At 40.9% G+C, this 102,644-nt stretch overlaps 2 protein-coding genes across 6 annotated transcripts; both read right to left on the bottom strand.

Annotated features, from left to right (window-relative positions):
• Positions 1–4,220: 4,220 nt before the first annotated feature.
• Positions 4,221–68,240, bottom strand: tiam1a (TIAM Rac1 associated GEF 1a). 5 transcript variants are annotated; one of them, XM_074609925.1, is made up of 29 exons: positions 68,015–68,240; positions 48,131–48,236; positions 45,238–45,890; positions 44,175–44,461; positions 42,747–43,019; positions 42,416–42,647; positions 41,569–41,741; positions 40,445–40,669; positions 38,812–38,997; positions 34,543–34,689; positions 34,225–34,299; positions 31,313–31,483; positions 30,049–30,153; positions 28,357–28,438; positions 27,999–28,085; positions 25,045–25,257; positions 23,595–23,728; positions 14,149–14,373; positions 13,716–13,784; positions 13,454–13,579; positions 12,705–12,813; positions 12,092–12,271; positions 11,864–11,982; positions 11,644–11,752; positions 9,833–9,891; positions 9,351–9,447; positions 7,655–7,742; positions 6,719–6,891; positions 4,221–6,619 (listed from the first exon to the last, which is right to left on the bottom strand). In XM_074609925.1, exons 3-29 carry the CDS (start codon positions 45,881–45,883, stop codon positions 5,979–5,981), a joined length of 5,031 nt encoding a protein of 1,676 aa, XP_074466026.1. In that variant the 5' UTR covers positions 45,884–45,890; positions 48,131–48,236; positions 68,015–68,240; the 3' UTR covers positions 4,221–5,978. The 5 variants fall into 5 exon arrangements, with proteins under 5 accessions (XP_074466026.1, XP_074466029.1, XP_074466027.1 ...); XM_074609928.1 differs by lacking the exons at positions 27,999–28,085; positions 28,357–28,438; positions 30,049–30,153; ... (10 more) ...; positions 48,131–48,236; positions 68,015–68,240 and adding an exon at positions 25,489–25,618; XM_074609926.1 differs by lacking the exons at positions 27,999–28,085; positions 28,357–28,438; positions 30,049–30,153; ... (10 more) ...; positions 48,131–48,236; positions 68,015–68,240 and adding an exon at positions 25,369–25,499.
• Positions 68,241–93,995: 25,755 nt separating this feature from the next.
• sod1 (superoxide dismutase 1, soluble) lies at positions 93,996–99,144 on the bottom strand. Its single transcript, XM_074609970.1, has 5 exons — positions 98,990–99,144; positions 96,363–96,459; positions 96,135–96,204; positions 94,467–94,584; positions 93,996–94,371 (listed from the first exon to the last, which is right to left on the bottom strand). Exons 1-5 carry the CDS (start codon positions 99,059–99,061, stop codon positions 94,264–94,266), a joined length of 465 nt encoding a protein of 154 aa, XP_074466071.1. The 5' UTR covers positions 99,062–99,144; the 3' UTR covers positions 93,996–94,263.
• Between the last annotated feature and the right edge of the window lie 3,500 nt (positions 99,145–102,644).

Below are 102,644 nucleotides of genomic sequence, written 5' to 3'. Positions count from 1 at the left end.
TCGGTTAGATTTAGGCAACAAAACTACTTAGGTAGGTTTAGGAAAAGATTGACTTGGTTAAGTTTAGGAAAAGATTGACTTGATTAAGTTTAGGAAAAGATCAACTTGGAAAGGTTTAGGCAACAAAACTACTTCGGTAGGTTTAGGAAAAGATCGCCTTGGTTAGGTTTAGGAAAAGATCAACCTGGTTACTCACTAGTCAGTGCGCCTCCGAAAGGCAGGAGCGGAGGGAGTGAGAGCGCACGGATCAACGACAAGCAAGCCCAAATGTAGTTGATTTCCGGTACGACTTTTCAAAATAAAAAAAAAATAAAAATCAAGTAGGATGAGTATGGAGTTGGTCATCAAACTTTTTTACATTCATTTTAATCCCTCAAAACTGTATCCTTAAAAGATTCTCTTTCAATGTGGTTAATGAAAGCCTAAAGTGTCAGTTAGGAATGGAGTGACTTTACTCTCCACCTTTTATTTGGATGTCCAATCAGTGTTGATGATGGTAAATTTAGTCCACTGAAGGGGCCTCCAGTACTCCTCAGTCCCAGTGAGAAGGGAAACTCATGTATAGTAACACACACGCTCTCTCTCTCTCTGGGTTGTCGTCGGCGACAGCATCCAACAAAAAGGTTCAGGTTCTGGAGGGTGCCCGGGGGCAATATCCTCTCAAGGACAGCAGCTGCAGCCTCGAGCGGCTTCTCTCCGGCTGAATATCCGAGTCAGCCCAAAACACTGTAAAATGTCTTCCTCCATTACATCCTCTACACTCATATTTTGGGATGCCAATTTCTTTGTTAGAAAGTAACAAGCGAGGAGAACAAGGACGTTCCACAGCTACCCAAGCTGAAGTACCACTCTGTAGTTTTTCCTTGCCCCAACCAAGGCCTATATAAAGGAGGCTGGGTCACGCGTCATATCTATGGGGTTATATCACATGCACAGTAAAATCTGGCCTGCACTCGCCGAAATTTAGCCAATCGCAACGCACGACCGCATCTTCAGTTACAGTGCGGATGTGTCATACCCCATACTTCAAGACCCATGTCCGCCCGTGACCCAGCCTCGTTTCCATAAGCCTTGGCCCCAACAACGTCTTCTTTTTCTTCTTCGCTGGAGTTTTAAGGCGGTTGGTAAACAACTTTATGATGCATTACCGTCACCAACTGGTCTGGAGTGTGGATGAGGATTCAAGGTTCAAGGTTCAAGGTTCAAGGTTCTTTGTCATTTGTCAATTCCAGCAAAGCAATCATTGGCAATGAAAGTCTTTGGTCTCAGGTTACTTCAACAATGCTCATAAAATATGTATGTATAAGAGGGGAAATCAGTTGACTGAATTTGGTAGAGAAAGAATATGACTTTATTTGACTTTATTGACTTTATCTAATAAAGTCATATTCTCTCTATCAAATTCATTCTCCTGAGATATTGGAACAAAAATAAATAACACTTTTCCTCCAGAACTTCTTTGTGAGAGATCACGTATAGATAGCTCATCTTTAAGATTCACCACCAGTTCTCTTCTCTCAACATCATATTTCAGACAATAGAGAATAACATGTTCTAAAGTTTCTAAAGGTGTGTGTCTTACTAAGTGTCTTATGTTACATGTCCACAGGGGCGTTTTTTATATCGCGAGGGATCGCCCATGGATGTATTGGGATTGCCTCACTTCCCAGGATTGGACGCTTGATGGACAGCCACTAGACACAAGCCACGAGGTACCTGATTGGACGAATGCTTACCCTCGTGGGCTGCAAAACGGAACCAACATGGCGGCTCGTTTGGAAACTTTCTTCTCTTACATTATATGATAAAATAGTTCACTGAAATGTGTTTCACGTCATGGCATTAAATCAAGTGTTTTGGTTATTCTACAGTCCAAAGAAGTGAGCGATATAGGCTCATATGGCATACTTGGTTTAGGCTACAACTGTCCATCATGCATATTCAAACACACTATTTTATTCCATCTAGAATAGAGATTTGAGTCGTTTCTAGCAAGAATGGTGGCCATTTTATTTGGAAATACCTTAAAACAAATCATGTTTTTGTTCATTATTTCCCAAAAATAATGGGTATCTGTTTTTTCAAACTTGACAGACCAGCTTTTACACTGAATGCACCCGTGGTCTAATTCTGGTTATCTCTGGATAGTTTGGCTCCTTTCAGTTTGGATTAAGGAGCAGATGGATTGGCAGCGGTTCTCTCCACCGGTCCTGATGAGAGGAGAATAATCTTCAGGTTACAGGGCAGATGCCAGATTATCTCTCACTGCAGACAAGCAAGGTCTTTATCTGACTGGGTCACTGAATGCCTCTCCATCCTCAAATAACAACTACAGGACATGGGTAGCATAAAATATAGTGATGTGTGTGGTAAGGCAACATCTATTTACTGATGGATTTTGTTAACTCGGGACTGTTTTGTGATATTGTGACATTTGGAAAAGGTGCCAGACATCTCAAAGTCTTACTCTCCTCAAGCAAAATCCGCATTACGTCACAAGTGACATTTTGTTTATCACAATGTTTGTGAACTCTCTCAAAGCTGGGAACCAAAGTGATCCAAAAAAACAAAAACCTGCCAACTTCAACCTGGACCTCTGACAAACAGCCTATAGACAAACTTAATTAACTCACAAAATGACCATCCAGTCTCTCCAGAAGGAGTCCTTGGGCAAAAGCCCTAACACCAAACTCGCCTGGTATGAATACTGAGCAGAATTGTCTCTCTGTAGAGCGTCTGGTAAATACCATGCATGTAAATGTCTGCTAGAGCTGCACAAATAAGACTACTTCATACTGAATTAAAGAATAAATTAAACAGTTTAAAACAGAGAAATTAGATTTCTTGTTCTGGTTAGGTGAATTGCATTTCAAAGACATTTTGTCTTATTTTACTGTACTTTATTTGTGTCTTATTTAGGACTGCAACCAACGATTAATTTCATTTTCAATTCATTCTTTGATTATTTTCTTGATTAATCGATTAGTTGTTTGGTCTATAAAATTTTGAAAAATGTCAATCAGTGTTTCAAAAAGCCCAACATGACGTTCTCAAATGTCTTGTTTTGTCCATAACTCAAAGATATTCAGTTTACTGTCATAGAGGAGTAAAGAAACCAGAAAATATTCACATTTAAGAAGCTGGAATCAGCGAATATTGACTTTATTTTATTTAAAAATGACCCAAACCGATTAATTTAAATGATCAAAATGGTTGGCAATTAATTAAATAGTTGACTACTAATCAAATAATCAATTAATTGTTGCAGCTCTAGTCTAATTTACTTTGAAATTTCTATGTGATGTCTTTTACTTTATACCATAGTTTTACCAAATCAATCTCCACTTCCTTTTAAAGTTTTAAACTTTCAGAATATTTCTTCAGTTATCCATCAAATCTGATTTGATCCTTTTATTTCATCCTTTGCAATACCTTAAACTCAACACAATACAATTTAAGGCTCCAACTGAATCTGTAAATTCATCTGGCATCAATCATTTTTTATTTGATCAACTGAATGTGACCTTCCACTAACCTCCGTGAGGCGGTTATGATGTTAATAAAACGTTCTCCCTTTGAAGGAGAAAATTGGGTTTGCTCTGTATCAGTGGTCTGTCAGAGGTTCAAGAAAGTGGAATATAATTACACCTCACATCAGACAACTAAACACCTATAGATCTTTCCAATTAAAACAGTAATGATTAATACATACACTTGCCAGCACTAAACCCTTTCTTTGCTCCATCTATCTATAAGTTCTGCTTGTCTGCAATGTCATTTCATGTATAAATGTCACTACTGTTTCTACTACTTTTAGGAAGCTTTCTGTAACACATTGGCCAAGGACAACAGATGGAAAATATCCTTTTGGCTAGATCTGGCAACGTGTTATTTGGCCTCCTTCACGAAAAGCTAGTATGACATGGTTTACAAATGGATTCCTTAGGTTTTCTAGTCTCATATTATGCCAGTATCGTCACTCTAGCTTTAAAACGGAGCCCACTACAACCTAAAGATCACAAGTTTTGTTAATGCAAAATTAGTGGCGTTAAAACAAATTTGCGTTATTGGCGCGTTGACTTTGATAGCCCTCGTGTTTATCGATTTGCACTGCTCAAATAAACTAAACTATCAGTGTTGTAGAAGAGGGAGAACGCAGCCCTTTGACTTCAGCCGCGTGTGTAAAAAAATGGAAAATAATTAGCACTTTCACACAAAACTAAATTTAGAAAATTTATTTTAACATAAAAATGATAATACTCCACAGTTTTATGTACGAACACAGTTTTTTAAAAGTACAAAGGGGAGGAGTCAAAGGGGTTCTCACAGGATTTGCCTCCAAGGCCAGGTGATTGTACCTCACAGTCCCTGCTGGGCATCATCACCCAGACAGCTAAACATCTAAGAAACCAGCATCATAATAAAAAACACAATAATAAGAACATCCAAAGTGTATCATTTCCCTCCACTCTCCTCACACTCTAGTAGTTCGCATATTCCCCCCCTCATAGTTGGGTATTAAGTGCATGTTCATTACATCCATTAAAAGGTGTGCATGACTGTGCTTGCATGTTGAGATGACATATAGTGAAACAGCACAGCCTGGTGGATAAGGGAAGAAATGCAGGAGGGGTGAAGAGGAACTATAGTAGGGATTGATGTCAAATGTCATGGATGTGACGTCTGTCTCAGCCAGCTTCCGCTTGACATGACAAAAGGTCAATGGAGCTGGAGAGAGAGAGATGATGATGATGACTGAATCGGTCAGAGGACAACCTTGGAGTTACAGTTCAGTCACTAACATGGCTCTGTTGAGTACCTCCTTTCAAAACAACAGAGACAAGTCAAGTAAAACAGGATTGTTGCAGGAATTATTATGCTATTTATCATAGATGTGGAGCATGAGGAGAGCAAGAAATGATCCAGTATATTAATGACCTTGATGAAATCCATTAGGTACCAAAATAACAATGGCATTTTTATTTGAGTGGACATTTATGTGAAGGGCACAAGCGATGGCTCTCTAAAAGCCGGTTTCTGGCACCAAACACACAAAAAACGTGGTTTGTAACACTGGGCAGCTGAGTGTGGTGTAAACATTACAAATTACAGTAATAAAAGGCAATAATTAAATAAAGAATAGGTATCTTTTTAAAAGGATATGCTATAGGAGACAAAAGTGAGCTTCAAAAAACGTTTTCATACAAGAAGGTTAACGGCACTATTGTACTCCTGACTATACACCGATGTGCAGCCAATATTAAGTTAAAACAATAAAAAGCACAGTAAAGCTAGTTAGATCTCACCATCTTTTACACAGCGGTCGTTAAGCCAAAAAGCCCCTGAAGAGAAGTTCAGTAACGCACAGCCCTTTTGAGTGTTAAAATACAAACGCGGTTTTCTGAGTCAGAAAAATATATAACACCCACATTCCTGTGTTGAAAAATAGACATTTTTGGCCAGAAGATCACAGTTCAGTGACGACGTCTCTCCAGTACAATGTGTGCACGGTACAGTAGCTGCCTCTAGAGTCTTCTGTGTCTGTGCTCCTGTGTACTTTTACGCACTTTAACAGTGTACATACACATGCAGTGCTGTCTTGTTCATACGTTCACATACAATTCCACAGGTGTGTGCCTGGGTGTATGTCCAAAAACAGTGAGGGCCGTGTATTCTTTCGGGTTAAGCAGTTTGGGATGAGAGTACTTTTCCTCACCCGCTCGGTGTTTCAGTACTTTAGGATTGTCGGAACAAGGGAGATGCAGGTGAGGTGGAGGAGGAAGAGGGTTGTGTAGTGATACAGGGAGGACTGGTTGAGGTTTAACACTTTCTATACACGAATACCTCCATATTCTACATATTTAAAGCTTGTATCCAATCTCTCCCCCCATTTTCTTGCGCTCCTGCTTTGTGTAAAAAGTGGTAAGAAACCACCCGTTTGTCTCCTTTCTTCATCTCGTTTTCTATAATTCCCCAATTCAGAAGACGTCACTGTTGCACCCGTTAGCAAAGTCATCCCGCCGCACCCAGATGACATCGTGGTCCTTGTTTGTGGCCCCCTCCGCAGCGCACTGCTTCAAAGGGGCGAGCTTTAGAGTCGGGGTTGCACAGCGGGATAGAGAGACACCGCAGGAGGTAAAGGAGTCTGAATCCTCGCCGTGTTTTATTCTATCAACGTCCTCCTCCTGCATCACGCTCAGCATGATCTCGCTCCCGGACTCCCATCGTCCGTTCAGGTTGTGGCTCCTCCCCTCTCCGCCCTGCAGGTCGAGTCCCTCCATCCTCGCCTCCACGTCGGCCGGTTCTGCCGAGGCGGCTCGGACGGACTTGCAGTACTCGTCGTCGTCGCTCAAAATGTCCGTCTCCTTCACCTGCCCCATGTCGATGCCCTCGCCGTGGTCTTCGTAGCGACCCAGGTCGAACTGCTCTTCCACCCAACGGTCCGTGTCCTCTCCTTGAGGTTTGTGGGATTGCGGAAGAGCGTGCTGGGACAGCGGCGGGTGTGGGGGGTCTGAATCGTTGCTGTTGTTGTTGTTGCCGTGGAAAACCAGGTCGGTGTCGATGGTGAAGCGGTTCCTCACCAGTTTCCTGCGGGCCAGATTTCGTGATGGAGCTGTTGCTAAACAGACAGAAAAAAAATAAATTTTATCTTGTTAATGTACAAATATTGTAGGCCCTTCCTGTCCTGTGAAATATAGCAATACTTGAGCTTTGTCACCTGCTCTGTTCAAGGCGGGCCGCATCCCTTTGAGGGCACACAGGCGCTTGCCTCCAAACGGGACGTACTGCTGGTTGGGCGGCAGAGACTCCGTCTTAAGAAGCTGCCGCCGCTGCTTTTCCCTGAGGATGGAGTGGACTGCTTTCAGGAACTCCTTCTTACTATCTGGAGATCTGCAGATTGGACAAAAACACAACAACTTAAAGATGACATCCTAGAAAAGGCTCTTATGTTCGATGTCGAGTGCCTTCAGGTCACATGTTTTGAATACCTGAATACTAAGGCTGTGTTTCAATTAAAATATTTAATCACGATTAATCGCAAATTAATTGCAGATTTTTTATCTGTTCAAAATGTAACTTAAAGGGTGATTTGTCAAGTATTTAATACTCTTATCAACATGGGAGTGGGCAAATATGCTTACTTTATGCAAATGTATGTATATATTTATTATTGGAAATCAATTAACAACACAAAACAATGACAAATATTGTCCAGAAACCCTCACAGGTACTGCATTTATCATAAAAAATATGCTCCAATCATAACATGGCAAACTGCAGCCCAACAGGCAACAACAGCTGTCAGTGTGTCAGTGTGCTGACTTTACTATGACTTGCCCCAAACTGCATTTGATTATCATAAAGTGGGCATGTCTGTAAAGGGGAGACTCGTGGGTACCCATAGAACCCATTTTCATTCACATATCTTGAGGTCAGAGGTCAAAGGACCCCTTTGAAAATAGCTATGACAGTTGTTCCCATCCAAAATTTAGGGTAAGTTTGGAGCGTTATTTAACTTCCTTCACGAACATGAGCCCGATACAACCTAAAAATCGCAAGTCGATTAAAGAAATTATTGGCATTAAATCGAATTTGCGTTAACGCGTTATTATCTCGTTGACTATGACAGCCCTACTGAATACCAAAATCATACCGGCAGCACAACTGGAAGGTTCTCTCCGGTCTTCCTTCAGATTCGGATCTTGTGTGAACAATCTCACACACCGCTGTCCCCTCAGGGTCTGAGAGGCGGAAGAGAAGAGGGGAAAAGAGAGATGTGATCTACGTTCATAAATGCATTCAGTTCATTTCCGTCATCAATTTCTTTCCCCTTAAACAACAGATCATTAGGCAGATTAACTATAACACACTGCCAGAGGGTGATTTAAGGTTCATCTAGGACAGAGATGTGAGGAAGATTGCATGCAGACCTACTAATAGGTTTTGTTTACAAAAGGTTATCATTTATTTTGTAGGAAAGAAAAGCAGCAACACTGTGTGGCCTTTGAAGCCACTGTCAGAAAATATCATCAGAAACAACCTCTATGGTTTGGACGACCGACTCCCTCACACGCAAATTATCGTTTACTGTGACCTCAACATAAATATGCCAAATACATTTATTCCTAAAGAACAATATGATTAGGGTTTATGTGTGCTTTCAAAGAAGCAAAACTATAGTTCAGGCACTTCCAAAAAAGTCCCAAACCTCCCTGAACTTCAACACATATATTCTCACAGAATAATGTGTAATACATTTATGTATGCAATAAGCACAATCTGTAGCACATGCAAAAATCTAATAAGTTTCCCCACTGAACAGACTTTCATTATGGAGACATCTGGCTGACTGACAGTATCAGTTATGGAGGTCTATGCTTCCCTGGCAAGACAAATTAAAGTTTCCACAAGGCGCCTCAAAAAAGCTTTGTCCACACATTTCAATTCTTGTCCAATACATATTTTAAACTAAAGACCGGATAATTAAAATGTTTTTTGTACAGGTCATCTGTTCCAATTTTGCTGCAGCTTTTTAGTCACTGAATTTTCAAAAACATGAGAACACAAATTTAAAAAATGTATCAGTGAGTTGGCACCTGGGTTATTATAGTAAACTAAAACTGAAATGAAAATATACAGTGAAAAATATTTTTAGTAAACTGATACTAAATAAAAACTATATCCTTTAAGAAAAACTAAAACTAAACTACATTGCCTGGGTAAAAAAATTAAGAAAAATGAAAGTAAATTAATTTTTTTTTTTTTTTTTTTTTAAGCTATAATACATCGTTACCAAAAAAAGGAGACAACATGAATTTCCGTCATCTCTCTCATTGAATCACAGAAATTGAACAGACTTGACCTTCCAGGAGATGGCGCTATGTCGCAATTGCTTCACTGACGTAGCCTGAAGATTAAACATTATGGCCATTCCAGCATGTATTTTGTATGTATATGTAGCTACATACTTCAGAGACATTATACCTGGCACTAACAAAAAAAAAAAAACTACTGTAGAACTTAAAATAAATATATAAAAACTAAAACTAAACCTTACTGAAAATTTTAAATTAAACTAAAACTAGCAAATGCACTCTGAAAACTACCTAAATTAATTTGTTTTTTTATAAAAGTAAACTCGGCTGGGACAGAAAAAGTAAGATAATCACTTGAGTTTGGTGTGTGAACAAACTACTGACCATTCATTAAGCTACAGTAGAACAGACCCCAGCAGCAATCCTATAGTTTCTGAAGCCAGTCCTCAAAGTGATAATAATATGGACGAACGGTGATGCAAGATTGAAAAAATATGACATTTTCTGCATGTTACTGTATTTAAATAGACTTACTTGCAAGGGCGCGGAGTTGTAGAGAGTCTGTTGCGATCATGTGACGGAAACGGAAAGGATCTCTGTCATCACTCATGGACGCACGGTGAGATCCACCCTGAAAAACAGAGAGACGGGTTAGATATCTAATACATAACCACTGTAATACATCAAGATGACAGCAGGGAGCACAAGAGTGCAATGACAGAAGGGTGTTTTTAACAGACACTAGGATCCACAGTACTTGTCGAAGTTGTGCATATTAAGTCACTTCGGTCTATTGCCAATAACTACCCTCATTCAATTCAGTCTATTGTCCCATGATGAGAGACATTAACCTTAATTTCTTTGTAGTCTCAAAGTGCCATCCAAAACTAAAAGAAAGCAATTAAAAAAAGCACTTCAGAGGAAGCCCAGAGCCCCAATCCACACAGTACACCCTAGAACAAAGTGTTTCTCTGACTGGATTCATCAACAGAAAATGAGGAAAAAAAGGTACTTACGATTTTTCTCCTGTGCTTGGAGCTGTCTTTGTACACAAATACGACTGCTGTTTTGAACACTAAATGAGGGCAAAGGGAGAGAGGGAAACCATTAGGAGGGTCATTCATGGCATTTATCAAAAGACCCAAATTACTACAGTGACAGCTTGGTGCAGCATGTCAGCGGACGCTTTTAGTCACAGCTACTGGCATGCTATACCAGCAGTACAAAAGATGAAAATGGACCAAAGTCACGACATTGCATGCACAAAGCAAACCACTTCCACTCTCTAAAGGAGAAGTCCCTTATACCATGTAAATGTAATATTTATTGCACAAAGGTGTCTGTGCTGAGTACAATTTTAAGACACAGGGCACTCCTAGGTGGGTGAGAATGTAAGGATAACATGCTGCACTTCACATGAAAAGTAAAAAGATCCCTCATGTTATATGCCCGACTGGGTTTTCCTTTTACCAAGTCTATTTCCTCACCATGGGAAATAGCACCCAGTGTCACACTATGCATGACAGTATGATGTGGGTTGCAGTAAAGTGCCACGTGCCTGCAGGTATTTAGATACAGTTATACAGTGTTTCTCCAGAGAACTGTAGATGTATAGCAAAACTGCTCTTTTGTAACTGCATGAAATCTACTGTATGTGCAAAATATTTGTTTACTCGTTACACATTGTTTTAATACACGAGGTGGAGTGCTTTACAGATCATGTTGTCATTTGAAATCCTGCAGATGTGATTTTCAAAGTTATATAATGTGTTGACCAATCCAGTGCATAAAGATGCAAAAAAGGCATGTCATCATCTATTTTGTTAATATTCACATTGAAGAGTTCGACTTGAAAATTAAGACTTTTTAACCCATCATAACTCAACATGTACACCAAATGGAGTTCATCAGCTGCAATGGAACCCAACCCATTGCAATACATTCTACTTTTATGAAGCTTGTATTACATATTTGGTATATGGTTATGATATATTAGGATTTACTCTAATGCGGTTGAATTTGATCGCATTGGATATAGTTAGGTGAATCTAAAAAAGCCTTTAAATTTGGACTGTCAATGGATTACATTTTAATCGCGATTATCAACAGACAGTAATGCGTTTAATCACAAATTAATCGCATTTTTTATCTGTTCAAAATGTACCTTAAAAGGGAGATTTTGTCAAGTATTTAATAGACAAATATGCTGCTTTTGTAAATGTATGTATATATTTATTATTGGTAATCAATTAACAACACAAAACAATAACAAATATTGTCCAGAAACCCTCACAGGTACTGCATTTATCATAAAAAATATGCTCCAATCATAACATGGAAAACTCAAGCCCGACAGGCAACAACAGCTGTCAGTGTGTCAGTGTGCTGACTTGACTATGTTTTGCCCCAAACTGCTTGTGATTATCATAAAGTGAGCATGTCTGTAAAGGGGAGACTCGTGGGTACCCACAGAACCCATTTTCATTCACATATCTTGAGGTCAGAGGTCAAGGGACCCCTTTGAAAATGGACATGCCAGTTTTTCCTCGCCAAAATTTAGTGTAAGTTTGGAGCGTTATTTAACCTCCTTCACGACAAGCTAGTATGACATTTAAACCGCTTTCAAACTGAGCCCACTCAAGATCGATTTCACTCTCGAGCTGTAATTATGTAAAAGGCCTCTATTCCTGTTTACACAGCTGAAACGTTTAGAAATGAAAAAAAAAAAAAGATTAAAATCTAAGAAATTCCTATATAAAGAAAGACAATAGTAGGGCAGAATCAATTCCACAATATAGAGTAATCCAAAATCCACATTAAGCCTTACCAAAAGCATCCAAATCAGGGTCCTTTTTGCTCTTGACTAAAGAGGCTGGAGGGTTGATCCACACCACAGTACAATGCAGCAAAAGATCCCCCATCGAGAGATCAGCCACCTGAGATAAATAGAAGTGATAAAACAGTTTGTAAAATATTAATTTAAGTTATTTGATCTATTGGATTCATAACGGATAACCTTGAATAAAAATGGGCATCATCATGTTTACCTCTTTTTTATCGGCGGTCTGATCGTTGATGAGCTGGTCGAAAACAGCTCCGTACTCCTCATGAAGCTTCTGCATCTCATTGATGTGACTCGCGACCTTGTTCATGGCCTTCATTGCAACTGAACGAGACAAACATTCATCATCTCCAAATCCTAATTACCACACGGCAGTTTAGCAGCGTTGCATCAAAAAGAGCATGTGAATAATAAATGGAGGACTCTGGCTTACCGTCCAGGTGGTAATGTTCCTCACTGTCGGGGTCAGTGAGAGAGTAGAGCTCCCTGAGCAGCAGCGGGTACTTCAGGACCCTCTGGATGGGTTTGATCAAGTAAGACTCCAGAGTGGATGAATGTTGCTGTCTGGGGTTTCTCTCAGCAAGGAAAGCCTTGAAATCTGGGTCGGTCTTTGCTGGAGGAGCAGAAATATGAGCATTTGTTCATTTTGTACAGCGGGCAAGGAAACACTGAAACGAATACAGCCTGCATCTAAACGATAAAGAGAAATTGCATCTTAAGATGAAAAACTAAATAGGTGGCCACTAAAGTGAGAGTCAGGGCAGCGAACAAAGCAGTAAAATGCTAATATCAACTGTACTTTCAAATTCCTCGCAACTGCGTGTTGACTCACGTTGAGAGTCTCAAGTTAGTGCCTCACTGTGGGCCGATACTAGTTGCAGCTCGTTGTAGGGCGTGCGAATAAAACAACATGCTTCCTGTACTAAAATAGCCCCTCAGCTATCACACGCCACTGATGGCAGAAAGCAATAAACTACTGTATAACTATCAATAGGAGCGTGTGGTGGCTCTGTGCTTGATGCACGTCAATGTGGGTATGTTTTTACCTTTAGCCAGGACTTTTGGGACCTTGGTGTGGCTGGCGCAGAAAGCGCTGTAGATCTTGAAGCGATCGGCGTAATACAGGAACGAACCGCCCAAAGAGAACAGCACTTTCTGTGGAAACAAACAAGCATGTAATGCTATGACAATAGAAATCCTAAATCGAGGGCTGCTCTATAGTAGATGAGAATTACAAAGTGTGAGTGAAAGTGAGTGTGTTTTGTTTGGGAGCAGCTAGAGGAAATATAAGTCAGGACAAACATGTCTGTACAACTGCAACACTTTAGATCATTATGTCATGAATTATCCAAGTAAGGCTGCATTCGCACCAGATCAGGCGTTGCGGCGATTTGCCACAGTGTTGTGCGGCAGTGTGGGAGAGTCACTTTAATGGCCCATTAACTGGGACGACTAACGTCTTTTGTTCCCTCATGGCTGGGTGGTACAGCTCTGGATCGCCGGTCACGTGATTGGCCACCAGAGCGAGACGTTGGGTTGTGTTTGTCCAAAAGTTGATTCTACTTTTCCGCCGCAGGCCGCATCATTTTTTTGGCACCCCCTTCAGCCGCCACGGCCGAAACGCACTTTCACTATTCAAAATGAATGGGAGGACTTGTGTTTTCTTCGCACCAACAGATCTGGTGTGAATGCAGCCTAAGCTACAGTTCGAAACAGATGTAACCTAGTGGAAGTAACCTGAAATTGTGAGAAAATGAATGATGCACACAGTTCAGAGGTTCAACCTTCCCCTCACCTTAAACTGCTCCACCCTTTCCAGTCTGTCCAGATCTGGCACCAGTCTGATCCCATCTTCCAGTGTCCGGAGAAACTCCACCTGGAATTCCACCATCTCCCCGAGGTTACCGAACAAAACGTCCAGCTACAACACACGCAGAGCATCATTCAGACACTGCTACTACCTTAAGAGCACTGTTTATTGTTAAGATTATGTATATCTACAACAATTCATATACACTGTTTGTAGTCTTGGATTATACAGATCAGGTAGAAAGTACCTCATCCTGTGTTAGGAAGCTCTCTTTCTGCAAAGGTGTCAAGTAGCACTCTATTAGGCAACTCAGGTCCTGAAAAAGACAAGGAATGAGTACAAGATGAGTCAGTCTGTGATCAGATGTTCAGGGAGGAATGGGGAAGGGCATGCGTGGGCGGCTATTGAAGGGAAGGTTGTTTAATGTAGAGTCATTACTGAGGATTTTAAATAACGGAAAGAAATCAGCTCTCGCAGGTATCGACATAACCCTCCATTACATGTTCTGCACGCCTATTACAATGATTATGACACTCCCAACAACAACCGTAGCGTCGTTTTACCAGAAGTGTGTGAGATTGTGCGTCGATTATCGCCAAACAGATACAGATATGACTCACTAAGTATCAATTTGTGTGATAAAAGATGGTCTTAAACGCTTAGGTAGAGCTCGTACTGACTTTGACGTAAGTCTTCTCCGTCTCCACCAGTTCATTGATGACCTTGCGGAGTTTGTCTGCGTGGGAGAGGAGTCTCTGTGTGGCGGTGCCTGTCGTGGGCGGAAAAGCTGACACAGGACTCGGGGAGAGGGATGACGAGGACGACGATGAGGAGGATGACATAGGGCACTCCAGGGGATTCATGTCATGGAGACTGCGGCAGAAAGCAGTGACCTGCTCCGTGCTCTGTACAGAAAGAGACAAAAGGACGTGTCATATTCTACACATTTCTACAAAATTTCATTTTATGTCAGAAACGGCTGCTATTAGTGCATTTTCGAAAAAAGGTACGTTCTCATGTGAGCTACTGCAAGAGGAAAGGGAAATACAGCAGAAGCAAAAACAACAACAAACAAATCATGTATCGGATGTAGACTTGTGTAGAGTAAAATACAAATAATGTCCATACAGTATACAAACTGGAAAATATGCACACCAATAAAACATACAGTCTTGCAAAACCTGCCATAACAACGCCCACATACATCCCTGATATCAAAAATACCAAGCATGAGCAGACCTGCCAGGTCAAACTGGGACAGTAGTCGACCTAACGTTTAAAAAGAAATAGGGAGCTCTTCCCCTCTGCCTCTCTCTGGCTCCACAGACCAATATTAGTTGATATTGCGGCTACTCTTTAAACTAAAAAGTCATACAATCCTTATTCAGTACCGGGCTTTGCAAAGCAAAAGCTCAGATGCATCATCGTCGGTGCTGATATTCAACAGCAGTTTATGAATGACAAACTGGAACCCACGCAAGAACATAAATGGTAAGGATCAAGGGGTTCCGTCCACATCTAACTGTTTCTTTCATAGTCCCAAGGCTGTGCAGGTGAATGCAACAGTGCGTAGGCACTGGAGACAGAAGACTAGAGAGGAAGTGACATAGCAGCGTCATCAGAGGCTGGATGTGTTGAGGCAAATCTGAAATGTACGCTGAGTAATACTTATTCCTACAATATCTAAAACAACTATTAATCTCTCAATGTCTGCAAATGCAACCTAATATTTACTTCCTATGATCACATATATTCCTCCATCTGTGGATTCATATCAAACATTAATGAATCTGTGGTTTCATGGGATTGTGTTTGCGGGGCCAGGTCCAGGCAGGCTGTTGAGAGATGAAAGAGATGTGCATCTTTTCACAGTCGTCACTCAGCCAGGACCAGCAGATTAAAGAGACAATTACAAAAAAATAATCTCCTTGAAATGTGGGGGAATGAATGACTCAGCCCACACACCGAGCACTAATTGCGAGAGATTCATACTCCTGACCAACACTAGACGTCTAATTCTCGCCTTAACAAATCTCTTAATTGTGCTGTGACTGTCTTTCATAAAATATACCTTTAAAAAAAGGGTACAATGTGTAGGATTTAGCGGCATCTAGTGATGTGGTTGCAGATGGCAACCAACCGAGTACCCCTCCGTTCACTTCTGCCTTTCCAAGGCTGCGGTAACGTGAGGCGCCGAGTGCAAAACCGTGGTAACGCCGTTCTCCTCACTCAGAGGCCATCCTTACCATAATAACACTACATTAGGAGCAACGGAAGTCAGACGGCGGCTGGCTGTACCACGGTTTCGCGCTCTACAGCTCACGTTACCGCAGTTTCACAAGCGTGTCGGAGAACTACGGTGGCCTTCGTGAGATATTTAAGACTCAAACAAACACAATGATACCACCACACATTGGCGCAGCGAGTCATAGCAGATGCAGATGATACGAGGCAAAATCTGTATCTGCAGAAAGCAGAAAACAGGAGATTTTCAAGCATCGTTTAGTTTGATGAAATTAATGCCTCTAATTCAACCTGACAGTCATCAGTGTTATTTTATAGAAGTACTTTTGCAAATGTATGTAACACAAACATCCCTCATCTGTGTGGGGTCAGTGGCTGTTTATTATTGTAATCTGTGACAACACACTGCGCCTGCTGCTTGTGTGTGTTCCTACGGACTGATTTACAGACAGCTGGTCAGCTGGTCGGACACGGCTTGTCTTTGCGGATTCCACGGCTTGTCTCCTGTTGGGCTGCAGCGATGACAAACACAATTTTCCATTGTGGTATTCAAACCAGTTTCGCAACATTGCGAGGCCCACACACACACACACACACACACACAATCACACAATCTCACGGACATGCTGATACTGAAATTCCTCCCATCGAGTCAAGATGAGCTCCTTCAGTCCCTAGAAGGAAACCACAATAAACCAAAAGTATGTAATGCAAGTAAACTAATAAAGCCTATCTTATCTGATTAAATCCTCGCTGACAGCCAAGTCATTCACGCGCCATTGCGAGCATCACAGACAGGTTAGTCATGTTTGAACAACCGAAGAAGTAGCCGCGTTGCCGACAATTTAAAACTTCTGCTTAAAACAGACACACAATATATTATTGACGTTGTGGTTGATATTTAAATATGTTAAATTAACTTAAATTAACTAAAAGAAAGGAAATTGATGCAGGGATCAATGTGCAAACAGAAACACTGTGATCATGCCTACAGTATGAACATCTATACACAACAAAAAAACAGTAATGACACTGACTGTCTTGCCACGCGTGAGCGAGGTCTTGCCCTTGACAGCCAAGTGACAGATGGAGCAGCGACAGAGACGGATGACAGCGGGAGATGGAGACAGGGTGCATAATTCTTTAGCACCACCACTAATTAAGAGGATAAGTGTTTATGCATGGCTTTCAAATCTGCAACACATTTACAAATGGGTAGTATAAACATAATAATAAAGAAAATGTTGACACACATGTCAGTAATTAGACTTTTTTGATTTAAAAAGGATTAAATTCAAGATTTGCAAAACTCAAATATCATTAATTGCATTGTACGTTTCTAAACGATTGAGCCCAACTGATATATTTGCCAGATTTTGCAGCACAGTAATGCTAGTTTAATGGCACAATGAATAAATCTATTACTCAAGTCACAATGTGTGATCCGTCACAAATCTTCCATTAATTGTTACAATGGGTTGCTCCGCCGGGATTTGAACCTCTAACCTCGGCACCATCAAATAATCACACTGACCTCTGCAGGATCACATCCACAACACAAGGGATCTCACACACACACACGCATGCTTATCAGACTGCACGGCTCACCAGCTGTAACATATCATAGATGGATTCGGTCGAGCGCCTGGCGTTCCTGCTCCTCCTAAAGGCTGACATGCTGGCAGGTCAAACTGAGGTCAACGAGAAGTCAGATGTCCGTTTCCTAGCGTCCAGGTAGCTTCCATTCCTCCCTTTCCGTGCAACTCAGTGCCAGAAGGATTTGTTTTTTACAGTATCTTCCTCCAAAATGTACGACTGATAACACTGTGCAGGGTGTCTGGATCTTGATCCAGCCAAACTGATATAAAAGTGTAAAAGTAAATATATCTCCTATTCAACACTCACGCTGCTCTGCAAAAACGCTACTGCTGGTAAAATCGTTACAGCCGCAGCTATGCAAATGGGTCAAAAACACAGATCGCAATAAACAACAGCGCTCTCATGTCACCTTATCCTAAAGAGACTATCCAATCAGTCTATCTGTCTCAATCCCCCCCGACTGCATCTGCATGTTCCCCGGTCATCTACCCGTTTCCACTCTTTCTCCGTCTGTCCTTGTTGACTATCTCACTTCTGTCCAGGTATTTCAGAGCAGCAGCAGCAGCAGCAACGGGGAATACAACATTAAATAATAAGATCAAACATCACATCCTCACGAGATATGGAAGAAAAGAGGGGAGGAGAAAAGAGGGAGGAGAGAAGGGGAGGTGAGGAAGCAGTGGGTGGTGAGAGCCAAACACAGGAATACAGGAACAGCACGAAATGACAACAGGCATCTCTCTCTCTCTCTCTCTCTCTCTCTCTCATAGAAAATCAGAGAGACTTATGTCACCACGCTTGAAGAAGGACAGCAGGTAAAAATTATGTACGACATTCCTCTCGTGTTTCAAAACCAGTCTCTGAAATTTCCCCCAAGCATCAACTCAAGCAAGCAAGATTACACCATCGAAAGGAACCAATCTGGACACCAATATAAAAATAAAAACATACCCAGCACAATAAGGAAATCCCTGATGCACATAACATCTCCTCCTGGTAGTCAAAGCAGCTTGTAGTATATTCAACAAATGATATTTGCTCCACGTCTGATTGGAACTTCACGTTCTCATAGCGTAATTGCTTCCATCTCAAGCCCGAAATTCACTTTCCAGCACCACCCTAGTCAATCCAAGGATGGCTCACCGCACTATACCACACCTGCTGCACACTTGTCTTTCCTGAGAAACAAGAGTTGCATAACACTTGTAGGAATAATACTGTTCTTTACCGTCCTGAGAGCGGAGGTAAGAAAAAAATGTTGAATATGAGAGGAAGGGTCAATGATTTTCTTCCCCAAAGAGTTGATATTTCCACAAGTTTGGGATCACAATCTTGAGTTGAAATAGAGATTGTGATAAAATTGCTGATCCTCTGATAAAAAAGGATCAGCAAATGAGCACATGTGCACACACACACAGACAAAAAGCTTAGCAGATATAAACAAAACAGTTAAGAGGCAGGCAGCAAGTAAATAAAGAGAGACCCCCGGCAGTAATACCTTTTCTTTAGTCAGTCCAACACATGCATTTCCTGACCATTTCCAACAGAGAAGAATCTTTTTTACCCTTTTACAAAAATGTACTACATCACAGACTCGCCCCTTCAGAACAGAGACAGCATGAGGGAGGAGCGTGGAGGCAAGCACAAACCTGCTCTCACACCCGTCAGCTGAAACCATGTACAGAGAGAGAGCCAGGATAAACAGAGATTACACAGTTCCACATAACCTGGCATAACAGAAACACACACTTGGGTGTACTGTATCTTGACATGTAGTATTACAACACATGTATGAGTAAATATACATTTTGATGGCATGCACTCAAGAGCAGGCATGTACTTGTCAATGTCAGTGAGCACAGAGAGAGGGGGGGGGAGGGGAGAGTCTTGAAGTACAGTTTTGATCTGAAAATCCATAAATCCCCACGAGGAATGATGGGATATACGCCATGACAGAGAGAGAGAGAGAGAGATTTTAATCATTTAATCTGAAGTGAAAGGATGGTTATGTTATGACACGAGTCTTCACAAATCTATGCATGAACATCTAGAGTTTTAAGGCTGAAAGCTTCCTCCTACAACTCAGGGAAGGTATGAGCGTGACGTGAGTGCAAGGGAATTTTTGTTCTTTCCTTAAAATCATTAGTGAGTACCCGGCATTAATAGCAGAACATAAGAAAAATTCAGTTTTTCACATTTAAATTAATCTAAATAGCAGGCTACATTATCATATATTACACACACAATGAATACAATCTATAAATGCTTGAATGCTGAAATATTCCACTCAATACTGGTGATCATACTTGACTACTTTTGAGCCAGATCTGTTCTTGGTTGCATGCTCAGTGTTAGAAACATTACTGTTGTGTTATGATTGGCTGGAATCCAAAATCTTTTCTCTCTCCCATTTGTTTTTTACCAGAGATGATATTACATTTGGGATCATAGCAGAGAAGAAAACTGAGTTTCTGTTGAATACTTTATTTATTTTAGGTAATTTTTAAGACACAACCCTTATTTCATGAGAGAACTAGCACTGTACTGCAAACCGCTTAAGTATATGAAAAAGAAAGCAGCAAAAAGAACTTCTGAACATTATTAATGCCTTAGAGTTATTAGAAGAGTCCCTTTAGCTATTTTATTTTTAATTTTATTATTAGGTTATAATTCTTTTTACATTGTGTGCTCCGTTTTCTAAAGAGCCAACTACTGATGATGAATTACTTGTACATTTTCTACTTTAATAAAAACATATATATATATTATTGTTGTCTTGCAGGCTTCATGAACCAGCCCAGTGCTCCCTCTAGTGGACGACTGTGAGATGACAGCAACAACTGGGACAAAAGCTGTGAGGCCTGATTAGAGGGCAATGAGAAGAGGAAAGTGAAAGAACCATTATAAAAGATGACTTAAAGGCTAAAAATACTGAAGTTAAGTCCGAAAATATAATTCAATATACACTCTATTTATGGATGGATGGAGTAGTCAGTAACTACATTAAACAAATGCATTGCATACAAGGAGCTATTTAACCTGAATTATACCATCAGGAGTCAATCAAAACAAATCTTGATGAAAACTCACCCCCCCCTACCCTTCACACACTGAATAATGCATTTCCCATTTCAAATACCCCTAAGCCAAACTGATAGAGGTTTGTAAATTATAAGCAGCACTTGTCAGTGAGGCTGACTACACCTTGGAGAACACTAGCAATCACCGTCATCTCTATTATCGCCAGCAATCACCGTTTTTATACTCCAGTTGGTTTATCATATTGTGGAGGTGGCTCTGTGCTTTGTCTAAAATAATGAACCTCCCCGTTTCCTCCGGCTAGCCAGACACTCATTTATCTCCACTAAATGATGTGAAACACTGTGGAGAATGAAGTAATTAGAATGTGGGGATAATTAAAATTGTCCCACTTTGCCTCTTTTTCCTCCGTCTTGCCACCATGTGACCGCAGGCGGTGGGTGAAATGAGGTAAGACGCAATCTTCAGCACTTTGGAGGCTTTCCAAAGAGGAGAGTGGGGGAAACAAAACCATGTTCAACATGAACAAAACAAAAAAAAAAGGGCAACCCAAATTTAAGAACATAAATAAAAAATGTTTTGGAAGTTCCCAGGGATTCTGTGGTAAGTTTGTATTGAGAGGAGGAAGCGTCCAAGTGCTTCAGGCTCAGGTCAGGGCCCACAAGGGAGCCGTGCTGTTTGAGAGCCTCATGCTGTTTATGGTAAGGAGCAGCAGGGGGTTAGTGAGGAGGAGGAGGGAAAACAAGGACAGGAAGTCACAAGGAAACTGGAAGGACAGGATAAAAGAAAGAGCGTTCAAAACAAAGATAATGAGACAGCAGCATGATCAGAAAGGACAAACTCTGGGCTGTCATGTCTGACGCAGGACATGGTCACATTGTTGCTCTCAATAATGGGGACAAAATATACGACAATAATAAATCAAGTAGCCAAGGATCAAGAAAGGTGAAGAAAAAGGGAGGATGAAAAAATGAGGCCAAAACAGACAGCAGATGGAAATTAGGAGAGAAACAAGACAGCACACGTTAGACTGGAGCAGGAGGTGAGAGACTGAGAGGTGAGATGAAGATCATAGATTTCCAGAGCGTTGTTGATGCTGCTGCTTTGTTTGATGTACTGGTTTGCCCTGTATTTCCTTGTTTGTAGGGCGTTGTTTTTCCTTTCTATATTTCTGTGGAACAGCATCTAATAATAAACCAAAAGCACATGACTAAGCATTAAACACCAAGGGACAACAGACAAGGGGGAGCAATATTCTAGTCTCGAACCTTCATTATTGTGTCTCCAAAGAGATTGCATTGTTTCACATGAGGGATCTACTGTAGTGGTATAACACATCATTGTTTGTTTGTATCATTTTGTGCCTTGAAGCCTGTATTTATTTCATATATATGATTTTTTTATTATTATTATTATTATTATTATTATTATTAAGTGAATTTTATTTAGAATTTTTATTTTATTTCTTTTAATTAAATTAATTTTATTTAAAATTGTGTTTATTTTTTTATATTATTATTTTTTAAATAAATGTATTATTTTATTTTCTTATTAATTTTATTAAATGAGGGTGAACTTGTATATGCATATACAAATTCAACCTCCTTTAATGGTAATGAGATGCTACAATGAGTTTCCTTCACTGCATAAAACAACATACAGCTACTCTGACACTTGCGACATTGCATAATCTTTTCAACATTAAAATGATTAAACTCCACACTAAGATTGCATGTTGCATTTTGTGTTTTCTATCGTTTCCCTTGTTAGAGTAAATTTGAATGGATTTCTTCTTGCATGTAGAAACACTATGAGCTTAGAATAGCAAAATCTTTTAAATGTTAAATTAGGAGCTGTGCAGAGGTTCAAACTATTGTAAAGTTTAACAAGTTATCGCTGAATGTTTCCCCCCCCACTCATCCCTATCCAGCCATCCTGGCAACCCTATCTGTCGGTATTTCTCTCATCTTCGCCTACTTTGCTTCCGATGAATAATGGCACATTGGAGTCACAGAACCACCACTGTCCAACGGGTCTGACCTCCCCCATTAGTTAGCCCTCGAGACTGAAGCTCACTGACACAAATCCAAGAGAGAACACAGCGCTGTCCCTTCCCTTTCCTCATCTTTTGTTCATGTCTGGGCTATCGACAGAGAGCTACAAAAAAAAATAAAAATGTTTCCGGTGGCTACTGGTTATCAGACATTGCCATGGTAATGGGAGTGACAACCGTATCCAAGGGAGACCGGCTGGCGCACGGCGTGTCCCAGCAATCACTGCGCCGACCCTGATCAGACCAGACATGATCTTAATTAGACAGTGATGCTCTTTCACTCACCTGTCGGTCTCCATCTCTGTGCTCCAGAACACAAACACACACACACACACACACACACACACACACACACATCCAGTAGTGCACACATCTGTTCATGTGCTAGGTCTATTCAACACTCCACAAAGTAGTCATGCAATATGTTGTCAGCACTGTATAAAAACTAATCTGTTATTTATGTAAGAATATGAATACAGTGTGTTATAGGTGTCAACAGATTTACTGCGTGAATTAAACATCAAGTTGGACTTGAATTTACTAAAAAAGCAACTTCAAAGCAGTTATGAGTGTGTGAAATATGGTGTAATGGCTGTGTGTGCGTGTCTTGACACACTTGTGTTTCTTGTCTCAGATCTTTCAGTCCTTTTGTGTAAAAGGTCACAAGTATCACATGTGAAAAAGCCTCTGAACGTCTTCCAGCTTTCTGGCTACATGCTACACACTCACACACAAAAAAAATCTGACACGGGTGAAGAAATATTTAGGATAAGACCTGCCAGACGGTTTTTGTATAATCATAAACACATGGGCCCTCAAAACGTACATCTAGAATGCATTGGATTGTTGGTCAGTGATATCAGTGTTTTTCTTTTTCTGCTTAACAGATCTGAGATCAGAAAGAGGGAGAAATTAACCACACTGCTGCTGAAGCAAAACAACAAGTGAGCAGGCTGAAAGATGACAGCTAATCAGCCACTTCAAACACCAGCATTGCTCCACAGGTCACACACACACACAAACACACTGATACCAGAACTGCTTATCTTTGTCTGCAACAACACATCTGGGTGTGTGTCTTACTCCATCCTTTGTCAAACTACACTGTTAATCTCCTGCTCTGTTGCATGTATGTGTTTGTGTATGTTTGTCTTACATATCAAAGTTGTGACTTTGTATGCCATATTCTACCTTCTGTCCAGTCCCCTTGCAGGTTTTGTCTTCCTGATGATCTCCGGGACGCTGCGGGGTCAGCCGAGATCCTTCCACCAAAGTCTCATCTGGGCTCTCCGCCGTCAACCCCGACACCTCGTCCAGGATGTCCTCTACAGACGGAGACAAAGTGTCATATACACTGTGTATCAGGAACTTCTCCCTAATGCTCAGTTTTTGTAAAATTCACATATCAACCTGTTCTTATGCATTTAATTCTCTACACTTCCTTTAATGGTGTTAAAGACAAATCCAAGTGTCCGGGTATCCTTCTGGATTCATGCATGGTACACTTGTGTTATGAAAATCTGTAGGTAGACATCCCTATGTTATGGTGAAAATAATGCATATAAAAACATCCCTATAACCCTTAGCGTTTCTTATTATGATATGAGTGTATCGTCGCTATTATTCCATCCGTATCTGAGAAAAAAATTCTCATTTATTCCCTGCGTTGAAGGCCTCTAGTGTACACCCGTCTCCTCTTAAGCATGATATCACCGATAACCTCCATCTGGCTGCTGAAGTGTTTTTACTCTCTGTCTGACCCTTCGCGTATGGCATAACTTACACAATGACAGCTCCACACTGCTGAAGGATTCATATTAATATTCATGGTGTTCCGAGTCCCTGTATAAACAACGCCAGCTTGTCAGCCCGTGCACTGCGAGCCCCAATTTATAAAAGGAATACAAATGGTGCCCTTGCACGGATAAAAAGAGCAGGTCAGAGGAAAGCTGGCGGCTGCCTGCAGGTTGGTTATCAGACAGCATCCATGCATAATTAGCAGATCGCCCTATTCACCCTCTGCTTAATAAAAAAATATCACCATCTGCATTTTCCCTTTTTTTCACCACACTAAGTTGGGGGTTTAGAGGATGTATGACAAGATGTGAATAAAAACTAAAAAGGACAGGGTTTTGTTTCCCTTTTCTCAGAAACATCTGTTACACAGCAGCATGAAGCACCTTAGAGTCTGATTGGACTGATTCCTGTGACACCAAAAGGTCAAAGCTGCAGGGCAAGTTTTCATGAAAAAAGTATTTAAAAAGCACGTGCATCCAGCAATAAACACTAAATACTGGACAGAAAAGCATGTAAAAGATGGAAAAAATAAGATTCCGCACACTAGATAATAATCTCATGAACATTTAATTGATTACCGCCGGTGATGTTTCGGCATCTAGCTTATTCAGACTGGACAGATGCTGTCTGACTTCAAGTTTCCACACATGACCTTCTCACTTTGACCTGATTTGATGGCCCTCAACAAACTGAAGTTATAATTTGAAACTGAAAAAAGAAGCTCACTATATTTGTCACTAGAGGACACTGTTTGTATACATCATCTAATGAAACTTTGTTCAAAACCCAAATAATGACAACAACGTAACGTATCCAATGCATCCACAACGACAGGAAGCTTTACCTTGGCTCTGGGAGAAGATGTCCGTGGTTTGACCCTGCTCCCCGTCGGAGCGCCGCGGCGGAAGGGAGCACAGCAGCCGAGGGTCCAGCTGGGGCAGGGTGCTGATGCTCAAGGTCAACGCTTGGTTTACAAACGCGGCCCTCATGTCGTCCATTTGGAGGGCAGATGCCGGTTTACCATTCAGCAGCAGAATCTCATCCTCTGCTTTCAAACCTGTAGGAGAAATGAGAGGACACAACAAATAAAGAAATACAGGTGGAATCCTTTAAAGTGGCGGGAAATAGATTGCAACAGAAAAGGCTGACAGCAATAAAAGCAACGCACAGTAAGTGAGAGGATTTGTCTGTCAACAACAAAGCGCCATCCAAACACAGTAGCTTTCCATCAACTCAACAGTGCTAATGCGTACAAATGAACTACACAAACAAGACTTTAGAGCCATACTCCTCAACAGCCGCTCTGTGGCAAATCAGACATGTTGAGACCCTAATGTCTTGCAATGCATGAAAAATGCATCCCTCTATGCATAGTCGCTTGAGGCTGATCTAACAAGACTGGATGGCTATAAGAAGGAGTGTGCAATGCCTGTCTATTCCTGTCCTGTCATCATGTATATCATCTATAAGGTACTATATATGAAAATGAATCCATGGCCTTCAAACTGGAGCACAGCTTCAGTGTGAGGCTTTCTCTCTTGCCCCTCCCGTCGACCACCTGTGCCCGGCTCCCCTAATTGAGAATTAGCTCTCAATCAGCCGACCAATTAGCAGACAACCTCCCCCAATAAACCTGATTGGTTGTGACAGCTGTTTAGGAGATCTGACAGCGATCTCACCTGCCCTCGCTGCAGAATTAACTTAAGACAAAAGGGTTTTTTGGTCCTGTTTACACAGTCTAGTCTTTCTTCAGTTTCATTTTATATTGTCTACTATAATGGAAACAGCAGGCGTTCTGTTATATATGCACTGAATGCTACAAACACATGCAGGCGCACACACACACACACACAGTTACATATATAGACACACAAGGCAGGCACACATTTAGCCCTTAGTTATGACCTAGTTGTCTGGGATGTGAAATGTCAGCTGTAGCAGAGTCTTTATTGGACAGAGAGAGATAACCCCTCTAGCCATATACTGCTGAGTGTGTACTGTATGTGTGCTTGGCTGTGTATGTGTGGTTCTGTAGGGGGAGGGGGAGCAGGAATTACAGGGAGAGACAGAGAGAAAAGACCCTTTGGGGCTCCTTGTCCAGTGATGGCCTGGTTTCTGCGTTTACCCTGCAGAAATTGAAGCGTGATTTCTTTCACTCCCCATTCATCCTCCTCACTCTTAGTAAAAAAACACACACACACAGGCTCATCCCAGCGTACAAATGGACCTACTGATGTTGTGCCTGACATACTTTATTCTGTGAATCAGCAAAATATAGTGTAATCTTACAAAAGATGTGTTGTGTTGTGTTGTCTGGATGCCACAAGCTTTTTACTATCTCTACTCTAGCTGGATCCTCTGGCTGCCGGCAGCCTGCTAAGCTAGCAGCTTTTTAGATTGCTAATACACTGGAGGACACAATCTCACACTTGAGTAACCTTGGTCTGACCCCAGGGCACAACAGTGGGGCATGTTATTTTCTATACATTAGTGGTGTATCTACAGAGCGGCCGTGTGTTTCTCAAACCCATTAGGTCTCTCTGGCTTCGTTAAAAGATAGGGACCCGGCTGCTCAAACAGCAGTCAGATGCAGACAAAGGAATACTGTTTTTCTTCTTGGCTCTCAGGAAGGAGAAGAAAGACACATATTCATAGCTCATATGCAATCTTTTTTTTAAATTTATTTCATGGATCAAGGTTTTGGCACATCATGCCTTTTTCAGGATGAAAGCCAGTTATCGTCAGGCTGACAAATATAGCGTATAATGGCAGGTGATTCAAGTCTTTTTAGACGTATTGATGCAAGCACCCAGATGTTTTTCTATTGTGTAGCTGCTGGTTCATATCATGTGGACATACTGAGTCTTAGCTGTGAATAATGTAGGACGGAACCTGCCAAAATCAAAAATAAATGAATGATTCAATAAATAAATAAATAAATAAATATGCCAAAAATGCTATAAAAAATAAATGCAGGCATTAACTAATTGATGAAATGTGATATAAATTGATATTTCTGTTTTAATTTCGGACACGTCGCCGAGTCCCTTCCCTCCATCATAGAACTTGCGTTTTCATGTAATGATGAATAAATAAATAAAAAAATACATTTAAAATAAATAAAAAATAAATTCAGAAATAAAAAAAAATCTAAAAGTTAATACAAAATAGCTAAAGAAATAATTAAATAAAATGGAAAATTAGATAGATAGGGGGAGTAATACAAAAATAAATAAATAAAGAAGCCAACAGAAATATCAATTTATGTCACATTTTAAAAATCTAAATATATTTGTAATATTATTTTTGGTTCATTTAATGGCAAATTTATGTATTTATAGAGTCATTTACTTTTTTGTATTTTATTTTGGCAGGTTCCCTGCTCCATAGTGAATAATCTCTCTTTTGACTCCATTTCTAAGTTGATGTTTATCACCTTGTAAATCCTGAAGAGGACTCTGTCCTTTAAGCCACCTCTCAAACAAAAGAGATTTAGCTATGCTGGCTCAGTAGCTGCTGCGATGCAGTCACACACAGCTGCACTGATAAGACGTCATGTGGGATCAGGTGTTTCTCAGGTCAGGTGTTTGAATGTGTAATGTCAACTCAAGAGAGAAAATATGTAGCCAGCATTCACAACCGTTTACATAACAAGTGTTGTTACTGCGCTCAGATTCAACTACGGTATTTGTCCTGGATTTTTGTTTTGTTTGTCTAAATATCAACTCTCAGGACACTGAATGTACAGTACAATACACACTTCAAATTTGTTTGTTAATATAAAAAAGAAATATGTACCTTTAGCTGAGGCCAGTCCCTCTGCTTTCACATCAGTAATATGGAGCTGCTGCGTACCATCCTCATCTATAACTGCCACAGAAAAACCTATAGACACAGATAATAAGACACAGAGAGATTCAGGCATTAATTCTTTTAGTTCTCTTTGAAAAATCCCAATTTGACAGTGTGCACTGCTGCCTCATAACTACCGAGCGATTACATCCACTTAATACCAAATGCGCTCACACTGGGTCATCCCCCTTTAGTCACTAACAGAGCATGACTCAATGAAGTCTATTATGAAATCAATTTGATACAGAATTTAAGTATGACCAGAAAGGGTTCAAAAAGGGGGTATTGTCAGAGACAAGCATACCAAATCCGATGGTGCAGGACTCGGCTTTGTCAAACCGGATCACCTTGGTGGCTTTGGGGCAAACCTCAATCTCTTTGTAGAGCTGCAAACACAAGAAAATTATATTTAATTGGCAAAAAAAAATGGAAGGATAGTGGTGTTGTTGGATGGAGAAGGTCAAGGTCATGTTATCACTCTTAATAACGAAAGGATAGATTCATGTATTATTCAGGCTCCTTAACGGAGCAATCGCATGTGAAGGTTGTGGGGTCAAAAATTCAGGTCAGGTCTGAGAAGTGAGTGGGTGCTCAGACAAGGGCTCGACCTCAGAGCGGGCGAAGAGCATAGACACAGCTGTGTGTATGAAGCAACAGACGGGGACAGAAGTCTGCAGTGTGTAATGCACTCCGCTGCGGAGAAATAATAATGTAATATCATAGACTAAGGATGAAAGAGGGTGAAATGAGTCACTGATCAAAGCAGGGAGATAAAAGACCTCTTGAGGAAAAAGAGCGAGTTATACAATGACTTTGCTTTGAGACAGAGTTCAGTGTATCACCTACAAAGCACCGTCGCAAAGAGAATTCATTTTGGGGTTTTGCAGCGGGTGAATAATGTAGAGGTGAGGTCTTTTACAATGAGACTGATTGTTTATATGCATAATAGTGCACATAATGCACTCGGAATACTATTTTGCATAATTTATAGCATATGCGATGGTGCTTCTTTTGCATCCTGGGAATTTTGCATGCAGTGCAAATCAAATATGTCAACCAAGTCATAAAACATGCACAAGCTTGCATCCAGATCCGCGTGGAATGAAACGAAAATTAATTAGTAATAAGGTGAAGACCCCAAAATCCACATAGGACATTGTGTCTCAGAGGATACTGTAATACAAAAAACTGAAAACTTTAAACTAACATAGTGAAATGACTCTACTTCATACTGTATCTTTCAGACTTGATATGGGTGTTGTCATGAAATATTGCAGTTTCATAGTTCATTATGTGACTCTCCAGACTCCGAAATCGGGATATTCACTTATTGACATCACAAGTTTACCACAGTGCTTCAACGGCTACCTTTACATGCACAAAATATTACAGTTTTTGCCCTTATTCAGAAAAAATACAATATTCCTACTAAGCTGTTTACATGGCTAATGAAAATGAATACACCACTAATATTCCTGTTTACATGCAGCCGTCAAAATAGGATTCTTTCAAAGTTTTACATTGGTTGCGGACTTGTTCGACCATGCAAACACACACACACTCCCTCTCTCACTTCTTTAACCACCTTCGTTAAAAGGTCGGCGTAAACCTGTTGATATCAAAGTCTTTCATAATGTTTAGGTGGGTTTCTCCTTTCATCCAGAAATGTGGGCTTTTCTTTTGGGCATGCATCTCTACCCCAGCTTTACAAACTGTTGGATAGCTAGTTTTTGTTTGTGTACAACGCACAGAGCTGGCCGTAAACAGGCAAGAGGCCGTGAGTCACAAGCTGCGGTAAAAACCCCAATTGATACATATAATCTGAATGCGCTGTATACATATCCCATGCTCCATTCGGAATAAGGCCTAATTTGGAATAACCAAACCGAATATGCTGTTTACATGACCCTTACCAAATTAAGAATATTGTCATATTCTGAATAATAGTGGAATATTAGTGTGCATGTAAACATCGCGTCAGTGTGTGTTTCCTCACCAGATCAGAGATGTCCTCTTCAAGTTTGGGAACATAAAAGAGCATTTCGTTCTCGATCCACATCTTCAAACGCAGGTAGTGGCCAGAGGGGTCTAATTTATGGGTCTGGAGGCAACAAGACAGGAAGGCAATGAAGAAAAAGACACATTTAAGTGGAGGAAGCTACTAAAACAGGCAATTATATAACGTAGTCATTCATCTTTCCAAAAATAAGACATGATAGACATAATCACTCTAATTACATGTGGTTTATTCTCCCTGCGATTTGAAGCCAAGCCAATCTTGACTTCACATGAATAATATTTTAAACTCACCTATCAAAACATCATTCCCTCTACCATTACCACACTCTATAGCTCATGATGACATCCCCTGACAAAAGGACACAGACATACATGTATCCAATCATGTATATAAATCCACATATAGCTACATGCATGTAACACACAGGGGTCATGAATTAGACGCTCCAGTTCCTTGTGACATGTTTATAGCATGCATGCACATAAAACGCCCACGCATACGCGTCAATCAGCTTTAACGCATGTGTTTTCAACAGACCCATAAGTGGAACGCATCCGTATCATTAGGCATCATTATTCTACAGTAGTAGTGTGTCTCTGGCTGAGACCAATTAGGAAGAAGTGGAGATGGAGTGCAAGGAAAATTGACAAGACTGTGTGAGACGGTAATATGCAGTGTATATAGTAAGGCAAGAAAATGACTAAGAAAAGATCTGTGACACTGTCAGTCTAAGTGCACAGGCGACAGTGTTCACTCTTCTGCCTTCCAAACTACCAGAGACAGTCTCACATCTCAGCTATTCTCAGATTCAGATTTTAATTTGAGAAGACAAGAAGAATTTTTAAAAAGTTGACTTTTACATGTTTGCCTTGTCTTTAGTTGTCAACACACTGTTAAATGGTAAAAAATGTATTATCCACATGTAACCACTTATGGTATTCTAAACTCCCGATTATCAACAGAGCTGCGTGCAATTTTATGAGACTCATTCCTAAAGATTGCATGTGTTTGACAAACCTGTTCAAATGAATTATTTGCATGTTTAACAGCTGTCCACTGTTACCAGTTTTGCTGGAGCATTTATGAGTGTGTGTGCAGACTGACGTGTAACAAAGCAACGAGCTACCAAAGCGTAAAGGTCACCTCAAATTGTTCAACAAGTGCATAATGTTTGGTCTGTAATTATCGCCCTTATATGCAATGTGTTCTCCAGCATGCACTGCTATCAGTAATGGCCCACCTTGCAGACGGTGCTCAGGACTTCCAGCGCCGTCTCACCGGGCTGTATGATGGCGAGGACGGGCTGATTGTTCGGCAGACACACCCAGGAGGGAGTCAGGTAATCAGGAACCCAAATGTCGCTGTCTACGTTTTGCTGGGGGAGACTTTTCACCGAGCCCTCTCTCTCTTTCTGAAAAATGCAACACACATAAATACACAGGGTTTATGCATTTTTGAGGAGCTTTTGTGCTCAGTGAAAACAGAAGGCACCCCATAATAAATTCAATGCTATCATGAAAACCTTTCAGTTCCAGTTCTGCTAGAATAAGAATGAGAAACACATATTCTATTATCCACAGTACAAATAGGTAAAATCATGTAGTAATCCTCATAATTTATCATTATTATTCACAAAAAAACCCCAGATTTGCTTAGATTGATTAGACTAATATGATAGATAGTGGCAGTGGCCTGAAAGCAGCAGATCTGATTACAAAATCTAATTCATTTTCTGTTGATGAAAGCCCCTTGATATGATTGTCTCCCTGCGTGGGTGTGTGTTACATATGTGTGTGCATTCAGTTCAAAGCCTGGTCCGTAACCTTTAAGCCCATCAGTCTGACCTCTGACAATCTGGCAGCCATGTCAGCCTCTCTCTCCCCTGCCCGTCTCATCTTTTTCGACCTCACACTGTCTGTCACTGATACCTTATCTGCTCCTATCAAGTAGCAGCATCCACAAACTCGTTTATTCTTTCATTCCTCTTTTGCAACCCCCCCCCCTCCCTCGCACTAATCACTGCCTCTCCTTCTGGTGCCCCTTCCCCTCTATCTGCTCATCACTCCATCATCTCCCTCCCTACCCATCTCTCATTCACGCTGCACAATCTGCTGACTGTTAACAATCCGGCCCGGTGGTCCCTGTTTAAATGAACTATCTCTGTGTGTGTGTTTGTATGTGTTAGCGTGAAAGTGAGACCGAGAAAGAAACAGAAGGAGCATACTATATGCAAAAGCAAATTTTTTTTGCACATGCTCCCGTTCGCATGCATGAACACAATACAGACACACGCAGTTATAAAGAAAAACACACATTTCCTCAGACAGACAACAGACCGGGGGCCGATAACTAGTACCTCCCCCCAACTCCCTGAACTCCCCAGCCCTGCTCGGCACCATCTGGCTCCCCTCCTGGCCCACGTAGGATGCCACTGCTGGGGGTGGGGGTCCACACTAAACTCTCTTTCTCTCTCACTCCCTTTTTTTTTTCCATCAGTGGGATTCCCCAAAACAAACAGAGAATTAAAGCCCATCAGATGTGAACACTTGGAACTACAGTAATGTTACTGGAGATGCTCATTTCTACTGATGCAGCACTATCTTACAACCAACTGAAGCATGTTATTTTTCCTGTGCATTTCTTCACTGTCATCCCATACCCTGCCAGCTGAAGCTGGGCGTGGGTGGAAGGAAATCAATCTCCCATGGTGCCACTGGGGGCCTCCACGGTCAGAGTGGGTGAGTGCTGCAGAGTTTTTTCTTCCATCTACTGAGTTCAGACAGAGGCCCGTCTTCCCTCCCCCCCCTTCATCTCCGCTGCCTTCTACCAGTTCTCATAAAATATGAAGCTGGCATTGCTTGTCCTTGCACAACCCATGGGTAATTGGACATTTTCCCTTACGGTTCATCTAAATTCACCACCTTGTGATAAGGTATTACTGGCAACCTGCAATCCTAGAGTATAGCCTTTGATAATCTATTTTTCTCTCTGAAGATATTATTCATTATTTGCAATAGTCTGTAAATTGTGGTCAATATGACACAAGAGCACAGATGGTGGGAAACTGCCAGGTCCTTTGGTAGCAAAATGTCTGCATAATTTGTTGAAACATCAGAAAGCTAATGATCTGAACATATCGGATCAAATTTGTCTCAGAGGGATTAGCAGACAGAGATATCCCTCCAGTCGATAGCCAGTGATGCTGATAGAATAGGAATTGCCTGGAGCAAATGAAAAGAAAGAAATAGGAATCTGTCAACACTGATCTGAGAAGATGGTAGAGGAGAAGAGTAATAGCATTATTTCTGGCTATGACGCAGAGTGGTCCGTAGTGAGGAAAAGGAGAAAGCAGCAATAAACCAGGTTAGTTTAGAGGTGCAGGATGGGGGAAACAGCTGCAGAAGATTAAATGGGTTGTTTCTCTACCACAAATAAACTCAAGAATCACCAGATAACATTGAGGAAAAGGTTCTGCAGATTTTAAAATTTTATAGTCTGCAAATTTCTCCTTTCACTCTTCAGCTAGGATGGAAGTGGATGTCTGAAAACATTAAAGCAGGAGCTTGGAAATGAAATGCTCATTGATGCAGAAGGGTGCAGGGATTTTGTGCTTCCCGTAAGATAACCCACCAAATGTAGAGCCAGAGCACCAAAAGGATCTCAGTTAAGTGAACGGAGGTGGAAAAATCCAGCAATGTTGATGGCCTCGGGGTCTTAAGAAGCCCGTAACCCATTATACAAGTACAAAGGTTCATCAGATGCCCCAGTGATTTTTTATGTTGGCTTGTGCGAGAGGCAAACAATGACAAGGAATTAGCCTTCAGCTACATAAGACCTGGTTCTCTGTAGTGAATGCCAGACTAGGAAAGGGAGGAGGAACTTAGTGTTTAGCCTTAGGAGGGTTATTACTGTAGTATAAAGGCATAAATAACAGTCACCACAATGGAAATGGTGACAAGTTCAGGCCTACTTGTATATCTTACCTCTAACTTTCAACAACAAACATCTTGTTCAGCAATAAAACAGGGCGAATATAAAATAACACACTTCTAAAAATGTCAAGGAGAACGCAATTCTATTATGGTCTTTAATATAAATGGATGTTTGTGTTGTATTGGTACTTTTATCTAGTAAAGATGGTTGAGCTCTTACAGATTTCTCACTGGCAGAGTCTTCAAACATGCGCTCCAATGGCTTTCTCACCGGCTCCATCCCATCAACAAAGACCTGCGAGCACACAGAGAACAGGATATTGCAACCGCGTCCAAATATAACACATACACAGCAGTTATTACACCTACAACTAGAAGACAATCTCAACACTGAACATTTAATTCTTTAGTCAAAGTTCAATACATAACTTCTTTCTGGCTATGTAGCCAAACTGATCTTACAGTTTTACCATTTTTAAATACCAAAAACTGTGAAGTCAATCAAAGGCTTGTAGTATAGATGTGTCACTATGGTAACCTGGTTGATTGAAGGATGTCCCTTGGTCTTCCTCTTTGAGGTGGTGTCCAGGCCCCAGAGGGAGGAGAAACGGCTACGGCGTTTACTGAAGGTACGAGGCATGGCCTGGTTCCGCCTCCTGATGCTGCTTTCTGTACGAGCTGCCACCTGTGACAGCGATAATTACAGAAAACATGAATCCAATGGAAAGCGTGTTTGAACCTGAGTTGTATGACAGTCTGACCAAATTGTTATTTTAACATTGTTATTTCACATTAAAAGACAAAGATTTTACTTGGACTTTTATGTATTTCTTTTATAGATAATGATTCAATTAAACTAATCCACTGACAATATACATATCCATACCTGCTACTAAGCTTTACTTAACTTACATCTAAATGACCTGCTATCTACAAAAGGGTTCAGAGTCCAGCACGACATTGCCTACACAGCTTGTCAAATTGGGTATCTATCAAAGGGATTGTTCAGGTGTTTTATAGTGAGGTTGTATGAGGTACTTATCCATAGTCAGTGTATTACCTACAGTAGATGACGGTTGGCAGTGCTGTGGACGGGGGCAGCCGAAAAAACGTGTTTTAGCCACCTAAAACAAAGGCTCATCTAAAAAAAAAAATCTGTTTCAATCAGTTTAAGTGTACGCTATATTTAGAATATTTTCACCATTTTACCTTTCCGTCAGACACTGAAGCCATTATCTATGCTCTCTTCAAAGCTACCAGACTCCTTATACAAAAACAGTAATTTTACCTCACAGAACACGGGAGTCGCTGGTCTACCGCTGCCTCGATCGGTTAGTTTGTTTGTGTTATTGTGTGACTTTGGTGAATCCGAACTAACCCTCTGAAACACCAAAGACACAAACTGTGAGGTAAAATTACTATTTTTCTCAAAGGAGTCTGGTGGCTCTATCTACTATAATACATTGACTGTGGATAAGTACCGAATACAACAACACTTCAAAAATTCCAAGCTATCCCTTTAAGCATTTGAGAGACATGAATGCAATACAAGTTTGGTGTGGAGTATATACAGTATATTATGTATATATGTATAGTAGTGTAATTTCTGAAATACATTCATGGGACTGGGAGACTATAACGTACACTGACAGCAGTGGCTGACTGTGTTTGTTGTGTGAGTCACTTCTTGCATTCATACATATAAATGCACACGCAGGCATGAAAACATAAAAACACATTTTCAGCTGCACAGTATATACTAATGGCCCATACTGAACACACTCAACCTCTCATCTCCTGCAGTGACCCCACTACACATTCAAAGAGAAACCACTCTTGGCATTTCTGGGTTAATTCACATTGAACTACTGCGCAGCTCTGACTCTCTATGGCGGTACACGAGTGTATACTTTGATGCACATGTATGTAACTGTATGTCCATAAAAGCACATACCGTACTTGTGTGGGCGTGTGCTTATTGGTCTCCTCACCAGTTCACTGCTCATGAGACATACACACTTCAAACATAATAGGTCAAGCTGTCTTCAAGACTCTTCTTATGTAAGCTGCGTGCAAGATGTCTTTTTACTGCCTATTTATCACGATGTCCCTCCTGGCTATGGATAATAACAACCCTGATGAGTAAAAGAAATTACTGAAGAATGTAACGGAAAAAAATTCAAGATGTTCCTTTTGTGACTGAGGAAAAACAGCCAAGCGCTGAGAGAGAGGACTGATATATTTTGCTAAAGGCAATATGAATTGGTTCATTTAAATGTTTCATTAATTAGTTTTATTCTTTATTGTGTTAATGTATTTCATTTTCATTTGGTTCATTTGTATAGTAAAGTTTATAGTGCCCATTTATAGCAGTATTTGACTGATGCAATAATTTTAAATGTGGGAGAAAAGGGTATTCGCTAAAGAACTTAGAGGGAAAGAAGATGGAGAAAAAGCAGAGATGGTGCGAGACAGAGCGGAGGAAAGAGTGAATAAAATAAGGCAGATAAGAAGAAGGATAGACAGAGAGAGACAAAGGGAGTGAGGGTGTAGGCAGTAAAAGGAAGGGGGGGGGTCAACAGAGCAGAGAGTGTTAAGCCTGTTTGTGGGAAAGTGCCTCAGGGATGGCAGCTTACTAACAGAGTTCGTATTGATCCACCAGTCACGAAAAAACACTATCAACCTCTGATATTGTAAGTGTGTTTGTGTGTGTGTATGTTTGGTGTATCCGATGGCCTGTTTGTATGAAACTGGCCTATAGAGATATCGCACCTCTTTCTCTACACTCTGCTCTTTATTTCCTGGATGATATTTGGCAGAGCACACAGCCGTATGATACACAGCAGAATATAGATCATTCCATCTGTGGTGGCATTTCATTCTGTACATTGAGTGCTCGAAGGTGACAATGAGAACATGGTTCATAAAGCCGTACAAATCTTGAGCCAAGTTTGTGAAGACAATGATCTGAATGTGTGAGGTGAAGATATTGCCTGCAGGTATGTAAATGCAAGCGTGCATCTAGGTTCCTGTCTCCTTACAGGGAAAGAATAAAGGAATAATAATAAAGAGTGCAATCATCTAAAGTTTGGACAGTTTTGTGTGGGTGTCATTTTCTCAAAAGGCTAGGTTATATTTGGGTTACACTTGAGTTTTGGGTTGAAATAAGAATTACATAAAAATGGCCATATCATTGATTTTCAACTTTATTTCCTCTGTCGGGAGTCACAGTTGAGAACAGCATTTTTTGTGAGTCAAATTGATGTCCCACAGAGCAAATTAAAATGAATAATAATTTTACAGCACACTGTCAGGGTCAAATCTACATATCAAGGAATGCAGCAGTGAAGCAGAGGCTCAATAGAGACCAATTACTGGATGTCACAGTTGCAGTGAGCTTTACTGTGGATTGTTTCTAATGAAAACTCTTTACCCCTAAGAAACAACCCATACCAATATGAACAAAAGGGCAATTAATGACTTAAAATGTTGTTAACAATAAAGTATCTTAAAGCTGCAGTGGGTAGAATTGGAGCAAATATGATTAAAATCCTACTCCTAATGGCATCTGCAAGATTTCACAGACCAGAGGAAAACAACCAATCAGAGACGAGCTGGAGCCTTGCCGTCTCTGAGCAGTTGTCAATCACTCACAAACTCCGATCAAACGGTCAAACTAGGCAGCGCTGATCAAATATGAATCAATATTCTGTTACTGTAATGCCTATTTCTCGCCTCAAATGTTTTCAGAAACCTCTTGTAGTGTACTGTTTAGCTGTAAAATGAGAAAGTTTGTGGCCCGGCAGCCATGTTGTGATCAGTTAAGGAAAAACCGAGCACCGCCCACCAGCCGGAGCAAACTTTCTCAATTTACAGCTAAACAGTACACTACAAGATGTTTCTGAAAACATTTGAGGCGAGAAATAGGCATTACAGTAACAGAATATAGATTCATATTTGATCAACGCTGCCTAGTTTGATCGGAGTTTGCGAGTGACTGACAGCTGCCTCCGTTGAATGAACAGCCAATAGGAACGCTCTCTCTCTCTCTCTGAAATGACCTGTGATTGGCCAAAGTCTCCCTTCACGGGCTAGATTTTTTAAAGCCTGAAAACAGAGCCATGAGGAGGTGCAGAAGTCTAATTATCTCCACAACACCTAAATTACAATATGCTGAACGTTTATTATGACATTTTTGCCCAATGGTGCCAAAAATATTCTGCCTACTGCAGGTTTAACTCCGAAATATTCCCGAAATCCATAATGGTACTTTTGCCCATTTTGAGCTGCACATTTGTGTAGTTTTTTTTAGAGGTGAACCTGGGTTGATTTAGCCTGAGAATCAGCTCCACAAGACTGACTTTCTAAAAGAGTCTTAACATAGCAGCTAGTGTGCAAAGCCAATATAGGGATGTTCATTATTTAGACTTCTCCTCCCTGCTCGCTCCTAATTATCCACGGTTAAGTTGTAGTGTGTTTTAACCTCAGGCTACGCTGGCTGTCTATTAGTTTGCATATTTCAAGCAGAAATTCTTCCAGTGGGCGTATGTGACAAGATGCTCACTCTAACAGCCAGATAAACACACCCACTCTACAAGCTGGGCCGGTATTGAGGGTCATCAGTTGGGAACCTCTCACGCAATGCTTACTGGAACATGTAGAGACATGTGGGACAGAATTTAAGTTTTTGATTATGGAGCTCTGATTAAGCTTAAGAGTCAAATTACAGCACGTGAGAGAGACAGTTAGACTGAATAGGCACACATGAGTACTAAAAAAAACATGTGTGCTTGAGTCTTTTTCATACCAGTGCATGGAAGGAAGAGACAGAGAAGATGCCCAGTCGTCCCATGGCCAGCTTGGTGGGACGCGAAGCGAAGCCCAGCAGGCGTTTGGGGTTGGGGGGCTCGCCGCCCTGCAGACTGGCCAGGTAGCACCGACAGCGGAACAGATCCATGTGAAACCGCTCCAAGTTCTGCTCCCACAAGAAGATCTAACAGATGGAAAGATGAGTAAAAAGTGAAAGGGATTGTGATTATGCAAGATAAGCAAACTTTGCTGATTAGATCCAAATTTATCCATGGAATTGATCCAGATTTGGCCACTGATGAAAACCACAACAGTGATACATAAAGTAAAAAAATATGCATAAAATATCACTCTTTGTTAGCTGGTCATTTGGTCATTGCAGGAGGAGTGAGATGTGGGAGTGCTGAAGCCCCTGTAGAGAGGTATTACTCACCAACACAACCCCCACCAGTCGCCGACCTGCTGTGCTATGTGCAATGTATCACAGGGTGGGCCGTGGGAGGTGGAACACAGACACACACACTCGCAATGAAACACAATCTAGACTTAATTTGCACTGGTTCCTGCCTTCACCTATTTGTTCCAGGACTTAATACAACTGCTTTCTTTGAGTTCAACGTAGATCCCAGGCCTGTTTATTTATGTAAACCCATTTTGTGGATTAATGTGGTTCTAGATCTTGAAAAAAGTCAATGATATAATCAACCACTCAGGTTTTTTCACTCCTTTGATCCCACTATTTTAGTTAATGTGCCTTTATAGTAGGCAATCAAAATCCCAGTGTTTTCTCAGAAATGGGACGCGTTCTGCATGGTTGAGTTTAATCACTTCCTGCTGCTTTTTTATGTAATATTGTTTTCTTTTATTGACTATCAACCAAATGCCACACACATACAAAGACACAGAGGCGTGCTCCCACAAGGAGCCCTATTGTTTAAGGGCACATTCTTAAGCTATCTTGCTATGTTTACATGCAACGCTGCTTTAACATTCAGCAGCAACTCCAGACACGCATGGAGTAAAAACAAAGCTACACGCGATGAAACATCGGATCCAAAAAGAGCTTTGAAATTCCAGCTGCGACTCGTTTCAAAACAACTATTAAATATGGAAGAATTAGCAGGAGGTTTCAGGCTCACCTGCCGGCTAATAGCATGCGCTGCATGTGTTTCAACATGTGTTATGAATATTCTGCATCCTGCTGCACATAAATGTGTTTATAAATGAGCACCAGTAAGAATATTTGAACACATCTGTCGTTGTACTCCTTAAGAACATTTTGTCTGGATGACGCCATGCAGTAAAGATGATTTAGTGCCGAGGTGTCAGTGTGTGAGAGCATCGGTGCAGTTTGAATGTACAGAGATGTGCATCTGTTAAGCCCCCTTAGGTGTTTTCACTCAACTCAACTTGAGGTTAAAGGCACTCAGTTGGGTGCTCGACACATGAGATCACAAACATGGTTCATATCAGCATAAAAAATATGATTAATTTGCAGTATGATAATATGAAAAGGCGTTTTCACACTGAGATCAATTCCTCTGTTTTTGACCTTGCCTGTTATTACTGTATGAACAGCAGCTTTAATCTATTTGAGGTACTTTCAGAGTTCCTTACTCCCTGCTCCATACCTGCTCCAGTATGGTCTTCCTCTTCTTGGCGTCCGTGACGGTCGACAGCTGCATGTCTCCCATCTTCTTCATCTTCTCGTCCATGTCGATCTTCTGCTCCAGCTTGCGGATCTCGGTTCGCAGCAGTCGCACTGTGTCCTCCCTGTGGTGCTGCCGAGCCAGAGCGGCGGCGCACGCAGAGTGGATCGCCGTGATCCAGTTCTCCAGTTCCGTCTGACCCGACGTCTGACAGGAGAGGGGGAAAATAATTGGTGACATCTCTAAAGCATGAGTCGAAGGGACAAGAAATTGACAGCTAAAAGAATTGAAGTAGGAGTCCCATTATTAGCCTCTGGGAATTGGTGGTCACTATAATCTCATCATCATCTTATTACTTATCTTCCCATTCATTGATTGAATGTCACTGTTGACAGCTGCCATGCATATAAATAGACACATTTTAATATTACACAATGGTCACTGTGGTGGATCACTGTCTCCATATGACAGTGTGGCCTTTAAACATGTCAGACATAAAACAAACACATGGATACTGGACTGGCTTATCTCCCACACATGGCTAAATGTCATGTACTTGTGTGCCACACACACACACACACACACACACACAAACCCGCACACAAACACCCTTGGGGAAATTAGGTCTCTTCTTATTCCCATCCATCTCTGTCTCCCTTGGTGATCTGCTGACTTCATGTTGTCCCAAAAAACAATGAAATAGCTGAAAAACTGTGGACCCACATTTTGGTTTTCGACTTTGAAATACAACTGTTGTTTCAGCCTTAACTGTTTGTTTTTTTGCAGAGTAGTTGACCACAGATACAGAATAACTACTCTGCAAAAAAAACTCACTTTGGGAGGAGTTTTGTGCCCTCAGCCATTCCTGCCTTAAACAGCCTGGGCACACTGTAACAGACTTGTGTTGTTTGTTTATACCCTATTTCTGAGTATTACTGTATTTGATCGTGTACAGACTGTGGAAGCAAAATTCCTATATAGAGGACCATAAAGAATGAATCTGAATCTGTATGTTTAAGTAAAAATACTTCCCTTCCCCCTTTGTTTTTGTAAGAAGGTTCACTGTTACGTCACATAGATGATTTAAATACCACTGTCTCTCTCACCTGGAAGAGGAAAGCGTCTCCCGCTGAGTTGCTGAGGCAGAAGACAAAGTCTTTCTTGGGGTGTTCGGGGACGGCCTGGACGATGCTGTTCTCCGCCCACAGTGCATGTTTGGGAACGCTGTTATGGTCGATCGCAGAACGACCGTCTGTCTCGTACAGGAAAAGAGTGCAGCCTTGAAGAAAAAAGAAAAAGAAAGACAAGACATGATCTAACTGATGTCCCATTAAGTACTGTATTTATCATTTCATTGAAACCAATTAGGAAAACAAGGCTTTTAACTACTACATTACAATAATATACAAACCTAAAGTGTGTGAAAAATACAATTAAAAACTGCAACAAAAAAGTGTCCCTTTTATACTAATATTGTATTTAATCTCTCATTGGTATTTAAGCAAAATATAAAAATAATCATGAATGCTTGTATAACATGAGGTCAGGAGGAATACTATGAGACAGTCTGATTTATTTATCTTTAAGGGGGTGGATCTGAGAACAGGAGACAGGCAGGAATGCAGCTGCTGTATCTTGTGCATTTCACACGGACGAGATTGGATTCGACACGGACGCCGCCGTAAAATTAAATTGTGATGAGGCCGAGGGGAGGAAATGTAAGGCCACACAGAAGAGGGAGAGAGAGGACAGTAGAGGTGACAGCCAAGGGCACGGACTGGGTTAAGACTGATGTGATTACAGTCTAACAGGAGAGAGAGAGTGGGAGATTAAACGGGTTGGGGTCAGGTTAAGATGTTAATCTGAATTATGGCTGCACGATTTCGTTTAGACCCAAACATCCAAAGAAAATCCAAAGAAATCTTAAACATAAAAGTATGAATCTGTGCTCACCTTTCAAAGAGACCCAGTAGTGTTTCCACTTGCGCCTTGTTGCAGGTTCCACCTTCTTGCTTTTCTTATGAACCAAGAAGTTCTTCACAGCCAGAGCCCCTGCTTTCCTGACTATGCCCTGCGCACAGCCAATCAGAGCGTCCGATGGATACGCACTACTGAGTGTACCGCTGCTCTGCTCGTCACTCACAGCGGAGCAGGCCTCCTCCGTGCAGTCCCTACCCTGATGTGTCTGACGAGAGAACGATGGAAAAAAATTGAGTAACAAACACGTTGGATCTATAATTAATACCCGCAATTAAAGAAGAATAACACACACAAAGTAACTAACCCAGGCTTGATTGTCCAGCTCCTTACGGAAATTTTCATACACTCCTCCTCTGCCTCCCTCGCCGCCTCGTCCCTCTCCTCCTCCCGCACTGCTGCTCCCGCTGTCGCTCCCGTTGAAAACGCTGCTCTCAGTTGCCGAGTACACTGAGAAAGAGGCCGACATGGCCTTGCAGCGCCGTGACACCAACTCTCCGTCCCCGTCTATCTCCGTGGTGACGCCATCGATGCCGCTGTCGCCATACTCACTTCCTTCTCCCAAAACACCGGAGATGTCCTACCAGACAGAAAAATAACTGATTTACTTCTGTTTATTTATTTATTAATGTATATACAGTAATACATTTCATAGCCAAATTATGCACACAGCTTAGGCTACACAAGGGGTTTCTGGGTTTATATTTGTGTATATGTATGTGGGTGGGTGGCTTAGCTCGTCAGAATGTGTTTGTGCACATACTGTATTTCGCATGCATTTCTGCTAAAAGAAAGCTTTTCACTTTGAGCGAGAGGCTCTCTGTGCTTTCACACGTTTTCTTTCACCAAACTGAGTCTCCCTCTGTTCTTTCTCTCTTTGTTTTGCTGTGTTGTCGGTCTATTTATATCCGGTCTAACAACCCCCTAAGCCTGGCTAGATGAATTTATAATAAGCACTTAGGGTGCTCTGCTATCCAAGGGTGCTTGGGGGTTCTGGGAATGAGCTGAAAGAAAAGCCTGGTTTGCTATTTTAGTACTTCCTTCTTATTTGGCAATTTCTTTTCTTATCAATGACACATGAAAATTACATAAAGCATATGGACATTATTTATTCTACAGATGTAGTTTTGTTTTGTCCAGTGAATCTCTTATTAATCGGCTTCTTGTTGATAAATTACAGTGATTCTGCTTCCTCTTTTATCCTCTGGGTGAATCTGCTTTTGTAACACTGTAAGAAAAGCTTCTAAATCATGACTTAGTGTGCATTTGAATGCGTGTTAGGACAATGTGTGTGTGTGTGTGGTTAGTGAATGGGGCATGAAAGATATTATGCTTTAATGCTTTAATTTCTGGAGGGGGGAATGAAGAAACCAGGCCAGCGTTGGACAAATAGCCCCGAAGGGACTTTCTATCTCACTCCTTGTCCTTTCACAAATATACACACATACTTGGATGTGCGAACGTACATAAAACGTGCACACACACACAACTGCACAGCATGAGCACACACAGGAAACGTCTCTGGTTGTCAACAAAATGTTAATTGCTGTCCTCTGTCATGTCTGTGAACCCCCTGAACTTCCTGGATACTACTGGTAAACAAAGTCCTCTATCATTCTACATTTAGGGGGTCTGTATTTCATTAAGGAGAGACAGAATACCAGTACAGAAAGAACACTTAACCTGATTTATGTTTCATCTGCTTTGTATATTTATTCATAAAATGTGATCTAACCTGAGTAGTTTGCGCGCGGCGTCCCTGGAAAGCAGGGCACGGTGCAGCGGGGATGCCGAGCCCCGCCAAGCCCTCTGACAGGCAGTGGGAGCGTCGGCAGGGGAGCGTGAATGCTCCATACCCGCCGCCGTCCTCCTCAGTTGGAGACATCAACCCCTCCTCCCCTTCTCCATCGCCACCGCACTGGGCTTCTCTCCGGTTTTTAGCGTAGCGGTTTCTCTGCCCCCTGAGGCCTGGACTCTGCTGGCTGCACAGATGGTCCAGAGACGATGCCCTTTCAGCCGAGCCTGGAAAAAAACACAGGTGGTTATTGCAGGGCAGTGGGGGAATTTGTGTGTGTGTGTGAGCAAGGTGAGGTATTCTGATTACTGTCAGTTACTGTCATATTATTTTTCCACATTTGACGTGTAAATTAACCTTCTCCATGTGTGTCCTTCTGTGAGTCTGTATGATTTTTGTGAGTGAGCATGAGCCTGTTTGTGTGTGTGTAGCGAGCCCCATCCATTACTCTGGGCTAGCCGACCACCTGGGGCAGCGCTTAGACCGTCAGCAGTGGAGTTACCAGCGACCGCCTGCCGTCGTGCCGATCTCCAGCGGCTCCTTCTCAGCGCCAGTTAAGCTAACAACCCCGTGATCAACTGAACTACTGCAACTGATGGATGGCAGCTAACCCTCAATCAGTAGATTTTCCTCAAATCATTTTTCCCCTATTCTGTGAGTGTCTCGGTGCAATTTTTATCCCACCTTCCTCCCCCTCAGTACCTGTAAAGCGGATCAAATCAAGCTAACAACCCTGCACACACACGCAGATATACATATATATGAACATTTTTCTCAACTATCAGTCACCATTCTTGATGATACAATGTATATGCTGAGTAAAAAATTCCAGAAACTTCAATATCTACTGTATCGAATAAAAAAAAAGTAACTTAATGTGTATGCAAATGGAGGCACTTCTGTTGACAATGACAACGGTATGATAGATATGTCTCTGAATGACTCTGGCTATGTATTCAGTAGGATAATAAGACTGCGTATCGTGTGTGTTTACCATCCTCACCTGCGTTGCCTCTGGGCCGTGTGAACTGCTCCTCCTCCTCCTCTTCTCCTCCGTCTATCATCTCCTCAGTGCTGGTCAGATGCTCCTGGCTCAGGTCAGACAGAGAGAACTCCAGGCTGTCTTCTCTCCACATGTCCGCTGACTTGGACCTCTTCTTTTTAAAACTCCCTTCCTCCCGCGGACCCTCAGTCATTCGCTGCATGTACCTTTCCTCCCCAACGTCTCCCTCCCCCTCCCCCGTGGAGTCCTCTCCTCCGTCCTGAGCGACAGTGTCCGCCTCTGAGGTCTCAGGAGTCGGCGTGGCCAAGGGGTCATCGTCGTGTTGATAGGACTCCGGCCTCATTGTCATAGCGACGCGCTGCGTCCAGTGAGGGTTGATGCCGAACTCTTCGAACGCATCTGTCGCATTGAAAGGTTCCAGCCCGTTCTCTGCTAAGGATTGTGGGATGCTGGGGGTGCTGGAGGAGCGAGTCGAGGCATCAGAGTTCCTGTGCTCCTGTTTCACTGAAGAAGAGTGCCGCGAACGCCGGGTGATTGGCTGCTTGCTGGAAAGACGGAGCGACCGGGACGCGTGCTTGCGGGAGAGATGTCCCGTCGCATCGCCGTGGAAACCGCTGTCCCCATTCTGACTTTCCACGTTTCCCATGATTCAACTGTAGAGTAAGGATGACACATATATATCTCAGAAAAGTTCCCATTATCCTTTCATTTAGGCTTTGACTAATTCATGCAAGTTTAGAAAGTAGTGATGTTAGTGTTTTATAACTACTTTGTGCCACATCTGTGATTTATATCTAACATCTGTATTCATTAACTGGCACACTGATTACCTGAGCTCATAACAAACTGAAAGAGAATGCTATCTATATTTATGTTAGGGTGCTTTCACATCATGGACCCGTGACCAGATCCGAGTACACTTGATCCCAAAGTCCAAATTGTTCGATTAGTGTGAACGCTCCGTACCGTACTCTGGCGCGGTTCATCGATCCGTACTCGAGTCCACTTGAAAAGGTGGTCTGGAGTACGGTTCATGTGTACTCGGGTAGGGTTCGCATCAGGCGTGAAAGCCAACGGAAGTGGACAGCTATTTAACGCAAGTAACGTTAGTACTCAGCGAGTAGTTTTGAAAAGGCAGGCTTTTTTCAACGCCACCGGTCTCCTCCGAAATCTATATGTGTGCGCAGCATGCGCCAATATCAGCCTCTGAACTGCAGGGCCATGGGTGATAAAGCAGAAAGGCAGGCGAGAGGTTCCTTAAAATATAAACAATAGTAGGCGATGGGGTTGGGCAATGTTTGTTGTTTTAATTAGCTAGTTTAATGGTCTGCCTCCGAAGAACGAGAGCCGCTCAGCTGCTCAGCGGGCACAGAGAGAGAGAGACAGTTGGGGGAAACAACATGTAGAGTCGGCATATTTTCACATCTAACTTGGTAAAATAAGGGTTTATTTAGACCAAACCAGAGTTGGTGATTGTTGGAAAGACAAACGACGACGGTTTTGCTGAGTTTTACTTTGTTTCTGTCAAGTTTGAATGAAGTGATTTACAATGCTCTGCCACTAGAACCAATTGTACAATTGTACTTGGGCACAGTACCACCAGTATCTGGTGTAAAAGATCCCTCTTGTGTTTAAAACGGAGATAAGCGTATTACATTTACTAGCAACAGCTGTTTGTGATGATCTAATTTACAGCAACATTTAGTTTGCTGTTACGCCTGTGATTAACTTTGGTTTTTTTTAGGGTTTGTATATAGATATGGATTTTTTTGTAATTATTGAGAGGTACACTCTGCTTTTAACATATAACCATATTGTAGGCCTTGTCATCTAATGGCATTGGCACGTTTACTCTCTCACAATTATTGCTGAAAACCAGGTCAATGTCTGCGGTGGATGAGTGAGTAACATTTAATGACCCATTAACTAACGGTAATACGTCAGAGGTATCCAGGATCTCTGTGAATGCCTTATTGAGTTGAGCCGCCAGGCAGATGAGATCATGGATCAGGTATCCACATTTGAGGTGGACGTTTCCTTGCCAGTGTTGGGCTATGTTAACTGACCTTAATGTTTGGTGATGTGTTTAGAACAACACAGTCAAACGGGGTAGCACAGGGACAACGGAGTTAATTAAAAATTGATTTGGAGCATAAACACAGCTAACATTTCACAGAGGCTTCCTCAGGGTTTTTCTGGTGTTGTCCCATTGAAGTATTCAGAATGCATCAAAATTTCATTCATTTTTTTCAGCAACTACAAAGACATCTGAAATTTTAAAAGCCAAAACTCCTTTATTCATACTTTTAAAAGTTATATTTCATTTTAAGCCATGTAAATTTGAGTCCTCGAAACTGCACATTGCACTGCAGCAGCACGAGTGTCTATAAGGCTTGGTTGATACGAGGATGGATCGCCTACATTAATCCTTGCCGCAGCTACATCCCTCCCTCAGTGGTGTTAAAATTATTCATTAGCCATATTCCCAAAACAGTTAAAACGATCAAAGATATCCGTTTTTAACTGCTGATCATAAAGTTATCCGAGCTGCATTCTGCATCGCCTCATGCTCTGTGTTATATAAGCACATGGAGCTGCTGAGTCAACTGCTGTCAGATCAGTTGGTCCTCTGTGAGTCACACATCATCAAACCCACACCATCAGGTTCTCAGTGTGGGCTCAAACTGCAGAGAGAAATCTCTTCTAACAAGTCGAAAATCAGTTTTTTAACAAATCATTTAAACTTGTATTGAGAATCAAAACCTCTAAGAGTCATTCTTCACTGTTAAGTTAGTAAAAAAATAAAGTAGTCAAATAAACTGGTGGGATTTAACAATTCAATGCAAAAGCAATTTGCTGTAATGAGAGACCATGGTGTACAAATTGTGGTTACCTGTGGTTAAGCAGCCGCATCACCAGCTTCTCCACATCAGTGCGGTGTCATCTCTCGGCGACCGCATGATCCTCCACACATCCTCAAACGGCGGTGTCAGTTTGCCCTGAGAGGAACAAGAAGAGAGAGAAGTGTTTCAGCGGAGCTCTCACAACTTCAAAGTGACCCGGTGTGTCAAACGCACACAGAGGAGGAGGAGGAGGAGGAAGAGGAGGGAAGACGAAGAAGAGGGGAAGGTAGTTCTAAAACTACTGCGGAGGATCTGCCAGGTACGTCACATAAAGCGGGTGAAGTAAAGTTGAAAGGAAAGCTGTGAAGCACACTGGAGAGGAAGTCTATAGGATAAGAGACAGCGTGCAGGATGAAAGAGAATAAAGGACGCGGTGGTCAGTAAATCCTGGAGTTAAGATAATGCAGCGAGGCAAGTAAAAACAGATATTTAAATGCACACAAAATCACAGATAATCATAAATAAAGCCCAGAGGTATTGTCTGAGCCTGAGGGGGGAGAAAAAAAACTCACAAACAACTGCGATTTCTTTGAACTATACCCTGAAACTCATTGGCAACCCGAAACCATGCAGGCGTGTACAGGCATGTGCACAAAATCATTTTAGGATAACACCCCTTGTTTCCCTGCAGACAAAGAGATGTGCACGCACACACACACTAACGCACGCACACGGTTGGTAAAATGACAGAACATGAAAGCAGCTATGGAGAATGATTTTCTGCTTAAGACTCAATTAAATGATCCTTGCCAACACGACCTAATTTTCCCTAATACCAGCCTTGAGCTGCTCAGAGTAGACCATGATTTCCATAACGTGCTATGTATAGTGTGAAGGTATGCAAGGGCACGAATTGTGTGTGGTTTTGCACATATCAGTTTGCAAAAAGATTTTAAAAAATTTAGTTTTTGAACGAGGCAGATATAACAGCTGGTACGAGGCCCCCTAGCAGCGTAGCCGGGAGACTGACTGCTGCCCTCAATGCTGCAAACACTATTGTCAGATTTGTTTGTGTTTAGATAAGCCTATAAGCAGGAAAATAATGGAAGAGAAATCATTTCACTGTCGTGTAAAATAACACAAAGAAAGAGAGAGAAATACAGCCCTTATCAATTGCGAAACAGATGTCAATCAGCACACGGTCTGTTTAGATCCTTCACATCTGGTGAGTAATTTCCGAATGCAAATTTTGTTCCCTCAGGTCTACAGTGCTGGCCTGAGCATACTTGTTGTTACTTTCACCACATTTTGCCGCCAGCTGCTGCTTTTTATTATTGATAATAATCAGATAATAAACTGTCAATTTGTTTAATCTCCGGGTGCAGAAATACAATGCATCAACCGTGTTAGAGTTCGGAGAAAAGACAGAAATGAGAGTTCAGAAAAAGGAGAAGTAGAAAGAACAATAAGGGAAGTAAAGGCTGAGCAACCATACACAGTGTTTTGTACCACTGGTCAACTTGAACCATGCCACTGTGCGTGTTCATGTATTTAAACTTTGCCACTGCAGCACATTTCTGCCCCAGCTGTGGGAAGTGGTTGCATAAGCTAAACTTGGACCGGATACTTCTCCTCCTCTTTCTCTCCCTCCACCCTTTTATTTCTCCATCCCTCCTCCATCCCATCCGGCCTGATGAGACTCATCCCAACCCACATACTGGACACCCACCCCCCCCCACAAAAACAAACAGAATATTGCTTTCCATTCACCCACTATGAATGCGCTATCTATCTATAAAACATTTTCGGTCCTGTGTTTGCACTGATGCCAGATTTAAAAGGAAAGCAGGACCAGTTCCAAAATAAATATCCAGCACCTGTAGTCAGCTTTGTTCTCTTTATACATCCATGGTCCGCTCCATCGGGGCCATTTGAATGCATTTAACATAAATGTCAGCATATGGGTGCTCTACAGTTGTAGCGTCAGCTGATTTGACCACAGAGATAAGTGACTGCTGGCTTGACTGTACGTTACTGCAATACAATAACGTTTCCTGTCCATGACAGATTTAACATGTGAGAGTTCTTGTCATATCCACGTAGACCCTCCGCCGTTTTCTGCTTTGTCGTTTCGTCTCACTGCGGCCGGCTGCGGTTTGTTTTGGTTGACAGATACGGAACGGATATGACGTCACCTTACTCAGACTACAATAATAAAAGCGGTAACTTCCTTCTACCTCTGCATAAACTCACATAAAGCTAATATAACGATTGTGGCATTAAAAAATCTATTTCAAAATCTTAAAAAAAAAAAAATTGCAATACATAGGTGAATCAATTTTTTTTTTCTCAACCCTAATTGTGTGTGCATTTTACTATGTGTGCACTCATAAAAAAATTGCTGTCAACATACACACTTACAAACAAAAAAACAGCATTTGATTTGTAAAAACTTTAAAACAAATATGATAATTTACTACTGAGACATTGCTGTTGCCAAACCATATAGTTCATCTATACATCTATCTGTCTGAGCCTGAGTTCAGTGTGAAAAACACACACATGCACAGGCCAAACAAACAAAACAATCCTGTCTAACACAACGCAGGGGAAATCAAACCGCTGCCTTTCCTTTGGCGGTTGTACAGTCTAAAATGTTTAGTCTTTTCGTTTTTTTCTCTCCACCGTGCCCTGCAGCAAAGCACGGAAGAGGGAGAGGGGTAACAGGGAGAGAGGGGGGGGGGGGGTGGCTCTGTGCTAAACCCACGTAGAGCCGAGAGGTGAGGCGAGGCTGGAGGCGAAACGCATAAGGAGGGAGGGCGCTGAGGTTGGTGCAAACACAGAAGGGAAAGGAGAAATAATACATTTTGGGGGTCCTGTGCTATGAATAGAAGTTTGATATGGAAAAGTGTAAAAACAGGAGGAGGAGGAGAACGAGAGAGAGGGAGAGATAGATAGAGACAAATTGGGGGGGTCCTATTGTTGCCGAGCTTTAAGTGGATAAGTAGACATGTGCTCTGGCTGCCTCTCTTCGGGCTTAATTGAGGGAGCCGAGACAAAAGGGGAAAGATAATTATTCGCTCTCTTTCTCTCAGTCCCTCGCTCTCGCTCTCGTTCTTGCCGTATATTAACACATCGAGAGAGTGTATTTATACAATGGCCTGCGCATCAGCATCATTACCATGCAGACCTGCCCACTCACAGATGAACACATATACACACAGAGAGATGGGACAAAGAACAATGTTGATGAAAACAAAATTCCATATTTTAAATGTTAAATGTCTTACTAATAACACAACTAAAAAAAAAAAAAAAAAATCCCTTCGCTTCATTTTAAACTCTATATTTGATTTATTTACTGTTAGTTATCACAACATGTTTAAATAGCAGAGCTTTTTTCCAAGCCCAGTGGAAAGCTCTTCTAGCTGAGTATAATGGACACACAAAAAAAAAAAGCGACAGGGCTGAACATCGTACAGGGACTGAATGTGCCATTTAGATATGACTCTGTACTGGAGCTGTCAAAAACTCATATTGCCACATTGCCACGGTTGATGCTCAACACCTATAGACTCTCACGTCCATCACATAACACATACACACACACACACAAACAGGTACATTTCTGCAGCATACAATACTACAAAGGCAGACATGCTTCCAGTCACACACACCTGCAAAATCCCAAGAGAAATGTGAGCAGGTTTTCCGGTTCTCACACACACACACACACACACACACACACACACACACACACACACACACACACACATACACACACACTCTTTGGAAAAATACCAAAGGCCTGTCAGAACAGCCACGGAGCAGGCACACCCTACTTCCCCCCGCCAATCTTTTCATCTCTGCACCTGTCTCACAGCTCCACCCTACATGACACACAGCTCAGCTCTCCAGATTCAAACCACACATGACGTGAATGTGCGCTACTGTACGGCACTGTACGGGAACCGAAGCCAAACGAAACCTGTCTCATTGCTTTTACAAGCCTGTCATAGTCTAGACCGCATGCTGGAGTGGCTGCTGAAATCAGACTTCAAATGATGAAATCAAAAAGCACCTATATGACATCTCCAAAAGACAACAACCCATCATTTTCAATATACTACACATGTAAAAGTCTTGAATCTTGCACCACAGCATGGTAATGAAGATAGCTGCTGCAATATGTGTAACTTTATTTTAAAACGGTTGTCTTTAACAACAATAAATACCTGTTGCACAGGTGTTTCTCTAATATATGTGAACAGAATCCCACTTTTAAAAAGTGCTTCAATAGGTAGGGATGACACTTCTTTCATTTGGTGTACAGTATGTTTTATAGTGCCATGAACTGTTCTTTTAGTCTTAAAGTTATGCTATTAAATGCTAGTAATTTGTAGTTATTCTTAGTAGGGCTACAACTAACGATTATTTTCATTGTCGATTATTTTATCGATTAAGCGATTAGTTGTTTGGTCTATAAAATGTCAGAAAATGGTGGAAAATGATTGGTCAGTTTTTCGCAAACATTCTCAAATGTCTTGTTTTGTCCACAACTCAAAGATGTTCAATTTACTGTCGTAGAGGAGTAAAGAAACCAGAAAATATTCACATTTAAGAAGCTGGAATCAGAAAAATTTTCTCAATTAACCGATTATCAAAATAGTTGGCGATTAATTTAATAGTTGACAAGTAATCGATTAATTGTTGCGGCTTTAATTCTTGGCTATTACCTGTTAGTCACAGCGTATTACACAACAGGAGAAAAGACTGATCATTAGTGATAAAATCAAATAACTTCTTGAGAGTCCCACACTAGTTTAAGACTGGATGAATATCGTTTCTGATTTTAAATGAACAACTGTTGATGACACTAGACGGTCTCTTGTGACCTCAACATTTTTGGGGAATTCCTCCTGATAATAAAACCTTTTAGTGATATAGAACAGTCATTCCCAAAGACTGGGTCGAGACCCACTGGTGGGTCGTGGGAGATTTTATGAGGGTCGCCAAATTTGCAGAATTTCTTCCATAGGAAGTAGAAGGAAGGTCTAAATGTGTATTGTTTAACTGATGAGAGGAAATGAAAAGAATGATAGCCTGTTAAATCAGTCTAAATGCATTTATTTAAGTATTTAATATGTAAATGTTTTCAATAACACGTGCATAAAAAAAAGTTGTGATTTATCAAATGTATATCTCTTTGAAATGACTGGTTTACCTATTCAAGTTAATATGTGGTGATGCGGAATTGGCAGGAAAAATGGTTGGGAATGTTCATTTACACACAAACTTGCTCTTCTCAAGATTTACAGATAAGGCCTGTTGTGAATTGGGTCATGATGGTTTGTCATTTTTAAAAAGTGGGTCCCCAGAAAACCCTGCCTTCACCCAATATCAGCTGGGCTCGGCTCTAGCCCCCCCACAACCCTGAATAAGGTAAGCGGTTACAGATGATGGATGGATGGGTCCCCAGAAAAAAAAGTTTGGGAAACACTAATATAGCGAACCCAGTAGATGATCCAAAGACAATAGTCCAGCCCTAAATGAGACATTAAAGGTTGTAACAGTAGTGAGCGATCTAGACACTGCTGTAACCAGAGACGCTCTCAGCTTGACTGATCTCCCTGACCTTTCTCTGCACCCTCGAACCACGACCACCCCCCAATCAAACATTAAAACACATGACGCAGTCGCTGGACTCACCCTGCCCTTAGGCCTTTTCCCGCACCTTTCACATTCCTCAAATGGTTACCGTACCCCCTACCTCAGGGCAGGGAATGAAGTCGCTGAGGCTAACACTCTCTCTGGGGGGTAAACAAAGGGATTTCCCCGATGGGGCAAACTAGAAATACCATGGGAATGTGGGAGTTGGTTTTATCAGAACGCCTCCATGCTCTCCGATTTTGCATACAAACTTGCACACCCCTACAGAAATATACACAAACACACCTGCAAACATGCGTGCATGTACACCGGGGCTTCCGTGTTGTTGTGGTTTACGCTGAGCCAACCTGCTTTGAAAGATAACAAACACACCGTGAATAACATGTGACTATAGGTGCAGGTTCAGTGGTCCAAACAAATAAGGATCGGGGACTTATTCGCGAGTGCCTGTCTGTACGCGCACACCTAGCCGTGTGTGCATTGTTCACATTTGAAGAGGAACTATATCTATCCGACGTCGAGATAGCAGTCAGATATGCTCTGAAAACGTCCCATTGTTGAGATGGGAGCGCACACTCCACTGCACTCCCACAGTCCCTCTGAGACGGGACTGTCTCAGACTTCACTGGTAGAATTCCCTGGAAGAGGGAGATTAGCTTCTTATTCATCCTTTCGGGATCTGACAAGACACGCGCCACATCCCCCCTCCTCTCAGCTTAAACACACACACGCACATACACAAACAGCGTGCCTGCAAGCATTGAGTCTCGGCTGCTGCTTAAATCAAACATTAATTTCTTTTAACTGGTGAGAGACGAATTATAATTCCTTCCTGAAGAGCGCTTTCATTTTGAGGCCCAGAGGAGGGCAAAGCATAAAATAAATGACAGAACAAAGTCGAGTGGGAGGAAATTAGACGATTACTATTCATTGACTATGGTCCCTTTTATTTGTCATCTCCTAACAGAGAAAAAAAAAAAGAGATGATATTTAGGATTGTCATGATAGTGGTAGCAAAGCAAATTCACTGCCAATTCATGTTTAAAAACATGTGCCAGAGTGTGAAGAAACAAAGCTAAACTAAATTAAAATACAGGGGAAACAGATACTTATGTAGCACAGCATATCATCTGCAAAATGACACACATATAACAGATTTTGGGTCAGTGTCTGTGTGGCATCTGAGGATCAAGTGTAAAAGATAAAGGGCAGTGGAATTCAGTGTCGGCCAATTCGCTCCACTTTACTCCTCAAGTGTCACTAACTTCATTAAATATGCTCCTCCGTCTTTCTAGGAGCTTACACTGTACGCTCCTTAACTCAGATTTCAGCCGACTGTCTCTGCAGCACCGTGCAGTCAGGGATTACCATATTTTAAAGAAAATCCTTCTACCACAAGTCCTGCATTGAGTGAGAGATCCCGAGAGAGTCACTGAGTGTGTGTAGCTTTTGACGCTCCACTCTGTAGCTGCTGCTGCTGAGTGCAAACTCAGCGATCAGTGAGTCCCTGTATGAATTCAAAGACAGGAAACCCCATAGATTTTAAACCTCCCATTATGATCTTTCAAGATGTATATTTTAATGTGAGGCCTTTTACACTGGATAATCAGAGCACTCTATTCTCCCGCTTGTTCTGAGATGGAGGAGAAGATCAAGGCGTGTAAGCCTATATTAAATCCATCCTGGACTTCTGTTGTAGGTTACCATGCCACTTGAAATCCTCTTGTTTATAGAGTGCATTCATCAGCAATCAGCAGGTTGCATGACAAATGGCGAACTATCATTTTCTTTTTGTTCAATGTTAATAAATCATCTCCCTCTTTTTTACCATTCCTTAATCAACGCTCACGCGTTGTTCCTGATGAAATAGTGATTGCGCAGACAATCGCCACCAAGTCATCAAAACCAATCAACTGAATATTCATGTGGTGATTTGCTGCTCCAAATATGTGAGAGGCAGTACAAGAAGTGTTGTTTAATTATCCAGGAGGAGTGGGACGAGACATTGACTGTGCTCCAGATTCAGCTGGTAACCGTAGAAACCCTGCGGGGCAAGACGCAGCCTGGGGGGAGGAGCGGCTGGGAGTGTGGAAATAAGATAGAGAAAGACGTTACAAAAGAAGAGTGCTGTGCGGACGTGGCAGCGTATTTGAATTTCTTGAGTTGACACGCTATGACATGCTATTACAGGCATGATGGAAAAAGAAACTACAGGACACAAGCACATTTTTAGACCCTTATATTTGTGAGACTTAACTGGGGTTTCTAAAAACAGCAGATAGCAGCCAGTCAGTGTCATCCGTAGCCAACATTAGTGTGGTTTCCCCCTGTCCATGTCAATCAATTCTTTATTTAATCAGCATCAATATCGTCCCTTTATATTTTAACAGCGCAAAACTACAAACTGTACAATGAGGAAAGCAAAAATCCCAGCTAACTCATCACTAACTTTTTAATCAATTCAACACTTTTCTGACTCTTTACCAATCTGTTATGTTTCTTCAATAGTCCGTTTTATCACTCTTGCACTTTAGCACACCCTGGAATCGTGTCTTGTTTGTGTTACTGGATTTTCTGCTGTGATTGCATTGTGATGCATGCAAGTTATCTTGTTTTTCTGTCTTATCTGAGTCACACTGAGACAAATTCCTCTCAACTTGGTTGACATGGCAATGAAGTAATGAAGTGGGATAAAACACACTTCTGTGAAGAGCTGTTAAGCCTGAAATAATTGAGTAGTGCTATGGCTTGTTGTATCTTAAAAAGGGGATTCCTTCCCATTATTTTCCCTCTTTTTTCTTTAAAGTGTCAGTGGGCAGTATATTTTTGGCATCATTGGGCAAAAATTCCATAATAACCTTTCAGCATATTTTAATTCAAGTGTTCTGAGAGAAAACTAGACTTCTGCACCTTTTCATGGCTCTGTTTTCAGGCTTTAAAAAATCTAGCCCGCAACGGGAGACTTTGACCAATCACAGGTAATTTCATTGAGAGAGCGTTCCTATTGGCTGTGCTCCGTTCATGTGATTGGAACTCGGCGTTCCCTCAACAGATTTCACAATGCGGCGTCATCAACTTTCTCATTTTACAGCTAAACCGTGCACTACAAGATGATTCTGGAAACATTTAAGGCGAGAAATAGGTACTAACGTAACATAATATTGATTCATATTTGATCAGCGCGGCCTAATTTGACCATTTGGTCGGAGTTTGCGAGTGATTGACAGCCGGCGCTCATAGACAGCAGATGGACAGCAGATCCCAGATCAGCTCTGACTGCTTGTTTTCCTCCGGTCTGTGAAATCTTGCAGATGCTGTTAGGAGCACCGGAGGACACAGAGACACGTGATTTTTTTCAGGTTACCTGTTTCATGTACTACTGTCACAATATAGCGACCGTTTTATAAAAATAACTTTTTTTAAATCATAATTGCTCCAATCTCGCCTACTTCAGCTTTAACTGAGCTATTGGGGGTAGGGCTGGGCGATATGGAGAAAATCAAATATCAAGATATGTTTGACGAATAATGACAATGTTGTAAGGATGACCATTGGTGCACTTTTACAAAATAGAGTTTTGACAAATAATCATCAGTAATGTGGAAAAAATTGCTAAGTAGTTAAAGGCAAATAATAGAAGAGCTAGAACAGTCTGGTGAGTTCAAAAAATTACATCACTTTACTGTAATGCAGCCTGTAAAAACAGCAAAAGTCAATACTTACACCATATTATGATATTACGATGTCTAGTCTCATATCACGATATTGATATATTGCCCTAATTGGGGAATTGGTTTTAATCTTTAAAGCAGGGGTGTCAAACATATGGCCCGAGGGCCTGCAAAAAGGTCCAATCCGGCCCACTGGATGACATTGCAAAGTGTTAAAAATTGCAGAGAGGTCATTAATTCCAATTTTTCAATAAAATGCACTGCTATTCCTATTTGTCCACTGGGGGCAGCGTTGTCCTAATAAGAGTAGCAGACCCTATGCTGGATACGTTATTATAGATTCCACGAGCTTACGTACAGGCTATACGTGACACTGTCAAACGTAGGCTACTGTTCATGCAGGAGCCACCAGTGGGAAATGTCTTTGTCAAAATTAAGGAGAAAAGTGGACACAGGAACTGGTCCAAATTTCTTGGAAAACCCGACACTATTTCTTCACAGAGTTAAATGGGAAGCCAGTGTGCTTGGAGCGTTCAAAGTGCCTTAGAGTGCTTAAGGAATAATATTTGACGCCACTATCAGACTTGTACAGGAGAGTACAACAGAGAACAGAGAAGATAAACGAATTGTTGGCAGGTTTGAGGAAATTGCAGTCTGTTTTTAGTCGTCAGCGAGACATCAAGCTGTTCATCATCTGTTTTGTAAAAGGATTGTTCATTAATTGTAAACATTTTCAGAATGTAATTCTTTACACTAAAAGGGAAAATGGAGGTGTTGTTATTTATAGGTTTATTAAGCAATGGTTTTACTGATTCGGCCCACTTAAAATCAAATTGACACCCCTGCTTTAAAGTGTATTGTTGAATGTATTGTCTCAGTGTTTCCATTCCATCCTGTGAACAAGTACCCCAGATATATTTGGGTCAAAAAATGGCCAAGTTTAAATTTAGACCTACTTAATTTTGGCAACAAATATTGTTAGACACTGACATTTACACACCCGCAGGCGAACACAGACAGGTGTGAATGGAGCCAAATTGGCGGGTAATACTTCCTATTCCGCTCTGTGCAGGCTGAACAGACAGCGAAATAACAGGGTGAGAGAGTGAGCGAGAGAGAGAGAGAGAGAGAGGGATAAGAGGGTTTTAGGCAAAGGTAGAATGATTGCAGTGGGAGGTTGAGACAGGGGGATGGGATGGGAGAGGCAAGAGGGTCTGAAAAAAAAAAAATGATGGTGTTGAAAGCGGGATGAGAGGCTGTTAGAGCTGCTGGAATCGAGTGTTGGGCCACAGGTAGAGAGATGAATGATGTGTGCTGAGGTGGAAGGAGACATGAGAGGTAAAGAGGTGGAGTGGTGCTGATAGGTCCTGAGGGGCTGATAGAGATAGATGTTGTGTCAGTTCAAAGTAGGGCAGACGTGAACAGGAAAGATTTGTTGTCAGTAACGATATGGCTGGGGTAAGACTATCTAGAGAGGGTTACTGCAGAGGTTATTGTCCGCGTTAGTGTGTGTTGATGTGTGTTTATAGCGTGATTGAGGTTTAAATACTGCAACAATGCAATATGCAGGTATTGGCTTACTCTGGTTTTAATCAAATTGTTAGAGTGATGCAAAGACAGTGTTATCACTTTATTAATTAAGATTTCTGCTGAGGCTCTGCAAATCCTTTGTAGTACTGCCCTAATCATTACCAGGGAGCGAGAGAGAGAGGCTTCGGCATGACCGCACAAGGACAGGTAGGGAGGGAAGAAAAAGTGGAGAGAGGGTACAAGTGGGGGAAGAAAGAAGAGAAAGGAAATGAAAGATTACGGGTGGAGAAAGAGTAGAGGAGACGCCATCAGAGTATAAACCTGACGGAGGTGAGTGAGCAGGTAGTGTAAAGAAAGAAGTTAGTGGCAGAGGAATGGGCAACAACACAGACTTCAGAGAGAGAGGGGGGATGGGGGACAGCGGAAGGGGAAGTTATCTTAGTACATCCCTGCACCTGAGTCAACAGCAAACAAAGCACCTCCTTGAAGGAGAGACGGGAGACAATGCGCTGCAGTGAGGGATGGGGTTAAGAAATGTTCCGCAAGAATGTGACAGACAAACAGCAGCTCACAGTGTTGTGTCTCTGCCTCTCAGGCTAACAGAGGACACAGACCACCAAAACAATACAGTATGGTTACACTGCTGGGGAAGTTGAGATAAGGTCAATTCATTTCAAACTTTATGAAGAATCCAAAAAGGTTTCTACTGGCCAAAAAAAAGACTGCTATTGACAGACCTAGCCAATGTCTTCACTTTAAATGTAAACATTTACAGTAAACTTACATGTCAAATGGTATGCTTGCAAAATTTACTAATTTGCATACTGTACTTATTGCATGATCATATTTTTTGTCTGCTGTTTACCAAGAAAAATATACCTCCCTCTTACTATCTATTTCTTCATTTATGCATCACACACACACACAAAAACATCTTTGCACACAGTAAGGTGTGGCAAATTCAGAGAATAAGAGTGGACCCACGCCCAGACAGTTGCATCAATGTTCTGCAAATTTCAACGGCCACAAACTGCTTCAGTAACCTTAGCACACAATAGGTCAAGTTTCCCCACACAGAGATTAAGTTTACAATTAGACTAAAACAAAACTCAGTGGAAATGATGGCTGAAATGACTATTTTCATTATTCACAATTTGCCATAATTGGTCAATCATTTAGTCAACAAAATGTCAGAAAATAGTGAAAAATCACAATCTCCAGGAGCCCAACGTTATATATTCAAATAGCTTGTTTCAGCCAGTAGGCAACCTCCAGGTCTGAGAAGTGAAGCCAATGCCAAAGTGCCTTAAACTTGCATTATTTCTAATAGCCAGCAGGGGGCGACTCCTCTGGTTGCAAAAAGAAGTCTGATTGTATAGAAGTCTATGAGAAAATGAGCTTACTCATTTTCAAGTCTTCTTCAATACAGCATGATGTTCATTTAGTAAATTATGGTCCCATTTAGAGTCAAATAAAACATAAAGCAGGATATGCTTCAGGGCGTGGCTACCTTGTGATTGATAGGTCGCTACCACGGCGTTGTCCGGTCTGGGAGTTGCTTGTGTTGTCGTCTCAGAACTTTAACCCTTTCACAGTGTGTTTTCCAGCACATGAAAGTTAATTGTAACATTTTGGTTGCCTAAAAATGCGTTATTCAGCATTCGGTTGTACTTAGCTCCACCCCCTTATGTCACTTCTGGTTGCAAAAAACCAAGATGGCAATGGACAAAATACTGAAATCTAGGCTTCAAAACCGTAGTCCACAAACCAATGGGTGACGTCAGGGTGACTACATCTACTTCTTCCCTAGTAGGGGTATCCACATACATCCTTTAGGTTTTAGGTTTAAGCCTTTTCAGGATAGCAAGCCCCTGTGTATATACTGTATGTATCAATAGATACTCAGCGTAGTGTATAGCAATGCTAAAGTGCTCTGATGTTGAGCACCATCATAGTGACACAAACTAATGTTGTGAAGCAAAAGTCGAAGCAAGTTATGGAAACAAATCACATCCTGTGATGTAGTGTCAAATTAACATATGACCTCCAGGTGGTGATCAACATAAGGTCATTTCCAGAAAGAAAAGCAGTTTTCAAAGCAGGTTTTTCCTAAAACTTGCCTTTTTTTTCTGCAATGTAAGCCAATTTGGGTAAACTCTAGTCGCTATAAAGGTTGGTAAACCATAATGAAATCCCTGGCTACTAAATTAAAGTCCCCTCAGATTGTTTAAATGATGTATTGTATAGCAAACACAAAACTATCACTGAGACAAGGATGTCAACATCATGTCAGATATGTGGCGTCTCCTTAGTGGATGGGGTTGGATCTAGGTCAATGGGTCCATTTCCTCGGGAGTTGAGCTCTTATGCGGACTCGAGCTGGGGGTTATTGTTTGGGCTCTGAGTGGCTACGGTGAATAGAGCCTCCCCTCTCAGTGCATTAGTGACCTGCATAAGCTCCACACGACTCACTGACATCTGAGTGCAGGCCTGAGGGGAGAGGACAAAGGCAATCTGACCACACATGCACACACATTCACGTGTCTAAAAGCCAACACACCAAAGGACAATAACAAAAAACACACAGTCTAATAGAAACCTTATACGGCACTCACCACAGGGTTTTTATCCCCACAGAAACTCGATACAAAGAACAAAAAAAATCCAAGCAGCTCTGCCTGTAAGCCTTCATCCTTGCTTTTGTCAACCCCACCTCACACACACAGACATATTCACATGCATATTTGCACATGCACACACTTACAAATGCACATACAGGCTTTTGAGACCGCCTTGTACGATCCCACTGCATCACTTCCAGGTCAACAGGCAGGGATGTGAAGTGTGACTATGTGATGAGCACCGAGTCGCTGGTCAGCACTCTCTTTATGTAACTAATGTAATGTGGGGGGTTGAAGGAAAGCAGGAGGAGAGGAGAGGAGAGGAGAGGAGTGGAGTGGAGTGGAGAGGAGAGGAGAGGAGAGGAGAGGAGAGGAGAGGAGAGGAGAGGAGAGGAGAGGAGAGGAGAGGAGAGGAGAGGAGAGGAGAGGAGAGGAGAGGAGAGGAGAGACAATGGCCAAGAGGACTGTTTGCTCTGCTTTAATTACCCAGTCACGTGGATGTAAACTTCGACGGAAAAACACACACAAACACTCACACAAATTAGAGTGTGTAAAGATTTCCAAGCAGATATATAAAAAAAAAGGAAACCCCAGGAAGGCCAAATCTCCCAAGTGCAAACAAAGCAAAAGACAATCTTTGAAGACACTCTTCGCATTCCCACCTTAAATCCCAACTCAGCACTTCACACGCAAATGTATTTCTCACTCTGAAGTCTTTTACACCCAATTCCTGTTCAGGTAACATCGTCTCATTGCGTGTACTTCAAATTGTACTTCTTTTTTTCCACGACATTGCATGTGTGCACTGCACACATCCTTTGTTTGCTCATCACTCAGTAAACAAAATTTTACATATCCACCTTTCTATGCTATGCTATGCTATGCTTCTAAATTGAGGGCATCCTAGAAAAATATGGAGATCTAACCTTCTGTATATCAAATAAGATGTAGATGCATGCACATACACATGGATAGACACAGACACGTGCATTTCCAAGTCATCAGTTGGCAGCCATGCCGATGTGTGGGCTGGAACGCAACACTGATCAGAGATAATGGGCAGACATGACAGGGACGGCGATGCTGTCACACCGAGAGAGGAAGGAAGGAGGGATGATGGAGCAAAAGATGGAAAGAGAGAGATAAGAGAGAGAGAAAGGGAGGGAGCGAAGGAAGGAAGGAAACTCCCAATTCATCAGCAGACACAGAACAGACAAAAGATAGGAAATGAGTGAACATGCCAGCTCATGTCAGCTCCCGAGACACCCCTCCCCCGTCTGGACCCCCTTCATAAATTAGAGGCATCCCCTTCTGCTTCTCCCACTCCTTTTGCATATTCTTCTTCTTCTCATCATCAGGGTGTTGATGTTGAGGAGTCTGGCTAAAAAAAAAAAGCTCTCGATACCTGATGTTTCGCACTCCCCCGCCAAGAACTCTTATAGTCCTGCTCAACCAGACAAGTGACATTACTAACGGACACACATAAGCAAACACGTCAGCGCGACATAATGTTCACGATGACTCATTCTTCAGCCTCTCTTGTTTCTCATATTTTCAAAAGGTCATGGGAAAAAAAGTCCAGGACCAGGGAATAGAGACACACAAACATGCGTGCATATATATAAGTCAAATCCCAGTGGTTTCCAACCTATCTGACATGTGTGCCCTTGAATGAAACAATGTGACCCCTCATCACCAATAGCATGGTTTATGACCAGGTCGACCAAAGACTGTTTTCCTGCTTTCCTGTTCTGTAAATCATCTCACAACCCCTCAAGATTTATCAGCCACACTGCAAAGGGATTCCCCCTACTATTGAATGCAACCGTGACAGAACCGGCACCTTAATTAGACGCACTCAGTGTAACCAGAGAAGAGGAAAAAAACATTTCAGTGTATCTCCACCCTCAGCTGTCAGTTTTGTCTTGCTTTTCCCAAAACACACTTATAAACAATATCTGTCTGGGACTGGGCTGCAAGTGACGGCAGCAGGGAATTGGGAGAGTGAGAGACGCACACGGAGAACCCACAGGCATACAGTCGAACACAAACATTTAAACAGCTTGATTGCATGTGGGGAGATGGGCACTGGGGGCTGCATAAGCCTCGTATTTGCTTAACGACAGAAATAAGAGGGCCACTGAGGAAGAGAAGCATTTTCTAACAACGGTTAGAAGGAGAGAGATGAAGACGGACAAAGATGAGAGAGAGAGAGAGAGAGAGAGAGAGAGAGAGAGAGAGAGAGAGAGAGAGAGAGAGAGATCATCCCTTTCATGTTAATTGCATCATCCCTTTATCATGCCTGCCACATGCTCATCAAACTGCATCTTATGCACTGTCTCTGTAATCAGAAAGAGAGGGCGTCCGTCCCGCTCTGCCACAAGGTCAGAAGAGTCATATTCACTGTGGAGGATAAAGATGTGAGAGTATTTGCAACAGGCTTGAGTATGTCGTTGATGGTGACGATGATTATTCGTATTATTTCCATTTATATAATGTATTATTTGATGCATAAAGCGCTTTATGAGCTTTGCATGAGCAGATCAAAGGATGAGTATGACTTAAATATTTGTATTTACAGTATAGATTATAGCAAGGCGAATAGAATATCTACGAGTGTGTTCACTCCTCCCCTCAAGGTAAATCATCAAACTTCATGGGGTTAAGACTTGGTATTTGATTGAGGGTAAATCGTATCAAATGATTTTTTCAAATGGAAACTCAGTCGTTGCAAAAACCAGTGACGTAGGTTACCAAAGTAAGCTAATCGAAGCTTTACCTTACCTTTACTTAGACAGCTCTTATCCGGCGGGGAACTGAAGCCATTATCATGGTCTTCAAAACCACCAGACCAGACTCCATTAAAAAAAAAAAACTGTAATTTTATCCTGCAGAACCCAGGAGTTGCTGGTCTACCGCTGCATCGATCGGTTAGTTCGTTTGTGTTATTGTGTAACTTTTGAATCCGAACTAACGTGGCGTCCACACAGCAGTACATTGCTTCTTCAAACTGGGCGCGTGCCGACCGCCATCTAAGTTACTGTATGTAACGTTAATACACTGACTATAAGGATGTATACTGTACATGTAGGAGCGTCATCACGCAGACACCTACTCCAGGTCCCTTGGGAAAGAGTTTTAAAAATAGCATTTTGACGCGAAAACATAAATACTCTGACCAAAATTTAAATTTCATAGGTAAAACCAGTAGGAAGCCACAGAATTATGTAATAACCTAAAAAAAAACCAAATATAATGGACCCGCCCTTTAAGGTAAGGGTTGGAGTTACAGTACTCATGTAGTTATGGTCTCAGTTAGGCTGTTTATGTGAAAAAGAGGATACCTACAGTATACGTGCCCTATAGGTGAGCTGACTTGGCCTGAAAGCAGTGTATCAATCTGGGTCAGTATGCATGCACACACACACACACGCACACAATACAAACACACCCGTACACCCACAGGGCTCACTTAGCAGAGCCCCATCCCCCCCTTTCACGCTCACACACTATATTAGCTTACTGTACACAGCCAGAGCACATGGTTGTGTGGATGCACACATATTTGTCCCAAACACACACTTGCACACGTAGTAAATGGACACACACACACACACACACACACACACACACACACACACACACACACACACACACACACACACACACATAAACCTGGCTGAGCGGTGTGTAACAGTGTATGAGATAATGGCTTCCCTCCTTTTTCACATCCCCAGGCTTTCGCAAGGTCTTTGTCAATTTTAAAAAAAAAAAAAAAAAAAAAGTGTGTACACACACACACACACACACACCAGTTTTTATCTGTCACTATAAATCCTTCACGGATCACTTCCTCAAAACACCCTGCCAATATTCAACTTCCCTCATGGCGGCAACTGAAGCAGTGAATTGTAGCAAGAAAGATAACATGAAGAAAAGATACAAAAAGAGGGAGAGGGGGAGGGGGAGAGGGAGAGGGAGAGAGAGAGAGAGAGAGAGAGAGAGAGAGAGAGAGAGAGAGAGAGAGAGAGAGAGAGAGAGACTAGTTAAGAATTCTTATTCCTCTCAAAGTCAAAACAAACACTAATAGCAAAGTCTCTGAGTGCAAATAGTCTTAAAGAAATCTATTATTTAGGATTCAGTTGAAGTTGAAATAGGTTACTGAATTACTAAGTTACTACTACTTACTTAAAGGGATACTACGGGTGTTTTGAAGTGGGGTTGTATGAGGTACTTATCCATAGTCAGTGTATTACCTACAGTAGATGATGGTCGGCACACCCCCAATTTGGACGAACAGACAGGAATTAGTGCACAGAACCAAAGCAATGTACTGCTGCGGACAGGGGCAGCAGCAAAACACATTTTAGCCACCTAAAAGAAAGGCTCACCTAAAAAAAATCTGTTTAGGTGTACGCTATATTTAGAATATTTTCACCGCTTTACCTTGCCGTCCAACAGCCCTCTCCAACAGGGAACTAAAGCTGTTGCATCCATCTACACTCTCACCAAAGCCACCAGACTCCATTGAAAAAAAGACTTTTTTTTTTTCCAATGGAGTCTGGTTGCTTCGGCAAGAGCATAGATAACCGCTTCAGTTCTCCATCAGAAACATAGACTGTATAGCTGTCTCCCGGCAAGGTAAACCGGTGAAAATATTTTAAATATAGCTACTGTATCTACCTTCATCTACTGTAGGTAATACACTGACTATGTATGAGTACCTCATACAACCCCACTTCAAATCACAAGAATTATCGCTTTAATAAGACACTGAACCCTAAATTGCTCCCAGTGGTTAGGCCAGTCCCTGCAGGGTGAATGAGAAGAAAATTGAGATTCCCTTTGGATAAAAGCCAAAAACCTTGTCAAAAACCTGGATTAGGCTTGCCACAGCTATAAACTGTAATCACTATGATGAGTGGTAAAATATCTTGTCTTGTCTTGTTGATCAAAAGGTCCTGATATCAAATCCAGGACTAAATAACTTAATTTCACACGTTAAAAACGTCTCACATTATTTTATTCTTACTATATTCCATTTATAACCAAACCAAACACCAAAGAAGTGGATTTATTTTTTCTTCTCCAGCCAAGAAGCATGAACGTGTGGGAGGAGAAAGGACAGCCGAGACTCTTTGCCCTTTGACCCCTCATAATGCTTTGGCTGTCTGGATGCCTAAAGATGACCCTCCGCACAGCTGAGACTTAACACGTACACCAACCCACAGACATTTGAGTGACAGATGTTAAACACATCTAAAGTATTCATTAAGAGGTAAAAGTGCACATTTGTAGACTCTCCTCCTTTGTTTTTGTTTCACTTTCACCTAGTCCCTTATCTCTCTTATGCTTTCTCTCTCTCTCTCTCTCTCTTATTCTGTCTTGTCGGCTACTGTACCTCTCTACCGTCTTCACTGCTGTTCCCAAGACTTTCAGTAGCTCTTAGGTCTCCCTCTTTGTCTGTCTAGTCCTCCTCTATTCTGCTCTTTAGCTGCTTCTCCTCTCCTATCCTCTATTAATATTTCCACACAGCACGCACACACACACAAAGTAGGCTAATGTCTTTATCAGATCCAAATCCGTTAGTGTATGATCTCCCTCTCTCGTCATTTTGCATTTGTGAACCTTTGATGGCATAACCAGAAATTGTGAGGATTTGACCTGCGCTTCTTTTTTCATTTCTTCAGGGTGATACGTGTCTCTCTAACAAGCTTCTGATAAGTCATAATCACTGTAAGTGCCGCTTGAGTGTTTAATATCTCACTTTTATCTCAAGTAAATTCTCCTGTACTTCTTACGTAAAGGTCAAACATGAACATGCATTACTTTGTTTGCACTTTGAGCTATGCAGTTTGTTTAATGGCGGGGAAAATGTCAGGTGGTGCCAGTCCAGAGGGCTGCTGAGGTATTTTGTTATCACTAATTTACCTCGGGTAGGAAACCACGCAATGTCCCAGCAGTGAGAACATTAATGATTGATAAAGTCCCTTTCATCAGAACACACTGGCCCATGCAGGCTGGCTATTTAAACATGTATAAAAGGCTTTTTTCTTGCAGTTCTCTTGTATTTCTATTAATATATACAGTATGAGTGTATGTGTGTGTCTGTGTGTGAGAGTAAGAGAGCTTTTCAAGACGAAAGAGCCACCACCAAACAGTAGTATAGTGTTAAATCACATACACACAGACACATTGTGTAAGAAAGCATACAAAATATGCTGGTATACAGACACTAACACACAAGCTTGTACTCTTAGAAGTCAGATGCACAAATTTGGACTCCTTTACTAGAACTTCCCCTACTTTTGTTTGTTTCTCTAACAAACATTCATCCAAACACACAACCTGAAGCCAGTTATCTTTAAACCCCCCCCCCCCAAGCAACTCACAAAGCTCCCAAAACATCCTCAAAAAACATGAATGAAATGCATCTCTTTACCTTTACTTAAGCTCCCAGTGTTTCCTGTGTGAGTAACAGTTAATTCCCTGTGGTGGTGGTGGTGATTAAAACCCAGTCAGCACGTGTCCTCTCTCCCAGAGCAAACGGGGGGAATCCTTGCATCGGTGAGACGTCTCCCGGACTCCAGCGCAGCGTTTTCGACTCTACACACACACATTAGAGGACATACTCACACATGCTGCCTCTTGCACGCCTAGACTAGACTGAAGGCTGAGGAGAGAGGGTGTGTGTGCGCTGGCTGAGTCTAAGCCCGCCCTCTTCTCTCTGGTTCTCCCCTTCTCTCCCACATGCACTCACCCTGCCCTCCTCTTTCTCCCCTCTCTCTTTCTCTCCCTCTCCCTCTCTCTCTCTCTCCAATTTCACCTCCCCCGGCTTGCCAATTGACTGCCAGCGTGTGAGCTGGGTCTGTGCCTCTAAGCCTTTAGATGTCCCAGTCCTCTTTTTAATTGCTGGCTCTCTGGCCTCAAGTTCTACACAAAAAAAAAAAAAAGACACACAGATAAAGTGGACACGCACAGGCATGCATAAACAAATAAGGATACAAACACATTCGCCTACAAGGGAAATATATGGACTGATACAATAAACATTTTTGAAAAAGATATAACATACAAACCTACACTCTGAAAAGTGGGCAGGAAATGTGTAAATGAGTAACTTGTAAAATTCAATATACTCCAGAACAGAGATGTGGTTGGAGTAGAAAGGTGAAAAAGGTGCACAGTGAGGTGTACAAGAAGAATCCATCTCATTTCTTGGAAACCTTCCACAAGAGCAGCTATAACTCGTGTTATGCTGCTGCTGCTTCATGCTTGTATATTTTTTTTCCATCCATCTTTTCTTTACTATCTTATAACCCCGCCGGGCTTTTTTGTAACAGAGGGTTTCAAATAAAAAGAATTAAACCTCGAGTAGTTTTGCTATTTTTTTACTATTTTCTTCCATGTTTTGTGTATCAAGAAATCACCACCTGTAGCGTTGAAGCACGGCTCTGAGAAGTGTGTAGCCTGCTTTTAGTCAGCTTGGACTCACAACAATTACAAGGGATTCCAAGAGTGACCCAGTTTTATGGCAAAAAAAAGTATCAAGACGTCCATAAAAGCTACTCAAACTATTCCTGCAGCACAATCCGCTACTCCACTGTCCATTCCCATGCTATTCCCATAGGACAAAATATGGGTCAATTTAAGGCTTCATATTGTCGCTTGTGTGTTTGGTTAGCTGTTTGCCTTTGTCATCAACACAAACCAACATAGGTGTATGTGACAAAGGTCAATACAAACAGTTTAAAGGTTGACACAATGACTTACTCATGTTACAGTGAAATGTGTTGAACAATAGAGTGGTGCAGGAATGTGTCCTAAAACCTGGAAATGAATTAAGATTGTAACATCTGGAATTCAATGGGTTTTTAGTTAGATGCCTGAAATAAGGTCTGTGGTTAACACAAGCTTAAGAGATTTTAACGTTTTGTTCTACGATATAAAATACGTCAGTAAATATCCCACTTTTTGAAGCTTTGGGCTGTGGGCCTTTGAAACAGCTCTGTATAACTTAATGTCTCGATCAAAAGACAGGAAATGAGGAGAAATGGCCTCAGCACTCCAGAAAACCTTAGGATCTGAGAAATGAAGGCATTTTTTTAAGGAAATGTCCCACAACATGATTCAGTGTATGGCAGCCAGTAACGATTAATCTGCCAGTTATTCTCTAGATTAATTGATTCATCGTTTAGTCTATAAAATGTCAGAAAAGTGAAAAATGTCCATCAAAAAAGTCCAAGGTGATGTCTTTAAATGTTTTGCTTTGTCAATCCAAAACCTAGATATTCAGTTATGATATAAAACAGAGAAAAACAGGAACACTAAACAGGCTGAAAACAGCATTTTCTGCCATTTTTACATGAAAAATTACTTAAACAATTAATTGATTATAATAATAGTCAACGGACTAATCGATTAGTCGACTAATCGTTGCAACTGTAATTCAGTGGTGAGTTTTACCACTAAGAATGCTGCAATAATGTATATCTGTAAATCTACAAATATGAGCTAATAATTGGTTGAAATATACTTTAATAAATGACTTTCTTTCTCCCTGGAGATAACTCTGTATCTTCTGACAAAAAAATTCTCAAAATCATCAAATCATTTACCAAAAATGTTTGGCTTGGAGGACAGAGGATTTTATGAGGGAAACAGGGCCGATTACATAATGTGCTGATGATGATCCCCATTGTCTCTGTCTGCTGCACTGTGCGGCTCTTAAAATAACTGCTGTTTGGGAGTATTTAACATTTATAGAGGCAAACATGTCGGGACAAAGGGCAGGAAAGGTAACAGATCTACCCAACAAAAGGACCTGACACAACCCTCCACAGGGGAGAGAGGGGAGACAGTCGCACAGTCGCTAACATAAGTGCACACTGGGTACACGGACAACACACATTCACAGCTCTGTACCCCTCAGGCACATGATGACATTTCAGCACCTAACTCAGACAATGCTGCTGCATTACAATTCCTTTGTGGTACAGCGTGTGTGTATGCACGCGCACGTCTGTCTGACTGTCTCCGAGCACCTGTCTTCTCATCAGACCTCATTCTGTTCCCCGTCTGTCCCCTTCCTTTCTGTTTCTTTCTGTTATCTAACAAATTAGCCGGAGAAGGTCGTGTCCTGTTAGGAGCCGGCTGAAACAGGAAATAACCAATAGAGGACTTGGACAACCAGTTCCCACACTCCTACCCAAACATAATGTTATTGGGCTGTAATGCAATTAACCAAGGAGCGGGGGGGGGAATTGGTTAGTGGTTTAAGGATAACTCAGAGCAATGGCTGTGATGGCATGTTGGTACAAGCAGAGCACAGAGGAGGTAACAGTAACAACAGCAGGTGGAGGATGTTATGTAAGCAGAGACGAGGGGAGAGACATCAGGATGGCGGGGGGGTTTCTTTTTGTTTGCTTGTTTTGCTTCTGTCTGCGCTCGTCATTTGGCATGCTGCTTTTGTAATGTGAACAAGCTGATTGTTTTGTGCAGTTAGGACAGCGGCGAGTAAATGAATATCAAAGCCCATTCACCAGTCGCGTTTTCTGTTGAATAAACAGACTATTCGGTAGCGGCGCTGTAAGAGTAGCCGGTTTTGTTCTCCTTGTCTTCCTGCACACCTGAGCTGGCCTTTTCAGCACAATAGATTCCACCTTTCAATCCTTATCAGACGTTATCGCGTGCGTGCGTGCGTATGTGTGGGTGTGGGTGTGGGTGGGGGGTGGCAATAACAGTGAAGGGCTGAAGGGATGAGACACAGATTGGTTTCCCGTTTCATGCCTCGTGCCATATCTGTTGCTAAACATATCATATTGAAATTCATGAACATACTGTATTGGAAATGGGACAAAAAAAGATATGCACATATACACGGTTAGGATGCCCGTTTCCCCCCCCCAACACAACCACCCATCTTGCCAGATTTGATAAAATCATTATCACCAGCCATGCGAGTAGAGCTGATGAATAATGTATGTAATGCTGGGGCCACAATAGTACATCCCTTCTGGCCTGCTATACCTTTCTCTTTAGAGTCACGGTAGCAACCGGTTGCTTGTAGGGTCATAAGCTAATCCCTGTCTAGCGCTATTGCATTTCACATTAGCATGGGACAAAACTATATATACACATGCACAGTGGTAAACACACAAAATCATGTGAGCACACACAGGCTCACTCCAGACAAGAAAAATAAATTGGACAGGTATATAGGAAGACACAACTGTGCTCATTAATAGTGATGACAGATGTGACTGACAGACCCTCGAACTGGAGAATGAGCTGGGATCAGGTGTTGGACTGGATTCCTTCATGATCAACACAAAGAAAACGATGACACGCATCACATGGAACGCTGTGATGGACAGCTTGGGTTTGACGCAATAGGTGAGACGTCAATTATTTCAATCCTCGAGTGCCAACAGATCATACATGGACCCGACCCTCTCTGTGGCCCCTCGAGCCCCATGCATGGTCTTCACTTTGTCTCAGTTTCTTGACAAACAGCTTTGTCTAAAGCTAGGCATACACTGTACGATTTTAGAAATGTTATTGTGTAATTCCTACTCCTACTGTACGAGTAGATCTTTTGCGATGTAAAGCCAAAGCTCACGATTTATGTGCTCACACTGTACAGTCCGATCGTCAGCCATGACCTGAGTGCTCACACTGTATGGGTAAAATAGATCATCTTCCTCCTGCGGATCGTTCTGGTTGTTGACAGTTGACAATAAAAATTGGTATGAAAGCTCAGAGGCAAGTCAAATTTGTCGGCTAGCAGAGGTCTGTACGGGTCACAGTGCTAACAAGGCAGAAATGTGCTGCCTTGATCATCTGTGCCATCCAAAGAGGCGCAGGCGTATATGGATTCGCAGGTGGCTAAGAAGACGTGGACAGTAGAGAATTGGAGGTAAGCCAGCTACGTTTAACTAAATCTATTGTACATAGTGATATACGCACTGTTACTGACCCAGTACTTTTTAGATCTAAGCTCAAGACTTTTTTATTTAAATGAGCTTTTAATACCTAGTAGCACTGTGACATTTTTCCTGTGCTTCTTATGTACCTTTTTATGATTTTATGATATGTACTGTTTTTATTCTTGTTATTTCTTGATGTTAATGTAAAGCACTTTGGGTACCTTTTAATTATTGTAAAGGGCTATACAAATAAATGTTGATTGATTGATTGATTGATTGTTCTTGATAGCTACGCTCTGATTACTGTAAGGAAAGTAGAAATAAGGCACTGACATTGGGGAATGGGCGTGTGGCTCTGGTGCAAGAGCCTGCGGACAGCCAACCAAAGTTTCCGACATGTCAGAAATTCATCCGACTGTCCGACGGCCGATTGGAGAAGTTAATCGGTCCACAGTCCTCCCTGTGCACTGCACGGCAAACAACGTCCGACGAAGTTGAAATTCGGTCCGACTCTAAAATCAGTCATGTGGCTCAAAATTCGGGCCAGAAACGGACTAAAATCGTACAGTGTAAGTCCGGCTTAAGCCAATATTAGATAGAGGTATATAGTAAAAGGTTTAGTTAGAAGGAATATACTTTGTTGGGCGTGCTGCAAATAAAATTGCAGTTGTATTTCAGAGGAGGCCAGTGATTTATTCTGGTTCACTGTTATCTGCTGACAGTGAAATGCCTCCTAGGAGAAGGTGGACAAAAAATGAGCCAGTCAACAGTCAACAGTTAATGTTATCATTTGCTAATGAGCCAGTATATTATTGTCCTTAGACAGCAAGGTCAAACAGCACACAACTGTGAAACATCAACCCAAAGCTATGAGTCTAATTATTATTCATGTGGGGAGGTTAGCTCATTACCTGCGGTTATCAAACAGGAATATTGTATATTGTTAACTTTGCTCCTATAAACCGCTGCTACATTGATGTGGTTTAATATGCTCTTGCAGTACTGAGAAAAACATGGCCTTCAGCCCCTCGCATCTTGTCTAAGAAGAAAAACACAATTTACATCATAAATGTGTCTGATTCGGAGCATCGCTGTCTGATCACCACAGATTATGCATTGTCACAGAGAAGTGAAATCAGACGGGTGCAGACAGTGGAGAGATCTGAGAGTGTCTGAGTCTTGCTATTAGAGAGGAAGTGACAGATCTAGTATTGACAAGGTACAGACAATGCACATGTCATTTTAACAGGCAGTCTTGCAAACTTTTAGTTTAAAAAGTCTGTGATGTTTACATTTAAATGAATGAGTTTTGCCAATAGATGGATATCGTCGATGATTCAACCTATAATCAGTTAATGAGTGAATGCTTTTACATTTGTTGTGCTACACACTCAGTGTTTGGCAGTTTTCTCCAGAAAACCATGTGAAACACGTTGATGATTTTTTTATTAGCACCACCAGTGAAACAACTTTTAAACAGACGACGATTCGGCTCTGTGACTATCTCCGCTGCCAGCTTAGCGGCGTTGCGACAATGTGTGACACACTTTACGGCCCCAGTGACTCAAGTTGTCACCATAACAACTAACATCAATCCCCATTTTCTTAGTCAAATGACCACAGCAAACAAGTTCAATGTCCGCTCTACTCTCGTTCTATTTCTATGGTTTGAACATGTTGAACATCAGGCCAGTGGTTGTTTGGACACAAGACAATGGGCCTGACTGACAAATATTATATTTTTTCTCTCTTACAGGCCGTGCACAACTACACAGGTGTGTTCAGTTATTCTGGCTGATTTGACCACTGCACAGGTTGAACGTGAGCAGGGCTGTGCTGTGAATGACAAGAGGTCTCTTAACTCTATGTACTGATAAGAATGATAAAGGTAATTTGCCCTGCCCTAACAATAAAGCTAAGAGGAGAGACACCATAATTAAAATCACCTGCGTGGGTTTAACATGGGTGTGCAGGGAACTTTAAAGTTGAAAAAAAAAAAGAATAATAAGTATGAGAATAAGAAAACCCTACCTTTGAGAAACGTGCAGACTACTAACCGCATGAAAATGTCATTTCTACACACAAACGAGTTGAAGAAAAAGTTAAACATTTTGGGGAAATACTCTTATTCACTTTCTTGCCAAGAGTTAGATGAAAAGACTGATAATGTCTGCAGGCTAAATATGAAGCTACAGCCAGCAGCCAGCTACCTCAGCTTAGCACGAGGACTCAAAAATAGAGGGAAACAGCTAGCCTGGCTCTGTCCAATTGTTAAAAGATCCACCTACAAGCACCTCTAAAGCTCACGAATTAACACAATGTATGCCGTTTGTTTTATCCGTACAAAAAAAGAACCGTAAAGAGAACAAATCGCTGTTTTTGTAACAGATTTCTTGCCTCTAAGCATTTACTATTTTACATTCTGGAAACAGTTTCATAATCAATTCAAGACAAACATACACAAACACACGCCGTCAATCCTATCTTTGTGTGAATGTTAATATTAGTATGTAAATCCCCCTTTCCCTCAGTAAATTAATGAGCTGTATTACAGTCGGCTTCACTTGATGGACTGATGCTCACACAGCTACTTCAGTTCATACTAATAAGGCACTCGCTGAAACACGCAAAGTAGGCAAACACAGTAGCAACAGTGTTCAGCTAATAATCAGAAAACACACTGAAGCTGCAGTTGGTCCCTCACACACACACAACACATACACAAGAAATGATTCCCCTGGAGACACTACACCGAACTCATGCACACACACGGTATATATCTTTTTCAAGCTTATGCTGAGATAAACAGAAAGATGAATAAGCCAAGAAGCAGCGCCGCAGTCAGCGCTACTTTATTTCAGGATCAGCTGGGCTTAAGATAGAGTCCAATGTGTGGGTTGAGATTAAGACCAAAATAGGTAAAAAAAAAAAAACAATGCACATGTATTTCCAAAGGCACAAAATACCACTTAAAGCATCGTGCGAAGAGTCAGCGGAGATGTAGATCTATCTGTAGGGGCTTTGTGCTAAACCCTTTAACAACCAACTGGCTACTAGGGTTTGGACTAATTACTGCAGAGAAGTCAGTGGTATCCACATAGTAATCTCTTAAAATGTCTGTAGCTCTGGGAAGAAAATATGTAGCAAAGGTGAAGACAAAATATGTCTTTAGAATTGTTAAGGCTGGATAAACTTTAGTCAACACCAAATAATGACAAAGACCAAGTCAGACATGTCAGATACACATAATTTGCCAAGAGAATGGAGGATGTGTGCTGACAAAGAGTCGTCAATTGGCACTCGGCACGATCGGCAAGCATAACAAGCATCACAGAAAATCTGATATAATCAGCAAGACGAAGTATAAATGTGTCTCCCCCATATTAAATTATGCTTTAGGGATTTGGGGCTTCAAAAATTGTAAAATAGACTATATACAGAACAGAGTTGCATGCTGTTTTTTAGGTGTTTATATGTTTGCTCCTACTTTAGCTGTTCAGGGTGATATGGGTTGGATTACTGGACCAATAAGGCAAAAATGTGAAATGATAAGACTGTGGAATCGTTTGCTTAATATATCACAATTCAGGATCAATAAGAAGGTTTTTCTTTGGAGTAAATCACAGAATTGTCCATGGGCTTAAGAAACTTCATGCTATTTTTGAGGAATCTGAATTGCAATATATGTATAGTAATAATTTATCATGCAGCATAAACCCAATTAAAAGGAGGTTACTTTGCTAGATTTAAAGAAAAATTGTTGAAAGATATATTGTTAAAATACAAAATTACAAACATATATTCAAATCAAGCACAATTATGGCACTGAATCTTATGTTCTGGTAAACTTACCAAGGAGTCAAAGATCTTTAGTTGCACAGGTAAGAGCAGGAATCCTTCCTCTGGCCCTTGAAGCCGGTGGATTTAAAAACATCCAGGAGGAACACAGGTTGTGCTAAGTATGCGAGTTGGGAGAAGTTGCGAATGATTCACATTTTCTTTTGTATTGTCCATGATGAGTTAAGAACTTCTATCTTAAATGAAACGTCTGTTCAAAATCCAGAAATGTTTTGGTGCTCGGATGATGTCAAAATGGAATGGCTATTTAATTGTAATGCTTATAAATTGGCTACTTTTGTTTCTCAAGCTTGGAAAATACATCAGGATAGTTCATTTGTGTAGTATTATTTGTAATTTATACATTTCTACTCTTCTTTCCTCCTTGTCTTTTCTTTATTCTCTAAATAATGGTGTCTTTTAAGCCTGTTTGCGCTGGGCATATTATTTATGCATGACACAAAAATAACAAAATCAAATAAAAAAAAATCAGATATAAAAACGTATCTGTCCTCTATACATGTCGCAACCTCCAGATCAGTGGAGTAAAAGTACTGTATCATACCAATAATCATAATCCCCATCAATTTAAAAAGGGAGTAGCATTAATTTGGGTGCTGCACTCAAAGATGATTATCCGGGATACAAGCACATGGGAGGGGTGGGAACAGCGTATATGTCTCTTTTGTTTTCATGCTGGCTTACCTCATCTCCTTTACTCTCTGAATGGTATGTGTAAAGAAATTAACAAGGAATGGCAGCGAAGGAATAAATGTTTGTGCGAGTAGGATGTGAGGGAGTCGTCTGAGAAATAGATAAGGATGTAGCTCAGACGGCTGCACACCGCACCAAACAACATCCTGACCTTGTCGCAAACTTATGAGCGCAAACTGCACAGCCCATTTCATTACTCACACAGCCCAGTAACCCAGGTCTCTCTGGAGACACACACACACACCATTCTCCTCTTTCGTTATTAAAGCACGCTCGAACCCTTACAAGGCTGCAGCCACACACATCAAAAGATTTCACTGCTCATCGGAGACTCTTGGACGAGGATGAAAACGGATTCTGACATGGCATCCTGGAAAAACCGCTGGCCTTAAGCTCTGATATCATGTGTAAGAAGTCGGACACAAAGAGACCAAGTCTTGGCTCTGCGGCAATAACGGGAATTTGGTATTCTGGGATATACTAGCTCCGCACACTGTGGCAGTTCCACTATCATACTACTAAATCTGGAACACACTTTTGTAGTTTCTTTGATTTTGTTACCTAAATCGTAGGGGTGTAACAATACATCGATCAATATACCAATTTAATGATCAATGATCCAATATCATGGATACAAAGAGAAAACATCAATGCATATCATCATCTTTAAGAGACACCTTTATTTTGAAATTCCCATAGCACGTCTGTGTCACCATTTCCATCCAAGCACACATCCTTCCTACAGAGCACAGTAAATATATATAGTTGCTATACATGTAACTGATTGTGTTAAATGGGCATATGACATCGTCTCATATCGATCCCAGGCCCCTGAATTTAATCGAAATCATATTGCGGCAGACTTTGTGACATCAGCAAATATTGTCTCATTGTCCAAAGAATCCATATTATTGTATCGTGATGAAAGTTGTGATTTACAACCCTACTACATAGATACGGATTTCCCACATTTCAGCTCAATAAACGTCTGTTTGGAGAAGTGAATTATGCAGTTAACACTAACATGATTAGAAGTAAATTAAATTTGCTCTATTTAAGTGATGATTTGGACTGACTTAACAGGGATTTAACTCCCAGCAACAAAGTTTAAACTTAAGTTGTTGAGACATTTGACTTTAAAATCACAAATGTGAACATCATGCTGGTGCTAGAGGAAGAGTCAGGGGGTCATCAAAGTCGATCAAGCCCCTAGCAGCGTGGCTGTAGGCTCTTCTATGGATTAAAAATGTTCGTTTACTTCCTCCACTTCACACGTCTTCTCATGCACTCCCTGCTCATTTAAGAAATCTTTATCTATATGGGCTGTTTCCAGGTCAAGCAGCAGAGACAGAATTAGACCTTTTCTTGTCTGCCAGTTGTGCTTGTCTCATTACATCATTCACTGTCTGTAACACACAGCCATCTCAAATTTGCATCATCTAACCCCATTTAGTAGCTCTCGGTTTATACAGAATTATACACAATAAAAGATTGAATTTAAGGCATAAATGATTAGAATGACTAAAAAAGTAAATAACTGATATTGATTCATGTTATAATGAAGCTCAGCTAATTTAAAAACTCACTTTTTTTTTATATTTCCAAACATTGGATAATGTTGCAATAATATGAATCTTATTTCACACTGTGTGAAATCTACTGTGATAAACAATGGAAAAATTCTTCCAATAACAATATGTAACAGCAGCATTTTGTTATTGAACTCGTCAGACGGAGCTGTACTACCATCACAGCTTTTTACACAGCCGCCTTGCTGATTCTATTGAGTTTCAGCCACTTCAGCTAAAAGTTGACAGCGCCAGCAAAAAAAACAAAGGGAGGGAGGGAGGAGAAAACGGGAGATGAGGTTAAGAGGTTGAGTGTGGGAAAAGGAGGGGAGGAGAGGGAAAAAAAGGATTAAAGCATCAGAAGGTATAGTGTTCCTCTGAAAGATGACGGGCTGATGGCTGCTCCCACAGGACTGAGTGGAGGAGTAATCCCACCAAATGGAAGAGTTTAACAGTTACCACCCACTGAGAGAGACGCACTGAGACAGAGAAGAAACACACACACACACACAAGTACACATAAAACATTAAATATTAGAATATTATTAATTACAAAAGACACATGTGCATGCATGCACGTCACATATTGTACAAATATTTTGTTAGTAAACTATGCAAATATATTACTACAGTTGAAAATACCAAACAAAAAATGCATGAGCTCGGCCTAATCATTTTGTACAGTTAAATATTTCATTTCAGTGAAGTACTTGAATTAGGGCTGTCAAAGTTAACGCGATAATTATTTTAGGTTGTAGCAGGCTCAGTTTTAAAGCTAGAGTGAAGATACTGGAAAGTAGAAAGTAGAAACTAAGGAATCCATTGGTACCAACCATGTCATACTAACTTGTCGCAAGGAAGGCTAAATAACGCTCCAAACGTAAGCTAAATTTTGGGCGAGGAAAAACTGGCATGGCCATTTTCCCTTGGGACCCTTGACCTCTGACCTCAAGATATGTGAATGAAAATGGGTTCTATGGGTACCCACTAATCTCCCCTTTACAGACATGCCCACTTTATGATAATCACATGCAGTTTGGGTCAAGTCATAGTCAAATCAGCACACTGACAGCTGTCGTTGCCTGTTGGGCTTGAGTTTGCCATGTTATGATTTTAGCATCTTTTTTATGCTAAATGCTGTACCTGTGTGGGTTTCTGTACAATATTTGTCATTGTTTTGTGTTGTTAATTGATCTCCAATAATAAATATATACATACATTTGCAGAAAGCAAGCATATTTGCCAACTCCACTGTTGATCTGAGTATTAAATACTTGACAAATCTCCCTTTAAGGGTACATTTTGAACAGATGACAGAAAATCATGTGATTAAATTGCGATTAATCGTGATTAACTATGGACAATCATGCTATTAATCGCCCTTGAAAAATAAAAGAACATGTCTGTTGACTACACTGAAATACAAAAAATGTACATAAACACACACACACACACATCCTTCAGACTGCAGAAGTGGGAGATATTGTGTATCAGGTGAGGACACCTGACACCCCACTGCACTCTCCGTCTCTGAAGCTTTCTGTGAACATCAGCAAAACCAAGCACCATAGTGCCCTGCTATAAAAAACCAGGACACAGTGTTTTTCTGTTCTTCCATGTCTGTGGCAGACTTGGACTGGTGTGACGCTGCTAACACATCAGTGCTTTGATGGGTTTATGCTGCCTTAGCTGGCAAGCTCCAATAATTAGAAGCACAAACAGCCAGAAAGAGGCAGACAACAGGAGGCAGAGAAAGGACAGGATTAGATGCTGCCAAGCTAGTGAAGGGTTTTAGTTCAGTGAACCCCACAAAGCCTCAGGACAACACACACTTCATCTGGCCATTTCACATAAACACACAAGAAATCATTGCCCTATTTCCTCCTGAAGACATCATAATGTCATCAAATACATGTCTTACACTATTTACCTAATTACTGAAAATTACCCCGGCCCTAAATATGTTAAAAAATGTTCGTGTAGGATAACTCATATTGAAATAAAATACATGTTATACTGTACAATCGTTGTGTAAATCTTCAAATAAAAACTGTATATTGGTTAACTAGTACTCTCTTAGATTAATTAATTTGTTGATGACATGTTTAAAGTAGTAATGTATTGTTTTATTATGTGCTGCAATAATTATTATTGACCTGCACTGTAGGTTTTAGTGAGATAAATGATCAGTATTGTTTGCATTTGTTAAATTAGTTACTTAGTTAATTACTATGGTGTTTGAACAGTCTTTCCGGTATTGAATTAGTGGATTAGTGAATTGATTTTCAGTTAGTGGAATTAAAGGGAGAACACTGGTCATATGTCTCAATTATGCACCATCATAAATAGAGAGGATCTCCACACACACACAGGTATCCATAGCACTGGGTCGTATGAGAAGAATAGACGTGACCTTTAGGGGTGTTAGATGAAACAGAAGATTTCCCATCTCATTAAACGCAAACTGTTTGTTCCTCTTGGTTTCCTGAATGAGTGTCAAACTGTCCTCCTGATGAACTCTTCTCTTACAACTGGTTGTCGACTGATTAATTGAGATTTGAACCACAACTGAAGCACGACACTGGCTTTGTGGTCACAGTTAATGAGCAGCTAATGATCCTGGAAAAAGGCATCAATATGTGATAGAAGGCTTAAAAAAAAACACAAGCAAGCACCAGTGACCTTTCTATCCACAGGTTTACCCTAATGTTATCCTAATCCTAATCCAATACTTCAAAGATCTGCCAATAAAATAGTTCTTTTAAGTGAGGACTGGAAAAATATCCTCACTTTGGAGGGTTTTCCACACACACACGCTCAATTTGTCACTTTCATTTTATCATCACCCTTCTGCTCCCACTGTGCAAGTTAAACACACTTCCAATGAAGGTTGAAGCCAGCAGGATGACAACTAATTCAATGATAGTGATTACAAATCAGAAAACGATGTGATTCCACAAACAAGAGTTAAAGGTGTAAATATTAGGATTTACAACGGTAACACGGAAACTGGATCCACACAACAGTATAGACTGGCTGTCAAATTGCTTACATTGTGCTTCATGCCAGGACGAAACAAAGGTGTCGCCAGTGAAAGATCAACATTAAGTCCCCATCGGAAACACAACCCTACTCCAGATAGCCAATATAGCTAATATAGTTTAGTTAGCAGCAGGCTGATCATAAAAAAACTAATCTCTATAAACTATAGGCAACGGGACATGATTTTGGTATCCAAAGCTTTCTGGTTTCCATTTGTAATCCGAGTAGTATTGACCAATCACGTTTGAGCAGGCTTTAGTTGAATGCAGGTAAACTTGTGAAACAATCCGGTCATTGTCTCTTAACTCAAACGGCAATCTCGCATTTCAAGTTGCTAATCGGACTGTAAATAATGAGCAGCTCATGGAAAAGGAAGTCTTGTCCCGGCTATCCTCTGGCTACACCAGAACCCCAGAGGCTTATCTGTCATCAAACCGATAGCAGATGGGTACCAAGATACTAAACTAAGAAACTAAATACTAAATCACATATTAACAGTCACAAAACAGCTGTAATAAAAAGACAACCGACTACAGATAAGCTGCTCCAACAAAGGCATTTTTTTAGGGAGTAGATTAAAGATGCTTGTCAATATTTGCTTTGTCACGATCTGACAAAAGGCTCAATGTGACATAGTCAGTAAACTGTAACTGCTAAAGAACTGTGTCAGTATAGGAGTAACTACTAGCAACAAACTGAAACTAACTGCTGGTGGCAGACTAATCCCGCTCACTTTAACCTACTCTCTGTAATTGCAGGTGTTGGTGTCTCAGATCCTCCGGCAACACCGCTCTAATTAAAACAGGTTAATTGCTGTCCAGGACTAACAAGACTGAGGGCACCACGAGTAATTAATATGATAACTTTAAACACCAGTAAGAGCACATCTTCCCCCACACACACACACACACACATGTATGAGCAACTGTGAATAATGGCTAGAGTTTACGTCCGATACTGCCCAAAATCCGATACCATAATTAATTAACACAGAAAAAAATCAACTTGTTTAACCGAAAATCAATTCTTCTTCGTCGCTCCAAGACTGTAGCCTCCACGGTGCTTCCGCCCTGGATGTATTATGGCTGCCACTGGCAACTACTGTTCTAGAGCAGCGAAGAAGAACTGATTGCAGGCAGTTCGTCACAGCTGCTTATTATTATTATTATTATTATTATTATTATTATTATTATTATTATCAACAACAACAACAACGATAACTAAATTATTTTTTGTATCACTCTGGTATCTGATCGGTACTCGGTATTGGCCGATACCGTAAGTTCAGGTATCGGAAACAGTATCGGAAAGGGAAAAATGGTATCGGAACATCTCTAATAATGGCCACCAACAAAGAGCTGACTACAGAGGAGGTATCTGTTACGTGCTGAGTCAGCTTACATATTAAAAGATAATTATATGATTACAGTATAATGGTTAACACTTTGCAAATTGATGTAAGAAGAACATATATGCATGCAAGTGTGCTTGCTGTGTACCCATGGGGTTAACCTTAATGCATTAACCTTTGGTTAATGCAATCAGGTTAACATTAGTTGTCCTTGGATAAAGCTTGGTACACAGTAGAGGTCAAGCGTCCTTGCTCAGGAGCACTAAGGCAGTATTGGCCGTATCAGTACATAGATGATCAGGTTACCTTTCTGGTTCATAAATGGAAAAGGGGAGGAAATCTCAATCCAGTGACTGGGCTATTAATAAATAAGTAGAAAAATTAATTGTTTAAGTCAGTAAAGACTTGCTGATTGTTTTTGTTTTCCATGATTGTAAATCAAAATTTGACTATGTCATCTTTTGTTCTGGGACATTGTGACAACCATTTTTTAACTGGGTTTTTTTCTGCGATTTTATAGACCAAATGATTGTCAAAATAGTCGGCAGATGCAGACCTCGTCTTCTTCCTACAGGTCAGATGACTTTCCCAAGATGAATAATTAAGCAAAATGTGGGGTGAAGTGTATAATTTTTGGGCTGGGTAATTCAAAAGAATGCAAAATATGCGCATATTAGCACAGTAATTTCTCCCTCCATCTCAGACAGCGTGGGGGTCAGAACCCAGACTCTCTCCATTATCTGTAATGGACAGAAAGAAGAACGAAAGAAGGGGGACGGAGAAAAAGGAAAAAAAATCTGAAAAGTGGACTAAAGAGTGACAGAGAGGACAGTCTGTAAAGGTTTCTGCTGGTGTGGCCATGGACAATGTCGAATTTCTATTCTGTGAGATGAATAAGAGCGCCAGTGACTCTCTCTCATTCTTTCATTCCCTCCTTCTCCCTGTTCTACTGTTTTTCTCCCTTCCCCCCCCAAGTCTTCCTCCCTTGACAAGAGAGGGTGTGTGTAGTGGTCTTCATTCTGTTGGGAACCGCAGAACACTTCACACCTGAACAACACATCTCACACATACATATGAGAGCCTTAAATTGAAAACTCACAAACACATGGACATTAGAAAGAGTAATCACAAAAGCATGAACACCGCATATACACAGGTTACCTTGGAGACACAAATATGTGCAAACATAACTTGCTGTAGGTTAGTGTGAGTAAAGACGGATCTATCCTCCTGGTTCAATAATCAGACACCTGAACACAATGTACAGTATCTATAGACCGGGACACACCCTCTCCTACTCGCGATCCTCTCTACGATTTAAGCCGACAACGTTTTGCCAAACTGGTTGCTTCCTTTTATCTTGTTCACTACTTCCTCTTTCTGTAACTCCCTAAATATTTGCTTTGATAACATTTGAATGGGGAATGAATTTACATAACAGGATCCAGAGTCTGGGAAATGTGCATGAACAGACTCTGGGGAGCGAAGAGGTGGAGCAGATTAGAGAGGGGGAGATTCAAAACACAGATCATTTCTGATCTGATCATTTCTGTGAACAATCTAACAATCATACATGCTGTAAAATGTGAAATTTATATATGAAAAAATATTTAGATGAACACCAATGTTAGTTCTCACTAGAGCTGCAGCGATTAATCAATTAGATGTAAACTATTAAATTAATTTCCAACTATGGTGATCATCTATTAATCACTGAGTCATTTTTTAAAGAAAAAAAAAGTAAAAATTCTCTGATTCCAGCTTCTTAAATGTGAATATTTTCTGGTTTCTTTACTCCTCTATGACAGTAAACTGAAAATATCAGAGTTATGGACAAAACAAGACATTTGTGGACAACATCTTGGAAACACTGATTGACATTTATAGACCAAACTAATCGATTAATTGAGAAAATAATCAACAGATTAATCAACATTGAAAAAAAAAGTTATTTGCAGCCCTATTTCTCACATAATTATGGACAATTTCGTACAAATGTCTTAAGAACTACTGTATATCTATATGTAGGCCTGTCACAATAACCGCAATATTGCAATACCGCACTATTGACAAGCCAAGGGTTGGCAAACAACTGCCGCAACCGCTATGTTCATGTTTTTTCTTTTTTTAATTCTTTGCAATGTGAGAGCCACGTATTTACATCATGCTACAAACGCCAGCAGCGTGACGAGGCAATTCTGCGCTGAGAGCTGCACGTTTGGTGTTTTTCCGGTCGCTGAGAGTTGAAAAATTGTCAGCTTTGGTTAAAACGCTAAAACGCTCCTCCCTGTCACTTTTTTACCCAGTCGCTCAATCACAATGGAGGGTAACAGTGCTGAACAACAACAACGGAAGAGAAATCACTCTATCTTCTCTACCCTACTTTTATATATACTCTACCTTGTGCTGCCATTTTTACTTATGCGAATATTCCGTATCATAGCAACCAGGCGCAACCAAAACGTCTCAGCTGAAAAAACACTGCACCTTCTGTGTTACACATACAGTAAAAGTATGCGGTAGTAAGGTAGCAATTACAAAGCTTATAACAAGCATAAAATCTGTATGAAAATGGCCATAAATAAACAAAAAATACAGAAATACAGGTACATATGCAGAGTACATCAATTGTACATTCTGAAACATATAAGATAATTTTTCTTCACGTAGGATACTATGCTGTTTGTGATCAACATATGTGATATTCCTGCCATTGACCATTCAGGAAATAGACACAGAGGCATCTCTGGAATGTCACACAAGGTCAGCGCCTGAAAAAGCTACTTATATGCCAAATATCCAGTCACGTTTGTCGCTCTACCCTCCTTCAAGCAGAAATCTACTAAACAGTGTTAAAAAATCTACAGCCATTTGTCCTAGAAAGAATAATAAGCACCTTCTTTGAGTAAAAGTGAGAGTTATGGTCGTGCATGGTTAGCAGGTCACTGAGTTCAGAGGTCAGACCCCTAGGCTGCTGTTTGACCGTGGATGAGAGGGGGGTTGTAAAGTGTTAAATAGGCCTCTGGAGTCATCTCTACACAGCCTCCTGCAGCATGCTGACGCTGCTGGACCTGTTTCTAGTACATACAGAATCCACACATTTGAACATTTGTCCTTCTAGAGATAAAGAGTGTGAAATGATGTTAGCCGTATAAACAGAGGATAAAATGAAAAACGTAAAAGAGAAATTAGGTCTTAAATTTAGGAGCAACACAAGGTGTTCATGGGGTCCACTCTCACGATCACATGACACAGAGCTCAGGGGTCAGAGGTTAGGTCACGGGGGCCTTGTAATTAGTCTGTCTACCAACCAACCATGTCTCCTAGCACAAGCACCATTTATGGCATCTCACCCCTGACCTATGACTCCTAGACTCTAAAATATCCCCACAATGACTGTAGTAGAAGGTGTACCGGAAGGTGAACTCTCACCCCAGAGAATAGAGGAGGGTCACAGGGGAGTTAGCACCAATACCTCAATAGGATCATTCAAGCTAGAGGTCAGAATAGGTTCCAGTGTTTGTTTCAAAACATCTGTAAGCATGCAGATACCAGACTATAAACTGTCTCCCAAGAGGGTAACAATTGAACCCAAACCACACAAACTTGCGCTAATACAATTACAGCTGAAACGATTGGTCCATTAATTGATTAGTCATTCAGCAGAAATTTAACCAGTAACTATTTAAAAAAATGATTAAGGGATATTCCAGCATTTTAGTATTGTACTCTTATGAATTTGGGGATTAGTAGTTCTGTTTATACTGTCCGCTTGGAGGACGCGTTCCACACATGTGCAGTAGATCACTAGCCTGACCCACCAGATGGTTTATTACACAGAATAATCCGAGAAGCCGTCATTGGACACTATCTGGAAAAAGGGCTGGCACTTTCAAAAAATACTTGGCGTGTGATTGCATGAACTGTCAATCAAACTCTTGACGAAGCCAGTCGGGAGAAGAGCGAAAAACATCTCTTCCATCGACAAAAAGCCTTCAGCGTCGTTCTTTGCTCTTCATTCAATGAAGAAATTCTCTCCAGTTCTGATATAACTGATGCTATTGCAGCAACTACGCTGACATATTTAGGAGCCGCTATTGCTGTTTATAACTTACAGTCGCCTCTCTGCGTCACCTAAGCCACGCCCTTAGCTGCCAGTAGCTCCTCATGGGATGCTGATTGGCCCGTGCTCTGGCTTGCCGGACACAAACTAAATACTTGAAGCCTGACAAGATAGATTTTTTTGAGGAAATGAGATGTGTAAAACAGGTGCAGTGCTCCTTTAAGCTATTTTAAAATCCTCAATGAAAGTAAATTGAAGAGTTTTGCTTTTGTACTGTTGTTCACACAAAAAAGTGATTTCAAAAAAACATTTTGGGCTTTGGGAATTACAAGGGTCATTTTCCACTATTTTTTGACACTTTATAGTCCAAATGATTAACTGATTAATTGAAAATAATTTGCAGATTAATCAATAATAAAAATATTCAATAGTTGCAGCCCTAACGACAATCCTCCTGGCAGACACCAACTGCTCAATGGGTGCAATTTAATTCCATACCTGAACTGATTACCATTTTGCCTCAATGACATCTGTTAGGAAGCCACACACCTAAATGAGCCTTTCATTTTCCATTTGATTGATACCCAGAAAGGTGGAAGAATATTCCACCTCAGATAAATCAACATTACAAGCGGGAACGTATAAGTATAGCATGCAGCTGTTAAACAAGTAAAAGCCTGTCGAGTGTTCATCTGGAGTGCCTGGCCATACATCTACTGTTCAGCCCTGGGGGAGAAACAATAGGAACTAGCCACCTCCACAAATGTGACCACACTCATTCTTGTCAGCAGTGCTTCGGAGCGCAAAGCTGGATGCGTATGGGAAAGAAAAAGAGCACAACCCTGTAAATGCTCATAGACAATGTACAGCTATACCAAACAGATGCAAATAGACAGAAAAACACACACACACACACCAGTGAAGTGCACTTCTCTCCACTTATGTAACTTGGTTGAAAAGAAGAACCTTCACCTCTGAGTCATCTTTCAGTGAATACCAGAGGGACAGCCTTACCACCTACCAAGTGTGATTGTGTACATGTGGGTGTCAGATATCAGTTAATAGCAGGAAATATTCCCCTTCTTTTTTTAATATGATGCATACACATACACTCTCTGTGACTCAGTAAACAACAAAAGGACCGGACCCTGTAAGACTGGTTCACCGCTGCTTTTGTGAGGAACACACACACACACAGCTACTGTGCCGTGTAAAAAACCCTGAAGCGATGGCTATTAAAAGGAAGAATACACCTTAAGCATTACCTTTCACCTGAAAACTTGTTGTTGAGATGCAGTGACAGTTAGGCTCCGAGCCTTACATAAGTATGTCTGTTTTGTGTTGGCTCATTCGAGGGTTTAACTGAATTTGGCATGCTGTGAAAGGTGAAGGCTGGTGCTGATGTTTTTTGTTGGTATGCTCTGATACCAGAATTAATACTTACACCTTGTGTGGCATCACAGCTGTATAGTTTTATATGTGACCAAGTATAAAGTACACCATATACATCATATCTGAGACAGAAAATAGGCATATGCTGATTACTCATAAAAGTCAAATATTATATTGACAGTCACATGATCTTCTGTCAACAGCTGGCTACATAATACTCATTGTCTTTCTCATTCTATTCTAATTTTTTTCTATGCTTTTATACTAAGCTTTGTTGGACTCTCCGGCTGTCACGGCCTCTCTCCCTCACTGTCAGCAGCATTGGTAAGTCTCTATTATTCATCACCTCCACTCCCAGGCTATTTATACCAGCTTTTACAGTCAGTCTGTCTTTCCGCTCTGCTGGCTGCATCTGTCTATACTAATACAGCTATTTCACCTTGTACATGCAGTTTTTGGGCTGCCTAAGAGTTCTTGGTCTGAAACAGCAGCACTACAAGTATTCAAGCACATTTGAAAGGCATATGCATACACTGACCTGTCCAGGGGTGTACACCGTCTTTGCCCAATGTCAGCTGGGATCGGCTCCAGCCCCCGCGACCCTGAATAGGATAAGCGGTTACAGATAATGGATGCATGCATACAATGACTTCCATGCATAAAGGCTTATACATCCTGCTACTCCAAAAAATAAAGTCTACACTTTTCTCTGTGAGTCAAAATGATATCGCTACCACTAATGACCCTGATCAAACCACTGGTGGGTTTTCCTGAAAAAAACAACTGCAGATGTCAATTTTACTAATAAAATAACAAGTGCTTAAGGCACCTTAAAGCAGCAGTGGATAGAATTGAAGCAGATATGATTAATTATTTTTATAAAACGGTCACTACATCCTGACAGTAGTGTATGAGACAGGTAATCTGAAAAAAATCATGTGCCTCTGTGTCCTCCGGTGCTCCTAATGGCATCTGCAAGATTTCAGAGACTGGAGGAAAACAACCAATCAGAAACAAGTTGGAGCCTGCCTTCTCCGAGCAGCTGTCAATCACTCGCAAGCTCCGATCAAACGGTCAAACTAGGCAGCGCTGATCAAATATGAATCAATATTCTGTTACTGTAATGCCTATTTCTCGCCTCAAATGTTTTCAGAATCATCTTGTAGTGTACTGTTTAGCTGTAAAATGAGAAAGTTTGTGACCCGTCAGCCACGTTGAGATCAGTTGAGGAAATACCAAGCACCGCCCACCAGCCGGAACAAACTTTCTCATTTTACAGCTAAACAGTACACTACAAGATGTTTCTGAAAACATTTGAAATAGGCATTACAATAACAGAATATTAATTCATATTCAGCGCTGCCTAGTTTGACCGTTTGATCGGAGTTTGTGAGTGATTGAGAGCTGCTTCTGTTGAATGAACAGCCGATAGGGACGCTTTCTCTCTCCGAAATGACCTGTGATTGGCCAAAGTCTCCCGTCACATGCTAGATTTTATAAAGCCTGAAAACAGAGCCATGAGGAGATGCAGAAGTCTAGTTTTCTCTCAGAGCACTTATAATATGCTGAAAGGTTATTATGGAATTTTTCCCCAATGATGCCAAAACTATTGTGCCTACTGCAGGTTTAAGGCTCCTTAATTCTTATTTAGCTATGCCGCCAATTCTGCTGCCTGACTGTCTCCAAAGCTGAAATTTAAGAGGAGTAGATTATCTACTACTGAGCAGAAAGCAGAGGAAGAGATACATCCCATATGTCGTTAGATTTCCACACGTCTTGCTACATATATGTGATTATTCCACTGCACATTTTCGGCGCTAAACATTTCATGAATGAATTTAAACTACACACACTCTGCAGCTTGCCTCTGGATTGCTCCCCGAGGTATTAACTCCATTGAAGGCCGTCCAATATCTCATTTCCCCGGGGAGAAGAGCAGAGAGCGCCAAGTCACTTCACATGGGAGTGTTCGCCATTCTCATGAAAAGGAAAAGGCTTTAAGAGCATGCAATTTCTGCACGCCATGTGCCGGCTACATGTAGGAAGGGATGTGTATACTGTATGAGAGGGTGTCCATGTGTGTTACTGTGTGTGTGTGTGTTGGCCAGTGCAGGACACAGCTGTTCAATTTAATATCATGGATGAAGTCCAAGATTCCAATTTCAACCCAAAATGTCTGATCACAACCTGTTATTTATATTTTAGTAGGGTGGCCCCCATGGCCTGTCTGATATGTTTATGAAATTTTATGTTTTTATGCATGTGCAACAGTAATTAATAATTTAAAAGAAATAATTGTTTCCAGTGCAGAATAATAAGGCTTGTGTGTCCTGTGATACTGAACTGCATGGCTACACCCCTACAAAGTAAAATATGCAAATCCCCGAGAGAACATTTTATAATCGTGATGAGGACAAAATGTGATCTGATCCATCTGTGATGGAGTATCAGACTTGTACTTGTTACAATTTGAGTTATGAAGAGTAGCAATGCCCTCTAGAGGATGATGCATCTTAATACACTGTTCAGGTAAAAGCTGAAATTTTGTTTTGCTGTCTGTCAAGACATCCTAGACATTCCCTGCCTGAGAAACTAGGGCTTACATATTCAATTTCATCTTACTTCTTAAACTTACTTGTTTTAAATGCTTGATGTTAGTCGATATTGTATTGTTTTTTGTAATGTCAAAACCAGGCCCGATGGTCTTTGAGAGCTTAACAGAAAACATGTCTCTTTCAACATATCTTAAAGGGATGTATGTACGTTTTTACACATGCAAAACGTTTTTTAATTGTTTTTCATTGCCAATGTGTGAACAGGTTGTAAACTAATCTAAAAAAATTAAGACTTCCGTGACTTTTCTGTATTTCCTCTATCAGCCTGTAGACTGCTTTTAATGTGAAGAATGCAGGCCGTTTTTTCCAGGAAAATCCAACGAATGTGACGTCATGCGCGCTCGTGAGTGCCTTTCCCTACTTTCAGCTCTGCTTCAGGGTTAACGGTGTACAACAACGGTGTAACAAGCAATTGCTGATTCTTTCATATAGCCCCTTTAAAGGTACCGTTTGTAACTTCTTACACGTATAAATCACCCAGGTCGGTGTCCCATGCGCGCTCGCATATGCGCGCGCGCATATCACATATGCGCGCATATCGCATATGCACGCTCGCATGTGGCTACGATGTTCAGACAAGACTCCAACACAAACTACACAGAAGCACCAAAACCGCAAAGTTGTAGCTAGTGAAGCCCGTCTTGCAAAACAGTGTTGGCCGCGGTCGGAGGACGCAGAGGAGACCGTAGCTTTGGTCTCCAGGGCCGGAGTCTCTGCTGTATTCTGCTCCTCTGCCCGCTTGCCTTCACTCAGCTCGCTCCACCTCACGTGCATGCGCGCACACTACACACTGCAGTAGACTTCGTAGCTCTGAGAATATCTATTGAATGTATAGTGGACGTTTGTGCAGAAATAACTGCTGCAGCTCCTCCAGACCAACAGAGGTTTCCCGTATCTTGTGAAGTGACGGGGCTCCGCAGCGAGAAACGATATTGTCTCTGACCGGGTGCCGGTGTCTCCCTCCGACCGCGGTCGGGATCGGCTGAAGCAGGAAAAGCCAACAGTGGGATCAGCATTGATTCATGGAGAGACCTTCGTCTGGTCGGCTAACATTACTGCCAAGCAGGTGAATTATAGAGTGATATTGGGGTTTTAGCTGACGTGTGTCACCTAACTGTTTTGAGCGATGCTCGTTCATGTCTATCTAGTGAGCCAGCGCGAACCCGACACTGACTTTCTGTGACTTCACGGCCACAGGTGTCGCTGTTAACAAGCATTTCTGATTCTTACATATAGCCCCTTTAAACATACATTTTTCTTACCTGTAGCCTGGCATGTCTGTCAGGTGCACTGTGCAGCATGATGACAGAGACTTCCGGTGGTGACCACTCAGGAACCGGATATCTGCCATATTTATTAACAGTGTCAGGGGTCTGTCAGTAAAATTGTACATTAGACAAGTACACAACAGACACAATATAAACTGAAGTCTTTAACAATTACATTGTTTAGCACACAAGTCTTAAATTGTGTATATACCAACTGTCTTTTATTCTATTAATTTATCTGGAAATTCAAATGTTTTGCTCCCTTTTTTTAGACAGACTTTGCATTTTACATTCTACATCTCCTTTCTACTGTAACGTTAGCAGAGTAGTTATTATGACTCACATAACTTACTACTCACTAGAAAAGTAATCCAAATACTCGACACTATAGGTTATTACATGTAGTTACATTGTTTTCTGTTACTCAAAAAGTGCCACGCACTGCTAACTTTATCTTTGAAGAAGTAACTTAGAAACCATATATCATGTATCGATTAAGGAAACTATAGATATATAAACTATGTTATAGTTTCTTTGGGTGATATCAGGATAGAAGAGTGACGAGCTAGCAGCTAAAAAGCTATAACATGTAAATAAACCAGTTCAGGACTTACCTGAAAGGGTATTCCTCCTGTTTTGGTGGATGCTAGCCGCTAGCCGCCTCTAGCCAACATGTGTTGGGTGTTATGGTGAAATCTGTGACCCGTCCGATTCTGTCCCATCAGGTACAGGTGCACGCGGTCCACCAAATATGGCCGCTATGCCAAAACCATAGACATATATACATGTTTATGTGGCAAAACAATCAGAAACCAGTATTCATAATCTAGCCTACAAGGCCACCTGGTGATATGATTAATGTGTCAGCTAGTTTATGGTAATATATATAGCTTTATGAAAATGCACCATGTGATATACAGTAGCCTATAAACTTTATAAAATTAAATTATATGGTGTTAGACTAGGTTTTGACTCAATAGCCCTTCACAAGATTAAGTTATAATGCAGGACCTATTTGATATTGTACTTTAGTGGAGCAAATTCAAATATATGCAAGTAATCAAACTACCAAAAGCAAAATGACATAAAATAACAGTAAATCTGGGCCTTTTGGAGCCACTGTGAGGTTTAGTTGGGTCTAATACTTATTAAAATTGTACCTATGTTAATACTATAATGTCACTTTTTTTTTAAACAATGGTCAACATACAGTATGCGGTCATACCAAGAACATATGCAGTGGCAGTTACAATAAAACTCCTGATCAGATCGCAGAATCTGACCAAGAATATTGGTGTCGCCACTGAAGACACAGACCAAACTTAAAAATTACAAGAGCAAACCAACCCACAGGTATAACTAGCAACACTAACAATTGCTCCACCTATTTAGGAGGGCCAGTATGCCATACCATTGAGGAAGCATAGCAGGGGGAACTAGCACACCTACAATGGTATGCAACTATTAATATGACACCTGTGTTTAACGAATCAAAAATATCCACTGGGAGAAAGGTCTATCATTTAAGCTCAAATACTAAACTTTTGTTTCTACCTGTATTCCTGTTTTTTGTTTAGACTGTCAACTATCTGCACAGACACACACACACAACACAAACTGACAGAATCATCACACATGATTCAGATTAACTGAGAACTTGTGTACATCTGTTTATTACTTGTGCGTTACCAATTCTTTGGGACCAAAACTAAATCAGCAGACATATAAATCCATACATACAATTGTTATGAGGAACAGACCACGTAAAGCATGGCTCAACTACTCTCTAGACTAGTCAATAAAATGCCACAGAGTATTGAAAAGGACGAACGTCACATTAAGTAGCTATGTTGGTCTTATTAAGTGCTTTGGGGGAAAAGTTGTTTCCAGTGCTGCAAGTTCTAGCAGAGTGTTTACTGGGCGATGCCGATGACACCGCAGGCCAGACGTGCACCAGCATTGCCCGTCTTTAGACTCTCGTCATTGCCTCCTTTTCCCAGGTCGTCTTTCTTTTCGTGGATCTAAACACAGGACAGAAAGCACAGTTGGAAATGTCATCATCAACAGTTTATAGCCTAGATGCTCAATTCCAGGTGCAATAAAGACTTTTCCTTACCACCATGGTTCTGCCAATGATGGAGTGCGGGCCAGCAAGGGTGATTACTTTGTCCGTGAAGTCTAGCTTGGCAACATTTTCTGCATTTGCAGTCACATTCCCCAGGTCTCCAACATGCCTATTTATATAAAAAAAAAAAAGTAGTTGCATCAAAACCATCACCAAAGTTTTTGTACAACTGCTTTTGTTGAAACCGGCCGGTTGTTAGCTCATCGGCCATGACTGTGACCAGCCAATTAATCTCATATGTCTCTGTCACTAGAATGCATAAAGTTGGCGGTTTTGCGGTTTGGGTTCGGCTGGTTGATTAACCCATATTTTTGCAGATTACGCGGTGCGGATTGGCTCTAATAATGGGTCAGGTGGGTGCGGATATTTAAAAACCCTGACCTGTGCATCGCATAGTGTAGAAATTTTTGATGTAAATGAAATTAGGTGTGTTATAGATATATTGTAGCAGTTTTCTTCTGGAAAAGTAAAACATGTTAGATAAAGTGGGATAAATACAATACAATAAATCTTTATTGTCCACCAGGGGTGGAAATTTGTCTTTGACTCACCAAACACTGGAAAACAACATTAAAAAAAACAGACAAGCAGTCAGTAAAAACAACGAGCCTATATAGACAGGTTATGGTACACATTAAACAGTTCATGTCAGTGTATGTGGCTTAGATCTGCTCAGTCATTTTGTTGAGTTAAGACAATTGATGGCACTTGGGATGAAGGACGAAGGACTTTTGGAACACATTTTTATTTGCCAGAGGGACTCTATAGCGCCTCCCGGAGCTCAAGAGCTCAAACTGCCTAAAGAGAGGATGGGAGCCATCTACCAGGATACTCTTCACTTTCTCTCTCATCCTTTCTGTAAAAAGTTCAGTCAAGGGCTTTACCAACTATTTTGCTTGCCATTGACATAATCCTAGAGAGTTTATTCTTATATCTACAGTTTAGGTGACCGTACCAGGCAGTAAGGTGAAAGGTTGAAACACTCAATAGTTTTGTACACCAATTATTTTTCAGTTGGATTTTATTTGTCCAGTAACCTTGAGCCCTTTTATTTTGAGATTTAGGGGATTCAGAGAAGGTCCTGTAACTTGGTGCAGTTTGAGAAAATGCAATTTTTTTTTATTTGTCCATGTTTTATTATGAACATACAATTTCATTTCAATTTTTAGTATTTCCAGCAAGGACCTATGCTGCATGTTGTTCCCTCTTTCTCTCTCCCCATATTGCCATCTAATAAAAAGGCAAAAAAAAAGTGTGATATATAAAACTAATCTAAGTAAAAACCACATGAGCACTAACAGCAATCAAATCTATGCTAGTTCCGCCTACAAAACATTATCTGTGACTTGCCATCATTTGTTATCAGACTGCACACAGACTGTATGCAAACTTTGCTGAGTTGTTGCTAAACCAGATTGAGTATGACTTTACTATTCAATCAAACAAACCATTGCAACTTCCAGTAGAACATTTTACAAAGTCATAATTTATTCACTAATTCCTTATGTGAAGGAGCTTTAAGTCTAGTGCTGAATCCATGAGTTTATGGATTCTGATCAACAAACTATTTGCATTAGCTGTTTATAATGGGCATTACGAGGCATCAGGATTTGCTGAACATTGTAATGGCTCATTACTGTTCCCTCAGACTGGACTCACCTCAGTTCATCAGTAGGACCGGCATGATCCTTGCCGTGGGGATTGAAGTGAGGGCCTGCACTGATGCACCCTGGGAAAAAAACACAGAAAAAAAACATCTTCATGAAACCCTCAGATTCAGTCCGAGTGTAGGTAAGCTAAAACCAGACAATGTAATAATATTAATTTGCAAGCCCCGCAATTTTAGAAACCTAATAAATTAACATAAAACTATTGTCAGATACTCACCGTTCGTATTGTCTCCAAAAGCATGGACATGGAAACCATGCTCACCGGGAGTAAGGCCTTTGATTTCTCCTGTCAGCTTCACCGGGTCTGAATCATTCTTAACAGATCAGGATAACAAGATATATCAGAATACAAAAGACACAAGAGCTGTCAAAGCCAGGTGGCTAGAAGGACTTGAAGCTAAAGAAACCAAAACAAGGATTATCTCCATGACATTTGCATCCCCCAGGCAGTCATTTAGTAACACAACATAAAATATAAAAAGGAAAGTTTAATGAGAAAAGTCTAATGTATTTCTCATTTCAATTAGATATGTGGCTTTTAATATTTTGACTTAATCTCCTTTCAATTTCACTCAATCATCCGATGATTTAGCAAATCTAAAACATTAAAAGGCTCCTGTTAGCAGCAAACTGGTTCAGCAAGTAGAGAAAAATCGTTGAGGATGGATTAAAATTATTTTATCAGCAACACCCACCCTGCTTAAACCGTCTACGCTCTTTCAAAAAGCGATGGTGCAGGACAAGAGGCGTGTTCATGTTTGTAAGTTAGATAAGGAGACAGAAAAAATAATGGTGTTGTTCAGAATCTGAGGCTCTTGTGTTATGCAGCAGGCTGTTGTCTGACTCAATGTGACAGTCCTCTGCTTACGAAAGCACCCTGACATTACTGCTTTGCGCAAGATTTGATTGGCTGCCTATGACATAAGGTCTCCATCTACGTAGGCGAAGTCTGTTGAAGGAATGCAAAACTAGGGGCCACCTTTACATATGAGCTGTGGAAAGATTCTCAGATTTTGCACTTTATTATAGAAATATTATATCTGGTTGCTATGATTACAGTGACAAAGACAGTAATGCATTTTTCCTTATTAATCTAATTTTATTTTTCGCAAAAATTCCATATTCACAAGTGTAAATTTACCCCAAAAGAGCCTAATTTCTTTGTAGTTATGATGGAAATGTAACAATATGCATCAACGATTTCTTCCTCACAAAACAAAAAAAGCTATGAAAACAATGAATGTATGTAATATTTCCAAAGTTTTTAAGTGAACTTATTGTTATACTCACGTTTTCTTTAATATTAGTTTTATTTAATTTCTGTTGTCGTTTTTTTATGTTTGGCACTGCTTTTTGTTAATGTTTTTGCTATGCTTAATCTGTATGTATGAGATTCTAGTGCTTCCTGCTGTTACTGTGTATACTGACACTTTAAAATAAAAACTAGGGGACTAGGGGCCACTATCATGACACCAAAAAATTTAACACATTTTTCCCTTTTGGTCTGTGATTTTTTTTCCCCAAAAAGAGACAAAACTGCAATTTGATGTCATTTGGACTTAAACTCAAATGAAATGCTAAGACTTTGAGTTGACAGCTATCCAAAACTGCAGTCACTTGGTATCACTGTTTGTATGCACATGCATTTCCATCAAAATAGGATAGCCAACTAAACTCCATAACCCAATTTGGACAAAATATTTAGTCAAGTGGTGAAATCACCATGGGATGGCATGGGACCTTCAATAGTCAGTGCAATCATTGTCTGGGTAATACATAGAGTGCACTTTCATAGACTAAGCTACTGGAGTTACCCTGCACTATACTCATTTTTAACAGTCTCTTCTGCACTATATTCACTTTTTTAATAGTCCTGTATCACAGCTGTTACCCTGCACTATATTCAGGTTTTAACAGTTTTCTTCATCTCCTTGTATTTTTATATCTGGTATATTTTTTTGTACTTTGCACTACTAACTTTTTTACTAACATGTTTTGCACTATGGAACCGTGATGCTGGAAACTTGAATTTCAATAAAGTTACTATCTATCCATCTATCTATCTATCTACCTATCTAGTCAAGATCTACACTCACTCTCAGCACATGGCTGCCCAGCCCCACTCTTTACCCTTATCAACAAGGCCAGATAGTCAAGGCAGAGCCAACAAGAACTAGGGCAGGCAGTGACTCAGCAAAAATGTCATTAAAGTAAGTGGGCTACGGGTTTGCTCTTGTTTTAAATGCTACCAATGATTAGTGCAGCTTTTGACTGCAACTTCGTTTTCAGCTGCAAACTGACTCTGTGTCGTTCAGCTAACTAACCACACCAGACCAGACTGACTGGTGATGTTAGATTGTTAGACATTGTAAACGCTGCTCTTATGCAACAGGCGTTTTCAAAACACACGCTGTTGATCATTAACTAAACACAGGCCTTACAGCGATCAAAGGTTATTACTTTAATGGGAAGCCATTGTTTGTTTTGGGAGGTTATATTGGTACTAATATATATTAGTAATAATATATATATGCCATTATATTGGCAGGCTGACGTTATGTTGCATTGGATAAGCGTGCATAGTTAGGTTATCTATGCAAAACCAGCGGAGGTTTGTTAAATCTGACCTGAGCTTCGACGCGTTGTCATGCATATGTAACTATCAGAAGCTAGCTGCTAGCTGCTAGCTGATCTAACCGGCGTCTGAATGGAGAGTTTAGCTAGCTTAGCATTAGCGAGCTAAAGCTAACGCTCTCAGGAGTGTGCATGTCAAATCCGGGTACTTTACATTATAAAGACTAACTAGATATTTGTATCCACTGAAAATAACGTAGCACGCCTCACCTCCTGCTCAAAAAACACGGTCCCGGTGGTAACTCCGGCTCCTTTCAACACACAGACAGCTTTCAGCACCATCTTTGCAGTCAGGACGTTCAAGTTTGTGTCGCTCTTGCTCGATAGACAACCAACAAGACACAACCAGCCTAGCTATGTAGTGCTTGGTGGGCGGGCCTATAATACAGACAGCCAATCAGAGTCAAGTATAATCAAGAAAACACCTTTTGATTGGCCACTGACTATAACACATTAAGATGATAGACAAATTTCTCAACAATATCAACCCATGATTACATTTAACTCCAGTTACAGTCCACACACCACATACAACCACATCATCCTTTTTTATCCATCATTCTCTTTTAAAACAGCATCTTTTTATCCATCACCCTATTAAACACCATCCTTTTATCCATCATTATTTTACTTCTATCTATCGACACTATTTATATTTATTTTACTTTATTTTATCTTATTCTTTTTAATCTTGCCTTAATTTGATTTGCAGCCTGACTGACAACCAGCCACCCCCACCACCCCTCTACACTAGCACACAGTCACATGATATTGATCTTGCCCAGTTATGTTGGCTTTTTAAAAGTTTTCTTTATTTATTTGTTTGTTTGTTTGTTTATTTTTTTATTTATTTTATTTATTTTTCTCTCCATTTTGTTTTATCCATATTTCATTTTATTGTGTTATGAGGAAAAGAAAGAAAAAAATTAAAAATATATACATATATAAGCTGATGGACAAATCCTCAACAAACAAACTTTGCCCTAATTGAATATTATGACAGTCATCAGGCCCCATGACATACTCTCTATCCAGCAATGTTAGAATATTTCTAGCAATTAGACATGCATTACACCTGAAGTTAAAAAATATTACAAACTGTATTGCTGTCATTTTAATTTTTCAGAACTACCAAATCAATGGCCTAATATTTGCATAATCTTTCCTAATACTGTTGGGCTACACTGCTGGTAGCTAAATAAACAAAAAAAAAATCTTTATCATGTTAGATGTTCCTGCACAACCCCTTGATTTATTCAATAGTCATCCATGTTGCATATAAAGTAACTAAGATGCAGGGCAAGGCTGTAATTAGGCCTATTAAAGTGAGAGGTAACGTGAGAAAAAGCAGGACTAAACTATACACTAGTACAAAGTTAATTAATTTGAAGCCCTAATGACGGATCTTTCATATGAAGATGAACAATTTGACAGAAAGAATTGTGTGGGCTGCAAATTCTGCTGTCACATTAGCTTTTTGTTGTTGAGACCTAGACTTCAAAATTGATCAATCTTACCTGTTTTACTCTTCATCATGGAGGTCAATGTGCAAGCCTTAATTACTCCAAAATCACAAATAAATATCAGGCCTGTAGCATTTAAACAGACCAATATGTGCACCAACAGTTGAGCATGGGTTAAGCACGGAATAAGCAAAATTATTTGGTAAAAAAATAGTTTATTAAAAACAATTTCCTCTGGCTGAAATATTGAAGATTTTATGTCCATGTCCTTTGTGTTTTTAATAAATCATAGAAACATCTGTCAACTTCCAAACCATTAGGAGTTTAAAAAAAAAACGTTAAAGCAAGAGGCCTCTGTTGTTCCTTCCAAGTCAATTTGCTTCTGTCGGATAAACGGATCACAGATCATAAACAACAAATACCATTACACCTTTGAATCGTCAGTGATACAAGCATATTTACAGCAGTGTGTCCCAAGCAACACTCTTCATTTCATCACTTTCATTTTGCACTCGGTGCCTGTGTTAAAAGTATTCAAGAACAAGAGTTGGGCTTGCAGAATCTGGGCTTCAAAATGTTAACTTAGTATCAGATACAGTATTTCTGCAGTGAAACACACTAAGTTTGAAAGCTGTGTTCATTAAAGACAAAACAAAGGTTCAATTTGGTATTTTCATGTGGCCCAAACTAATTTATATCAGAGTTTGACTGACGTACATGAGACAAATGTTCCAGGAGTTTGACCCCTTCCTTCCATACACATGGGGAAAAAGAAAAGACCACCATAAACATAAAGCTTATTGAGTCTGCCTGCTAAACACAATGATCAAACATCCAAGCTGGCACCTGATGTGGTGAAGTGTAATGCTTTTAACATAAACTTGTGTTGGATCTACAAAAAGTTCTACTTTATTTTTTTAACTGAAAAATAAAAAAATACACATTGAGGCAAGAGTGTGAAATTTTAACCGCAGAAAAAAAATTACTAAATACACACCACCTAGACTTTGCAATGGAAAATTACTTCCACTTTGTAGATGTTAGACTGAAAACATTTAACAGAAAACAGGAAGTAAATCTACTTGACCAGTTTTTCTTGTTTTTAAATTCGTCTTCAGCAGTTTTGAACAGCTCATCTGGGTGCAAGTCAATTTCTTTGCCAACGGATGTACTCATCCTTATTTTTGCATCCCAATATCACTACGTCTAGATCACTCAAACTTCTGAAACAAAGCCCACTTATCACACATCATCGAATTTCTTTACTTCCTAAATATTCCAGGGGAGATATACTGCGATACGCATAGACATACCTTTTCTGTTGTTTACCATTTTTTGTGCGTGTTATGTTGAAATGTCTTATCTGAAATGCCTCTTGGCCCATCAGTCATAGTGTCTGTTACGCAAAAGAAATTTGATTATGCCACCGTTTAGCTCCTTAGTTCCTTAAAACAAAATTATTATAAGCACACACAAAGAATTGAAAGACTTAAAGTGGCATCTAGATAAGTACAGTATGATCAGAGTGAAGCATTCTTGATTCCCTAAATAATAGTTTGAAAGTGTTTGGGTGCAATTCCTGTTATCAGTAAAATATGACTACCAAGTTTGATTTAAGAGTCCCAATACTAGTGGAATACATAAAAACTTATATAAAACCATGTATTGAGAGTGGAGTTTTTTTTTTAAGGACATTGGGTATTTGCCAGTAAATGTGCACCTAGTGGATGGTAGAATGAAAACGATAGTTTATTCTGCCTGAAATAATGTGTGGTTCAAAGGATTAAAAGTGAGGACATAATCAAAAGGAGAGCTCAAGAATTTGTCTGAGCAAAGCACCAAGCCGAATTTTCAGTGTAATTTACCCGATATGTCATCCCCAATTTACTTAATTGGATTTTAAGGCCACCATAGTCCTTTCAAAGTTGTGCCTTAAGGCCCTGACACACCAAGCCGACAGTCGGCCGTCGGACAGTTTGGGGCCATCGGTGAGCTTCCGTTGGCCTAGTTTTTTTGGTGTGTCCCACACCGTCGGCTCTAGTCTACCCATGTTGGGAGTTTTTCTGGCCAATTCAGCATGTTTCATTGGCGGCGCCGCCTATCAGTGAGAGAAATCGCTCTGATTGGCGGTTCAGCTTAAATAAATCAGTGCACGAGAAGGGAAACGGAAGTGAGAAAAGCAAGCCAACGAATAAAGTCAAGAGGACACACAGAAGGCTCTTCTCATTTTTCATCTCCATCTCATCTGATCATTCTAACACACGGATATTTTCACAGCAACATGGCCGTCTGGAATGAAGCTAAGTGGGTGTGAGAGTGTTGTGAAAATGGTCGGCAAACGCCGATTTGTTTCATGTACGTATCATAACAATGGCTTGTATATCCGCCGTCATCGGTCTTCC

The sequence above is a fragment of the Sebastes fasciatus genome, chromosome 16 (genome assembly GCF_043250625.1).
Source record: "Sebastes fasciatus isolate fSebFas1 chromosome 16, fSebFas1.pri, whole genome shotgun sequence".
Lineage (NCBI taxonomy): Eukaryota > Metazoa > Chordata > Actinopteri > Perciformes > Sebastidae > Sebastes > Sebastes fasciatus.
This window is presented reverse-complemented; position numbering and strand designations above follow the sequence as displayed.

Bases quoted from the DNA above. Each gene is read 5' to 3' on its own strand.
- tiam1a (XM_074609925.1), bottom strand. From the start codon at position 45,883: ATGGGAAACGTGGAAAGTCAGAATGGGGACAGCGGTTTCCACGGCGAT. The intron at 42,648-42,746 runs GTTAGTTACTTT...TTCTCTCGTCAG, and splicing joins AGCTGGACAATCAAGCCTGG to ACACATCAGGGTAGGGACTG. The intron at 7,743-9,350 runs GTAAGTCTATTT...TCCGCCTCTCAG, and splicing joins ACAACTCCGCGCCCTTGCAA to ACCCTGAGGGGACAGCGGTG.
- sod1 (XM_074609970.1), bottom strand. From the start codon at position 99,061: ATGGTGCTGAAAGCTGTCTGTGTGTTGAAAGGAGCCGGAGTTACCACC. The intron at 96,460-98,989 runs GTGAGGCGTGCT...TGATCTGTTAAG, and splicing joins CCGTGTTTTTTGAGCAGGAG to AATGATTCAGACCCGGTGAA. The intron at 96,205-96,362 runs GTGAGTATCTGA...TTTTTTTCCCAG, and splicing joins TTTTGGAGACAATACGAACG to GGTGCATCAGTGCAGGCCCT.